Genomic DNA, 121543 nt, shown 5'->3' on the forward strand with positions numbered 1-121543 from the left:
CAAAGATAAATGAAATCACCCGAGTGGGGCGTGGAACAACTCCAAATGTACCTACCGGTGTACTCGACCTCATAGAAAATTGAGTTAAAAAGCAATTTTGCAACCCCTTGCAAGTATTAGGTTTGATTCACTTAGTTCAAATGAGTTGCTGTTACTACATCAGCAATTAAATATTATCTTTTCTAACTCCCTTGTAAAAAGGCATAAACCTGCCAAGTAACAATGTTCTGTGAAACAAAATAAAGCCCATGCAAAATACAGAAACATCTTGAAAATGATTCATTATTCCCATCTATTCAGACAGCCTTTTACTAAACTGCCTCCTTCTTCACCACCTGCCACTGCCTTCCAACCCCCAAAGCTCCTTGTGAAATCAGAAGTGACTGAACAAAATATCAGATCCTATATTTTTCATCATTATGGAAGGCACTCATACGCTTTGAAGGCAATTAAAAAAAATTTTTTTTAAATTTGGAATTTGGCCTGTGAAAATAGAAATGAAATGGGAACAAAGGCCTGGCTCTCCAGTTGTCCCATTTGCAGACTACAAAGTTTAATGCTGTCTTTAAATTAAATGTAGTGTTTTAAAAAGGTTTAAAATAAATACTGCGAAGTTTGTCTTGTCTTTGGTGTTTGTGTTACTTGCAATGGTCAACCTTCTGACCATTGTAACAAAGAGCTTTGCTTTACTCAAGAGTTCTCTTCTTGAGTCTGGGAAATGTTGTTTGTTGCTGGAGTTTAGCTGTACAAACCACAATAGCCCTTCACTTCACTCACCTGATTAAGGAGCTACGCTCCGAAAGCTTGTGATTCCAAATAAACCTTTTGGACTTTAACTTGGAGTTGTAAGACTTCTTACTGTGCCCACCCCAGAATGGTCTTTTTGCCTCCCAAATGGGATGGTAATGTAGCAGTAATCTCCAGATACCTGGACTAATCTTACAAAGATAAATTCAGATTACACTACAACAGTTGGGGAAATTTACATTCAACTATTTAAATAGAGTGCACCAAAGCTATTCTGTCCGACAATAGCTACCCTGATGCACCTATGTCCAGTATGATGCCAGATACATAGGCATATGTCTGAACACTTGGCTGAATCAAACACCAGCGGCGGGATTCTCCATTAGCCGATGCCGAAATCGGAAAATGCGATTTGGCGGAGAATAGCCTCCGATGCCAAAATCGCGGCAGCCACCGATTTGACGCCAAATTGTGATTCTCCATCATCTCAAAAACTGCATCAATGTGTTTCACTCCGCACATACAGTAGACACCATTTGCATACCATTAGCGGGCCTGACCCGGTGCTCTCCAGGGCCTCAGCGATTCTCCTCCTCCAATGGGCCAAGTTCCCGATGGAATAGTTTGCTTGTGCTTTTAAAATTTGTGAAACCAGTGTGGCGACAGTTGAGCGAGAGAGGGGGTATGAAAGATACGTAGAAGATACTATTTCTAATTTCCTTTGTAAGCCATGGATTGGCCCTCTTACCCCCATATTACCTTTGTGCCAGACAGGAATGAACAATTGCTGTAGTTCCCCCATGCGCTTCTTGAATGTTTGCCATTGCCTATCCACTGTTATCCCTTTAAGCAACTCGCCCCAATCTATCAAGGCCAACTCACACCTCATAGCTTCATAATTTCTTTATTAAGATTCAACACCCCAGTCTCCAAATCAACTACTTCACTCTCCATTTTGATAAAAAATTCTATCATGTTATGGTCGTTCATTGGCAATGTGTCTCGCACCGCCAGATTGGCAATGATTCCCTTCTCATTACACAGTACCCAGTCTAAGTGGCCTGCTCTCTAGTTGGTTCCTCCACATATTGGTCAAGAAAACCATCCCGTATACACTCTAGGAACTCCTCCTCTACAACATTGTGGCTAATTTGATTTGTCCAATCTATCTGCAGATTAAAATCACCCATGATCACCGATATTCCCTTTTTAAAAAATATATATATATTTATTAAAGTTTTTTAACACAATTTTTCTCCGATATTCCCTTATTACATGCAACTCTAATTTTGTGTTTAATGCCATTCCCAACATCACCACTGCAGTTTGGCGGTCTATATATGACACCCACTAATTTTTTTTTGCCCCTTGGTATTTCTCAACTCTACCCTACAGACTCCACATTGTCAGAGCTAATATCCTTTGTTAATATTTTGTCAATTTCCTCTTTAACCAGCAGTGCCACGCCACCACCTTTTCTTTTATGCCTGTCCTTAAATACCAAATACCCTGGGACATTCAGTTCCCATCCATGGTCACCCTGCAGCCATATCTCCATAATCCCAATTATATTGTACCCATTTATATCTATTTGCACAATTAGTTCATCCACAGAACATTTGTTTTTTTCACATTGTTTGTCTTGCTCCCAATATTTTTCTCTTTTGCCCTGTTTGAATTTTGCCCTTGGTTTCTTTGCCTATTACTTTTCTTATTCCCTTTTCTACCTTTTGTTTTTGTCCTTGCTCCCTCTTTCTCTGACTCCTTACATAGGTCCACTCCCCCGGCATATTAGTTTAAATCCTCCCCAACAGTGCTAGCAAACAAACCCCGAGGACATTAGTTCCAGTCCTGGCCAGATATAGACTGTCCAATTTGTAATGATCCCACCTCTCCCAGAACCGTTCCAATATCCCAAAAATCTGAATCCCTCCCTCCTACACCATCTCTCAAGCCATGCATTCATCCTGTCTATCCTACTCTGATTAGCGCGTGGCACTGGTAGCAATCCCAAGATTACTACCTTTTGACATCCTACTTTTTAGTTTAGCTCCTAACTCCCTAAATTCAGCATGTAGGACCTCATCCTGATTTTTACCTCTATCATTGGTGCCTATGAAGCCACTCTAAGATATCCAGGACCCTTGCACCCGGGAGGCAACATACCTTCCTGGAGTCTCGTTTGCGTCCACAGGAACGCCTGTCTACTCCCCTTACAATCGAATCCCCTATCCCCCATCTCTCTAGCTCTGCCATTCTTTTTCCTGCCCTGCACAGCTGAGCCAGCCACGGTGCCATGAACCTGGCTACTGCTGCTGTTCCCTGATGAGCCATCTCCCCCAACAGTATACAAAACTGTATACCTGTTTTGGGGGGAGATGACTGCATGGGATCCCCTTCCTACTCTTCCTCTGCCTGTTGGTCACCCATTTCCTATCTCCCTCAGTACTCTTTATCTGCGGTGTGACCAACTCACTAAACATGCTATCCACGACTTCTTCAGCCTCGTGGATGCTCCAAAATGAGTCCATCCGCAGCTCCAGAGCCGTCGGGCGGTCTAACAGGAGCTGCAGTTGGGCACACCTCTTGCACGTGAAGGAGCCAGGGACAGTGGATGTGTCCCTGAACTCCTACATCGCACAAGAGGAGCATGTCATGGGTCTGGGATCTCCTGTTATGTCTTAACCTTAGGTTAACTTATACAACTACAGGGGGTAGCACGGTGGCGCAGTGGGTTAGCCCTGCTGTCTTATGGCGCTGAGGTTTCAGGTTCGATCCCGGCTCTGGGTCACTGTCCGTATGGAGTTTGCACATTCTCCCCGTGTTTGCGTGGGTTTCGCCCCCACAACCCAAAGATGTGCAAGGTAGGTGGATTGAATATGCTAAATTGCCCCTTAATTGGAAATAAAATGAATTGGGTACACTAAATTTAATTTAAAAACTTATACAACTACAATGCCCCCCCCAAAAAACGATAAATGAAAAGAAACTAAAGACTACTTACCGGTCACCACTACATACCGGATAGATTGAAATTTAGCAGGTCTCCGATTCTGTCCCTGGAGACGTAGCAGTCATTTCTTATTTGTAGTCTCAGCTGCCAGTTTTTCCTTCTCCCAGTTCAACCTAACTCCCATTTTTCACCCAACTCCAAGAGCACTTTCACTCAGCAGACAAGGCAGCAATCAGCAGCAGCTCAGAAGGTGTCCAACATCGCCATAGTTTGCTGACAGTTGTGCCGCTGGCTGGGGGACTTCTGCCAGGGCTGGGGGGAGTAGTGCGGGCTGGCCAGGAGGTGGGCTGTGGGATCAGGGTGATCGGACACGTAGCACCATTGCCGCAGCCCGCAAGGCAGCAATACAGTTGTGGACATCGCTAACAGCCCGCTTTAAGCCAGGTACCGCAGGTCATATAGGTGTCCACCTAAGGCACCTCTCTGGGTGCCCTCTGGTCCCAGACGACCCATCCACTGTGTGTGGCACACTCCACAACCAGTGCCATCTTTTTGGCTGGGTTAGATGTGTGTAGGGAGTGTTATGTGTATGTGTGGCTGCAGCTATTCCGCCTCCCGTGTGTCGATCACTGACCAGGTGTATCCCGCACCATTTTTCAGTGGAATTGAGTGTGTACCATGTGGCACCGGTGCTAGCCCCTTAACGGTAGTGGAATTGGTCCAGGTGCAGTGCCTGTTTTTCTGTTGTAAAAGTCCACGGATTCTCTGTTGGCGTCAGCATGTAGTCTCAGAAATTGAGAATCCCACCCCATGTTCTTTTAGTTGTTTATAGCAGGTAGAGTACAAATTGTACTTACCCAGACCGCACTTGATAATAACAATCTTTATTAGTGTCACAAGTAGGCTTATATTAACATTGCAATTAAGTTACTGTGAAAATCCCCTAGTCACCACACTGCTACGCCTGTTTGGGTACATTGAGGGAGAATTCAGAATGCCCAATTCACCTAGCAAGCACGTCTTTTGCGGACTTGTGGGAGGAAACCGGAGCACCTGGAGGAAACCCACGCAGACACAGGGAGAACGTGCAGACTGCGCACAAATAGTGACCCGAACCGGGAATCGAACCTGGGTCCCTGTCACTGTGAAGCAACAGTGCTAACCACTGTGCTACCATCCGCCAATGAAAAAAACAAAACAAAATGTCTGCAGTTGGATGTATTCTGCAATTTGCAGCACTTGCTGATCAATCCTGAGTGCGGTAATAGCTACATTAAAAACCGACTTAAGATGTAATCAGTTGAGCTCACAATGTTCATTTATACTTACTGGAAGCAACATACATTCATACACAGGGATGTGTATGTAGGAATATGTTCAAGCCTTGCACATTTTAAAAATTAACTGGGATCTTGGGGAGCCTATAGTTCACCGTTGCTTTCTCAATGGAAACAAATTGGCCAATCAGAGTCAATTTACCAATCAATCAGCACCCTCTTCTCATAGGATAAATTGGAGCGATTGTTTTAAATTTGGAATTCTTGCATTTGTCCTAATGAGTGCACAATAAAAAACATGTCTCTCTTTTCAGCAATATTCAGGAATCACATTAGTTACCTGTCAGTCATCTGACTCTATTCTTAGGTGGATTGGCCACGCTAAATTGTCCTTCGTGTCCAAAAAGGTTAGGAGGGGTTATTGGGTTACGGGGATAGGGTGGAAGTGAGGGCTTAAGTGGGTCAGTGCAGACTCGATGGGCTGAATGGCATCCTTCTGCACTGTATGTTCTATGTTCTATTCTTTTGTATAATTAACTTTTTAATATATGTATAGAAAATAAAATCATCTGATATCTCTTACCAATTTATTTTAATATGCATAAATGTAATTAATCTCCACCAAGGATTTGATCCTGTCTAAATTTATTTTATCAATTATCTCTCCTGTTTCTAACTTAAATGTCATTAGATGTTTTTTGATCTCTTCAAATGTCACGTCCACCATGCTTCTGTTATAAATGCCGTCATTACCTGTTAGTTTATCGTGTATCCCTGCACAGCAAAGCCCTAAACCTCTTCCTGTTATTTTTAATTCATTGTGATTTTTGTACACACAGAAGACTGTTAATTTTGTGAATCTTGATAATTTAATTTTGTAGTTCCTTTTCCTAATTCGTTTTTTTTAACCTATTCCCTTTCATTATCCTCCTTTGTTCAGTTTCAATTTTTCCCTTATTCTTTATTCATTCCGATTGTGTCATTATGGGCTAGTTTTAGCTCAGTGGCCTAGACAGCTGGATTGTCATGCAGTACAAGACCAGCAGCGTGGTTCAATTGCCGAACCAGCTTACCCGAACAGGCGCCGGAATGTGGCGACGAGGGGCTTTTCACAGTCACTTCATACTTGTGACAATAAAAGATTATATAGTTTGGCTAGCTAATCCTGCTACAGTCGTGAATGGCGGGGGAGAAATAGCAGAAGTTACTCCTATGAGCGTTCCTATACTGACTGCTGCTGGAACCCAGTACATAAATGCATAAGACAAGAGTGAACTGATTCCAAACATCTTTAGCTTAAGTGTCAAATGGATGATCTACCTCCGCTTCATCCTAAGATCCCCACCATCACAGATGCCAATCTTCAGCCAATTCGATTCCACGAGACAGCAAGAAACAGCTGAGTGCAAAAGAGACAACAAATCCCGGCTGCAATGCAATCAACTTTCCGAGCAAGCCCATATCCCGTGAATGAATACGAGAGATAAATTACGTGACTTTGTGGTTCCTTATTTATATCACAGCCAATACTTAATTCTGCTCTTCCTCCCAATACACTCTGCAATAAGACAGCCTATTTTAGACCAATCCATGTGGCACGAAATTGCGGCTGCTGCAGTGTGCGACCCGGGGTGGGGTGCTTTAATGAGACTCCACCCCACCCCCACCCACACGCTCCAGTCGGGTGACCGCCAGGCCCGCCTCCCATTGATTGTGCTGTGACGTGTCAATCATGACGCGACAGCTTCCAGGGTTGCCAGGTGAGGGCAGCGCGTGCTCTGGGTGGCACCGCGCCGCCAGCTGCAGGCAGTCTCTTTGAAGGGTACCACTGTACTTCAGTACCCTCCTGCCCCTCGGGAGAGTGACCACCACTGACCCATGGTAGAACACTGCCGCTGTCTTCAGTTTGTCAGAAGACCAATGGGCTTTATCCGCACAGGTGACTTTACACTGCGCCTCCGCATTTGCAATCCGTCTTTTTCATTCATTTGCAACAATAAATAAGAGAGCTTGTGTACATAATGATGAGAGGACAAGAATCACAATTTTTTTTTTGGTAAAGGTAAAGTTACCATAGTCCCAGATGACCATAAACTGCTTTACCCTTTGAGGGGGGAAGAGATGACTGGTGGTGATTTAATCTCAGGGTCACCACACCTCAAGTGAGGGCAAGGTTGAGAAGAATTAATAATCTCAGCCAATACTGGAATTGAACCCACACTGCAAGCCTTTTTTAATATAAATTTAGAGCACCCATTATTTTTTCCTAATTAAGGGGCAATTTAGCATAACCAATCCACCTACCGCACACATCTTTTGTGTTGGGGTGAGACCCACACAGACACGGGGAGAATGTGCAAACTCCACATGGGCAATGACCCAGGGCCGTAGGCAGCAGTGCAAACCTCTGCGCCACCGTGCCGCCCAACTGCTGGACTTTTTATAGTATATGTGAAAGAATAACAGACTAAGTTGGAACCTGGCTGCAGTAAATAACTTGAGTGGTGTGAATCACTATCAGGTGTATTACAGAAGTGAACCATTAGCTATGGTTTATTTAAATATAATTACCGTTTATCCCGGAGATTTATTCTGTTTGGTCCCTCGTGATCATAAGAGTCAGGCAAGTTTGGAGGTGCAATTTCTTTTTTTAAAAATATATTTTATTCAAATCTTTCGGCCAAACAAAACAGTACAAAGGTTTTTCCCTTTTTACAACAATAAAACAATATAAATAACAGTGACCGTTTTTAACAAATAAATAAATAATATATAAACTAAATGGCAACTGCCATAACAAAAATAATAGCTCTCCCAAATAATAAAATCAAGCAATCCAATATACATAACCAAGTACAAATATCGATACAAAAACACCCCTGAGGACCCACCCGAGGCCTCCCCCCCCCCCCCCCCCCCCCTCCCCCCTGGGTTGCTGCTGTTACCTTCCCATTTCCTTTATCGTTCTGCGAGGTAGTTAATGAACGGTCGCCACCGCCTGGTGAACCCTTGAGCCGAACCCCTTAGTGCAAACTTTATCCGTTCTAGTTTTATAAACCCTGCCATGTCGTTTATCCAGGTCTCCATGCCTGGGGGTTTGGCTTCCTTCCACATAAGCAATATCCTTCGCCGGGCTACTAGAGACGCAAAGGCCAAAACATCAGCCTCTCTCACCTCCTGCACTCCTGGCTCTTCTGCAATCCCAAATATAGCCAACCCCCAGCTTGGCTCGACCCGGACCCCCACCACCTTCGAAAGCACATTCACCACCCCCACCCAGAACCCCTGCAATGCCGGGCATGACCAAAACATGTGGGTGTGGTTTGCTGGGCTCCTCGAGCATCTCCCACACCTATCCTCTACCCCGAAAAATTTACTGAGCCTTGCTCCAGTCATATGCGCCCTGTGCAAAACCTTGAATTGTATCAGGCTAAGCCTGGTGCACGAGGACGAAGAGTTTACCCTACGTAGGGCATCTGCCCACAGCCCCTCTTCAATCTCTTCCCCCAGCTCTTCTTCCCATTTTCCCTTCAGCTCATCCACCATGATCTCCCCCTCGTCTCTCATTTCCCTGTATATATCCGACACCCTACCATCCCCCACCCATGTCCCTGAGATCACTCTATCCTGAATCTCCAGCGTCGGGAGCTGCAGGAATTCCCTCCCCTGTTGCCTCGCAAAAGCCCTCAGTTGCATGTACCGAAATGCATTCCCTTGGGGCAACCCATATTTTTCCGTCAGCGCTCCCAGACTCGCAAACGTCCTGTCTAAGAACAGATCCCTCAGTTGCACAATCCCAGCTCTCTGCCATGCTCTAGATCCCCCATCTATTCTCCCTGGGACAAACCTATGATTATTTCTTATCGGGGACCGCACCGAGGCTCCCGTCATTCCCCTATGCCGTCTCCACTGCCCCCAAATTTTTAGTGTTGCCACCACCACTGGACTTGTGGTGTATTTCTTCGGTGAGAACGGCAACGGCGACGTCGCCAGTGCTTGTAGGCTGGTTCCTTTACAAGACGCCATCTCCAATCTCTTCCACGCCGCTCCCTCCCCTTCTCCCATCCACTTACACACCATTGAGATATTGGCGGCCCAATAGTACTCACAAGCTCGGTAATGCCAGTCCCCCCCTATCCCTGCTACGCTGCAAAAAAACCCTCCTCACTCTCGGGGTCTTCCCAGCCCACACAAAACTCATGACACTTTTCTCGATTTTCTTGAAAAAAGCCTTCGTGACCATCACCGGGAGGCACTGAAACACAAAAAGGAATCTCGGGAGGACTACCATTTTGACCGCCTGCACCCTACCCACCAGTGACAGGGGCACCATGTCCCATCTCTTAAAATCCTCCTCCATCTGTTCCACCAATCGTGTTAGATTTAGCCTATGTAAGGTTCCCCAACTCCTGGCTATCTGAATCCCTAAGTACCGGAAATCTCTTGTTACCTTCCTCAGCGGTAAATCATCTATTCCCCTACTCTGCTCCCCCGGGTGCAGCACAAACAACTCACTCTTCCCCATATTCAATTTGTACCCCGAGAATTCCCCAAACTCCCTGAGTGTCTGCATTATTTCAGGCATCCCCTCCACTGGGTCCGCAACATACAGCAATAAATCATCTGCATACAATGATACCCGGTGTTCTTCTCCTCCCCCGAGCACTCCCCTCCACTTCCTGGACCCCCTCAATGCTATGGCCAGGGGCTCAATTGCCAATGCAAACAGTAACGGAGACAGGGGGCACCCCTGCCTCGTCCCTCTATAAAGACGGAAGTAGTCAGACCTCTGCCTGTTCGTGATCACACTTGCCACCGGGACCCTATATAGCAGCTGTACCCATCCAATAAACCCTTCTCCAAAACCAAATCTCCTCAACACTTCCCACAGGTAGTCCCACTCCACTCTGTTGAATGCTTTCTCGGCGTCCATCGCCACCACTATCTCCGCCTCCCCCTCTGGTGGGGGCATCATCATCACCCCTAGCAGCCTCCGTATGTTCGTGTTCAGCTGTCTCCCCTTAACGAACCCAGTTTGATCCTCGTGGACCACCCCCGGGACACAATCCTCTATCCTCGTCGCCATCATCTTGGCCAGGAGCTTAGCATCTACGTTCAAAAGGGAAATGGGCCTGTAGGACCCACACTGCAGCGGGTCTTTTTCCTTCTTCAAAAGTAACGATATCGTCGCCTCCGACATAGTTGGGGGCAGCTTCCCCCTTTCCCTGGCCTCATTAAAGGTTCTCGTCAAAAGCGGGGCCAGTAGGTCCATATATTTCCTATAAAATTCCACCGGGAACCCATCCGGTCCCGGGGCCTTCCCCGCCTGCATGCTCCCAATCCCCTTTATCACCTCCTCCACCTCAATCTGTGCTCCCAGTCCTGCCCTTTCCTGCTCCTCCACCTTCGGGAATTCCAGCTGATCCAGGAAATGCATCATTCCCTCCTTCCCTTCCGGGGGCTGAACCTTATACAACCTCTCATAGAATGCCTTGAACACCCCGTTCACTCTCTCCACTCCCCGTTGCATCTCTCCCTCCTCATCTCTCACGCCACCTATCTCCCTCGCCGCTCCCCTCTTCCTCAATTGTTGGGCCAGTAGCCGGCTCGCCTTCTCTCCATACTCATACTGTACACCCTGTGCCCTCCTCCACTGTGCCTCTGCCTTACCCGTGGTCAGCAGGTCAAATTCCACATGTAACCTTTGTCTTTCCCTGTACAGTCCCTCCTCCGGTGCCTCTGCATATCGCCTGTCCACCCTCAGAAGTTCTCTCAACAATCGCTCCCTTTCTTTACTCTCTTGCATCCCTTTATGTGCCCTTATGGATATCAGTTCCCCTCTGACCACCGCCTTCAACGCCTCCCAGACCACTCCCACCTGAACCTCTCCATTGTCATTAAGCTCCAAGTACCTTTCGATACACCCCCTCACCCTTAGACATACCCCCTCATCCGCCAATAAGCCCATATCCATTCTCCAGAGTGGGTGCTGTTCTTTTTCCTCTCCTTCCTCCAGATCTACCCAATGTGGAGCGTGGTCCGAGATAGCTATGGCCGTATACTCCGTCCCTGTCACCTTCGGGATCAGTGCCCTTCCCAGGACAAAAAAGTCTATCCGTGAATATACCTTGTGAACTGGGAGAAAAATGAGAACTCCTTACTCCTAGGCCTAATAAATCTCCAGGGGTCTACTCCTCCCATCTGCTCCATGAAGTCCTTAAGCACCTTGGCCGCTGCCGGCCTCCTCCCGGTCCTGGACCTCGACCGGTCCAGCCCTGGATCAAGCACCGTATTGAAGTCTCCCCCCATTACCAACTTTCCCGCCTCCAGGTCCGGGATACGCCCCAACATACGCCACATGAAGTTTGCATAATCCCAGTTCGGGGTGTATACGTTCACCAGAACCACCGCCTCCCCTTGCAATCTGCCACTCACCATCACGTATCTACCCCCACTGTCCGCCGCTCTGGTCTTTGCCTCAAACAGTACCCGTTTCCCCACTAAAATAGCCACCCCCCCAATGCTTCGCATCTAAACCTGAATGAAACACCTGTCCCACCCATCCTTTATGTAGTCTAACCTGGTCTGTCCGTTTCAGGTGCGTCTCCTGCAACATAACCACATCTGCCTTTAATTTCTTTAGGTGTGCGAGTACCCGTGTCCTTTTAATCGGCCCATTCAGCCCTCTCACGTTCCATGTGATCAGCCGGGTTGGGGGGCTCTTTACCCCCCCCCCCCCTTGTCGACTAGCCATCCCCTTTTTTAACCTAGCTCCTTACCCGGTTCCCACGTACCCGTATATCCCACCGACGGTGCCCTCCCGTCTCGACCACCCCGCCCCATAACAGCTCCCCCTTCCCCTTAGCAGCAGCAACCCAGTTAACTCCCCCCCCCCCCCCCCCGCTAGATCCCCCTCTAGCGTAATTACAACCCCCATGTTGCTCCCAGAAGTCAGCGAACTCTGGCTGACCTCGGCTTCCCCGTTTGCCCTCGGCCCCTCACTATGCGAGGCCGCCTCCTTCCTGCGTCCCTGTTCCCGCCATAATTACCATAGCGCGGGAGCAACTCCCGCGTTTCCCACTCGGCCCCGCCCCTAATGGCGCAGTTCCCTTCTCCTTCCCCTTTCCATCCCACCGGCGCCCACAGTTCCTCACACTCCCCCCCCCCCCCCCCAATGAGGGGAAGAGAGAAAAGTTAGAGGATTGAAAAATTAACAAATTGAAAAATCATCCCCCCCTTCTCTTCCCCTTCCTCGCCCCACATAATCACCCCACCACTTTATCCCAAAAGCTCTTTCTCTCGCCAGACTATTCCTGCTTCTCGTCCACAATGAATGTCCACGCCTCTTCTGCCGTCTCAAAGTAGTGCTGCTTCCCTTGGTGTATGACCCACAATCTCGCCGGTTGCAACATTCCAAATTTAACCTTTTTGTGAAGCACCGCCTTAGCCTGATTGAAACTTGCCCTCCTTCTCGCCACCTCCGCACTCCAATCCTGGTATACGCGGATCACCGCGTTCTCCCACCTGCAGCTCCGAATTTTCTTCGCCCATCTTAGGACCATCTCTCTGTCGTTGTAGCGGTGGATCCTCACCACTATGGCTCGAGGTATTTCTCCAGCCTTTGGTCTTCGCCCCAGAACTCGATAAGCTCCCTCCACCTCCAAAGGACCCGTCGGGGCCTCCGATCCCATTAGCGAGTGAAGCATCGTGCTCACATATGCCCCGAGGGAGGGCTTTCAACCTCTCCACACACCTTTTGTGCTGTGCCTCGTGCATCTCTGCCTTCACCACCAGGCCCTGTATTTCATTTTCATTTTCAGCAGCCTTTGCCTTCACGACCCGAAGCTCCAGCTCCTGGGTCCTCGGCGCCTCCTTTAGCCCTTCAATCGCCTGTAATATCGGGGCCAACAGCTCCTTCTTCAGCTCTTCCACACAGCGCCGCAGGAACTCTTGTTGCTCCGGGCCCCACACCAAACGGCCACCTTCCAACGCCATCTTGCTTCGAGCTTCCCTTCCTTGCCGCTGCTCCAAAGGATCCACTGCAATCCGGCCGCTATCCTCTCCTTTTTCCATATATATCCGGGGGGGATTCCCTTCTATTTCACCGCACAGTGATTTTGGCCGTTAAAAATTGCCGTTGGGGCTCCTAATAAGAGCCCAAAAGTCCGTTCCAACGGGAGGTGCCGAAACGTGCGACTCAGCTGGTCATCGCCGCACCCGGAAGTCCGGAGGTGCAATTTCTGATGACGAAGCACTGTTTCAATCTGTGTCTTATTGTCAAGGAGACCAGTAAGGTTGGTCAGTTATTCGGGTTTATTATTGAATCATTGTGAGTGAGGATGTTATGGGGGGAGTTGGCGACAAATTGATTTGCTTGGCTGTATTTCTGCAATGTATCCGGATTTTAACCAGAGAAGAATAGCAACCTTAAGACTTTGGTATGATTTCCCCACTCACTTTTTAGGTTTTACGAGTTAACTGGGCGGGGGCGAAGGGCGAAGGTGGGGGTGCTTTTTCTTACAAGTTTCGCCTTGCCTGTTATATTTTATACATGTGAGGAAGTGTCAGTCACCCCCTAACTGGTCCGTATGTCTTCCATTTAGGTGTTCCTTAGCTACCTAATCTGTAACTCTACAACAGCACAATGCAAGGGTGTAACAAAAGTATTCTCCGTCAATCTGAACTGAATATTCATGTTTTTCACAGTGTATTTCTTTAATTTATGCAAGAGGGTTGAGTAGCATGTTGTAAAACAAGTGAATTGTTTTACTTCCACAGCACGTGAACTAGTAACTAACAAAATTTGAGCTATGTAATTCAGTTGGTATAACTTATTGTTGAGTAATAATAGAAAACAAGGTCGGGGAGGGCAAGGTGTCGGAAATACACCAGGAGTTGAAAGAAGAGGGAGACGCGCTGGTAGAAGAGTTGAAGGGTAAATGGGAGGAGGAACTGGGGGAAGAAATCGAGGAAGGTCTGTGGGCTGATGCCCTAGGTAGGGTTAATTCCTCCTCCTCGTGTGCCAGGCTCAGCCTGATACAATTTAAGGTGGTCCACAGAGCGCACTTGACGGGGGCGAGGTTGAGTAGGTTCTTTGGGGTAGAGACAGGTGTGGAAGGTGCTCAGGGAGCCCGGCGAACCATGTCCATATGTTTTGGTCATGCCCGGCACTGGAGGGGTTCTGGAGAGGAGTGGCGTGAGCAATATCTCAGGTAGTGAAAGTCCGGGTCAAGCCAAGCTGGGGGCTAGCAGTATCTGGAGTAGTGGACGAGCCGGGAGTGCAGGAGGCAAAAGAGGCCGGCATTCTGGCCTTTGCGTCCCTAGTAGCCCGGCGAGGGATCTTGCTAATGTGGAAGGAGGCGAAGCCCCCCAGTCGGGAGGCCTGGATAAATGATATGGCTGGGTTCATAAAGTTGGAGAGGATTAAGTTCGCCTTGAGAGGGTCTGCGCAGGGGTTCTACAGGCAGTGGCAACCGTTCCTAGACTGTCTCACGGAGCGTTAGAGGAAGGTCGGACAGCAGCAGCAGCAACCTTGGGGGGGGAGGGGGGGGGGACGTCCTGGGAGGGGGGGTGGGGTGGGGGGGGACTGCCTGGGAGGGTGGATGAGCAAGAGATAACATGAAGGGTTGGGGAAACTGGCACGTACGGGTGAGGGCCAGTGTACAAAGCTGTGTAAATATATCATTTTGCCATGTATATATCTTGCTCTGCGCGATTTCTCATTTTTTGTTGTTGTTACGAGCGGGGGGGGTTATTGTTTGTAAGGGAGAAAAATTGTGTTAGAAAACTGTAATAAATATATATTTCTTAAAAAAAAATACAAAACAAAGGAATGCTACCCTTCCCTACATAAGGGTGTCCTCTGTCTTGATTTAAGTAAACTGACAACTGTCTTCCAACAGTCCAAAGATGTGGAGGTTAGGTGGATTGGCCATGATTAATTGTCCCGTAGTGTCCAAAGATGTCCAGGTTAGGTGGGATTACGGGGCTAGGGTAGGGGAGTGGGCCTAGTTAGAGTGCTTTTTCAGAGTTTTTGCAGACCTAATGGGCTGAATGGCCTCCTTCTAGGGTTCCTCCTGAGGCCTAGACAACTTGTGCAGGACTGCACCGTCTCATTCTAAACCTGGGAACCGGTGCACAAAGGAGGGGGCGAGGGCAGCACAGCATAGGAGAGGATGAGGAGGCGACACAGGGGAAATCAAAACAGTGGGTGTAAGAAGGGGTCCAGCGCCCCCAGGAGGGGAGCCACCATACTAACGGGAAAGCTAGTGCCAGGAGATAAGAGGGAGAGGCTGCAGCGCATCTCCCACCGGGGAGAGAGCACCTCACAATGGGGGGGAGGGGGGGGGGGGGGGGATTTCCTTAACCAAGGTGGTGGTGGACAGGGGAGGGGAGGGGAACAGTGGGAAGGGGGTGTAGCAGATGGGGAGAGAAGCAGAACCATAGGGGTTCGGGGGGGGGGGGGGGAAAAGCTCTAGGCTGATTTCCCCTGTGTCGCCTCCTCATCCTCTCCTGTGCTGCCCTCGCCCCCTCCTTTGTGCACTGGCTCTAGGCTGGTTACAACAGGCCACATGAGGTAACAAGGAACAAAATGGCACCGCAAGCAGTCATTTTGTAGGGTCCCCAAACAAAAGGAACCCTGGAGTGCAGGGGCGAACCCACATGGCATACACATAGTTGGTGGCCATGTTAGGTGGACTCTGCTCAAAGAGAAACCCCAGAGCGCAGGGACCCGGCTTCAAAGTGACCGTTGCCATCTTGGATGGTCCCCTGACAAAGGGAAACCCCGGAGTGCAGGGGTGCATCTACAAGGTAAGTATGGTTGATCCTGCAGGAGGAGCAGAAAAAAAACCCTTCAGGATAGTCACCTGGAATGTCAGGGGACTTAACAGCCCAGTGAAAAGATCCAGAGTCTTTGCCCACCTGAAAAGTATGAAAGCTGACATAGACTTCCTTCAAGAGACACACCTGAGGGAGAAGGACTGACTGCGGGTAAGAAAGGGCTGGATGGGACATATGTACCATTTAAGCTATGGGGTGGGGGTGGGGGGGTATACTGCTAGTAAGAGGACGACATTCATCGCGACGTAGACGGTTACGGACCCAGGGGAACGGTACATCATGGTCAGCCGTGTCCTGGATGGGGCACCAGTTGTTCTGGTGAACGTGTAAACACCCATCTGAGATGACATGGGAATTTATAAGGAAGGTCATGGCGGAAATCCCTGACATAGGCATACACAGACTAATCATGTGGGGCGGGGTGGGTACTTTTCACTGTGTACAGGACCCACTGACGGACAGGTCAAACCCCCAAATGTAGCAAGAACACTAGGTGCATTTATAGAGTAGATAGAGGCGGTGGATCCGTGGAGGTTCACACATCCAGGAAAGCAGTTCTCATTCTTCTCACAGGTACACAGGGTCTACACCCGTATTGACGACTTTGTAGTGGAAAATCGGTGCTTCCAGCGATAGTAAGAGTGGAATATTCCACGATCAGAGGTGTACAGTCCCCGGCAGAAGGCCTCAAATACTTCTTTGACCTTTTTCGGCTCGGCTACTAGTCTGCTGTTGTTGTCCTTAACCTGCGCTATTTCCCTCGTGGCTGCCGGCTTTCCCAGCTGGTGAGCCAGCAGGCAGCTGGCTTTTTCTTCATGTTCATAGAAGGTCCCCCGTGTCTGGCAGAACCCCCCAATGGGGACTCGGGGATGAAACAGTTCCTCGATGGACTGGACATACCAGTCGTGGGGGAAGAGAGGAAGAGGGGGCAAAGATCCTAGTCAGGTGACTGGAGAACTGCATACCAGAGGTGGTCGCAGAAGACCAGACGGGCTTTGTCAAAGGTGGACAGCTAATCGCGAACATCAGGCACCTGCTGAACATGATAATGACCACATCCGGGGAGAGAATACCAGAGGTGATCATCTCCCTGAATGCAGAAAAGGCCTTCGACAGAGTCGAGTGGAAATACCTCATTGAGGTATTAGAGTGGTTTGGTCTGGGAACAGGGTTCACCTCCTGGGTGAGACTCCTGTACAACGCTCCCATGCCAAGCGTACAGACCAAAATCATCAGCTCTAAATACTTTCAGCTGCACAAGGGCAGAAGGCAGGGATGCCCCCACTGTCCCCGCTTCTATTCGCCCTGGCAATTGAACCGCTGGCGAATGCCATCAGAACGGCGAGAAATTGGAAGGGGATCCAGAGAGGGGACAAAGCATAGAGTTTCACTCTATGCAATGACCTGTTCCTCTACATCTTGGACCCTCAAGCAGCATGGAAGGGACCATGAAGCTGAGAGTTTGGAAGTTTGGAGCCTTCTCGGGCTACAAACCCAACCTGAGCAAGCGTGAAACCTCCCCAGTGAAACCGAAAGGCAGAGCTGAAGGGAATGACGTTCAAGCAAGCCCAAAGCAAATTCTGCCACCTGGGGATCCAGATTGCCCACAATTGGACATGGATCCACAAATGGAACCTGACCAGTCTGGTGGAGAAAGTAAAAAAGGACCTGCAGAGGTGGGACACACTCCCACTCTCCCTAGCGGGGAGGGACATTGTAACATTCATGAGGAGATTGTTGGCCCCAATTCCAGACTTGGACATACATTAGCTGACCTTGGGTCTTGAATCCAAAATTGGACTGGGCTAAGCCAAAGTCATAGCAAAGGTGCTGGAAATGAAAATGAAATGAAAATCGCTTATTGTCACAAGTAGGCTTCAAATGAAGTTACTGTGAAAAGCCCCTAGTCGCCACATTCCAGCACCTGTTCGGGGAGGCTGGTACGGGAATTGAACCGTGCTGCTGGCCAGCTTTGGTCTGCTTTAAAAGCCAGCTACTTAGCCCTGTGCTAAACCAGCCCCTGGAGGAGATGGGGGGAGGGGGGTGGGTGGGGGGGGGGGGGTGCAGTTCCGTGGCGCTTTATGCACCCTAGGTGTAAGGAATTCTCTTTTTTTTTCCTGCCCAGTGCATAAAGTATATGCAAGGATAGATTTGTTTTATGATGGGAAAATCACTTCTGCCTGGGGTGAGGAAAGCTGAATACTCCGTGATAGTCATCTCAGACCATGGTCCACATTTGGTATTAGAAATAGGTCCATTTCAGCGTCCGGCATGATGGCTGGATGTGGGGTTATTAGTGGATTTGGGATTTTCCGGACTGATATAGAGGGAGCTAGACGGGCATGTGGGGTTTAATGGGAATGGGTTGATCTTGCCCTCAGTTCTGTGGGAAGCCCTAAAAGCAGTGATTAGATGGGAGATAATTTTGCACAAAGCGCATATGGATAGCGAGGCAAGTTAAGAATGCCAACAATTGGTTGATAATATCTTGGACGAAGACTGCAGGTACTCGAATGCCACAACTCCAGAGCTCCTGCCTAGCAGGAAGAAGCTTAAGATGCAGTTCAACCTGTTATCCACAGATAAGGCAATGTGCCAGTTGCAGTGCTCGAAGTGAGGTTATGTATGAGTATGGGAAGAAGGCCAGTCATATCTTGGCTCAGCATTTGAGGTAACAGGTGGCCTCTCGAGAGATTATTCAGATCAGAGACTCGGGTGGCAGGCTGGTGTCCGCACCAGACAAACTTAATGGAGCTTTTGAACTTTTTTCTAGGAACCTTTATAGGTCGCTGCCACCAAGGGCCAGGGGGTGGGAGGTGGGTTCGGGTGGAGGGGCGGGGGGGGGGGGGCGGGGGGGGGGGGAGTCAGGTTTGTTGGAGTTCCTGGAGGACTTAAAGTTTCCTGAGGTGGAGGAGGAAGAGCATGAAAGGTTGATAGGGGCCGTTGGGCGTAGAGGGGGTCTTGACAGCAATAGGGCAATTACAGACAGGTAAGGCCCGGAGCCGGACGGGTTCCTGGTGGAATTTTACAAGGCGTTTGCAGGACATCTGGTGTCATTATTAGTGGGGAGGTTCAAGGAGTTGGTAACACGGGGTTCCCTGCCTGAGACACTGATGCAAGCATCAATTTCACTTCTTTTAAAAAAGGATAAGAACCCCGTTGGAATGTGGGTCGTACTGCCCTATTTCTTTACTTAATTTAAATGCCAAGATATTGGGCAAGTGTTAGAATTGAGACTGGAACTGTCTTTCTCAGGTTATTGGGGAAGATCAGACCGGTTTTGTTAAAGGCCAGCAGTTGTTGCCTAACATGCGGTGATTGCTAAATGTGGTGCTTTCCCCGTCTGAGGAGCCCATTCCAGAGGTACTTTTTGCATTAGATGCCGAGCAGGCATCCTATAGGGTGAAATGGGGGTAATGTTTGCGGTCTTGGAGAAGTTTAGGTTGGGGCCCAAGTTTGTGTCTTGGATACAACTGTTATACAAGGCCCCAACAGCTAATGTCCGCACCAATAACATGAACTCGGCATACTTCCAATTAAATAGGAGAACAAGGCAGGGGTGCCCTATGGCCCCCTCTTAGAACATAGAACTGTACAGCACAGTACAGGCCCTTCGGCCCACGATGTTGTGCCGAACTAGTCTGAAACTAAGATCAAATCAACCTACTCCCAATCATTCTAGTGCACTCCATATGCCTATTCAATAACCGCTTGAAAGTTCCTAATGTGTCTGACTCCACTACCATAGCTGGGAGTGCGTTCCACGTCCCAACCACTCTCTGAGTAAAGAACCTACCTCTGACATCCCTCCTACATTTTCCACCATGAACCTTATAGTTATGCCCCCTTGTAACAGCTACATCCACTCGAGGAAAAAGTCGCTGAACGTCCACTCTATCTATCCCTCTCATCATCTTATACACCTCAATTAAGTCACCTCTCATCCTCCTTCCTCCAATGAGAAAAGTCCTAGCTCCCTCAACCTTTCCTCATAAGACCTACCCTCCAATCCAGGCAGCATCCTGGTAAATCTCCTTTGCACCCTTTCCAATGCTTCCACACCCTTCCTATAATGAGGTGACCAGAACTGCACACAATACTCCAAATGTGGTCTAACCAAGGTCTTGTACAGTTGCAGCATAACCTCACGGCTCTTAAACTCAATCCCCCTGTTAATAAATGCTAACACACTATAGGCTTTCTTCACGGCTCTATCCACTTGGGTGACAACTTTCAGAGATCTATGGACATGAACTCCGAGATCGCCCTGCTCCTCCACATTCTTCAGAACCCTGCCGTTAACCCTGTAATCTGTATTCAAATTTGTCCTACCAAAATGAATCACCTCACACTTATCAGGGTTGAACTCCATCTGCCACTTTTCAGCCCAGCTCTGCATCCTATCAATGTCTCCTTGCAGCCTACAACAGCCCTCCACATTATCCACTACTCCACCAATCTTGGTGTCATCAGCAAATTTACTAACCCAACCTTCAACTCCATCATCCAAGTCATTGATAAAAATCACAAATAGCAGAGGACCCAGCACTGATCCTTGTGGTACACCGCTGGTGACTGGTCTCCAGGATGAAAATTTACCATCTACCACCACCCTCTGTCTTCTATGTGATAGCCAGTTAATGATCCAATCGGCCACATTTCGCTCTATGCCATGCCTCCCTACTTTCTGCATGAGCCGACCATGGGGCACCTTATCAAACGCCTTACTAAAATCCATGTATATGACATCAACTGCTCGACCTTCATCTATGTACTTAGTTACCTCCTCAAAGAATACAATCAAACTTGTGAGGCAAGACTTACCCCTCACAAATCCGTGCTGACTATCCTGGATTAAGCTGTGTCTTTCCAAATGATCATAAATCCTATCCCTCAGGACCCTTTCCAATAATTTACCTATGACCGAAGTGAGACTAACCGGCCTATAATTCCCAGGATTGTACCTATTCCCTTTCTTGAACAAGGGGTCAACATTCGCCTCTCTTCAGTCTTCTAGTGCTATTCCTGTAGACAGTGAGGACATAAAGATCAAAGCCAAAGGCTCTGCAATCTCATCCCTCGCCTCCCAAAGAATCCTAGGATATATCCCATCAGGCCCAGGGGACTTATCTATCCTCAGGCTTCTCAAAATTTCTAACACATCTTCCTTCCGAATATCTACCTCCTCCAGCCTACCAGCCTGTATCGCACTATCCTCCTCAACAACATGGCCCCTCTCCTTTGTGAACACTGAAGAAAAGTATTCATTTAGGGCCTCTCCTATATCTTCAGACTCCATGCACACGTTCCCACTACTGTCCTTGACGGGCCCTAACTTCACTTGGTCATTCTTTTATTCCTCACATAAGTGTAAAAAGCCTTGGGGTTTTCCTTGATCCTACCCGCCAAGGACTTCTCATGCCCCCTCCTAGCTCTCCTAAGCCCTTTCTTGAGCTCCTTCTTAGCTATCTTGTATCCCTCTAGTGCCCTAACTGAACCTTGTTTTCTCATCCTTACATAAGCCCCCTTCTTCCTCTTGACAAGACATTCAACCTCTTTTGTAAACCATGGTTCCCTCACTCGACCATTTCCTCCCTGCCTGACAGGGACATACATATCAAGGACACGCAGTATTTGCTCCTTGAACAAGCTCCACATCTCAATTGTGCCTATCCCTGACAGTTCCTGTTTCCATCTTATGCTCCCCAATTTTTGCCTAATCGCATCGTAATTACCCTTCCCCCAGTTATAAACCTTGCCCTGCCGTATGTTCCTATCCCTCTCCATTGCTATAGTGAAAGTCACCAAATTGTGGTCACTATCTCCAAAGTGCTCTCCCACAACCAAATCTAACACTTGGCCCGGTTCATTACCCAGTACCAAATCCAATGTGGCCCTGCCTCTTGTCGGTCTATCCACATATTGTGTGAGGAAACCCTCCTGCACACACTGGATAAAAACAGCCCCATCCAAACTATTCGAATTATAGTGGTTCCAATCAATATTTGGAAAGTTAAAGTCACCCATGAGAACTACCCTGTGACTACTGCACCTATCCAAAATCTGCATTGCAATCTTTTCCTCCACATCTCTGTTACTGTTTGGGGGCCTATAGAAAACTCCTAACAAAGTGACCGCTCCTTTCCTATTTCTAACTTCAGCCCACACTACCTCAGTAGACAGATCCTCCTCAAACTGCCTTTCTGCAGCCATTATACTATCCTTGATTAACAATGCTACTCCTCCATCTCTTTTACCACCTTCCCTAATCTTACTGAAACATCTCAAATCCGGAACCTCCAACAACCATTCCTGCCCCTGTTCTATCCACTTCTCCACAATGGCCACAACATCGTAGTCCCAGGTACCAATCCATGCTTCAAGCTCACCAACCTTATTCCTGATGCTCCTCGCATTGAAGTAGACACACTTCAAACCACCTTCATGCCTGCAGGTCCACTCTTGTGATCTTGGTAGCTTCCTTGGTAGCACTACCCTCAACTTCCTGAACTCCAGCAATGCTATCTCCTGGACTACAAATCAGTTTCCCATCCCCCTGTCAAATTAGTTTAAACCGCCCCCCCCCCCCCCCCCCCCCCCCTGAAGAGCTGTAGCAAATTTCCCTCCCAGGATATTGGTGCCCCTCTGGTTCAGGTGTAACCCGTCCTGTTTGTACAGGTCCCACTTTCCCCAGAATGTGCTCCAATTATCCAAGTAACTGAAACCCTCCCTTCCACACCATCACTGCAGTCACTTGATTATCTGCACTCTCTCCCTGTTCCTCACCTCGCTAGCACGTGGCACTGGCAGCAAACCAGAGATGACAAGACGGTCTGTCCTGGCTCTCAGCTTCCACCCTAGCTCCCTGAATTCCTGTTTTACATCCCCGTCCCTTTTCCTACCTATGTCGTTGGTACCGATGTGTACCATGACTTGTGGCTGCTCTCCCTCCCCCTTAAGGATCCTGAAAACACGATTAGAGACGCCACGGACCTTGGCACTCGGGAGGCAACACACCAACCGTGAGCCTCTATCGTTGCCACAGAACCGCCTATTTGTACCTCTAACTATAGAGTCTCCAATAACTAATGCTCTCCTGCTCTCCCCCCTTCCCTTCTGAGCCACAGGGACAGACTCAGTGCCAGAGACCTGGTCACTGTGGCGTACCTCTGGTAGGTACCCCCCCCCCCCCAATTGTATCCAAAACGATATACCTGTTATTGAGGGGAACAACCGCAGGGGATCCCTGCACTGACTGTTTCATCCCTCTCCATTTAAACGTCACCCAGCTACCTTCATTCTTAGGAGTAACAACATCCCTGTAGCTTCTATCTATAACCGACTCTGCCTCCCAAATGATCCTCAGTTCATCCAGCTCCAGCTCCAGTTCCCTAACACAGTCTTTGAGGAGCTGGAGATGGGTGCACTTCCCGCAGGTGAACTCAGCAGGGCCACTGATGGTGTCCCTCACCTCGAACATCCTGCAGGAGGAACATTGCACTGCCCTCTCAGCCATCCCTTCCATTAATCCACTTGACAATTACAGAGAGAGAGAAAAAAAAGCTTACCTGATTTTCACACTCCCCGCAGGTTAGAGGTGGTGGAATGGTGGAGAGAGGAAAAGGAAAGAAAAGCTTACCTCACCATCTCACCACACAGTCTTTTTTTTTGGTTAGAGGAGGAGGATGGGTGGGAGACACTACCTGTGTAGTGTCTCGGGTTTAGCCACTGCCTGAAATATATTAGTTCTAGAAACTCACCCGACAGCAGCTTTCCACAATTCACTCCCCGCAACAGCCAATCAGCATCGCTGCTTTGCCGCCCTCTTGTTTGTATTGGCTATAGAACCTTTGACCATTGCCTTGAGGGTTTCATATAAGTGGAGGGGGGATAACGAGGGGAATGGTGGTTATAGGGTGCCCCTGTACACTGATTTATTTTTCCAATTAAGGGGCAATTTAGCGTGGCCAATCCACCTAAATTGCACATCTTTGGGTTGTGGGGGTGAAACCCACGAAGACATGGGGAGAATGTGAAAACTCCACAGAGACAGTGACCCAGGGCTGCGATTTGATCCCGGCTCCTCAACGCCGCTGTCCCAGTCCTATCCACTGCGCCACATGCCGCCCTCCCCTGTACACTGATGATCTTTTACTTTGTGAAGGACCCGATTCCCACCATGGGCGATATAATGGAGCTGCTGAGGCACTCTGGTTCTTTTTCAGGGTACAAGCTAAACTTGTTAATCCCCGGGGGAGGGGGGGTGTTAATATAGGGGTACTGCCTTTTTGTATGGCTGGTTCCAGCCAAGGGTATCTGGGGGTTCAAGTAGCCTGGGATTGCGTCCATCTCCATAAACTGAACTGTACGAGATTGGTTGGTGGCTCAGGATCGACTCATTCCCTGTCCTTGGCGGGCAGGGTTCAGTCAGTTAAGATGAACATTTTGCCAAGAACTTTGTTTTTGTACTAGTGTTTGCCCGTCATTCTCCCTAAATCCTTTTTTGGGGAGTCAAAAAGTTGATTACGTTCTTTATTATGGGTGGGCAAGACCACGAGGATTCTTAGGACATTCTTTTAAAGGGATAGGCAGTCAGGGGGCTTGGCATTGCCGAACCTGATACTTTATTACTGGGAAGCTAACGAGGAGAAGGTGTTGGTTGGTGTAGCGATCCGGGAACCACGTGAGTGCAGATGGAACCAAAGTCGTGTAGAGGATCTAAACTGAGGGCATTAGCGGCGGCCTCACTCCCATTCTCACTGGTAAAGTATTCGGTAAACCCAGGGGTTGTTTCCACTTTGAAGATATGGAGATAATTTCGACAGCATTTTAAACTGGGGTCAGTATTGAATCAGGCTCTGATTTGTGAGAATCATCTGTTCAAGTCTGCGAGATTGGATACCACTTTCAGGGGGTGGTAGAGGAAGGGGTTGGAGAGAGTGGGTGACCTGTTCCTGGAGGAGTGGATTGCCAGTTTAGAGGAACTGTCGGAAAAGTTTGCACTCTCGCAGCCTGACTTCAGATATTTACAAGTTTTCAACTTTGCGAAACAGATTTTCCCGACATTCCCCATGTTGCCGCCAACCTCTCTAATGGAGAGAGTTATTTTGCTCTCAGGGTCAGAGGAAGGGAGCACTACCAGTATTTATGGACAAATTATGTTGGAGGATTCAGTGTCGGTGGAGGAAATGTCGGTGGAGGGCGCTAAGGCCAGGTGGGAGGTGAAGTTAGGGCCCATTTTAGGTGACAATGTGTGGAGCTAGGCCTTGCGGAGGGTGAACTTCACGTCCTCATATGCAAGGCTTAGTTTAATCCAACTCAAAGTTTATAGGACGCACCTGACTAATTCCAGAATAAGTCACTTCTTTGTAGGGGTCCAGCTAACCATGTGCACATGTTCTGGGTCTCCTTTTTTAGCACCATGTCGGCGATTCTGAAAATTGAGCTGCAGCCCTGACCCTTAGTGGCCATATTTAAGGTGCCGGACTTGGCAGAGTTGCAGATGGGTGCAGGGGTCGATGTCCTGGCCTTCGCTTCACTGATTGCACGTGTTGTGTTATGCTTCTTCCTGTAGCATTAGCTGCTTCCTTGATGTATGCTCTGACAAAGGAAGGTTCAGACTTGGAGATAGGTTTAACACCTTTATTGAACAGTTAACAATTCTCCTACTTGAGTTCGACTCTCCTGCTAATCTTGCTATAATAACTCAGTCTAACTAACCAGTCTGCTCTAAGCCATGCGGTGGGTGTGATGCTTCTGATCTGCCCCTGTCCTTATCTCTGAGTGTCGCCTGTGGAAAGAGAAAGAGCATGTGTGCCCTGTCCTTTTATATGGGTTGCCCCCTTGTGGTAATGTCACTTCTGGGTGTCTTGACTGCCCATTGGCAGTGTCCTATTCTATGTGTTCATTAGCTGTATGTCTGCATGTCATGATGTCTCTGGTGCGCCCTCTAGTGTTTACTTAGTCTTAGTGTATTTACATGAACCCCTTATGTATTTACAGTGATGCATATCACCACAGCACGGAGGCTGTTGGGATGGAGGTCTGCTTCTCTACCCAGTGTCTCAGTGTGACAGGGAGATCTGATTGAATAGTTATGCCTTGAGAAAGTCGAATACACTGAGGGGAACAATTGAGGGGTTTTACCGGAGATGGCAGCCGTTCATTGTGTATTTCAAGGAGCTGATCACCATTAGTTGCTAAGGGGGGAGAGGTTAAGTTTTGTGAGGGGTAGGCTAAGTTTTGGGGGTTGTATGTGTGAACTGGTGTCTTATTCTGTTTAGTTATTTTGTATTATGTATAAAATGGAAAAAGTTTCATTAAAATATTTTTTAAAATTTGACATTAGGAAAATCCAGATACTCTACATCTACTGCATTATTATACTGTCTACTCCTTCTGTTGTCTCCTCAAAAAATTCAACATAGTTGGTCAAGCAAGACTTTCTCTTTTGAAATGCGTGCTGACTATTCCATGATTATATTCTTCATTTCTAGATCTTCTTTTATTCTGTCCTTTAGTAAGGATTCTATTATTTTTACTGTCACTGATGATAAGCTGACAGGTCCATAACTCTATAATTCTTTGCGCTATCACCCTGGTCCTACGCTCATCCCTGGAGCATCTCAACAGTAAGGGCTCCTGCAGCAGACGCCTATTCATTGATTACAGCTCTGCCTTCAACACCATAATCCCAGCCAAGCTTATATCAAAAGTTCCAAAACCTAGGACTTGGCTCCTCACTCTGCAACTGGATCCTCAACTTCCTTTTAAAAAAAATTTAGAGTACCCAATTATATTTTTCCAATTAAGGGGCAATTTAGTGTGGCCAATCCACCTACCCTGCACATCTTCGGGTTGTGGGGGTGAGACCCACGCAGACATGGGGAGAATGTGCAAACTCCACACAGACAGTGAACCGGTGCCAGGATCGAACCCGGGTCCTTGGCACCATGGGGCAGCAGTGCTAACCACTGCACCACCCGGATCCTCGGCTTCCTGATCCATGGAGCACAATCAGTAAGGATCAACAACGACACCACCTCCACGATAATCCTCAATACCAGTGCCCCACAAGACTGCTTACTTAGCCCCCTACTATACTCCTTATAAACACACGACTGTGTGGCAAAATTCAGCTCCAACTCCATCTACAAGTTTGTTGATGACACGATCATAGTGGGTCGGATCTCAAACATTAAAGAGTCAGAGTACAGGAGAGGGATAGAGAACCTAGTGACATGGTTCAATGACAACAATCTCTCCCACAATGTCAGCAAAATTAAGGAGCTGGGCATTGACTTCAGAAGCAAAGTGTCATACACACACACCCCTGTCTGCATCAATAGTGCCGAGGTGGAGATGGTTGATAGCTTCAAATTCCTAGGTATACACATCACCAACAATCTACCCAGGTCCACCCACGTCGACGCTACGAATAATAAAGCACAAGTGTCTATACTTCCTCAGGAAACTAAGGAAATTAGTCATGTCCACGTTGACTCTTACCACTTTTTACAGCTGCACCATAGAAAGCATCCTATCTGGCTGCATCACAGCTTGGTATGGCAACTGTTCGGCCCAAGACCATAAGAAACTACAGAGAGTTGTGAACACAGCCCAGTCCATCGCGCGAATCTGCCTCCTATCCATTGACTCTGTCTGCACCTCCCACTGCCTTGGGAAAGTGGGCAGCATAATCAAAGACCCCTCCCACCCGGGTTATTCTCCCTTCCAACTTCTTCCATCGGGCAGAAGATACAAAAGTCTGAGAACACGCATTAACAGGTTCAAAAACAGCTTCTTCCCCACTGTTACCAGACTCCTGAATGACCCTCTTACGGACTGAATTGATCTTTCTGTGCATCTTCTCTACTGTTGTAGCACTATACTCTGTATTCTTCATCTGCTGCCTATGTACTTACATTGTGTATTTATTCTATGTCCGATGATTTTCATGGTTTAGCTGGCTAGGGCTGATTTAGCTCAGTGGGCTAGACAGCTGGTTTGTGATGCAGAACAAGGTCAGCAGTGCTGGTTCAATTCCTGTACCAGATTACCCGACCAGGTACCGGAATGTGGCGACGAGGGGCTTTTCACAGTAACTTGTGACAATAAAAGATTCTTATTATTATCTGCCTGGAGTGCAGAACAATACTTTTCACTGTACCTTGGTATACGTGACAGTAAATCTAAATCTTTGGAAATGTTCTGTTTCCTCCTTAAACATAGGAATTATGTTATCTAACTGCCAATCCACTGGCACTACACCATTTTTTAAACAAATCATTAGTTCTGAGTAGTAATGTGTCTCTGCTGTTTCTTGTCCAGATTCTTTTGAAATATGTGGGTACAATCAATCTGGACAGGATTTTTTGAATGTCTTTGAGTTTTAGTTTTTAATACACCCTTTTTAAATTTTAAATGCATTATCTCATTGCTCATCTCATCATTTAGTGTCATGTCTGTCAGTTCCATCTGCCTGATAAATACAAAAGAAAAATAATTACTTAATTCTATCATATCTCTGTCGTTACCTGTCTATTCCTTAATGGTCCTATTCCCATTCCAGACTCCTTATGTTTTAATGATGTGCCTGTTGGATATGTTATTGTTTTGTTTTCTGTTCCTTGATAGTTTAATTTCATAGTTCCTCTTTGCCTTCTTAATTATCAATTGTATTCTCTCTTGGGCAGCACGGTGGTGCAGTGGTTAGCACTGCTTTCTCACGGCATTGAGGTCCCAGGTTTGATCCCGGCTCTGGGTCACTGTCCATGTGGAGTTTGTACATTCTCCCCGTGTTTGCGTGGGTTTCAGCCCCACAACCCAAAGATGTGCAGGCTAGGTGGATTGGCCAAGCTAAATTGCCCCTTAATTGGAAAAATGAATTGGGCACTCTAAATTTAAAAAAAAAATTGTATTCTCTCTTATCATACATTCCTTTGTTGTCTCTGTACTTATTGTATGCCTTTCCCCTTACCCTCAATTTTTCTCTCATGTCTTTATTCATTCATAGAGCCTCACTAGTGTTTAGTTTGTTCTTTTGTTTTAGCGGAATACATTTTTCTTGCACTGTCAGTGGAGTTTAAATCCCCCACGATTGTTATTCTATATTTTTTAACACAGTTCCCTAATTTATCTGCATATTTTTTCCTCGACCTCCCCATCACTATATTATTGGTCTGATTAATCCTCTATATCATTTATCTCTCTCTGTAGGAATTGTGTTTATGTCTAGCTGATAGCTACCTTTTTTCTACTGCCATTAGGGGCAGCATGGTAGCGTTGTGGATAGCACAATCGCTTCACAGCTCCAGGGTCCTAGGTTCGATTCCGGCTTGGGTCACTGTCTGTGTGGAGTCTGCACATCCTCCCCGTGTGTGCGTGGGTTTCCTCCGGGTGCTCCGGTTTCCTCCCACAGTCCAAAGATGTGCAGGTTAGGTGGATTGGCCATGATCAATTGCCCTTAGTGTCCAAAATTGCCCTTGGTGTTGGGTTGGGTTATGGGGATAGGGTGGAGGTGTTGACCTTGAGTGTGGTGCGCTTTCCAAGAGCCGGTGCAGACTCGATGGACCGAATGGCCTCCCTCTGCACTGTAAATTCTATGATAATTATATAATTCCTAATAAACACAGCTACTCTGCCTTCCAGTCCTGATCTGTGTCTGATCGCTCCCAACATACGATTGCCTCCAGCTCCCCTGTTTTATTATGGGCATTGTGCACATTGCTGTAAAGTTGCCATTGTCCCAGATGACAGTAGGCTATTTTTTGGGGGAGCTGACTGTTGCTGATTTAACCTAAGGATGACCACACCTCAGGCAAGGGGCAACGAGAGGCAAGGTTGGGAAGGCAGGGCCTTCATGAATAACCTCAGCCATTATGGAAATTAAACCCGCGCTGTTGGCCTCACTCTGCATCACAAGCCAGTCAACTGAGCTAAACCGGCCCCTGCACTGTTGTACGGACAAGTTAGCTTATTTTAAGATGATTTCCTCTCACTTTATGTTTGACCACTTGATTAGAGAGAACTAAGAGTTGCACAACAGGTCAAGAGTTGGAAGGATGTGGGCTGTAAGAGGTTGAAAAGATCGATTGTGGTGAGACAAATGATGGAATCTGAAGTTGGAGATTTTAGTTTAAAATATTGAGAGACTGGGAGCCACTGACTTCGATGAGGATAGGTAGGAGGACAAAGTGCAGGTTGGTGTATAGGCAGCTGAGTTATAGAGAATTGGAGTTTATGATTAGGGTGGTCATGAAGGATATTGAAATAAAAATCTGGAGGCATTGAGCAGTGTTTTCAACATCACTCCCTGGTGCAGTAAGCTTCTAACTGATTTTCCTTCCATTGATACCCTCGCGTTGCAAGGTAATAATTTTACTTGGCATCCTTGTACTCATCCATTCTGGGATGGATTTAAACCTTTGTTCTCTAAAAGACAAATGTCCTAGAACTTTGCACCATCCATCATAGAAAGTTGTGACTAGTCAGTAGTCAAATATGGTGAGATGAATAGATTTTTAAAAATTATCTTTTTTAGTAATCACATTATCACCTTTGTTTCAGAAGGAAGAACAAAATTATAAGCTAAGTATGTCGAAAATTCACCCCTGGACGTTTATCCCCATTGTAGTCGGTCTTCTTACAGCAATTGGACTCTGGGTTGTGTAAGTTCACTGCTCTGAGTTTTTAACATTTTTATTATATAAGCAGCATATTTTTGAAAAAATAGGTAATGATTATAGTTGAAGTGAATTTTGACTTTTCTGAAATTTCACTTTCTTTGGGGTGGGGTGGTAGAAGATGCTATTGGCTCCCTTCATTTTGTCTCTATATTTGACCTTATAACTGTCACTTTCAGTCACTTTTCAGGCACTGGACAGCCACTTAAACCTTCAACATAGCAATCAGGGAACACACATTCAATCGAGGACACAAGCATTCAAGAAGCAGTTAGATATAGCACTTGGGTCGAAGGGGATCAAAGGATATGAGGGGAAGATAGGATCAGGCTATTGATTTGGATGATCAGCCAAGGTAATGAATGGCGGAGCAGGCTCGAAGATCTGAATGGCAGCCTCCTGCTCCTATGTTCTATATTTCTATGTTACTCTGGTGTAGGGGACAAAATTGACATCGAAGGCTCACCTCAACCCCCGTTCATCCTTTCAAGTACAGGTTCTAACAAGTGTTTGAGGTCACCTGTGAGATTGACTTACCCTAAGGCAGTTAACATTGACACTAGCTGCATTCAGGGCAAACAAATCTGGATGAGATTGAATTGAAATTTTATAAAAGAGTTTTCATTGATAACAAACATACAAAATACACAATAACAAGGTGGGAAAAACGGACATTACAGAAAGTACAATATTATATCAGAAAAAAACGAACAACTAACCCAACCACCCCAAATCCTAACAAGTAACGGTGATTAATTCTTTAAAGTAGGAAACAAATGGCCACCAACTCAGGTAGAATTCTTGGCCTGAACCCTGACAGTGTACTTGATCTTCTCTAGTTGTAAAAATTCCATAAGGTCACCTAACCAGACCAAGGCATTGGGCGGAGCAGCCAATCTCCATCCCAGCAGAACCCCCCTATGGGTCATCAATGAGAACATCCATCTTCACCCCTTTCCACAACCCCGGCAAGTCTGATATCCTGAAAATGGCCACCAAAAGGCAAGGCACCAGATCAATGTTAAGAATCGCTGACATGGTGCTAAAGAAGGATACCAAAGAATTACCACCTTGGAACATGACCAAAACACATGGGTGTGGTTAGCAGGTTCCAAAGAACACTGCTATCTTCCACCCCTGCAAAGTGATGTACCGTCAATTACCACAAGACGAGAATGGTGAAACAATCGAGGCTTTATTGCACAAGATGTTGTGCCTCCTGCACCTGGAACCAGAATGGGAGCAGAGCAGGAGAGCATACACTTTTATACGTCGCCTGCTGGGAGGAGCCAGCAGGCTGAGATTTACTGTGGTACCTGTAATACAGGGGCAGTACCGTAATACATGCAATGTGTTACCAGTGGTGTTTACCACATTCATCCCCTGTTTAAAAAATGTCCGGCGGGGGTGAAGAAAACATTACAGATTGAGTCTGTCGGGTGCTCTGACCCTCCGCTGCGATCGCCTCAGTCCTGATGGTGGTGTGGGTGCCGATGTGGTCATGTGCATCAATGTAAATGCATGTAGGCTAGCTAGACACTGGAGGGAGCACCAGAAACATCACACACTCACACTCAGCCAATAGGTCAGTTAGATAGGAGACGACCAATGGACATTCACGATACACACGGAGGTGACACGACCACAAGGGGGCATTACACCAACCCATATATAAAGGACACCACACACATGATCTGCCCCTTTCCAGTGGAGACAGTCAGTGAATAGAGACACAGGGTTGATTCAATATTACACCCACCATCTGGATTGCAGCAACTGGTTAGTTAGTCTAGGTAGCTATGGTAGGATTAGCAGTAATGTCGAACCCAAGTAATAGAAGTGTAAATAGTTTAATAAACGTGTTGAAGTTATCTCCACATCTGAACCTTCCTTTGTCAAGTGCACCACAAGGAAGACGCTTATGTTACACCTACAACATAACAAATCAGTCACCTGCGACTCCGGGAGCGTGTTGTCCTCTCCTTCGTCACCCCTTAGTGGGTCCAGTGGGGGGACGGACCTACTGGGGTGGGGCTGCGGTGAGGTACGCTGGTGGGAGAGTGAGTGGCGCAGGGGTGAACGAGGCAACCGGCGGGGGGGAGCGGTATCAGGTCGGGGGTTGTGGGTGGGGACCCAGTGGGTGCCAGGTCCCAGAGGGAGACTGTGTCCTTTCACCCGTCGGGTTGTGCCACATAGGCATACTGCGGGTTTGCATGGAGGAGGTGGACTTTCTTAACAAAGGGATCTGATTTATGGCTCCGCACATGCTTCCGGAGGAGGACGGGCCCAGAAACTGTCAGCCATGTTGGGAGCGAGACCCCGGAAGTAGACTTCCTAGGGAAGGCAAACACACATTCGTGAGGGATCTCATTAGTAGCGGTGCACAGGAGCGACCGGATGGAGTGGAGCACGACCGGGAGATTTCTAGACCGAAGGGCCAGCAGAACGGCCTTCCAGATCGTCCTATTCTCCCTCTCCACCTGCCCCGTTTCCCCGGGGTTTGTAGCTGGTCGCCTGCTCGAGGCGATGCCCTTGCTGTGCAGGGACTGACACAGCTCATCACTCATAAATGAGGATCCCCGATCGCTGTGGATTTAGGTGGGGAAACCGAACAGGGTGAAGATGCTGTGTAGGGCCTTGATGACCGTGGCAGAAATCATGTTGGGGCATGGGATGGCGAAAGGGAACCCGGGAGTACTCATCAATTATGTTGAGGAAGTACACGTTGCGGTCAGTGGAGGGGAGGGGCCCTTTGAAGTCCATGCTGAGGCGCTCAAAGGGGCGGGAGGCCTTCACCAGGTGCGCTCTATCTGGCCGGTAGAAGTGCGGCTTGCACGCTGCACAGACTTGGCAGTCTCTGGTTACGGTCCTGACCTCCTCAATGGAGTAGGGCAGATTGCGGGCCTTGACAAAATGGAAGAACCGGGTGACCCCCGGGTGGCAGAGGTCATTGTGGCGAGCCCAGAGTCAGTCCACTTGTGCGCTGGCACATGTACCGCGGGACAGGGCATGTGGGGGCTCATTGAGCTTCCCCGGGTGATATAAGATCTCATTGTTATAGGTGGAGAGCTTGATCCTTCCCCTCAAGCTCTTATCATTTTTGATCTTGCCCCGCTGCGTATTGTTAAACATGAAGGCAACCGACCGTTGGTCAGTGAGGAGAGCGAATTTCCTGCCGGCCAGGTAATGTCTCCTTTTCAACAGAGGAGTGCCGAATTTCGGAGGCATGGAGGGTGCGGGAAAAGAAAGCCACGGGTCTGCCTGCCTGTTTGAGGGTGGCGTCCAGAGCTACGTCTGATGCATCGCTCTCCACCTGAAAGGGGAGGGTCTCGTCGACTGCGTGCATCGTGGCCTTGGCGATGTCCGCCTTGATGTGGTTGAAGGCCTGGCGGGCCTCAGCCATCAGGGGAAAAACTGTGGACTTGATGAGTGTGTGGGCCTTGTCTGCATAATTAGGGACCCACTGGACGTAATATGAGAAAAACCCCAGGCATCGTTTCAGGGCTTTGGGGCAGTGGGGAGAGGGAGTTCCAGCAGGGGGCGCATGCGGTCGGGGTCGAGCCCTCTGACTCCATTTTCCACTACGTAGCCAAGGATGGCTAAGCGGTTGGTGCGGAACGCGCATTTCTCCTTATTGTAGGTGAGGTTAAGGAGTTTGGCAGTATGGAGGAATTTTTGGAGGTTTGCGTCGTGGTCCTGCTGATCGTGGCCGCAGATGGTGACGTTATCTAGGTACGGGAAGGTGGCCCGCAGCCCGTACTGGTCAACCATTCAGTCCATCTCTCGCTGGAAGACCGAGACCCCATTGGTGACGCCGAAGGGAACTCTAAGGAAATGATAGAGGCAGCCATCTGCTTTGAACGCAGTGTATTGGTGGTCCTCTTGGCGGATGGGGAGCTGGTGGTAGGCGGACTTCAAATCTACTGTGGAGAAAACTCGATACTGCGCAATCTGATTGACCATGTCAGATATGCGTGGGAGCGGGTACGTGTCGAGCTGCGTGTACCGGTTGATGGTCTGACTGTAATCAATGACCATCCTGTGCTTCTCCCCAGTCTTCACTACCACCACTTGAGCTCTCCAGGGACTGTTGCTGGCCTCAATGATCCCCTCCCGCAGAAGCCGTTGGACCTCCGACCTGATGGAGGTCCTGTCCTGGGCACTGTACCATCTGCTCCTAGTGGCGACGGGCTTGCAGTCCGGGATGAGGTTTGCAAAAAGTGAAGGTGGCTCGACCTTAAGGGTCTTGAGGCCGCAGACGGTGAGAGGGAGCAGGGGTCCGCCAAATTTCAAAGTAAGGCTTTGGAGGTGGCATTGAAAATCAAGGCCTAGTAACAAGGCAGCGCAGAGATGCGGGAGGACGGAGAGCCTGAAGTTGCTGAACTCTACGCCCTGAACGGTGAGGGTCGCGACACAGTACCCCCGGATTTGCACGGAATGGGATCCGGAGGCCAGGGAGATTTTCTGGGTGACGGGGAGTACCGGGAGGGAGCAGCGCCTTACCGTAGCAAGGTGGATGAAACTCTCTGTGCTCCCTGAGTCAAAGAGGCAGGTCGTCTCGTGCCCATTGATCTTTACCGTCGTCGTAGTGGTTGCGAGGTTGCGGGGCCGAGACTGATCAAGGGTGATGGAGACGAGCTGCGGAAGATGTTGGGAGGTCCCGGGTTGATCAGCGGTGGCGGAGGTATCAGCGGGCAGTGAATGGCCAGGCGAGCAGGGGTCCTGAGGCGCGGTCCAAAATGGCGCTGAAGATGGCGGTGCCCACGGGGCGCACATGGCCCGTGGTGGAGAAGATGGCGGTGCCCCTGGATCACATGTGGGGGGTGTAGCAATGCCGAGCCTGGAAACAGCTGCGACCGGCCGCGCCTGGCAAACGGAAACAAAGTGGACCTTCTTCCCGTACCCATTGCAGGTCGGGCTCCGCACCGGGCAGCGCTGCCTGGGATGTTTGCTCTGGCCACAAAAATAACATTTGGACCCTCCGGAGTTGGCTGGCTGCTGCGCGGCGCAGGCTTGCGGTGTACTCGAGTCGGCAGCTGGTGGGGCCCACGAGGCTGCCGCGCGGTCAGAGGTGTAGGCCTCCAGATTACGGGAGGCCACTTCTAGGGAATTAGCAAGCTGCACAGTCTCTGCAAGATCCAGCGTATCCCCTTCCAATAGTCGCTGCCGAACGTACGTAGATTTAATGCCCGTGACATAAGCGTCTCTGATTAATAGTTCGGTGTGTTGGACTGCCGAAACTGCCTGGCAGTCACAGTTCCTACCGAGAATCTGTAGAGCCCGCAAGAAATCATCCAGAGTCTCCCCCGGGAGTTGCCGTCTCGTGGCCAGGGGGTGCCTGGCGTACACTTGATTCACTGACTTAATGTAGTGTCCCTTTAGTAGTGTCATCGCTTCTGCATAGGTGGACGCATCCCGGATGAGGGGAAAAACTTGAGGGCTCACACCTGAGTAGAGGACTTGGAGCTTCTGTGGGTCCGAGAGTTCTTCAGTGGCTGCTCTGAGGTAGCCTTCAAAGCAGGCTAGCCAGTGCTCGAAGGTGGACGTGGAGTTGGCTGCGTGAGGGCTCAACTGTAGGCGATCAGGCTTGATTAAGATGTTCACCTTTTAAAATCTTGTGCAATAAATTGATGTACCGTCAATTACCACGAGATGAGAATGGTGAAACAATCAAGGCTTTATTGCACAAGATGTTGTGCATCCTGCAGCTGGAACCAGAATGGGAGCAGCGCAGGAGAGCATACACTTTTATAAGCCGCCTGCTGGGAGGAGCCAGCAGGCTGGGATTTACCTGTAATACAGGGGCAGTACCGTAATACATGCAATGTGTTACCAATGGTGTTTACCACACAAAGAAACTGCTCAGCCCAGCTTAAGTGAGGTGAGCCTTCTGTATTACCTTGAGCTGGATTAGATTAAGTCGTGCACAGGACAACGTGGAGTTCATCCTACGAAGGGCCTCACACCACACGTCTTTGTCTTTTTCTTTAATTTAGAGTACCTAATTATTATTATTTTTTACAATTAAGGGGCAATTTATCATAGCCAATCCACCTAACCTGCACATCTTTGGGTTGTGGGGGTGAAACCCACGCAGACATGGGGAGAATGTGCAAACTGCACACAGACAGTGACCCAGGGCCGGCATTCAAACCCGGATCCTCAGCAGTCCCAGTGCTAACCACATACCGCTCTTATGTCTTCGTCTATAATTGGTCCCAGTTCTCCCTCCCATTTTACCCATACCTCGTCGAGCAGGGCCACCTCCGTTGCTAGGATTTGCCCATAGATGTTGGAAATGCTCCCCATAGCAGTCCCTGCAAACAACAGGATCCTACTGAACAAGGAGGGTTGTAGAGCCGAGCAGAATGTAGGAAAAGCCTTTCGAACAAAATTACGCACATGGAGGTAACAGGACAAGTTCGTTCCCAGGAGTTGAAACCTTGTCGATAAAACCCCCAAACTAGCAAACTGTCCTTCCACAAAAAGATCCCGAAAAACCCCAAGGCCCTTCCTCTCCCATGACCTAAACGTTGTTGTCTCAGTCCTACAGAGCAAATAGGTAGTTGCCACAGAGAGGGGCCAGCAATGACATGGATCACAATCTGTAATGCTGTCTAAATTGCCGCCTTATATTAAGATTTAGATTTATTGTCATGTGTACCGAGGTACAGTGAAAAGTATCTGCTTGCAGTTCAGGCAGATCCTTCCATACATGAAAAACATAGGATATACGATAAATACATGATGTAAATACATAGGCATGGGGTGAAGCATATGGAATGTAGTGCTACAACTGTAGAGAAAATGTGTACAGAGATTAGTTCAGTCTATAAGAATGGACACCACCGGATTCGAGGAGAACCACATCGGAGAGAAGGGAAGCAGGGTCATTTCCAAAGTTCTTTGATTAGAGCCCCTACAGGAGCTTGCCTCCATCTGTCCCAACATGAGGCCTGGCTCCCCAAACCATCCCAATACCCTCTCGGTGTTGGCTGCCCAATAGTAAACGAGTAAGTTGGGGGAACACCAGACCCCCGACTGCCAGTCCCTCTGATGGAAAGCCCTACGGATTCTTGGGGTCTTACCTGCCCAAATAAAAGAGGCCACAAACTTATTAACCTTAGCAAAAAGGATTTAGGGAGAAAGATCGGGAGGCACTGAAAATGAAATAAAAACCTTGGGGGAATATTTATTTTTATAGTCTGGATCCTGCCTGTCAAGGACAGAGGGAGGCTATTCCACTTTTGCCAGTCGGACCTCGCCCTGCTCACCAGACTAGTGTAGTTCAATTTATGGAGCGATGGCCACTTCACGGGAACCTGGATACCCAGATAACAAAAACTACATGTGAGGGGCCTGAACGGGCCGGTAAAGAGGGCCCGGGTGTTCGCGCGCTTAAAGGGACTGAAGGCAGATGTGGTTATGCTCCAGGAGGCACATCTGAAGGTGGCAGATCAGGTTAGGCTGAGAAAGGGATCGGTAGGGCAGGTCTTTCATTCAGGGCTGGATGCGCAGAACAGAGGGGTTGCAATACTGGTGGGGAAGCGGGTGTCGTTCGAGGTACTGAATATTGTAGTGGATAATGGAGGTCGATAAGTGATGGTGAGTGGTAGGTTGCAGGGGGTGCGGGTGGTACTGGTGAACGTATATGCCCCGAATTGGGATGATGCCGGATTTATGAAACGCATGCTGGGTCGGATTCCAGATCTGGAGGTAGGAAGCTTGATAATGGGGGGGGACTTCAACACGGTGCTGGACCCAGCACTGGACCGTTCTAGGTCCAGGACGGGTAAGAGGCTGGCTGCGGCCAAGGTGCTTAGGGGGTTTATGCACCAGATGGGAGGAGTGGATCCATGGAGGTTTGCCAGGCCGCAGGCCAGGGAATTTTCCTTCTTTTCCCACGTCCCTAGAGCCTACTCCCGGATAGACTTTTTCATTTTGAGTAGGGCGCTAATCCCGAAAGTGGAGGGAATGGAATATTCGGCCATAGCCATCTCGGACCACGCCCCGCATTGGGTGGAGCTGGAGTTGGGGGAGGAGAGGGACCAGCTGTGGCGCCTTGATGTGGGACTGTTGGCGGATGAGGGGGTGTGTGGGCGGGTGTGGGGGTGTATTGAAAGATACTTGGAGGCCAACGACAATGGGGAGGTGCAGGTGGGGGTAGTTTGGGAGGCTTTGAAGGCAGTAATCAGGGGAGAGCTAATCTCCATTAGGGCCCACAGGGAGAATAGAGAGGGGAGGGACAGGGAGAGGTTGGTGGGGGAGATTTTAAGGGTGGGCAGGAGGTATGCAGAGGCCACGGAGGAGGGGCTACTTAGGGAGCAACGGAACCTCCAGACGGAATTCGACCTGTTGACCACAGGGAAAGCAGAGGCACAGTGGAGGAAAGCGCAGGGAGCAGCGTATGAGTATGGGGAGAAGGCGAGTCGGATGCTGGCACATCAGCTTCGTAAGAGGGAGGAGCGAGGGAGATTGATGGAATCAAGGATAGAGGGGGGAGTACAGTGCGGAGTGCGGTGAGAATAAACGAGGTATTTAGGGACTTCTATGGGGATCTGTACAGGTCTGAGCCTCCAGCGGGGGAGGAGGGGATGCGATGATTCCTGGATCAGCTGAGGTTCCCGAGGGTGGAGGAGGAGGTGGTGGCTGGTTTGGGGGCGCCGATTGGGCTGGAGGAGCTGGTTAAAGGATTGGGGAGCATGCAGGCGGGGCAGGCCCCGGGGCCGGATGGGTTCCGGTTGAATTCTACAGGAAATACGTGGACCTGCTGGGCCCGTGGCTAGTGAGGACTTTTAATAAGGCGAGGGATGGGGGGACCTTGCCCCTGACAATGACCAGGGCGCTGATTTCTTTGACCTTGAAGTGGGACAAGGATTCATTGCAATGTGGGTCGTATAGACCGATCTCGCTCCTCAATGTTGACGCTAAGTTGCTGGCGAAGGTGCTGGCTACGAGAATTGAGTACTGTGTCCCGGGGGTGATTCATGAGGACCAGATGGGATTTGTGAAGGGTAGACAGCTAAATACAAATGTGCAGAGGCTCCTCGGTGGAGGGGGAAGCGGAGGTAGTGGCAGCTATGGACGCGGAGAAGGCCTTTGATCGGGTGGAGTGGGAGTATCTTTGGGAAGTGTTGCGGAGATTTGGGTTCGGGGAGGGGTCCATCAGTTGGGTCAGGCTGCTATATAGAGCCCCAGTGGCGAGTGTGGCTACGAACCGGCGGAGGTCGGAGTTCTTTCGGCTGTACCGGGGGACGAGGCAGGGGTGCCCCCTATCCCCCTTGTTGTTTGCACTGTCAATTGAGCCGCTGGCCATGGCACTGAGGGAATCTAGGAAATGGAGGGGATTGGTCCGGGGGGAGAGGAACACCGGGTGTCGTTGTATGCCGATGACCTGTTGTTGTATGTTGCGGATCCAGTGGAGGGGATAGCGGAGGTCATGCGGATCCTTAGGGAGTTTGGGGACTTTTCGGGGTATAAACTCAACGTAGGGAAGAGTGAGCTCTTTGTGGTGCATTCAGGGGACCAAGGAAGGGGGATAGATGAGCTACCGCTGAAGAGGGTGGAAAGGAGCTTTTGGTACCTACGGATCCAAGTAGCTAGGAGCTGGGGGGCCCTGCAGAAGCTCAATTTGATGCGGTTGGTGAAGCAGATCGAGGAGGATTTTAAAAGATGGGATATGCTGCCACTCTCACTAGCGGGTAGGATGCAGTCGGTCAAAATGACGGTCCATAAGACCATAAGACATAGGAGCGGAAGTAAGGCCATTCGGCCCATCGAGTCCACTCCACCATTCAATCATGGCTGATTTCAACTCCATTTACCCGCTCTCTCTCCATAGCCCTTAATTCCTCGAGAAATCAAGAATTTATCAACTTCTGTCTTAAAGACACTCAACGTCCCGGCCTCCACCGCCCTCTGTGGCAATGAATTCCACAGACCCACCACTTTCTGGCTGAAGAAATTTCTCCTCATCTCTGTTCTAAAGTGACTCCCTTTTATTCTAAGGCTGTGCCCCCGGGTCCTAGTCTCCCCTGCTAATGGAAACAACTTCCCTACGTCCACCCTATCTAAGCCATTCATTATCTTGTAAGTTTCTATTAGATCTCCCCTCAACCTCCTAAACTCCAATGAATATAATCCCAGGATCCTCAGACGTTCATCGTATGTTAGGCCTACCATTCCTGGGATCATCCGTGTGAATCTCCGCTGGACCCGCTCCAGTGCCAGTATGTCCTTCCTGAGGTGTGGGGCCCAAAATTGTTCACAGTATTCTAAATGGGGCCTAACTAATGCTTTATAAAGCTTCAGAAGTACATCCCTGCTTTTATATTCCAAGCCTCTTGAGATGAATGACAACATTGCATTTGCTTTCTTAATTACGGACTCAACCTGCAAGTTTACCTTTAGAGAATCCTGGACTAGGACTCCCAAGTCCCTTTGCATTATGAATTTTGTCACCGTTTAGAAAATAGTCCATGCCTCTATTCTTTTTTCCAAAGTGCAAGACCTCGCACTTGCCCACGTTGAAATTCAGCAGCCATTTCTTGGACCACTCTCCTAAACTGTCTAAATCTTTCTGCAGCCTCCCCACCTCCTCCATACTACCTGCCCCTCCACCTATCTTTGTATCATCGGCAAACTTAGCCAGAATGCCCCCAGTCCCGTCATCTAGATCGTTAATATATAAAGAGAACAGCTGTGACCCCAACACTGAACCCTGCGGGACACCACTCGTCACCGGTTGCCATTCTGAAAAAGAACCTTTTATCCCAACTCTCTGCCTTCTGCCTGACAGCCAATCGTCAATCCATGTTAGTACCTTGCCTCGAATACCATGGGCCCTTATTTTACTCAGCAGTCTCCCATGAGGCACCTTATCAAAGGCCTTTTGGAAGTCAAGATAGATAACATCCATTGGCTCTCCTTGGTTTAACCTATTTGTTATCTCTTCAAAGAACTCTAACAGGTTTGTCAGGCACGACCTTCACTTACTAAATCCATGCTGACTTGTCCTAATCCGACCCTGCACTTCCAAGAACTTAGAAATCTCATCCTTAACAATGGATTCTAGAATCTTGCCAACAACCGAGGTTAGGCTAATTGGCCTATAATTTTCCATCTTTTTCCTTGTTCTCTTCTTGAACAGGGGGGTTACAACAGCGATTTTCCAATCCTCTGGGACTTTCCCTGACTCCAGTGACTTTTGAAAGATCATAACTAACGCCTCCACTATTTCTTCAGCTATCTCCTTTAGAACTCTAGGATGTAGCCCATCTGGGCCTGGAGATTTATCAATTTTTAGACCTCTTAGTTTCTCTAGCACTTTCTCCTTTGTGATGGCTACCATATTCAACTCTGCCCCCTGACTCTCCTAAATTGTTGGGATATTACTCATGTCTTCTACTGTGAAGACTGACGCAAAGTACTTATTTAGTTCCTCAGCTATTTCCTTGTCTCCCATCACTAGATTACCAGAGGCCCAATGTCTACTTTTGCCTCCCGTTTGTTTTTAATGTATTTAAAGAAACTTTTACTATCATTCCTTTTTTTTTAAAAATATGTTTTATTGAAATTTTTTCGAACAAAATTTTTTTCCCCTTACAGAACAAATATAACAGTAAAGAAAGTTTAACAATAAACAAATAGCTAATCAACATAGTAATCTAATCATTTAACATAAACTTCCAACCCCCCCCCCTCCCCCCTGGGTTGCTGCTGCTGGTCATCTATCTTCCCTCTAACATTCCTCTAGGTAGTCGAGGAATGGCTGCCACCGCCTGGTGAACCCTTGAGCCGATCCTCTCAGGGCAAACTTTATCCGCTCCAGTTTTATGAACCCCGCCATATCGTTTACCCAGGCCTCCAGTCCGGGGGGTTTCGCCTCCTTCCACATGAGTAGAATCCTACGCCGGGCTACTAGGGATGCAAAGGCCACAACGTCGCCCTCTTTCGCCTCCTGCACTCCCGGCTCATCCGCAACTCCAAATAGAGCTAGCCCCCAGCCTGGTTTGACCCGGGCCTTCACCACTTTAGAAATCACTCCCGTCACTCCCTTCCATTACCCCTCCAGTGCCGGGCACGACCAAAACATATGTGCGTGGTTTGCCGGGCTTCCGCTGCACCTCCCACACTTGTCCTCCACTCCAAAGAATCTGCTCAGTCTTGCTCCCGTTATGTGTGCTCTATGAAGCACCTTGAATTGAATCAGGCTAAGCCTGGCGCATGAGGAAGAGGAGTTTACCCTGCTTAGGGCATCAGCCCACATACCCTCCTCTATCTCCTCCCCTAGCTCTTCTTCCCACTTTCCTTTCAGTTCGCCCACCAACTCCTCCCCCTCTTCCCTCATCTCTCGGTATATCTCTGACACCTTGCCCTCTCCGACCCACACCCCCGAAAGCACTCTGTCCTGAATCCCCTGTACCGGGAGCAGCGGAAATTCCCTCACCTGTTGTCTAGTGAACGCCCTCACCTGCATATATCTAAGGAAGTTTCCCCGGGGCAACTTATACTTTTCCTCCAATGCTCCCAAGCTCGCAAACGTCCCATCTATAAATAAATCTCCCACCCTCCTAATTCCCAACTGGTGCCAGCTCTGAAATCCTCCATCCATTCTTCCTGGGGCAAACCTATGGTTGTTCCTGATTGGGGACCCCACCAGGGCTCCCCGCACACCTCTCTGTCGCCTCCATTGTCCCCAGATAGTCAATGTTACCGCCACCACCGGGTTCGTGGTAAACCTTTTTGGTGAGAACGGTAGCGGCGCCATCACCAGCGCCTCTAAGCTCGTCCCTTTACAGGACTTTCTCTCCAGTCTTTTCCACGCCGCTCCCTCTCCCTCCATCATCCATTTACGAATCATCGCCACATTGGCGGCCCAATAGTAGTCGCCCAAATTCGGTAGCGCCAATCCTCCTCTGTCCCTGCTACGTTGTAGGAACCCCCTCCTTACCCTCGGGACTTTCCCTGCCCACACGAAGCTCGTGATGCTCCTGTCTATTTTTTTGAAAAAGGTCTTAGTGATTAGTATAGGGAGACATTGAAATACAAATAAGAACCTCGGGAGGACCATCATCTTAATTGCCTGCACTCTGCCCGCCAACGACAGAGGCTGCATGTCCCACCTCTTGAAGTCCTCCTCCATTTGTTCTACCAATCGTGTCAGATTAAGTCTGTGCAAGGTTCCCCAGCTCCTAGCGATCTGAATCCCCAGGTATCGGAGGTTTCTTTCCACTTTCCTTAGAGGCAGGCCTTCTATCTCTCTACTCTGGTCCCCTGGGTGTATCACAAATAGTTCACTCTTCCCCATGTTAAGCCTATATCCCGAGAAATCTCCGAACTCCCTCAACATCCGCATAACCTCTATCATCCCCCCCGCTGGGTCCGACACATACAACAGTAGGTCATCCGCATATAGCGAGACTCGGTGTTCTTCTCCCCCTCTAATCACCCCTCTCCATTTCCTGGTGTCTCTCAACGCCATGGCCAAAGGTTCAATTGCCAACGCGAACAACAGTGGAGACAGCGGGCATCCCTGTCTTGTTCCCCTATATAATCGGAAATACTCCGATCTTTGCCGACCCATGACTACACTTGCCGTTGGGGCCCCATAAAGAAGTTTGACCCAGCTAATAAACCCGTTCCCGAACCCAAACCTCCTTAACACCTCCCATAAATACTCCCACTCCATCCTATCAAATGCCTTCTCTGCATCCATTGCCGCCACTATCTCTGCCTCCCCCTCCACTGGGGGCATCATTATCACCCCTAATAGTCGTCGCACGTTAACATTCAGTTGTCTCCCTTTTACGAACCCTGTCTGGTCTTCGTGCACCACCCCCGGGACACAGTCCTCTATCCTCGATGCCAGTACTTTTGCCAGCAATTTGGCGTCCACATTCAATAATGAAATAGGTCTATAGGACCCGCACTCAAACGGATCTTTATCCCTCTTCAAAATTAGCGATATCGTCGCCTCCGACATTGTCGGGGGTAAAGTCCCTCCTTCCCTGGCCTCATTGAACGTCCTCACCAACAACGGGGCCAACAAGTCCACATATTTTCTATAAAATTCCACCGGGAACCCGTCTGGTCCCGGAGCCTTCCCTGCTTGCATGTTCCCCAGCCCCTTAATAACCTCGTCCACCCCAATCGGTGCCCCACATGCCTTCCACCTCCTGCTCCTCCACCCTCGGGAACCTCAATTGGTCCAGGAACTGCCGCATCCCCTCCTCTCCCTCCGGGGGTTGGGACCTATACAGTCCCTCATAAAAGGTCTTGAACACCTCATTTATCTTCCCTGCTCTTTTCCCTGCAGGAGCCCTGCACCGTGGCTCCCTTTTCGTCTCTAATTCCCCCTATCTCCCTCGCCGCTGTCCTCTTTCGCAACTGATGAGCCAGCAGGCGACTAGCCTTTTCCCCATATTCATACCTCCTCCCCTGTGCCTTCCTCCACAGCACCTCCGCCTTTCTGGTGGTCAGGAGGTCAAACTCCGTCTGGAGTCGTCTCCTCTCCCTGTACAGTCCCTCCTCCGGAGTCTCTGCAAATTCCCTATCCACCCTTAGAATCTCCCCCAGTAATCTTTCCCTTTCCTTGGCCTCTGTTTTCCCTTTGTGGGCCCCAATGGAGATCAGCTCTCCTCTGACCACCGCTTTTAGTGCTTCCCATACCACTCCCACACGGACCTCCCCGTCGTCATTGACCTCCAGGTATCTCTCAATACACCCCCGCACTCTTCCACACACTCCCTCGTCCGCCATCAATCCCACATCTAATCGCCAGAGTGCTCTCTGCTCCCTTTCCTCTCCTAGTTCCAGGTCCACCCAGTGTGGGGCATGGTCCGAAACCGCTATGGCTGAATACTCAGCTTCTTCCACCCTTGAGATCAACGACCTTCCCAAAACAAAAAAATCTATCCGGGAGTACACTTTATGGACATGGGAGAAGAAGGAGAACTCCCTGGCCCTCGGTCTAAGAAATCGCCATGGATCCACTCCCCCCATTTGGTCCATAAACCCCTTGAGCACCTTGGCCGCTGCCGGCCTTCTTCCGGTCTTTGAGCTGGATCTATCTAGCCCTGGATCCAGCACGGTATTGAAGTCCCCTCCCAATATCAAGTTTCCTACCTCCAGGTCCGGTATACGACCCAGCATCTGTCTCATAAATCCCGCATCGTCCCAATTCGGGGCATATACATTAACCAACACGACCTCCATTCCCTCCAGCCTGCCACTCACCATTACATATCTACCTCCGCTATCTGCTACGATGTTCTTTGCTTCAAATGCTACCCGTTTCCCCACCAATATGGCCACCCCTCTATTCTTCGCATCTAGTCCTGAGTGGAACACCTGTCCCACCCATCCTTTCATTAACCTAACTTGGTCCGCCACCTTCAGGTGCGTCTCTTGGAGCATAGCCACGTGTGCCCTTAGTCCTTTCAAATGCGCGAGCACTCGGGCCCTTTTAATCGGTCCGTTCAGGCCTCTCACGTTCCACGTGATCAGCCTCACTAGGGGGCTACCTGCCCCCCTCCCGTGTCGACTAGCCATCATCTTCTCTAGGCCAGTCCCATATCCCGCCTCCGCGCTCCCACTCGCTCCCCAGGCGTCGCATTCCATCCCCGTCCACCCACTCTTTAGCCATTTCCTTTTTGATTTCTGCAGCAGCAACCCAGTTGTCCCCCCCCCCCCCCCCCGCCCGCTAGATCCCTTTCTAGCATGATTGCTCCCCCCATATTACTTCCGTAAGTCAGCTGACTCCAACTGACCCCGGCTACTCCTGCTCACTCCTTGACCCCCCCCGTGTGGGGAACTCCCATCCGCCTTGCGCCTGTCTTCCCGCCATAATCTTTCTGGCGCGGGAACATCCCTTTATCTGACTTTACTATCATTCCTAATGTTACTGGCTAGCCTACCTTCATAATTGATCCTCTCGTTCCTTATTTCTCTCTTTGTTATCCTCTGTTTGTTTTTGTAGCCTTCCCAATCTTCTGACTTCCCACTACTCTTTGCCACATTATAGGCTTTCTCTTTTGCTTTGATGCATTCCCTAACTTCCTTTGTCAGCCATGGCTGCCTAATCCCCCCTCTGATAACCTTTCTTTTCTTTGGGATGAACCTCTGTACTGTGTCCTCAATTACTCCCAGAAACTCCTGCCATTGCTGTTCTACTGTTTTTCCCACTAGGCTCTGCTCCCAGTCGATTTTCGTCAGTTCCTCCCTCATGCCCCTGTAGTTACCTTTATTTAACTGTAACACCTTTACATCTGATTCTACCTTCTTTCTTTCAAATTGGAGATTGAATTCTACCATATTATGATCACTGCCTCCTAAGTGTTCCCTTACTTTAAGATCTTTAATCAAGTCTGGCTCATTACCTAACACTAAGTCCAGAATGCCCTGTTCTCTCGTGGGCTCCATCACAAGCTGTTCCAAAAAGCCCTCCTGTAAACATTCAATTAATTCCCTTTCCTTGGGTCCACTGGCAGCATTATTTACCCAGTCCACCTGCATATTGAAGTCCCCCATGATCACTGTGACCTTGCCTTTCTGACATGCGCTTTCTATTTCGTGGTGCATTTTGTGCCCCTGGTCCTGACCACGGTTAGGAGGCCTGTACATAACTCCCATTATGGTTTTTTTGCCTTTGTGGTTCCTCAACTCTACCCACACAGACTCCACATCATCTGACCCTATGTCGTTTAGTGCTATTGATTTAATTTCATTCCTAATTAACAAGGCAACCCCGCCCCCTCTGCCCACCTCTCTGTCTTTTCGATAGGTTGTGAATCCCTGGATGTTTAAATGCCAGTCCTGAACCCCCTGCAACCACGTCTCTGTGATGCCTACCACATCATACCTGCCAGTCACAATCTGGGCCACAAGCTCATCTACCTTGTTCCGTACACTGCGCGCATTTAAATATAGCACCTTTAATTCTCTATTGACCGTCCCTTTTTGTTTTCTTAGTGTGGTGGACCTTGGTTTACTGAGCCTTTCCATACACTGTGTCATATTTTGTGGGATGGGGACTATCGTAACCTCTCCTGAGTTCTGTCTTTTCGTGCTTTTTTGTATTCCTAAGCAGCTACGCTTCCCACTGATTACTTCACCTCTTGGTTCCCTGACTTTCCCTTCCCCCCCCAATCTCTAGTTTAAAGTCCTATTGACCACCCTATTTACTCTTTTCGCCAGAATACTCGTCCCAGCTCGGTTCAGGTGGAGACCATCCCAACGATATAGGTCCCCCCTGTCCCAAAACTGATGCCAGTGTCCCATGAAAAGGAACCCCTCTTTCCCACACCACTCTTTCAGCCACGTGTTAACTTCCCTTATTCTTGCCTCCCTATGCCAATTTGCACGTGGCTCGGGCAGTAATCCGGACATTATGACCCTTGAGGACCTGTTTTTTAATTTGAATCCTAGCTCTTTATAATCTCTAAACAGGTCCTCTTTTCTAGACTTGCCTATGTTGTTGGTACCGACATGGACCACAACAACTGGATCCACCCCCTCCCTCTCCAGTATCCTTTCAAGCCGGTCAGAGATGTCCCGCACCCTAGCACCGGGCAGGCAACATACCATGCGGGACTCTTTATCCTGCTCACAAAGGATACTATCTATCCCCCTGATAATAGAATCCCCTACAACTACAACTTGCCTATTTACTCCCTCCCCTTGAATGGCCTGCTGAACCATGGTGCCTTGGTCAGCTGACTCATCCTTCCTGCAGCTCTGTTCGCCATCCACACAGGAAGCAAGTGCCTCATACTTGTTGGACAGGGTCAAGGGCTGAGGCTCCTGAGTTCCTGACTGCTGGTTCCCTTTACCTGCCTGACTTGCAGCCACACCCTGCTGTCCCTGGCCACTGGCAGGATTTAAACTACTTACTCTGACAGGTGTGATTGCCTCCTGAGCTTTCTCTTTGTGTTCCAGTGCCTTCCCATTTTGATCCCCAAGGCCTTTTTCAAACGGGTAAACAGGAGCATCATGGGATTTCACCCGAGGGTGAAGAGAGTGTTTCTGGAACGTAGCAGGGACAGGGCGGGGGGCTGGCTCTGCAGAATTTGTGTGGCTATTATTGGGCTGCCAATGTGGAGATGATCCGTAAGTGGGTAATGGAGGGAGCGGGGGTGGCGTGGAAGAGGCTAGAGATGGCGTCCTGTGTGGGCACGAGCCTGGGGGCGCTGGTGACGGCACCGCTGCCGCTCTCGCCAACAAGGTACACCACGAGTCCGGTGGTGGCGGCGATGCTGAAAATCTGGGGGCAGTGGAGGCAACACAGGGGTGCGGTGGGAGCCTCGGTTTGGTCACCGATTCGGGAGAATCATCGATTCGGCCCGGGAAGGATGGGTGGTGGGTTTCAGAGCTGGCATCGGGCAGGGATTAGAAGAATGGGGGACCTGTTCATCGATGGGATGTTTGCGAGCCTAGGGGCGCTGGAGGAGAAGTTTGGGCTACCCCCGGGAAACGCTTTCAGGTACATGCAAGTGAGGGCGTTTGTGAGGCGGCAGGTGAGGGAATTCCCGCTGCTTCCGGCACGTGGGATTCAGGACAGGGTGATTTCGGGGGTATGGGTTGGAGAAGGCAAGGTTTCGGCGATTTACCAGGAGCTGAAGGAAGAGGAGGAGGCTGCAGTGGAGGAGTTAAAGGGCAAGTGGGAGGAGGAGCTTGGGGAGGAGATAGATGAGGGTCTGTGGGCTGATTCCCTGAGTAGGGTTAATTCTTCCTCCTCTTGCGCCAGGCTCAGCCTAATACAGTTTAAAGTTACTCACTGAGTGCATATGACAGGGGCGAAGTTGAGTAGGTTCTTTGGCGTGGAGGACAGATGTGGGAGGAGCTCGGGGAGCCCGGCAAATCACGTCCATATGTTCTGGTCGTGCCTGGTGCTGGATGGGTTTTGGAGGGATGTTGCGAGGATTATGTCCAAGGTGGTGAACGCCCGGGTCAAGCCGAGCTGGGGATTGGCATTATATGGGGTATCGGACGAGCCGGGGGAGCAGGAGGCGAAAGAGGCCGGTATTCTGGCCTTTGCGTCCTGGTAGCCCGGCGGAGGATTTTGCTACTATGGAAAGATGTGAAGCCCCCTAGTGTGGAAGCTTGGATCAATGACATGGCAGGGTTCATTAAGCTGGAGAGGATAAAGTTTGCCTTGCGAGGGTCTGTGCAAGGGTTCTCCAGGCGGTGGCAACCGTTCCTAGACTATCTCGCGGAGCGTTAGGAGGAGGTCAGCAGCAGCAGCAGCCCAGGGGTGGCGGGGGGGGAGGGGGGAGGGGGAGGGGGAGGGGGGGGTTCTTTTGGGGTGGCGTTTGGGTGAAGGTGTTTTTCCCCCCCTATTTTGTGTTTTTAAATGTTATATGGGGGGTTATTGTATGTGGGGGAAATCCAATGTATAATTTCTGATTGTTGTGTTTTTGCTTCTTTTTTCTTGTTGGAGGGGGGTTGTTGAAAATTTGTTGGAAAATTTGAATAAATATATATTTTTTAAAAAGATAACAAAAACTACCTCTGACTAGACAAAAAGGTAATATCCCCAGATCAGTTCCCCTCCCTGGAGGGTTAACCGGAAAACATCCACTCTTTTCTCCAGGTTCAGTTTGTATCCCAAAAAGGAGCCAAAGCTCCTGAGTAGCTTCATTATTTCATCCATAGAGAAGACTGGGTCCGTAATATATAGAAGCAGGCCATTGGCATATAGGGACACCCTATGCTCCCTCCCCCTCTATTTACCCGAGGATCTCAGTGCTCGGCTTACGTTTAATCGCTGGGGCAAGCCAGAGTGGTGACAGGGCAACCTTGCCTAGTTCCCCCACTTAATGAGAAATATCCCGAGCTCAAAGCATTAGTACGTATACTGGTCATAGGGGGACTATATAGCAGCTGAATCCATGAATTGAACTTTTCTCCAAGACTAAACCTCTCCAAGACCTCAAACCTGTCAAACACATTTTCCATGTCCAGAGACACAATCACTTCTGGTTCGGAAGTTGGAGAGGAGGAAGACAACATTCAATAGTCACTGCAACCATTAGCCGATAACTGCCGGCCTTTAATGAAACCTGTCTGGCTATCTGCTGCCACCTCCGGGACGCATGGTTCCAAGCGCAGCGCTGACGCCTTAGCTATCAATTTGACGTCAACATTCAGGAAAGAAATGGGTCTATAAGAATCACACTCACTGGAATTTTTGTCATTTTTCAAAAAGAAGGGACAGGCAAGCCTTGGGGAGCATGGGTGACAAGGACCCTCGTGACAAGGAATCATTAGTCATGTCCATATCAATGGCGTTAACCTATTGTAAAATTCAATGGGAAACCCATCATATTGAGGGGCCTTACCTGACTGCATCGATCCAATGCCCTTCAGAACTTCCTCTGGACTTAACAGGGTCCCCCGCCCCTTTCTCTCCACCGTCGGAAAGGACAACCCATCCAAAAACGCCGATATGAGCAAATTATCCTCCAGGGGCTCTGATTTATAGAGGTGTTTGTAAAAGGACTTAAAAACCCCATTGATTTCATTTGGGGTGGAAAGCAGACTGCTGTCCAGGCTTTTGATTTGTATAATCTCTCGGCAAGCCTTAACTGGTGAGCTAGAAGGCGGCTGGCCTTTTCCCCATCCTCATTTGAAAAAAACCTCTTGTGCGCCTTGAGTTGGTTCACCACCTTCCCATTGGACAGCAAATCAAACTGGGTATGGAGCTGCTTCCAGGGGCTGGTTTAGCACACTGGGCTAAATAGCTGGGTTGTAATGCAGAACAAGGCAGCAGCGCGGGTTCAGTTTCCCTCCCAGCCTCCCCGAACAGGCGCTGGAATGTGGAGACTAGGGGCTTTTCACAGTAACTTCACTGAAGCCTACTTGTGACAATAAGCAATTATTATTATTATATTATTATTATCCCTATTTGCAAGTAACTCCAGGGTGGGGGTCAGACGAATATTGACAATCCATCTCGAGGAGCGCGTCTACCCTCAACGTCCTTTTTAAATTAGCTTTAATGAAGATTACCTCTTCCCCCCCCCCCCCGCCCTCCCTTACAACCGGTTTAAGGGCTTCCCACAATGTGAAGGAAGAGACAGAGTCATTCCTATTAAATCTGATGTACTCCTCAATGGTCTTGGTCATGAGCTCACACTTCATCCAAGTTTGGTGCGTAAATATTTGGAAGAACCACCAACGTGTCCTCTAGAGATCCACTGACCATTGCGAACCTGCGATTGGGATCCGCTATGGTGTCAGTGGCTGAGGTAAGGGTTAGTCTACTGACTAACATCACCGTATCTCGGGCCCGTCCATCAAAGCCTGAATGAAACACTTGCTCACCCACCCCTTTCACAATTTAGTCTGATCCTTTACCTGCAGATGGGTCTCCTGCAAAAACACCACATCCCCACTTCTTTAGGTTAGCAAAATTGCTTGTCCTTTTTACTGGACCACCCAACCCCCTTACGTTCCAGGTAAGCAACTGAATTGGGGGCCTACCACCCACTCCCTCATCTCTGAGATATTCATTTCCTTCTCAAGAAAAACGGCCTACCCGAAATGGCCTCCAAATCCACCCACAAAGTAAGACAAAGTGAATCTCATAATCACCATCAGCAAATTAGCACTTCCTGCCACCCCCCATTTAACACTTGTCTCACAAATTCATATTTATACCCAATAAAAGACCAAGAACCCCCTCCAACCCCTAACTATTTACAGATACTAAGCGCGTTGAACTGCAAGAGACTGGCTCGACAGCTGTAGCTCTTTTTCACCACCCCCCATCTCGCTCCCATTAATCAGTAGAATTTTAATACTAGTCATGCAGTCCCCCTCCAGGATAGAGAAGAAAAAACAAAATGTTATCGCCAGCTCTTACAATAAGATAGGTCTCTCAATACCAATACCCCCACAAGAGTAACACCAACTACATTACAAAAGACAAGCAAGAACAACCCTTTTCATAGGAGTCAACACCTCCACCCCCCAGTAATTAAGCAAAAATCCCGCAAGAGAGGAATAAAAAGAATTTCATCCTCAAATAACGGCAATTGTATATATAGGATACCTAAATATTCCTCCCAACTCAGTGGGTAAAGGCCAAACAAAACAGCATCAATTTGAACTGAGTCCAAGCTTCTAGATGAAGGCACCTGCCTCCTCTGGTGTGTGGAAGCAGAAGTCCCTTGACTCGTACGTGACCTGCAACCTCGCCAGGTACACTCCCTCGAAACAAATTCCTTTCCTGTACAAGGCGGCCTTAATCTTGTTGAAGGCCGCCCACTCCCTCACCAGCTCAACTCCCATGTCCTGATATATTTGCACGGAATTGCCTTCCCACCTCCAATCCTGATGATCCTTGGCCCATTTCAGGACCCACTCTTTCTCCTGAAAACTGTGTGTGTGTGTACTATTATCCCACGTGGCAGCTCATTCAGTCGGGGTTTTTGCCGAAGGGTCCGGTGGGCTCTATCCAATTCCGGAGAGGCCATGGATTCACCCTCCTCCATCATTTTCCTGAACATTCGAGCAAGGTATGCAGTTGGGTTCAAACCTTCAACTCCCTCTGGCAACCCCACGACTCTAAGCTCCTGCCTTCTAGCTCGGTTTTTGAGACCGTCGGTTTTGCAACTGTCCCAGGTTTGATTCCCGGCTTGGGTCACTGTCTGTGCAGAGTCTGCACATTCTCCCTGTGCCTGCGTGGGTTTCCTCCGGGTGCTCCAGTTTCCTCCCACAAGTCCCGAAAGATGTACTTGTTAGGTGAATTGGACATTCTGAATTCTCCCTCAGTGTACACGTAGTGTGGCGACTGGGGTATTTTTACAGTAACTTCACTGCAGTGTTAATGTAAGCCTACTTGTGACAATAATAAAGATTATTATTATTATTTGGCCTTCAGCCTCCTGTTTTCAGCCAACACTGATATTTCAGCTTCTAGTGAGGCAAGCTGTCCCTCATGGTTTGTCAGTGTCTTTTCCATACTCTCAATCACTTTACCAAATTTTTTAACTGACTCCGCAGTTTTTTCAAGTTTCTCCTGGACAGGGCCCAGGCATTCCTTAAAAGACTTGCATCATTTTTTGCATATCCGCATTCACTGCTTCTCAAAGTGGGCATCAAATTCTTTATTTAGCATGATGGTCAGCATGCCTGCAGTAATTGTGGAGGACACCATCACCGACGCAGCCTTCGCCATTTTGTCCATGAGGGAGCTGGTCAATACCTATGAATCCGTTGAAGAATGTCATTCATTGGATTGCTTGTTTTCATTTTTCTTCATTGTGATGGATTAGGGATCCTTTGCAATCAGTAAGAAGCGCTTTGGTGAGAGAATATACCTCTCAAAAATGGGTGAAAAGGCTCCAAAAAACAGGTCCTCAAGGGAGCTGCTATGTGCACACGGCATGTGATGTCACAGGAAGCCCAAGATTTAATTGATACTTGAGGGGACTGCTGCATGCTCAATAATGTGGAGTCGAGAGTGCTTCTGACCCCACCTAAAAACACATGTGTTGCTGCTGGCCTCAGCTTCCCCATCTTGCTGCAAGTACCTTTCCCACCCACCTTCCTCATTGCCACCTCTACTCTGTTCTCCATCTCCCCCCAATTGCAACCTCACCCCATCCCTAAACAGATTGTCTTAGTGCCTCTTTCTAAGGTACTGGATTTTTAGCACATATTTATAGTACTTCCTACTTTTCATTATGATGTTTCCCATTAATTTCTTATCAGACTAATCTATCAGCAGACGTTCCCATTATCTCATCACTCAGCCTTGGGTATGGTCTTCAGTTTCCCCTTATCACCTTCTTGACCTGTTCAGCAATTAATGTAGGGAAGCCCAGGAGCTATCTTGGCCAAGGATCTCATCATGCCAATCGTGTATTATTCCTTGTGTCTGAATAAAGATCGTAGTCTTACAGTTGAAGTAGATGCTTTATTTGTATGAGTTTGTTCTCTCTCCAGCGCTTATACTATGTTGCACCTGAGCTGTCTGTCTGTGTCCTGCTCACCAGCTGCCGTTCCTGTGCAGAGTGACCTGACTTCCTGTTTGTCTATATATTGTTATGGGCCAGGGTTTAGAGAACCCCAAAGTGTATCATGGAGTTCACCTGACCCACAACTTTTAATAGTTTGTGGTATGGGGAGCACACGGCCCACTCTACAGGCGTGGTACAGCAGAAATGAACATCTTAGCATCCATTAATTCAAATACAACCCCCAAAGACTACAACACTTAAGTAAACCTTTAAGCTTTCCTTTTTAACATCCATACAACTTAAAAACAAAACCTTTATCAGAAGCACATCAGGTTAAAGTCACGACTGAAAACATTTATAATTCTGAATTCACCAAATGATCAAGAGATAGTCTTTTTATGGCCGAGAGAACAGCAGTACACCTGCTTGGTCTGGCTTCAGCTACAAAACTGAAAACGAAACTAAAACACACCCTGCAGCCTGCTCAAAAACGAAAGTAAAAAGCTGACAGACAGCCCAGCTCCACCCACTCTCTGACATCACTGCAGTAGTAAACACCCATTTTTTAAAGGTACTCTCACTACAGATATTTATAGACACACCCATTTATAAACACCCATTTCTTGAAGGTACTCTCACATGACAATATATATACATCTCTGGTGCTCCCTGTTGTGGTTACTTAGTTGTAGTGTATTTACATTAAACCCTTGTGTATATACAGTGATGCATATCACTACATCCCCCCCTTTTTTCTGTACTTTGTTAAAGAAAATTGTACAAAACAGGTAGATAAATGATGATATGTATAAGTTGTGATGATATTGATGATTATACAATGCCAATTAATATTTATGAGCCCAATCTTAATAAAAATAATTTATGAGTCCGAACGTTGTGAATTTGTTCAGTTGAGTTTTTCTTTTCTGTTGTTGACGTGGTGATATTGATATTGTAATTTCTTTGTGAATGTCGTCAGTGTTCTTGTTTTTAAGTTAGCAACAAATTATCACAAGGTGTTCGAATGGTCAAACCACTGATGTTGACTGACGTGGACTTTTTTCTGTGCTTGTGGTATTGATTTAGTGTGTCATCTGCCTTGAAAGCTGGTGTGCTTGTTTGTTCTGGAGTTAGGGCAGCACGGTAGCATTGTGGATAGCACAATTGCTTCACAGCTCCAGGGTCCCAGGTTCGATTCTGGCTTGGGTCACTGTCTGTGCGGAGTCTGCACATCCTCCCCGTGTGTGCGTGGGTTTCCTCCGGGTGCTCCGGTTTCCTCCCACAGTCCAAAGATGTGCAGGTTAGGTGGATTGGCCATGATAAAAATTGCCCTTCGTGTCCAAAAAAATTGCCCTTAGTGTTGGGTGGAGTTACTGGGTTATGGGGATAGGGTGGAGGTGTTGACCTTGGGTAGGGTGCTCTTTCCAAGAGCCGGTGCAGACTCGATGGGCCGAATGGCCTCCTTCTGCACCGGAAATTCTATGATTCTATGAAATGTGAATTAATGAGATTTGTTGTCATGCCATGGTATGTTTGTACTCTTGTCATTGTTTTGGAGTGTGCTGTTGCATTGTCCTTCATGTGCAGAGTTGTACCATGTTGTACAGGTCGTTGTTTCATTGTTGTTGTTTCTATCATTTCTATCGTTTCTGTCTTTGTTGTTTTTGTCGTGCTTGTTGTTTCTGTTTTTGTTGTTCTTGTTGTTTTTGTCATGCTTGTTGTTGCCGTTGTTGTCTTTATTATGCTTCTTGTTGTTGTTTTTGTTGTTCTTGTAGTTTTTGTTGTACTTGTAGTTTTTGTTGTTGTGCTTCTTGTTGTTTTTGTTGTTGCTGTTGTTGTTCTTGTTTCTGTTGTGCTTCTTATGCTTTTTGTTGTTCTTGCTGCGCTCAATGACTGTTCCGTGTGTATAATTTAAGTCATTCTCAAATTTATTGGTGTCAGTGTCCTTTGAGCGTTTCTTCTTGAGGACTGTGAGAATGATCTGATGTTGCATTGATCTTGCTGACATCAGTCATTTGTGGTGGATTTGAGTCCTCTTCTTTGCTTCCTTGGTGCTCCTCTTCTGGAGTTATTTTTGGTTCATTTGAATCATCTTTGGTTTCTTGGTGCTCCTCTTCTGGAATCAAAATCTTCAAGATTTCATTTTCTTGTGGGTAGTGTAGAGTAGATGAGGTTTCAATTGATGCGGTCTCACTAGACTCATGAGTGGTTGTGCTTTGATTGTCAAGTTATTTTGTACAGACGAGCTGAGATCTGTCAGTCTCGCTGTGATCTTGCACACCTTGTATGAGAATTGTGATTTCTTCACCACTTGTCTCACATACAGTGGGTAGATTTACATTGTCTTCTTGTTGATTATGTGAGCTTGGTAGACTTTCATAGTCTGCTTCTGGTTGCTCAGATAAGGTTGATAGACCTTCATGGTCTTGTTCATTATGGATTTCGCTCTGGAGTCTTTAGTTGCTTCCATTTTGGAGTCTATCAACGAGGTCTCTGGAGGCTTGCGTCGCTCTCTGTGTGGAATATTTCATCGCTCTCTGTGTGAAGTTGTGCAGTGTTTTCTCTGTGGAGTCGATCTGTGCTCTCTCAACGGAGTCATTCAGTACTCGCAGTGTGGCATCGTTTTCTTTTTTGGTATGTGACAGGTTGCTGTCATCCAATGTATCGATGATCTGCCATTGCATCATGGTATTGGATTCATCTACCATGAGTTGAGTCGTGTTGAACTTTTCAACCGTGGCGCTGATGCTTTTATGATCATCATATCCGAATAACTCAGCCATGTCTGAGTAGTATTTTACGATAAACAAATCATCTTTTTTTGTTTTGGATGTGTTATTGTGCTCTTCATGTTCAATGAACAAATCATCTTCTTTGGTTTCAGATTTGTCATTATGCTCTTCATGTTCAATGTTCAATGAACAAATCATCTTCTTTTGTTTCGGATTTGTCATTGTGCTCTTCCCTTTGGGTGGTGCAAATTGCATTTTCCAGGATGCTGCAAAAGTTATTTTCAACTGCTGGTAGAAGTTCAGGCAATGCTGTACCTTTTGAGGTTGAATTATTTTGGTTTTGTAGGTTTAAAACTCTTATTTTTAATTTTTGAGCAGTGTTGCTTTAAGTGGGCATGGTCTGAGTCATCTGACATCATGACGCTCGTGATGTAAAGCGTAGGAATCGATTGCGCATGCGTAAATTGATTTTTTTTTTTTACTGTGCGCTTTTTTGTGTACTGCGCATGCGTGGCTTGCGCATGCACAGATCCCTCTTCGAACTGTGCGCTCTTTTTGTTCAACTGCGCAGCTTGCGCATGCACAGACCGATCTGAATCAACATCTTTTTTCAATTGCGCTTCGCGGCTGCGGTTTCCTGCGCATGCGCAGACCCAGATTTGAGTCTTTTGTTCCCCGGGCAGTTTAAAATATGCTCAGACGCCATTTTAACTTCTTCAGACCCGTGGAAAATAACTTATTTTTTCTTGTTAAAAACTTAAGGTTATTTGTTTCTTGTGATCTGCACTTGTCAATCGCAATTTCCAACGTTAAACCTTTCTGTTCTGATAATGATTGTTTGAGTTTCGCATCATTCATTCCCTGTGCAACTTTGTCTCCAAGCATTGAATGTCTTAAAGCAGCATTGTTACTGGTGTTGCAGTGATGGTCAAATTTTTGAAGTATTACTTCTAATTTGGTGTTGTCTTCACCTTTCAAGTAATTAAAGCAGTTATAGATTTCTCCAGCTTCATGTCCTGCAAGTAGCAGTGCTATTTTCATTTCTTCTGAAGCCATGCTCAACTCATTAGCTACGATATATAGTTCGAACGTTTGTTTACAAATTTTCCATCTATGACTTAAATTATCGGTTTTTTCAGCTGCGGTGCAGTTCCAATGAGTTTCATCAACTTAGCGAAGTATCCCCATGTTCTTCTGTTTCAGATCTTGCTTTGTCTGCATCTTGTGTAACCTTCTAGTAAGCATTCTGAAGTCTCCTGGTACCATGTATTATTCCTTGTGTCTGAATAAAGCTTGTAGTCTTACAGTTGAAGTAGATGCTTTATTTGTATGAGTTCATTCTCTCTCCAGCGCTTATACTATGTTACATCTGAGCTGCCTGTCTGTGGCTGCTGACCAGCTGCCGTTCCTGTGAAGAGTGTTCTGACTTCCTGGGTGAGATTCTGCGACCCCCCGCCAGGTTGGAGAATCGCCGGGGGCTGGCGTGAATCCCGCCCCCGCCGGTTGCCGAATTCTCCACCACCAGATATTCGACGGGGGCGGGAATCGCGCCGCGCCGGTTGGCGGGCCCCCACCCACGATTCTCCGGCCCGGATGGGCCGAAGTCCCGCCGCTAAAATGCCTGTCCCGCCGGCGTAGATTAAACCACCTACCTTACCGGCGGGACAAGGCAGCGCAGGCGGGCTCCGGGGTCCTGGGGGGGGGCGTTGGGCGATCTGACCCCGGGGGGGTGCCCCCACGGTGGCCTGGCCCGCGATCGGGGCCCACCGATCCGCGGCCGGGCCTGTGCCGTGGGGGCACTCTTTCCCTTCCACCTTCGCCACGGTCTCCACCATGGTGGAGGCGAAGAGACTCCCTCCACTGTGCATGCGCGGGAATGCCGTCAGCGGCCGCTGACGCTCCCGCGCATGCGCCGCCCAGAGATGTCATTTCCGCGCCAGCTGGCGGGGCACCAAAGGCCTTTTCCGCCAGCTGGCGGGGCGGAAATTCGTCCGGCGCCGGCATAGCCCCTTAAGGTTGGGGCTCGGCCCCCAAAGATGCGGAGCATTCCGCACCTTTGGGGCGGCGCGATGCCCGACTGATTTGCGCCGTTTTGGGCGCCAGTCGGCGGACATCGCGCCGTTTTCAGAGAATTTCGCATCCTGTTTGTCTATATATATTTATATACATCTCTGGTGCTCCCTCTAGAGGCTACTTAGTTGTAGTGTATCTATATTAACCCCTTGTCTATATACAGTGATGCATATCACTACATATAGTATTGGTTAAAATTCCCATCATGCTGAGAAAGGTCTCTCATAACGACTCTTGTCTACTTTTAACTACATTTGTCCACTTCAAAGCTGTTAATGTTTATCTTAATATCAAATTTTTATTTCAATTACTCCACTTTGACGTGAAACCTGACATGAGACAGTAGCTCTCCAGCTTGCAACCAGACATCACCTCAATGGTGCCCCATCAAAAGCTGCACAATTTTCCCTATTAATTCTGATTCTTTTTTTTGGAATGGCAAACTAAAATGGGTGGGCTAGGAAAGGTAGGTGGTCTTTTGCCCCTTAAGTTGTCTGGAGATGAAAGGTTTAAGAACGACTGCTTTACTGGAGTAAAATGTCCCAAGGCACTTCTCAGGAGCTTTATAAAACAAAATGTGACAGAGAAACAAAAGAGAATATTTGGACAGCGGGTCAAAAATATAAGATTTAAGGAGTGTCTTAAAGGACGAAAAAGAGAGGGGAGAGGTTTAGCAAGGGAAGTTCAGAACTTAGGGTTTTGACAGATGAAGGCATGGCTACTAATCTTGGACCTGTTAAAATTGGGGATTGTGAAAAGGCCAGAATTAGATAAACATAGGAATTGTGAGGCTGATAGGGAAACTGGACTAGCCATATAAATACTGTGACAACAAGATCACCTCCTGATCCCCAAAACATGTCCATGTTTTAACTGAGGAGTGCGATGGAATTGTCTGGATAAGTGCAGGTCTGACACTCAAAACGTTTGACTGACTTCTGGTGGAGACATGTAAAAGGGAGGTTGCTCTTTTGGTAGCTTCGGCTGGGATCCACATTTTTTAGCCATTTTAGCCCGTTTAATCGGGTGATTTTCGTGAGAAAATTTCCCCCATGCCTAATTTATGCCCGAAAGTAAGGGGAAAGAAACCAGAAAACCTTAAGTAGATATTCCTTCGACGAAGTCAGGAGCCTCCTGGAACTCCTCGATACCAAAGATGGCGACGGCAGCCATTGGCAGTCTCGATTACAACGGACATGCTCTCGGACGTGCTGGCTAAGGAATTTACTATTCACCTTGAGAAGCAGTAGAAGTTGTTCTCGGAGAGTTTACACAAGTCACTTGATGGTGGCATGGTAGCACAATGGTTAGCACTGTTAGCAGCATCAGGGACTCGGGTTTGATTCCTGGTTTGGGTCGCTGTCTGTGTGGAGTCTGCACGTTCTCCCCGTGTCTGCGTGGGTTTCCTCCGGGTGCTCCGGTGTCCTCCCACAAGTCCTGAAAGACAGGCTTGTTAGGTGAATTGGACATTCTGAATTCTCCCTCTGTGTACCCAAACATGCACTGTAGTGTGGCGACTGGGAGATTTTCACAGTAACTTCATTGCAGTGTTAATGTAAACCTACTTGTGACACTAATAAAGATTATTATTATCATTATTAGGAAGCATTGGGCCCGGTCCGGGTGGAGCTTGATAAAGCTGTCGGGATGATGAAAAACATGGTGAGATTCTGGAAGGTGCTGAGAAGGTACTCACAAGACATGATAAGCAGTTTGTGTAATTAGAGGCCGAGATAGCAGTGGTGGCCGAAGAAAATAGACAGTTGAAGGTGAAAGTCGACGACCAGGAAAATCGGTCAAGGAGGCAGAACCTCCGAGTTGTGGGGTTGCTGGAGGGTCTGAATTACACCAAATATATAGCACGGATGCTTTGGAAGATGGCGGGCGATAGTGGCTTTGGGAGAACCCTTGACTAAATTAGCTGCCTCATGTGATGATCATTAGGTTCCATGTTTTGGGGAGATGGAGGAGGTCCTGCAGTGGGCAAGGAGCACCGTGATATGGAATGGGAAGGAAGTCTGATAAGCATCCTCCAAACTTGTGACCTCCACACCCTGGAGAGACAAAGGCAACAAATGCATGGAAACACCAACACCTGCCAGTTCCTCTCCAAGTCACACACTACTGATTTTAAACTAAGTCGCCGTTTCTTCATTGTTATTGGGTCAGGATTTTGGAACTCCCTTCCCAACAGCACTGGGATATACCTACACCTCATGGACTGCAGTGATTCAAGAAGGCGGCTTGCCACTACCTTCTCTAGGGCAATTAGAGATGGGCAGTAATTGCTAGCTTAGCGAGCAACGCCCACATCCGTGAAAGAATAGAAAATAATTAGGCATATAGCCACTTTCTAACAGCTGACTATTTTTATCTTATCAACAGAATATGAATGCATAGAATAACAGCTGTAATGTATGGCTATCATAGAATCCCTACAATGCGGAAGGAGGCCAGCTGGCCCATCAATAATAATAATAATAATAATAATCACTTATTGTCACAAGTGGACTTCAATAAATTTACTGTGAAAAGCCCCTAGTCGCCACATTCCGGGGCCTGTTCGGGGAGGCCGGTACGGGAATTGAACCAGCGCTGCTGGCATGGTTCTGCATTACAAGCAGCTGTTTAGCCCACTGCGCTAAACCAGCCCCGTAAATCTGCACTGACTCTCCGAAAGAGCACCCCATCCAGGCCAGGCCCATTCCTGCTCCTTCTCCATAATCCCACCTAATCTTTGGACACTAAGGGACAATTTAGCATGGCCAATCCACCTAATCTCCCTCGGTGTACCCTAACAGGTACCGGAGTGTGGCGACTAGGGAATTTTCACAGTAACTTTATTGCAGTGTTAATGTAAGCCTACTTGTGACACTAATAAAGATTATTATTATTAATCTGAACACCTTTGGACTGTTGGAGGAAATCTGAAACCACGCAGACACTGGGAGAATGTGCAAACTCCACACAGTCACCCAAAGTTGGAATCAAACCCAAGTCCCTGGCACTGTGAGGCAGCCGTGCTAACAACTGTGCTGCCCGGGATAAAAATTGGCTTACCCTGATTTTTCAGCGCAGTAGGGATCATGATTTGTGATCTACCCAGGTTGGTTCCATTGGATTGGATTGGATTGTTTATTGTCACGTGTACCGAGGTACAGTGAAAAGTATTTTTCTGCGAGCAGCTCAAACAGATCATTTAGTAAATGGGAGGAAAAGGGAATAAAAGAAAATACATAATAGGGCAACACAAGGTACACAATGTAAATACATAGACACCGACATCAGGTGAAGCATACAGGAGTGTAGTATTAACCGTGTCAGTCCATAACAGGGTCGTTTAGGAATCTGGTAACAGCAGGTAAGAAGCTGTTTTTGAATCTGTTTGTGCATGTTCTCAGACTTTTGTATCTCCTGCCCGATGGAAGAAGTTGGAAGAGTGACTAAGCCGGGTGGAAGGGGTCTTTGATTATGCTGCCCGCTTTCCCCAGGCAGCTGGAGGTGTAGATGGAATCAATGGATGGGAGGCAGGTGTGTGTGATGGACTGGGCTGTGTTCATGACTCTCTGAAGTTATTTGCGGTCTTGGGCCGAGCAATTGCCATACCAGGCTATGATGCAGCCAGATAGGATGCTTTCTATGGTGCACCGGTAGAAGTTGGTAAGAATCAATGTGGACATGCCGAATTTCCTTAGTTTCCTGAGGAAGTATAGGTGCTGTTGTGCTTTCTTGGTGGTAGCGTCGAGGTGGGTGGACCAGGACAGATGTTTGGAGATGTGCACCCCTAGGAATTTGAAGCTGTCAACCATCTCCACCTCGGCCCCATTGATGCAGTCAGGGGTGTGTACAGTACTTTGCTTCCTGAAGTCAATGACCAGCTCCTTAGGTTTGCTGGCATTGAGGGATAGATTGTTGTTGTTACACCACTCCTCTAGGTTCTCTATCTCCCTCCTGTATTCCGACTCGTCATTATTCGAGATCCGATCCATTATGGTTGTGTCGTCAGCAAACGTGTAGATGGAGTTGGAACATAGTTTTGCCACACAGTCATGTGTGTATAGAGAGTATAGTAGGGAGCTAAGTACGCAGCCTTGCAGAGCCCCGGTATTGAGGACTATTGTGGTGGGCAGCAAATAAATATGGTGCCACTACTTTTCATTATCATGATTGTGGCGTAGGGGCCGAGAGTCTGTTCCTCTGCTGGCTGCCATTGTATTCCACAGGGACCGTGCAGCATTGTGCTTACTAGTGCATGGTGCAGCCATCCTGTCCCTTTGAAAGGGAAGCAATAATGCATAATATTTTTGCAATGTAACACATGGAAAATTGAACACCAGGGCACAGGGAGGGTTTCATGCTGACAGATGCAGCACTGGAGGTATTACTGGTGGAGGCAGGCAGAAGGAGCACGCATCTTCAGATGGCATTTCCTATCCACCACATCAGCAACCTCTGTCATTGCTCAATACACCATACCTGCATCAGTCACCTCGCAGCACTAAATGGCATTCTAGACTCGTATCTAACATTCAGATACACCACCTTTCGCACACCTACTGATGCTCTCAGCCTCTCACCCACCTGTCACTGCCTCCACATTCCTCCAGCTATGCAGTCACAACATGCAACACAATCAGTCGCATTTTGTCCTCTTCCAGAACAAAGTGACACACAATAGACTGGAATCGGATCAGAAACAGTGGAGCAATATGGCTCCTTATTCTCTGGGAGTTGGCTCTCCTGCATCATTCGACTGGCTGCGATAGAGCTTCTATCATCCAGCATCACTGAGAACATTGAGGATGAAAGACTGTAGGTTCCTATCTTGTGCTCCACCTCATGGTCTGACCATGAAACTCTCGTCCCCCACCTTGTCCCTGTTTCCCTCACACCAACCTGCTTCTGATTTTTCTGCTTTCAGGCACCCAAGAACTGCGCCTACATTGTCACGGCAGCCCATGGGCAGAGAGAGAAAACAACAGCACAGCACCGATGAAGACACCCTGTCACTTGAACTGGCACTTGCAGCCACCAGCTCAGATACTGACCCTGCACATACCTTAGAGGCTTCTCTGGGGATGGAATCAACAAATGGTGAATCCCCTGGGCATGAATAGGCTGCAGCCAGGCCAGGAATTAAGATGAGGTCATTTGTCACCTCTAAGGATTACAAAATTTCAGACAAGCTTTACTGCAGAAAACTCAAATGAGGACCTTGATGGGCTGGCATACAGATGAATGCTGATGGGCCTGCACACTGAGATTCTGGGCATACTGGCTGGCTTGCCAGACAGCCTCCGGTCCCTGTCAAGGTGGATTTGAATATCTTTGCAACGAATGGAAGTAATCGCATAATAAGATTTCACATTTTAAGACTTTTACTGTAACAAACAAAGGTCAATATTGATTAAACGTTAGGCTCCTAATGCACTAAATATAGAAAAGGTACTTCCCCCATTAACTATTAACACAACTAAAACCCTAAGCCGCATTTGTACTTTTGTCGCACTCTCAGTAGATATGTATTTTTGTAGATAAAGTCAGAAACTCTTCCTTACTTTCGATGCAGACGACACAAAGGTTGGTGGAATTGCGGATAGCGATGAGGACTGTCGGAGGATACAGCAGGATTTAGATTGTTTGGAGACTTGGGCGGAGAGATGGCAGATGGAGTTTAACCTGGACAAATGTGAGGTAATGCATTTTGGAAGGGCTAATGCAGGTAGGGAATATACAGTGAATGGTAGAACCCTCAAGAGTATTGAAAGTCAAAGAGATCTAGGAGTACAGGTCCACAGATCACTGAAAGGGGCTACACAGGTGGAGAAGGTAGTCAAGAAGGCATACGGCATGCTTGCCTTCATTGGCCGGGGCATTGAGTATAAGAATTGGCAAGTCATGTTGCAGCTGTATAGAACCTTAGTTAGGCCACACTTGGAGTATAGTGTTCAATTCTGGTCGCCACACTACCAGAAGGATGTGGAGGCTTTAGAGAGGGTGCAGAAGAGATTTACCAGAATGTTGCCTGGTATGGAGGGCATAAGCTATGAGGAGCGATTGAATAAACTCGGTTTGTTCTCACTGGAACGAAGGAGGTTGAGGGGCGACCTGATAGAGGTATACAAAATTATGAGGGGCATAGACAGAGTGGATAGTCAGAGGCTTTTCCCCAGGGTAGAGGGGTCAATTACTAGGGGGCATAGGTTTAAGGTGAGAGGGGCAAAGTTTAGAGTAGATGTACGAGGCAAGTTTTTTACGCAGAGGGTAGTGGGTGCCTGGAACTCACTACCGGAGGAGGTAGTGGAGGCAGGGACGATAGGGACATTTAAGGGGCATCTTGACAAATATATGAATAGGATGGGAATAGAAGGATACGGACCCAGGAAGTGTAGAAGATTGTAGCTTAGTCGGGCAGTATGGTCGGCACGGGCTTGGAGGGCCGAAGGGCCTGTTCCTGTGCTGTACATTTCTTTGTTCTTTGTTCTTTGTTCCAACAGAATCCTTTCTCCATGTCACACCAGGGCAAATTTTCCAGTGCCCATTTAAAAGTCCCTTCACTCAATCTCCTGAGTACCATCAAATAGACTTCCCAGTGGCGAGGCATCTTCTGCAACTCTTTGGGCTTTAAATCTCTACGGGTCCCATATATTCAAACAGGGAATCTGTTCTTTTTTTAAAGTTTCAAATATTTTAAGAAAACTCAACATTCAACATTAACTGTTTTACCCTCTACACAAACTAAATACATTCCCATGTAGTAAGGAAACGATGTATGACTGCAGTCAAATTATGCACAAGCAAAGGGAAAGAGCATTCCCTACATGACTAACGAATACTTATATACAAATAAATTCATAAAAGACTAGATTCCCCTTGAAACATAGCACATGGCAGTTGACACTGGAGCAGATACTACTGACTGTAGTTACAAGCCATGAACTGATCTAGAGGAAGAGAGAGTAGTTAGTGGAGTTCTTTTTCAGCATTTACCAGTTGACACTGGAGCAGATACTACTGACTGTAGTTACAAGCCATGCACTGATCCAGAGGAAGAGAGAGTAGTTAGTGGAGTTCTTTTTCAGCATTTACCAGTTGACACTGGAGCAGATACTACTGACTGTAGTTACAAGCCATGCACTGATCCAGAGGAAGAAAGAGTAGTTAGTGGAGTTCTTTTTCAGCGTTTACCAACATTTGGCAATTTTTATGTGAACATTGCAATTTATGTAAACAAGAGGAACATTTCAATCTACATGTAAAACGTTTATCATGCAAGGACACAAATCCCACCAGTGTGCAGCACTTCGCTGAAGGAACAGCAGTGGGAGAGAGGTGCTTGAACAATTTGATCTTAGCACATAAAGCAGCCGAGCCTACCCCCTTTCCCATCTTATTAAATGAAGAGACTGGATTAATTATAGAAACAATTCTTGGAGTAAATTTTGTTTACATCCTTTATAACCTACCCTACCTCCATGGGAAAGCAAATGGATCGCAGATTTTTTAATGCAACTTACTAATTTGCATTGCACATGCACAAAACTGCACTGGATGAGGAAGAATAATTTCAAACTTTAACAGGGAATATTTTCTCATCAGCATTCTGTTTGGGGTTAACACAAAAACATCTTTCCCTCTGTAGGAGGTAGGACAGAGAAAGGAGTGACTGCAGGCTGCTGGGCCGGACACTGGCCTGGCTGGTTTGGGTGGTTGGGGTGGCGGGGGGCCCTGCCAGGGCCAGGGAGGAGGGGGGTGATGGGGGGAACAGGCCGAGTGGCCAGGTGACCCCCCCCCCCACGGGACTGGGGTGGTGCCCAGACATGGACCGCCATTACTGTATCCTGCAAGGCAGTCACCTTGGCTGCACACTCCACTGACCACCCACCTTGGCCACTGGTCTGCAGAGTGATACTACGGTGTGGGTGCCCCCATCCCGTACCCCACTTTTGTGAGGGCCACGAAGAATCCAGCACGAGTTTTAAGGATACAAAGTAATAACATTTATTTACAATAACATATATATTATAACAGCAGCAGCATCTTCCCTTGCTGCACACTCTTTCCTGATGGTTCCAAACTGGCCAGCTTTATTTATACATGGAGTTTACTAATGGTTTCTCCGCCCCCCTCATTGGGGAAGCTCATACTCCCACAGGATTATAGGATTGTCATTAGTCCCCAGCCAATGGTAAGCAGGCAGGTTATAACATCCCTCCCCTCAAAGTCCAAGGAATCCACCGAAGACCCTGGCGAAGGAGGGCGTCGGACTCGTTTTGCCACAGGCCGGACACCATTTGCACGCGGCGCTGGATCAGACGGCGTGCAACGGGACGGAGACCGGCGCTTCCGTGATGAACGGCATAACGGTTGTACATCCACGGCCCGTGGGCCCGAGGATTCCCCCTCTGATGCATCCTGTGTCTCCATCTCGGAGTCAGAGTCTGCTGCCTCTGTCATCGCGAGATTGACTCCCTGCTGAAGGACAGATCTGAGGCGTTCAAGGCAGACGACCATGACCTATACAAGAAATCCAGGTACGACCTCCGCAAAGCCATCCGGAATGCCAAGAGAGAATATCAAACCAAGCTAAAGTCACAGACAGACTCTCGGCGGTTGTGGCAAGGACTAAACAACATAACGGGCTACAAAGCGAAGCCGAACAGTATCTCATAGAACTCAATGCATTCTATGCTCGGTTCGAGCAGGTAACCAACAATCCGCTGGCGAGTGCCCAGCAGCCCATAATTCACCCATACCCACCATCACAGCTTCCGAAGTCAGATTGGCCTTCCTGAAAGTGAACCCTCGGAAGGTGACGGGCCCAGATAGGGATCCCTTGTCGTGCACTCAGAGCCTGCGCGGACCAGCTGGCAGAGGTATTCACGGACATTTTTAACCTGTCCCTACTCCACTCCAAGGTCCCCACCTGCTTCAAGAAGACCACCATCATACCGGTACCAAAGAAAAACCAGGCAACGTGCCTCAATGACTACCGACCAGTGGCCCTGACTTCAGTCGTAATGAAGTGCTTCGAGAGGTTGATCATGAGGCGCATCACCTCCATACTCCCAGAACGCCTTGATCCACTGCAATACACTGCCGTGGGCAGCACGGTAGCATGGTGGTTAGCACAATTGCTTCACAGCTCCAGGGTCCCAGGTTCGATTCCCGGCTTGGGTCACTGTCTGTGCGGAGTCTGCACGTTCTCCCCGTGTGTGCGTGGGTTTCCTCCGGGTGCTCCGGTTTCCTCCCACAGTCCAAAGATGTGCAGGTTAGGTGGATTGGCCATGTTAAAATTGCCCTTAATGTCTAAAATTGCCCTTAGTGTTGGATGGGGTTACAGGGTTATGGGGATAGGGTGGAGGTATGGGCTTGGGTAGGGTGCTCTTTCAAAGAGCCGGTGCAGACTCGATGGGCCGAATGGCCTCCTTCTGCACTGTAAATTCTATGATGATGAATTCATATACGCTGCAACCGGTCCACATCAGACACCATTTCCCTGGCCCTACACTCATCCCTAGAGCATCTCGAAAACAAGGACTCCTACATTAGACTCCTATTTATTGACTACAGCTCTGCCTTAAACACCATAATCCCAGCCAAGCTCATATCAAAGCTCCAAAACCTAGGACTTGGCTCCCCACTCTGCAACTGGATCCTCGATTTTCTGACCAACAGACCACGATCAGTAAGAATGAACAACAACACCTCCTCCACAATAGTCCTCAACACCGGCGCCCCGCAAGGCTGCGTACTTAGCCCCCTACTCTACTCCCTGTACACACACGACTGCGTGGCAAAACTTGGTTCCAACTCCATCTACAAGTTTGCTGACGATACGACCATAGTGGGCCGGATCTCGAATAATGATGAGTCCGAATACAGGAGGGAGATGGAGAACCTAGTGGAGTGGTGTAGCGCCAACGATCTCTCCCTCAATGGCAGCAAAACTAAAGAGCTGGTAATTGACTTCAGGAAGCAAAGTACTGTACACACCCCTGTCAGCATCAACGGGGCCGAGGTGGAGATGGTTAGCAGTTTCAAATTCCTAGGGGTGCACATCTCCAAAAATCTGTCCTGGTCCACCCACGTCGACGCTACCACCAAGAAAGCACAACAGCGCCTATACTTCCTCAGGAAACTGAGGAAATTCGGCATGTCCACATTAGACTCTTACCAACTTTTACAGATGCACCATAGAAAGCATTCGATCAGGCTGCATCACAGCCTGGTATGGCAACTGCTCGGCCCAGGACCGCAAGAAACTTTAGAGAGTCGTGAATACCGCCCAGTCCATCACACGAACCTGCCTCCCATCCATTGACTCCCTCTACACCTCCCGCTGCCTGGGGAAAGCGGGCAGCATAATCAAAGATCCCTCCCACCCGGCTTACTCACTCTTCCAACTTCTTCCATCAGGCAGGAGATACAGAAGTCTGAGAACACGCATGAACAGACTCAAAAACAGTTTCTTCCCCACTGTCACCAGACTCCTAAATGACCCTCTTATGGACTGATTTCATTAACACTACACCCTGTATGCTTCATCCGATGCCAGTGCTTATGTAGTTACATTGTATATGTTGTGTTGCCCTATTATGTATTTTCTTTTATTCCCTTTTCTTCTCATGTACTTAATGATCTGTTGAGCTGCTCGCAGAAAAATACTTTTCACTGTACCTCGGTACATGTGACAATAAACAAATCCAATCCAATCTCGGTGTCTCTATCTCCGCGTGGTTCTGTAATGATCTGCGCAGGCTTTGAGTGAGGCACCAGAGGAAGATTGTGAGGACTACCTTCCATTGTCTCTGGTCTCTGTGGCTGTAGCAATGAGCTCCGGGGTCGGGGAATCTTTGAAAGGGATAGTCTTCTGGACCGAATGTGGTCTACATGTTTGCGCTGGAGACGACCCTGGGCTTGCACCTGGTAAGATATAGGGCCCATTTGGCGAAAGATTACGCCAGGAACCCACTGGGCACCACCAGCCAAATTCCGAACGAACACTGGGTCACCGGGCACAAACTGCCGAATCGGCCGATGCCGAGAAAAACCCTGTCCCTGCCGTTCTTGTGTGCGGCGTACTTTTGCGCCAATGTCCGGGAAAACCATACTAAGGCGGGTGCGAAGTCTCCGGCCCATTAGGAGTTCTGCGGGAGCTACCCCAGTCACCGCATGGGGGGTGGTCCTATACGAAAACAAAAAGCGAGCCAGTCTCATGTCCATTGATCCGGAAGACTGCTTCTTTAGGCCTCGTTTGAATGTCTGCACTGCACGCTCTGCCAACCCATTTGAAGCCGGGTGGTAAGGGGCAGTGCGGATATGGCATATGCCGTTCATCTTCATGAACCTCGCAAACTCCTCACTCTTGAATGGAGTGCCGTTATCCGTGCCCAGCACCTCGGGGAGGCCATGCGTACTAAAAGACAAACGCATCTTCTCAATTGTTGCGCAGGACGTTGTGCCCAGCATTTTATGCACCTCTACCCATTTAGACTGGACGTTGGTTAATGGAAGGAACATGGATCCTTGAAACGGGCCTGCGAAATCCGCATGCAAGCGCGCCCAAGGCCGCCCTGGCCACTCCCAGTGTTATAGGGGCGCGGCCGGCGAAAGCTTCTGATGCTCCTGGCAAATGGAGCAGTTTTGGGCCACCTTGTCAATGTCGGTGTCGAGGCCTGGCCACCAGACATAACTCCGGGCCAACATTTTCATTTTGGTCACACCTGGATGCTCATTGTGCAGGTCTCTTAGTATCAGCTCCTGTCCATTTTCCCGGACAATCACACGCGTCCCCCACAAGAGGATGCCGTCTTCCACGCTGAATTCTGAAAGCTTGGAGGAAAATGCCCGCAACTCGCCTGGGAGCTGTCTATGCTGCCCACCATGCAGGACTATGTGCCGAACCTTTGACAGGACTGGCTTCGTCTGGGTCCACTCACGCATCTGTGATGCCGTGACAGGCAAGGTGTCCATAAAATTTAGGGTTGCGACCACCTCACCGGTCGTGGGGGTCGACATGGGGCCGGTCGATAAAGGCAATCGGCTGAGTGCGTCGGCATTCGCTATCTGCGTTCCTGGTTTGTGCTCCAGAGAATACTCATATGCAGCAAGCAACAAAGCCCAGCGCTGGATCCGTGCGGAAGCAATGGGCGGTATTGGCTTATCCTCTCTGAAAAGTCCCAGCAGAGGCTTATGATCAGTCACGATAGTGAAATGGCGGCCGTACACGTACTGGTGGAAGTGTTTCACCGCAAATACCACTGCCAGGCCCTCCTTCTCGATCTGCGCGTACTTTTTGTCCGCTGCAGTCAATGTGCGGGAGGTGAAAGCTATCGGCCGCTTGGCCCCGATCTCCTTCTTGTGGGACAGGACGGCCCCAATACCATACGGGGATGCATCACATGTGACGAGCAAAGGCTTGTTGAATTGCGCGCACCTTCTCTGCGATGGGGTGCAAACCTTCGCAGTCCACCCGATAACCTAGGTAGACTACTTCCTTTGCCTGAAATACGCACTTTGTGCGACATAAACGGACTCCAGCCTCCGAAAAGCGTCTAAGGACAGCCTCCAGATTTTCCAAATGTTCCTGCTCCGACGTCCCTGTAATCAAAACATCATCTAAGTAGACAGCGACACGCAGTAAACCTCTCAAAATGCCCTCCATAACACATTGCAAAATAGCGCAGGCAGAGGATACTCCAAAGGGCAACCGTGTATATTCATACAGGCCCCGGTGTGTATTAACCGTTACATATGGTCGGGAGGCAGGGTCCAGCTCCAACTGTAGGTAGGCGTGACTCATATCTAATTTTGTGAACGAGAGTCCGCCTACAAGCTTCGCGTAGAGATCCTCTATGCGAGGCATTGGATATCGGTCGAGTCGGCAAGCCATATTCACTGTAAGTTTATAGTCGCCACACAAGCGAACTGTGGCATCTGGCTTCATTACACGTACAATTGGTGCTGCCCAGTCAGCGAAACGGATGGGCCTGATAATACCCAAACTCTCCAAATGAGTGAGCTGCCCTTCTACCTTCTCGAGCAAGGCGTAAGGCACCGGACACACCCGGAAATAGCGCGGCGTGGCTCCTGGTTCGACTTGGGTACGGGCTAGGGCCCCTTTTATTTTCCCCAAACCGGGCTGGAATACATCTGGGTATCGTCCTAGCACCTCAGTCAACCCTCCAGAAACTGTTTGGAGGATGTGCTGCCATTGCAACCGCAAATGGCGCGACCAGTCCCGACCCGACATGCTGGGCCCATGGCCGCGCACCACGATAAGTGGGAAACGCCCCTCCTGGCGTCCATAAACAACAAGGGTCATTGTAGTTCCTGCAATGTCCAGTGGTTCCCCCTTGTAGGTGGCCAACCTGGCCTGTGAGTCGGTTAATGTAAGGGTCTGTATACCCTGCTTGATGGGGTCGAATGTCCTCTGGGCGATCACGGAGACCGCTGCTCAGTGTTCAACTCCATCTCAAGCGGGTGGCCATTGACCCGTACTGTCACCTTAATGGGGGCCACACGGGGAGCTGCCACACAATGCAGCTGCAGGCAGTCGTCCTCTGTCTCCACGCCCTCAGGAGTAGTTGCCGCAGGTTCATCCACATGGAAGGTACGGCCTCTGGGCTGGTCCCAGTTACGGCCCCTGGGCTGGTCCCAGTTTTGGTCGGAACGATGGCGCCTCTGGCGCCCCCAGGACCGCCGTCCACGACGGGGTCGGCGCCTACAAGTCTGACACGGACATGGCTCCTCATCCATTGGTTCTGGAGAAGGCTCCCTTCGGGGAGGAATGTCCGACGGCCACTGGCGTCGATCCGGATGTCGCCTCACCCAATGTACCGAAGAAGTGCGGGGGGACGTTTTCGGAGGGAAGGGGTTGCGCCCCAAGGCATGCACCTTCATTCCCTGTAGCTCCTGCACTCCTCGTTCTGCGCTCTCTCGGGACAATACTATTTGAATGGCCCGTTGAAAGTCAATGTTGGCTCAGCTAACAACCTTCTCTGGGTAGCCGCATTGTTAATACCGCAAACCAAACGGTCGCGTAACATTTCTGACAAGGTCTCACCATGGTCACAGTACTCCGCAATCCTGCGTAGCCTGGATCGAAAGTCGGCAAGGGATTCTCCTGTTGTCCTCTCAGCAGTATTAAACCAGTAACGCTGGACTCTCGTTGACGGGGTTGGGTTAAAATGTTGCCCCACTAAATTCACAAGTTCATCAAACGTTTTGGTGTCCAGCGCAGCTGGGTACGTAAGGCTCCTAATCATCCCAAACGTATGCGGGCCACAGGCGGTGAGCAATATGACCACCTGCCGCTCATTTTCGGTGGTATTGTTTGCCCGGAAATAGTAATGCATCCATTGTGTGTACTGGTTCCAGATTTCCAGCGCAGCATCAAAAACATCCAAACGTCCGTACATGGGCATGGTATAATAGAAAACAACTTCCAACCTGTATCCAACAAAAATCCAGGGAGGTGGCTTCAGCAGTGTAGACAGCTATTCACTTTAACCCTCGTCGCCAGTTTTGTGAGGGCCACGAACAATCCAGCACGAGTTTTAAGGATACAAAGTAATAACATTTATTTACAATAACATATATATAACAGCAGCAGCAACTTCCCTTGCTGCACACTCCTTCCTGCTGGTTCCAAACTGGCCAGCTTTATTTATACATGGAGTTTACTAATGGTTTCTCCGCCCCCCTCATTGGGGAAGCTCATACTCCCACAGGATTGTGGGATTGTCATTAGTCCCCAGCTAATGGTAAGCAGGCAGGTTATAACACCCACCCTCTGCCCCCCCCCCCCCACCCGACTGCCACCCGCCAGCAGCTCACCCAGGGCAAAGCACACAGCAGCCCCGTTGGGAGCTATGGTGCATACCCCTGGTGAGGGCAGTGCCAGCCAACAGTACTCCTGGTATCAGGGACAGGCACCAGGGCTAGTGGCCCCTGCCCCGCAGTACCGGCAACCAACAGGGCCAGGGGATGGGGGGTACACGCAGGCAAGGACACCGCATCCCAACCCCACATCCCCTCTCCCCGGCCAGCCCACACCTGCAACTCTCCGTGATACATACTTGGCGCACTGTGGGTTGAGGGCCCAGGGTTGACAGCAACACCGGGTCTGGTCCAAGGGATGGAGGATGCAGGAGTCGGCTCTGCGATGAACTCTGGTGCTTCACATCGTCTGAAAATTTCTTACTCCTCCTGCCCACGGTAGCACATTCCACCGTCCACTTGGGTGATCCCTGCATGCGAGCTGTCCATTCCATCACATGGTCCCATCGAATCCCTAGGGTGACGGTGGTGGGGACGGTCATTGGGGGTGGGGGGGGGGGGGGGGGGGTCAATGGGGGGGGTGATGCCTAAAACTAAACTTTGCCCTACACCGGTGTCTATTTAACTGGTAACTGATTTCTAACTTTCTGGCCTTATGAACCCTAATGCTAGGTCTAGGCGGTTCCCCAGGGGGTACAGCAGGAGTGGAGGCAACCTGCTGTGATTCCTGCCTTGCAACCTGGGTCCCCGATAGCAGGCATCTTCTGGGACAACCGGGCTGGATGAGCTCGGCTGCTGCTCGGGTGTCCAGGTGGCATGGTGCCGCTCTGTTCTGCCCGCTGTCCACCAGAGGACAGGTGGGAGGAGTCTGGGATGCTGTGGTGTTCCAGCACTTTCCCTGCAGGAGTAACCGGGTGGGGCCTATCACCTCTTCCTCCCCCAGAGTGCCCGATGGTCCCCGGGCTACTTCATGGGATGGGGGTGCGAGCGGAGCAATTCCCTGAGACTCCCCCAACACCTGGCGCTGCCAGTCCTGGAGGCCAGCTGCCGTTCGACCAGGGTCCGCACGCTCATGGTCATGGAGCACAGGGAGTGGACCATCTCTGTCTTGGACTGCGCCACATCACCCATTGACTGTGCCACCACCTTCTGGGTTTGTGTCACATCAGCCAGTGACTGTGCCATCTTCCTCTAGGTCTGGGTCACCTCCCTCTGTGTCTGCGACACAATGCCTGGGCAATGCCGCCAACATTCCCAGCCATAGCCTGCTGTGTCTGGGTCACGCTCCGGAGCGCAGGTTTCACCCCCACAACCCAAAGATGTGCATGGTAAGTGGATTGGCCACGCTAAATTGTTCTTAATTGGAAAAAAATTGGGGGCGGGATTCTCCCATCCCGCAGCAGAGAGTCCACGCCGTTGTAAACGCCGTTGCGTTTTACGACGGTGTGAACGGTTTGCGCCACTCCAGCTGCAGATCCCAGTGCGAACTGTGTGCCGCGGGATCTGCGCATGCGCAGTTGCGCCCGCGCCAACGAGGACATGCACAGTGGCACGGGCGCCAATGCGCGCATGCGCAGTGGCCTCCTTCAATGCGCCGGCCCCGACAAAACAAGGCGCAGGACTACAGGGGCCGGCGCGTAGGAAAGGAGGCCCACAGAGGCCGGCCTGCCAATCGGTAGACCCCGATCGCAGGCCAGGCCACATCGGAGGCCCCCCCCCCCACCGAGGTCGGATCCCCCCTTCCCCCCCCAAAGGCCGCCACCCAAACCTTACACGCCGAGGTCCCACCGGCCCAGTGCCGGTTAGAACAGCGCCGGCGGGACTCGGCTCTTTTCTTACGGCCAGGCCGGAGAATCGGCGGGCCGGCCGCGTAGAGCGGCCTGCGACCGGCGCCGCGCCAACTACGCCGGCACCAATGGCGCCGATTCTCAGCTCTGTGGAGAATCGCGTGCCGGCGTTGGGGCGGCGAGGCGCGATTCGCACGGCCCGCCAGCGATTCTCCGACCCGGCGCAGGTTCGGAGAATCCTCTAAATTTATATTTTTTTTAAATTATGTTGGCTCTGATGTAATTGTTACAGTAAAAGTGAAATCCTGACCATCAATCTCCTCTTTTTGGAGTCGATTTGGAAATTTGGTTTTTTCACATGTTATTTTCTCCATGGGGATTGCAATGGCATTTAGTTAGGGGAATGTTTGTGTTTTTGGCCTCAGTGAGTTAAACTGAGACTACACAAACGTAGTTCATAAAGACCTCTTGTACTGGTCAGGGAGGAGACCTCCATCCCATCAATCTGAGCTGACTTCAAGCCTGCATCCCAAATACGAAGACTAATCTTTAACGTGTTGCACAACCCAGTTCCTAAAACAGTAAGTTATTTCTTGGGTAGCTATTATCTTTGTGTTTTGAAATGTTATTTTGGATTTTTTTTCCAGATGCCTGCTAAATAATTGTTTTATTTTACACAGGTACATAATTGCAGTTGAGGACAAAGTAATCTGTAGGCTTGTTTTCCCAAAAGGGTGAGAAACTTTTTATTTTCATTTCATGAAAGTTTAAAATTTATGCCTAAGCATAGACTTGAAATGGTATTTGTACCTCAAGTAAGGCAAGTTGCACAATTGGTGAACAAGCATAGAACCGGTAAGAACATCTGAGAGGGCTGCCTGTATTCTCATAGTTTATTCTGAAGTCATGGTCCCCTGTTTATTTATTGTATTCTGACCTGACTTTTATTCATAATTTTGAAACAATTGATGGTGAATCCTAGCTTTGTGTCATCTTATTGTAGAGAATTCATTTAAAAGAGATGAACGTTTGAACTGTGTAGGTAACAGAAGTATATCAAGTTAGCTCCACTCCCAGCATGTACCTATCCCATTAGCGATTTGCAGCCACTGATGAAATATGCAGTTATTTTTAAAATAATTAGCCTTTGTTTAACATTGCCTCACTTTTAAAAAAAAATCTTTTTTATTGGCATCTTCAAAATTATATGCATTGCCGTTCGTTTTCATTAATTGTACAGTCACAAAGGTTCCTTCTTAGGTTTCTCTATTGACACTCTGTCGCCATCTGGCTCAGCATACAATCCTCCCTATCTCTCCCCCCCCACCTCCAGCTCCTCTCTCCTTGACCCGCCCATCCCTTCCCCTCTTTTTCACTGCTGCTCTCCATTTTTTCCACGGGGTTTTGCTACCTCACCTTGCTCCCCACTCACCTTGCTCCCCCCCCCCCCCCCCCCCCTTCCCCCACCACCACTACTCCCCGGTCCTCTCTCACTTTCCTCTTTCTATCTTGCCCTGGTTATTTCTCCCTGGCTATTGGCTCTTTATTGATTTATGTGTTGGCCACAAACAGGTCTCGGAACAATCGGATGAATGGCTCCCATGTTTTGTGGAAGCCCTCTTCCGACTCACGGATGGTGAATTTGATTTTCTCTATTTGGAGAAATTCTGATAGGTCGGACAGCCAGTCTGCAACTTCAGATGGTGCTGCTGATCGCCAATCAAGCAGGATTCTATGGCAGGCGATCAGAGAGGCAAGGGCAAGGGCGTTCGCCCTCCTCCCCATGAAGAGATCTGGCTGGTCTGATACCCCGAAGACCACCACTTTCGGGCATGGCTCCACCCTCATCCCCACCACTTTGGACATTGCCTCGAAGAAGGCTGTCCAGTCCCCAGCAAGTCTGGGGCAAGACCAGAACATGTGAGCGTGGTTGGCCGGGCCTCCTTGGCACCATTCACATCTATCCTCCAACTCTGGGAAGAACCTGCAGCACGATAGCATTGTGGATAGCACAATTGCTTCACAGCTCCAGGGTCCCAGGTTAGATTCCGGCTTGGGTCACTGTCTGTGTGGAGTCTGCACATCCTCCCCGTGTGTGCGTGGGTTTCCTCCGGGTGCTCCGGTTTCCTCCCACAGTCCAAAGATGTGCAGGTTAGGTGGATTGGCCATGATAAATTGCCCTTAGTGTCCAAAATTGCCCTTAGTGTTGGGTGGGGTTACTGGGTTATGGGGATAGGGTGGAGGTGTTGACCTTGGGTAGGGTGCTCTTTCCAAGAGCCGGTGCAGACTCGATGGGCCGAATGGCCTCCTTCTGCACTGTAAATTCTATGATAATCTATGATTTGGGTTTTGGTCAAGTGGGCTCTATGTGCCACTTTTAGTTGCGTTAGATTGAGCCTCGCACATGTGGAGGTAGAGTTGACCCTGTGCAGTGCTTCACTCCAGAGTCCCCACCCTATTTTGAACCCCAAGTCTTCCTCCCATTTCCTCCTTGTTGTGTCCAGTTCGGTGTCGGCCCTCTCTAGCAGTCGTTCGTACATGTCACTACAGTTCCCTCTGCCTAGGATGTCTGCATCCAGTAGCTCTTCTAATAGTGTCTGTCGTGGTGGTCGGTATGTCCCTTTCTCCTTCTGTAGGAAGTTTTAAAGCTGCAGGTATCTGAGTTTGTTGCCTTTAGCTAGTTGGAATCTCTGCATCAGTTCTTCCAGTGTTGTGATCCTGCCAGTGTCTCCCCGTCCTGTCTCCAACTTTTGAAGGTGGTGTCAGTGAGTGCTGGTGTGAATCTGTGGTTATTGCAGATGGGGACTTTGTCGGACATTTTGGTCAGTCCGAATTGCTGCTGTAGTTGGTTCCATGTCTGGAGGGTGGCTATCACCACTGGGCTGCTGGAGTGTTTCTTGGGCAAATATGGGAGTGCCGCCATGATGAGGGCCTGAAGAGAGGTCCCCTTGCAGGAGGCCTCCTCCGCACGCACCCACTCGGCCTCTGTGACTCCTTTATCCATCCCATCACTCTCTCTGCCGTTGCTGCCCAGTGGTACAATTGTAGGTTTGGGAGGGCGAGCCCTTCCCTGGATTTTGTTTTCTGTAGGACCTTTTTTGTGATCCTAGCATTCTTTCCCCCATACAAACAATATGAATAATTTGTCCAGTGCATTGAAAAAGGCCTTGGGGATATAGATCGGGATGGATCTTAGTAGGAAGAGGTACCTGGGCAGTACGTTCATTTTGATCGTCTGTACTCTGCCTGCCAGGGACAGTGGGAGTTTGTTCCACCTCTGCAGGTCCTTTTTGACTTCCTCTGTCAGGCTGGTCAGGCTCCATTTGTGGATCCCCGTCCAGTCATGTGCAATTTGGACCCCCAGGTAGCGGAATTTGTGCTGGGCTTGTTTAAACGGCAGTCCCACCAGTGCTGCCCCTCCCCCTTGCAGGTTCACCGGGAAGATCTCACTTTTACTCATGTTGAGTTTGTAGCCCGAGAAGGCACCAAACTCTATCAGGAGCGTGATGATTCCTTCCATGCTGCTTTGTGGGTCCGAGATGTAGAGGAGCAGGTCATCCGTGTAGAGTGAGACTCTATGCTCTCTGCCTCCTCTTTGGATCCCCCTCCAGTTCTTTGCTGTTCTGAGAGCGATCGCTATTGGTTCGATCGCTAGGGCGAACAGCAGCAGTGACAGCGGGCATCCCTGTCTGGTGCCCCTGTGCAGCTGTAAGTACTGGGAGCTGGCGTTGTTTGTCCGTATGCTTTCCATGGGAGCATTGTACAGGAGTTTCACTCATGAGGTGAATCCTTTTCTGAGCCCGAACCGTTCCAGAACCTCTATAAGGTACTTCCACTCGACTCTGTGAAAGGCCTATTCTGCGTCCAGGGAGACGATCAGATAAGGTGCTCTGTCCCCAGATGGGGTCATGATCAGTAGGGGACTGATGTTCGATGTTAGCTGTCTACTTTTGACAAAGCCCGTTTGATCCTCTGCGACCACTCTGGTACACAGTCTTCTAGCCTTTTGGCTAGGATCTTGGCCAATATTTTGGCGTCTACGTTCAGTAGAGAGATGGATCTGTATGAACCACATTCAGTCGGGACTTTGTCTTTCTTAGGTATTAGCGAGATTGAGGTGTGTCCCTCGCCAGCGAGTCTGTGAACATCTCCCGCAGGTGTGGGGCCAGTGCTGTCGCGAATGATTTGTAGAAGTCCACCGGGAACCCGTCTGGTCCCGGCACCTTCCCCGCCTGCATGGAGCTAATACTCTCCATGATCTCTCCCAGTTCTAGCGGTGCTCCCAGACCCCGTTTTCTGTCCTTCCCCCACGACTGGCATGTCCAGTCCATCGAGGAACCATTTCATCCCCGAGTCCCCTGGTGGGGGCTCTGAGGTGTACAGTCCCTGATAAAAGTCCTCAAAGGTCTTGTTAACCTTGTCTGGGCCCGTTTCTAGCGGGCCTCTGTTGTCCCTAATTTGCGCACTCTCTCTGGTGGCTGTCTGCTTTCTCAGCTGGTGCACCAACAGGCTCCTGGCTTTGTCCCCATGTTCCTATAGGGTCCCCGTGGCTGGCGGAGTTGGTGCACTGCTTGCCTCGTGGAGAGCAGGTTAAAGTTCATTTGTAGCTTTTTCCTCTCTGCCAAGAGCTCTACAGTCAGGGCCTCGGAGTATTTACGGTCTACTTCCAGTATGGAGTAGACCAACTGCTGCCTAGTCGCTCTGTCCTCTCTATCCCTTTTCACTTTAAAGGCGATAATTTCCCCTCTAATCAAGGCCTTTAGCGCTTCCCAGAACGTGGCGGGTGAGACCTCCCCGTTTTGGTTGTTTGTCGTGTACTCCGCTGTGGCCTGTGATACCCTCTCGCTGAAGGCCTTGTCGGGCTGTGGGGCGGTGTCCAATCTCCATGTGGGATGTTGGGTATTGCCTGTCTCCAACCTCACATCTATATAATGTGGAAGTAACTATGTAAATATGCAAAATTTGATTTTGTCCGTGATGACAGCATTACGTACCATAAAAATGAAAATCAATAGAAACATGTTTTTAAAAAGGGAAAATCATCTTCATGTATTGGGTGTCTGGAATTGGCTGCCTGGTTTGGTGGTGGAGGCAGAAACCTTCCACTCATTTAAAAGGTACCTGGATCTGCACCTGAAGTACAGTAACCTGCAAGACAACGGGTCGGGTGCTGGAAGGTGGGATTAGAATAGGCAGCTAGTCTTTTGATTTTATCTTTTTTGGCTGGCTGGTGCAGACACAATGGGCTGAATGGTCTCTTTCTGTCCTGTAACATTTCTAAGGTTCTATACTTCTTTGGGTAAGGAAGTTCCTTCTGCGTTCCCTATTTGATTTCTTGCTGACTATCCTATATTGATGACCTTTAATTATGCTATTGTGACACCAACAGTGTGAAATGTAAATTTTTAATGAAAAAAAACAACAAAATGTGCATAATTATTTTAAAATCTTTTTTCTGACTTGTTTTGTGCTGAATCTAGGAAACCAACCTGTAAGCTCCTCCCTCCTTTTATAAGGTACAGTAAATCTTCCTCTATCCCATGCACCCCTGCTTCGTTTATATATACCATTAGCTGCTGGGATGAAAATTAAGTAACATTTTTCTTTTGAAGTATTGCAGCTGACAAGCCACCAGCAAGCTGTGTTTTCGGCCAAGTTGTGAATTTAGCAGCGTCTCTAGGTAGGAAGGAATCCATATGAGATGTTTCACTTGTAAATGGGTGCGCGCATCTATCAGTTTCCTTACCATTTTTCTTTAGAAGGAAAGAAGAGTGACAGAAAGCTGGCTTTGGTTAAATGTATTGTAAAGTGTTCTAACGGTGTCTAAAGTTTATTCTGTGCTAACTATTTCACTCATTTCCAAAGCTGTATTTATAAATGGGCAGCACCATAACCTTTTAAGTAATTTTAGAGGCAACAGTTAGTAAATAGACTGAAGCTTCTTATGTGTCGGCAGTGAGTTATTTAGTGCATTTCCTGTGCTTAATGTGCCATAACTTCCTCGGAGTGGGGTATTGCCATTCTGTACTGACTTAACTGCGCTATAATTCTTAAGCGCCTGGCTCCAGCGTTGAAGTTTAAAAGAAGCGGAGCAAAAGAGGACATGCCTCCTTTTTTACAGCACCAGCTGCCATAAAAATGGTAAGTTTAGAGTCAGAGGGCAGCACGGTGGCGCAGTAGTTAGCACTGCTGCCTATGGCACTGAGGATCTGGGTTCGATCCCGGCCCTGGGTCACTGTCCATGTGGAGTTTGCACATTCTCCCTGTGTCTGCGTGGGTCTCACCCCCACAACCCAAAGATGTGCAGGGTAGGTGGATTGGCCACAATAAATTGTGCGTTAATTGGAAAAAAATGATTGGGTACTCTAAATTTATTTTTAAAAATGTTTAGTCAGAGTGATAGAGGTATAAAGCACAGAAAAAACCTTTCGGCCCATCGTCCCTGCAGCGGTGAAAAATAAAACCACCTAACTATTCTAATCCCATTTTCCAGCATTTCGTCCAAAGCATTGTATGCCTTGACATCGCAAGTGCACATCTAAATATGAGAGTCTCTGCCTCCACCACCCTTTCAGGCAGTGAGTTCCACCACCCTCTGGGTGAAAAGGTTTTTCCTCACATCCCCTCTAAATCTCCTGCCCCTTGCCTTAAATCTACTCCCATTGGTCATTGATTCCTCCATCAAGAGGAAAGTTTTCTTCCTATCTACTCTATTTCTGCCCCTATTTATACATCTCAGTCTCCTCTTCTTCAAGGAAAACTTGAAAACTGTCCAAACTCTTTTCATAGCTAAAATTCTACCCACTAGGCAGCATCCTGGTAAATCTCCTCTGTACCCTTTCCACTGATACCACATCCCTCCTATAATGTGGTTTCCAGAGCTGCAGACAATACTCTAGATGTGGCCTAACCAACATTTTATACAGTTTAAAGGTCCCATTGAAAATAACAGGTCAAGGAAAGAAAGTAAGTGTTGAAGGGAAGTGAATGGGATGTGGGGGTTCGGGTATGAGATGGGAGACGGTGTCAGATATCGGGGTTGGACATCGGGAGAGTGGGGGGGGGTTGGGCATTGGAGGTGAGGGTGGGTTGGGATGGGGATTCGGGACAGGTTGGGGGGTAGGGATCAGGAGGGGCGTCGGGTCAGGTCGTGGGAGGTTTGGTTCATTAGGGGTCAGGTCGTGGCGATCAGGTTGGGTTGATGGAGGAGTGGGTGTTGTGTCAGTGAGGTTGGGGGTAGGATTCAGTTCCAGTTGGTTCATGGGGGTGGTGGTGTTCTGGTTGAGGGGGGTGGGGTATACCATAGGGATGGGGTGCTTATTTGTCAGGGGATGTCCCATGCAGGGCTAGGTCTGGGTATTTAAAATAGTTACGCAGAAATTAGAAGTGGTTTTATTTCTTCCAACTCTTTCAAAGTAACTATTGGGGTAGCAGTGGCAGAACCATCCGAAGGTAACCATTTAAATCGCTGTGTTGTATGGTTCCGAGCCTAGTGTAATTATCCAGGGGAAGTTAGCCCTTTTGGACAATTGCTGGGTAATCCCGTATGTGGAAACATCCAAGAGGGATTTCCCCAGTGCATCTTTGGGATAGCCCCCAAATCCGACACTGGGAAGCCATAGGTTACGGGCCTATGTCTACATAAAGGTATAGACGTAGTGGTTTTGCTAGACTCCATTGGCTTTTCTAACCAATATTGGCAAAAACAAGCACAAAATTATGTCTGGTGCAAATTGGATTTCCGTAAATTGGGCAACACGGTAGCACGATGGTTAGCACAGTTGCTTCACAGCTCCAGGGTCCTATGTTCGATTCCCAGCTTGGGTAACTGTGTGGCGGCTGCACGTTCTCCCTATGTCTGCGTGGATTTCCTTCGGGTGCTCCGGTTTCCTCCCACAGTCCAAAGATGTGCAGGTTAGGTGGATTGGCCACGCTAAATTGCCCCTTAATGTCCAAAGAAGATTAGGTGGGATTATGGGGATAGGGTGGAGGTGTGGGGATTGGGTGTGTCGTGTTGGGTGTTCCGATACACAAACGAACTAACACGGTTGTAGATGGTACAACTCTGTTTTATTATTCTGTACAATAATAACTGTTAACTTCTGGCTGTGGTTCATACTTTACCAGCTAACCTGTGGACCCAGCCCTTGCACTATCTTAGTGAGGCACTCAGCACATGGTGTATGTCTCAGTGGCACGCTGTGAGCTCTGTGCTCTGAGCTATCTCCTGGTAGAATGAGCGGGAACTGTGGTGTTCCCTGTTTTATAGTGCGTGTGCTCTCACTGGTGATTGGCTGTGATGTTGTGTATGTATTGGTTGGTCCATCTACCTGTTCATCAGTGTGTGTGTGATTGCACCATGATATGTTAATGTGGATATCATGACATTCCCCCCTTTTCACAAAGATATGTGCCTACATGGTAATAAATATTGGTGTGTACTGAATGCAGCTGAGTATGTGTGTGTAATACTTACAACATGCACATGAGGCTAAACTATATACATAGGAAGGTGTCAGGTGCAACAGAGCAACGAGAGTGTACCACAAACAAAACAAATGCAATCATCAAAAATCGAAAGAGAACTCCTGGAACGACAAGAAAGAAACACGTTAACAGTATTGCACAATAATGCAGTCCAATGTGCAAATAGGCTCATAAGTCTAGTCTATTAGGTGGGCGACGAATTCGGGTTGACCGCCTCAAGGGTGGGTCAGGATCCACCGGCTGAGGAATGGGCCTGGCCACGGGCGAGAGAGGAATAGGCAGTGAAGTGGGAAATGGTTCAGAAGGGCACTTGGCACAGAAGATGGCTGCCTGACACACAAGATGGAGACACAGAGAATAAAGCAGACATAACTGATGCCTGGAGTCCAGCAGGGTGCCAGTAGGACAGATAGAAACAGATCCAGGACAAAGGGAGCCAGGCAGGAAGATTAAGAAATACATAAATGCGGGACACCACTTGAATAAAGCTGACTTCAGCCAAGGTGTACACAATGATATGCTAATACAAATGTCTTGGGCCATTTCCTAAAACAAAGGGACAATCGATACTGCTTTCCTGCTGCTACCTGTAACCTGTAAAACCTCTTTGACTGTGGCCATGTGTAAATGGCAAAACACTTACAAATAGCGATGTACAGTCTATAAAATGTTTAAAGATAACAAGGTGATAATTGTTTTGTATCTGGGCTCATTGTGAACCCAAAGTATAAAATGAATGATTGCCATTCAAACTGGGAGAAAGGCTGGCTACCGTACCGCGGGGTACGTACGCTTTCTCCCGAAGCTTCATGTAACAATAAAACTGCACTTATTTGAACACAGCAAGTCTGACTCTTGAAGTGGTTGATTTTTCCCACAATATATTGGCGTAGTCCGGCAGGGTCTTACTTCTGGTGAGTTCCAATCGAAGGCCTCGATCGGAAAGACGGGGTAAAGATCGTTTTGAATCTGCAGGAGTCAGACAGGTCAAAAGGTGCAGTTTAAAATAACGTACCTATAGTGATAAGCATAGTGATATAAGTCTTGACTGTATAGTGACATGATAATAGATCAGGTTTGGTACTAACTGCTGATAGTATTAAGGATTTGTGGCTTGTGCTGATCAACAAACGGACAAGGTAGTGCTGCCCCAAACGCCCAGCCTTAGACTGGCTGTCAAGAGGAGGAATCTCCCACACGAAGGTCAGGATTTGAAGTGGGTATTGAGGCACCAAAGGCACTAAGGATTGTGAAGCACAAGTGGCAGAAATCGGCTAACCCCGAACTCTGTAGTGGCGAACAAACGCAGAGTTCTTGTATGAAAGTAGAGCATAAGTTGGGTACTGGGCTGTCCAATGTCTTATTAGCGGTGCGGAAAAGGAGCTGATCAACTCTGACCTAGAGCCGAACTCCGGTGGAGAAGCACGTTGCCGATGTGGTAATAGTGGACACCGTGAGTATAAGTCAAACCCTGAGAGACGGTAGCGATAGCGCGGCGCTGGAATAGTAATAGTGGCTGGAGGGGTAGTGAAGTCCCTCCAGTAGAGAGCACACTTTGCTAGGAGGCAGCTGTGGCCGTACAGACGGTGCTCGGGAAGTAATAGTGGCTGGGGGGGTAGTGAAGTCCCTCCAGTAGAGAGCACACTTTACTCATAGTAACCGAGGGTATTGAAGTCTGCGAGATGGCAGACAATGATATAAAAAGGGGATCTGCAGGTTCTCTTATCGAGACATATATGACAGACAGACAAGTTTGATAAAAAAGATGAAGAAGGACGGCTGGGACACTTCCCAGACGTTAGAACAACAGAGGGGTTGGATAGACAAAGAGAAGAGAAACAAGACTAAAAAGATAGGGATAATGTTAGTACATCAGTTAGCAGGACTAATTGAACCAGTAGCCACCTCTACTGAAAAGTGGAAGGAAGACAAAGAGAAGATCAGGGAATTAGAATCTAGAGTAAGGGAACTGGAGAAACACAACCACGTGTTGAGAGAACAACAAGGGAGGGGGGAAACTGATCCCCTACCCCCTTACGAGCCCACACAGCAGGGGCCAACCGCCCCTCCGGCAGGGTGGGGTGCATTAGAATACAATTTAGCGCCAGTAACCCGAGGGGAACAGATGCGCAGCCAAAAGCAAATTATAAACCCTTTACCCCAGGTGAGAGACAGCAGATAATGGCTTCCCTGGGCAAATTATAACCTAGAAGCGCAAACACCAAATTCTGGGAAGAATTAGACACAATCTGGGTAGGACACCAGTTACACCTAAGAGACGTACACCAGCTGGTCAGGGCAGCCTGTCCAGCAGATAAGTGGAGGCAGGTAGCTGGCGGACCCGCCACTCCTGCAGCCCAGGATTATAACGGGAGACGGTGGACACATACCGTCGCTTTAACAGCAGAGATAGATGCACAGCAGGTCCCCTTCGCCCAATTTAAAACGGAAATCCAGAGTGTGTTACGGAACGCTCCCACTAACTGGAGCAAGACCACTACCACAAGACAGCAGAAAGGGGAAGGAGCTTCTGAATACGGGGAATGATTGTTCCACGTGTACCAAGAGTGCTCAGGGCAAGGGAACCCATGCCGTGGGGATCGGGCGTTCATACAAGCTTTTAAAGATGGACTCTCTAGTGCCCACCAGGCTATCCTAAAAATGGGAGTGATTATGTCCCAGGATTACGACGAGTTGGTAGAGTGGGCTAGCGGTATACAGGTAGAGGAGACATCCCAGGTCAGAGCAAGGCCAGAAAGAGTAGCAACCCCCAGTAACGGGAACTGGGCCAAGCCGAAACTGACCTGCCACAATTGTGGCCAGCAAGGGCACTATGCGAGGGATTGCGGGGCACCACAGAAAGGAGACAGACCAGGAGGCAGTGGGAAGCATTGCAGCCACTGTAATAAGTATGGACACTCAGAGGCAGTGTGTTGGGAGAAGCATGGGAGACCCCCGACCCGATCCAGGACCACCACAGAACCGGAGGGATCACGGAACCTCCGAGGTCAGCAGGGCTGACTGTCTGCAGCCCTCACAAGGGTAAAAAGGAGGGAAGAATTTATGTGTCTGCACTAGTAGGGGGCAGACAATGTGAGATGCTAGTGGACACAGGAGCGTCCATGTCTGTTACCAACCTACCCTTACCCCATACAAACAAAATGATTCACCTAACCGGGATAGGAGGGAACAAAACACCCGCCTACCTGAGCGAAACCACGTTAGTAGAAATAAATAATTTGTATATACCGATGTATGCCAAAATAACGAGGGTACAATAATGGGAAATGATTTAATGAAGGAATATAAAGTTTTAATAGATTGTGGAAAGGGAGAATTGATTTGGCCAAGACAGGACGGTCGGAAAACTAAAATAGGGAAACTTACAAATCACTTGGCAACCATTAAGGTGGCCACAGTCACTGCCAGAAATTGGGAATTAAGACAGGGGGGTTCGGAGCCATCTGTGCTTCCATCCCCAGAGTGTGGGCAGAGACAAAATTAGATACTGGACTGACTAAAACGGACCCGATAAAGGTACCAGGACCAGAGCATAAGCCCCACCGACAGTATCCAATTAAGCCAGAGGCAGAAAAGGCCGTAGTAGAAATAGTCAAAGGGTTAGTGTAGAGGGGAATTCTAAGGGAGACCACAAGCACCACTAACTCCCCAACCTGGCCAGTAATCAAGCCTGATGGGAGCTATAGACTCACGATAGACTATACCGGACTTAATAAAGTCACGCCCAAATTGCACCCCATTGTAGCAAACCCCTCGACAATCCTGAACGGACTGTCGCAGGAACATAAAATATTCACAGTATTGGACATAGCCAGTGGATTCTAGTCCCTACCATTAGATCCAGAATCCCAGGACAAATTTGCCTTTACAGTAGGGGACAGACAATTCATGTGGACTCGCCTACCACAGGGATTCCACAACAGCCCCGCTATCTTCCATCGGGTAATGAGTGACATCCTGAGTAGGGTAGAACTACCAGAGGGCAGCACGGCCCTACAATATGTAGACGATATCCTAATAGCTTCAGGGTCCAAGTCGGGACACCAGGAAGCACTGTACCTAATCCTACACGAGTTAGAAACTGCAGGGTTAAAGGTAAGCCCCAAGAAGGCACAAATCGGGAAGGCACAGGTCCTATATCTAGGACACCTTATATCCCAAGGACTTAAAGAAATACCAGCAGATCGGAAGCAGGCAATTCAACAACTGCCACGACCCGTCACCATAAGAGGGGTCAGGAAGGTGTTAGGGTTATTCAACTATAGCCAAAGTTTTATCCCGGGGTTCGCAAAATTGGCCGAACCAATACAGGGACTAGTCAAAGGGGGAAAACCAGCGTTAGAGCCCGTAAAATGGGGACCGGAGCAGGAAGAGGCTTACAGTAAACTAAAAACAGAACTAATATCAGCCCCTGGACTAGGGTTACCAGATTCGAATAAAGACTTTCATATCCATTGTCGCAATGAGGGAGGATTCTATTCCGCAGTAGTGACACAGGACCATGGTGACAAGAGGAGACCCATAGGGTACTATTCGACTGCAGAGGGACCGACAATCACCGGGTTGCCAAGATGCATAGCTGCTTTAGATTGTGCCACCTGGGCCGTAAGAATTAGCGAACCAGTAGTGATGGCAGGGAACATAATCCTCCACACCAAGCACACCTTAGTGGAAATGTTAAATACGGGGAAATTGAGGTCAGTCTCGAACATAAGGAGGGCCAAGTGGGAAGCTGTCCTCCTACCCCCAAGCAAGTCCGTAGTAATAGTAAGAGATATAGGGGAGAATCCAGCAGAAGGGATTTTAGATACAGGAGAGCCACACACCTGTGGAGATGTAGACAGAGATGAAGGAGAAGGTAGAATAAAAGACACACTATTAACAACAGCTGAGGAGACCCTCTTTGTAGATGGGTCACGAAAATATGTGGAAGGATCACCCCGGACAGGGTGGGCAGTAGTGGATGATAAGTTAGAAAGCATAAGGTCAGGAAGGATTGACGGAGGTCAATCCGCTCAAGTAGCTGAACTAGTGGCGCTCACACAGGCACTAGAGTTATCTGAGGGAAAAACCGTGAACATATACACGGATAGCCGATATGCATTTGGAATTATACATGATTACATGACAACATGGGGAAGGAGAGGGGTCATAACCACTGGCGGAACCCCTATCAAACATCAGCAAAGAATTAAGGCGCTATTAAAAGCCAGTGAGAACCCCCGAGAAGCCGCAGTAACCAAAATTAAACCGCACCAGAAGGAGCCAGGAAGGGCAACCTGGATTGGTTGAATTTCAAAGGAAACCAAGCAGCTGATGCAGCAGCACAACTGGCTCTAGAACAAAAAACGATTAGCGAGCGACCAATAGCAGCTACAGAACCAGTAGAAGAAGATATAGATATTAGGGAATTACAGGAGAACACTCCAAGTGAGGAGAGAGAGAGATGGGAAGCGCAGGGTGCAGCCAAAGGGGCTGATAATGTTTGGAGACGAGAGGATAAGGTGATAGCACCGGAATGCATACAGAACACCCTATTGGAATTACACCATGGGCTCTCACATGTGGGTAGAGAGGCCATGATAACCAGCTCAGGAAGAGAATGGTGGTGGAAAGGGATGGGAAGAGACGTAGCCCGACACTGCCACCGATGCGTGATATGTGCACAACACAACCCTGGTAAACCCGTAAAAATTAAAATGGGACACCAACCCAGACCCAAGGGACCCTGAGAACACCTGCAAATGGATTTCACAGGGCCACTACCACAATCCCATGGAAAAACTTATTGTCTGGTCATCATAGACCAATTCACCCGGTGGGTAGAAGCATTCCCTACCAGAAATTGTACTGCTACCATGGTAGCCAGAATATTGGCAGAGAAAGTAATCCCTAGATGGGGAGTGCCCCTACAAATTGATTCGGACCAGGGGACACACTTCACTAGGAAGGTGATGAAAACAGTATGTAAGCTGATGGGGATAAAACAAAAATTCCATATCCCCTATCATCCACAGAGTTCCGGGATGGTAGAACGTATGAATAGAACACTTAAGAATAAAGCCATGCAAACATCGGGAAAAATATGGACAGAGGTGTTGCCCACTATACTAATGAGGCTAAGAGCTACCACAAACCGGACAACCGGATTAACCCCTTATGAGATAATGACAGGATGGGCAATGCAATTACTAGAAAGCATCATAACAGGTGGGACCGATGTAGGTCCGCTAAAAGACAGAATCAGGAGATATGTTTCGGAACAGAGCACCCAGCTAAAAGGGATGCGCAAATTCGTAAAAGACAATCAGGAACAAAAAGACACACAAAGGGAGCTTGAAATATTCCCTGATGTCCCAGCAGCGGGCAGTCACGTCCTAATAAAAACACTACCTGTTAAGCCAGGATTTGCCCCAAAATGGAATGGGCCATATGAAGTCATAATTAGTGGAGACACCTGTGCCTGTATTGACATAAGAGGGAACGGAACCTGGAAACACTGGACCCAGCTAGAATTGTATAAACCTGAACATGAATGAACTAATCCGATTGCTTTCCCCCAAACACAGGAGGAGACCCCGAGCGAACGACCAGTGTACACGGAAAGTGTAGAACAGTTCTGCTACCAAGCATACAGACAGATTATAAACTATAGTGTTAGAATTGATACTTGCTCGTTGTAAAAATGTGTGTAACCATGGGTGTGATTATGATACTTTGCGTTGTCGCGACTGTAAATTTGACTGGGCTAGAGATAATCTATTTTACAAAGCCCACATAAACGTACATGGGAATCGAACTGTATGCTACCCATTAGCACAGTTGGTAGAAGCCCTATTTGTAGCCACCCCTGGGTGGATCCCGAGCAATTTATATATAGTTGATACATCAGGTGCACCCTGTAAGGGCGAAATCGGAAAGTATAAAAAGGGGATACAGGGGAGATGTGTGAAACTTGTAAATCCCACCGACTCTGGGGGCGGGGAGCTCCAAAAGGAGGGAGGGAAAGCTGGTCAAGACACAGCAAGCTATCTGCTTTGTTTCACAGGGCAGGGATGGGGATGTGCCTATGCCCTGGTCCCCACAAATAATTTCTACATACAGACGCAGTGCATCCGCCAGCATTGTCGGGTTAATAAAGGACAGTTTATTTGCGCCTGCAATGAACTAAAATGCCTGAACATAACCGCAGGATACAGCTCATGTGTGGGCAGTGCAATGGGACTCACATAAGCTCAGCCACATAGACTTACCCGTTTGATACTTACCAGGTGGTGGAATCCAACGGGGTGTCAGGATAACCGAAAAATTGGGAATACAGGCAGATACATAATCAGGACACTACATGCTACCGGCAAAGGAGGGATACGTCTTCCTCTTCAATGGAACGTACGCGACAGAAACACTACATCTCCTAGGCCTTTTTGCAGTGGGAACCATAGGACCACTCACCGTACCATGCCCTCAGAAGGGACATATTCGGAGAAGAATAGTGACCCGGGCTATCAGCAAGGAATTCTGCGCTGATTGGGGAACCCCGGGCACATTAGGATCATCCCTGGGGTACGGATTCCTTGCGACTCTATCTCTGGGGGGAGCAGCAGGAGTGATTAGTGCTAAGAACAGAAATGTAATTGTTTGTGGATTAACAATCTTGGGAAACAGTACCTCAAAAGCGCTAGAGGCTGTCAACCAAGAAATAGCTGATCTCAGATTATATGCACAACAGACACGGTCTGCAGTAGACTACCAGTTAGCCCAACAAGGGGGAGTGTGTACAATCGTGGGAGATAAATGTATAACCCATGTCATAAACAAATCCTATAATATTACAGAGGCAATTCACAGTATCAGGGAACAACTGGATAACTTCAGACAGGGACCCACAAAAGGAAGTAGCTGGCTAGAGTGGCTGGTGGGAAATACCTGAGGACCCGATTTAATACATGGACTGGCCATGTTCATATTGGTCACACTGGTGTGCTGCCTTAGCTTTGGGTGTCTAAAAATCTGCTGTAGTACCGTAACAAAGATTGTGTCAGGAGCCAGTGTCACCCTTAACGAAACCACGATATTCCCCGAAGACTCCAGGAGATGCGGAGAAAGACGGGAAGTTGCGGACGTGTACCTATGAGAGGTACCGTTGTGTTGGTCTACGGGGCTGTTGGGGTGACAACAGCCCGGACCAAAAGGAGGGGTTGAAGTGGGAAATGGTTCAGAAGGGCACTTGGCACAGAGGATGGCTGCCTGACGCACAAGATGGAATCACAGAGAATAAAGCAGATATAACTGATGCCTGGAGTCCAGCGGGGTGCCAGTAGGACAGATAGGAACAGATCCAGGACAAAGGGAGCCAGACAGGAAGATTAAGAAATACATAAATGCGGGACACCACTTGAATAAAGCTGACTTCAGCCAAGGTGTACACAATGTTATGCTAATACGAATGTCTTGGGCCATTTCCTAAAACAAAGGGACAATCGATACTGCTTTCCTGCTGCTACCTGTAACCTGTAAAACCTCTTTGACTGTGGCCATGTGTAAATGGCAAAACGCTTACAAATAGCGATGTACAATCTATAAAATGTTTAAAGATAACAAGGTGATAATTGTTTTGTATCTGGGCTCATTGTGAACCCAAAGTATAAAATGAATGACTGCCATTCAAACCGGGAGAAAGGCTGGCTACCGTACCACGGGGTACATACGCTTTCTCCCGAAGCTTCGTGTAACAATAAAATTGCACTTATTTGAACACAGCAAGTCTGATTCTTGACGTGGTTGATTTTTCCCACAACAGGCTGAGTGGCAGGAAGCTCCATGAAGTCGACATCAGGGACAACAGGAGGGCGTGGCACTGGTGCATGATCACGTAGCGAGCGCGGAAGCAGCCGAAGGGCCCGCCAATTACGCCGGCGAATGGAGCCATCAGGCATGCGAACCAGGAACGAACGGGGAGCCACGTGGCGGAGAACCTCAACGGTTGCCGCCCAGCCACCCTCCGGAAGGTGTATGCGGACGTCGTCGCTGATGCCCGGCCAGTACACAGTTTCTCAGGCCCTCCGCCTGCACTTTTCAACCCCGAGATTGCCTTTGTGCAATTGTTCGTTGACAAGCCGGTGCATGCTGTGTGGGATCACAATCCGGTCCAACTTTAGGAGGACACCATCAATAACGGCCAAGTCGTCCTGGACATTGTAGAATTGTGGGCACTGCCCCTTGAGCCACCCTTCCGTCATGTGACGCATCACACGCTGTAGAATGGGGTCAGCCGCAGTCTCACGGTGAATGTGGGCCAGACGTGCATCAGTAGCCGGCAGATTGGCCGATGTGAAGGCTACTTGTGCGTCGACCTGACAAACGAACCCCTCCGATTCGGGCGGTGTGCTCACTGCTCTGGACAGGGCATCCGCGATGATGAGGTCCTTTCCCGGGGTGTAGACAAGTTGGAAGTCATACCTCCGGAGCTTGAGCAGAATGCGCTGGAGGCGATGGGTCATCTCGTTAAGGTCCTTCTGGATGATGCCAACCAGGGGGTGATGGTCGGTCTCCACAGTAAACTGCGGAAGACCACACACATAGTCGTGGAATTTGTCGATGCCAGTCAACAAACCCAGGCACTCCTTTTCAATCTGCGCATAGCGCTGTTCTGTGGGGGTCATGGCCCGCGAGGCATAGGCGACCTGGGCCCATGATGCAGTGTCGTCCCGTTGCAGGAGTACCGCCCCAATGCCGGACTGGCTGGCATCAGTCGAGATCTTTGTGTCCCGAGTAGTGTCGAAGAACGCCAATACCGGGGCGGTGGTGAGCTTGATCTTATGCTCTTCCCATTCCTTCTGGTGTGCGGGCAGCCACTGGAATTCCGTTGTATTCTTAACCACGTGGCGAAGAGCCATTGTGTGCGAGGCAAGGTTGGGAATAAACTTCCCAGGAAGTTGACCATCCGAGAAAGCGTAGCACTGCCTTCTTGTCTGCCGGCTGCGGCATGGCTGCGATAGCTGCCACTTTGTCGGCATCCGGACGCACCCCTGACCCCTGACGTGGTCCCCCAGAAACTTTAACTCAGTTTGGCCAAAAGAGCACTTGGCTCGGTTGAGGCGCAGGCCGTGACCTCGTATCCGTGCAAAGACGCGCTGGAGACGACTGATGTGCGCCTGTGGTGTGGTGGACCAGATGATGACGTCATCAACATATACTCATACACCTTCGATGCCCTCCATCATCTGTTCCATGATGCGATGAAACACCTCGGATGCCGAAATGATACCAAACGGCATCCTATTGTAACAGTACCTGCCAAAGGGAGTGTTGAAAGTGCACAGCTTCCTGCTGGACTGATCCAGTTGAATCTGCCAAAAGCCCTTTGAGGCATCAAGCTTGGTGAAAATTTTAGCTCGGGCCATTTCGCTCGTGATCTCTTCCCGTTTGAGTATGGGGTAGTGTTCCCTCATGATGTTATTGTTCAGGTCTTTCGGGTCGATGCAGATCCGGAGCTCGCCGGAGGGCTTTTTTACGCGCACCATGGAGCTGACCCACGGCGTTGGCTCCGTGACCTGGGAAAGCACTCCTTGGTCCTGCAGGTCCTGCAGCTGCTGCTTGAGGCGGTCCTTGAGTGGTGCTGGGACTCTACGAGGTGCGTGAATGACCGGGTGGCGTCCGGTTTGAGCCGTATTCTGTAAGTGTAGGGCAGTGTGCCCATGCCCTCGAAAACCTCCTGGTTGTGGGCGAGGAGCGAGTTGAGCTGCGCCCTAAAGTCCGCATCCGGGAAATCGGACGTGCCTTCTGGATACAGAGTGTGTACCCGCTTAACGAGGTGGAGGAACTTGCACGCCTGTGCGCCTAACAGAGAGTCCTTCGAGGATCCAACTATCTCAAAGGACAGTGTGGCTGTGTATGAATTGTGTGCAACCTCGAGCTGGCAGGACCCCATGGCCGGGATAATGTTCCCGTTGTAATCAACCAGCTGACAGTGGGATGGCCGGATCGGTGGTTTAACCTTCAAGGTGTGGAAGGCTGACCATGCAATGAGATTGGCGGAGGCACCAGTGTCTAAGCGGAATGTGATTGGTGATTGGTTGACCGTTAGGGTGGCACACCATTCATCGCCCGGATTAATGCTGTGCACTGGCATCGGCTGGTGGGTCCTACTTGGGGACATCCGGTTCCTGTCTATTACCGCAACGTGGCAAGGTTCCCGGTCGTCGGTATCACCGGTCTGCACGTCGTCAGGGTATGACTCGGTGTATGGGGGCTGGATGGCCCGCATGTCCCTGCGAGGCTGGCAGAATTGCGGAGAGTTGGCAGGTTGAACTGCTCGACGGCAGGCAGCGTAGTGGCCCATCCTGCCACAGCGGAAGCATTGTCCCGTTTTGGCTGGACATTGCCGCTTTAAGTGTGCAGATCCACAGTTGCCGCATGTCGTGACGTCATGGCGTTCGTTGTGCCACCGCGCATGCGCGGTGCGGTCCTGCGTAGAGTGCGCCTGCGCATCACGTCCCTCTGCATCGACGTCCCCTCTTCTGGCCCGTACAAGCGCGGGAAGCCTCGGAAAGCGCGCAAAATGGCCGCCCTCGTCCGGGCCGTGGGCCGGGAGGGACCCGATCGACTGGTCCCGCTTGGGCTCGTAGGACCCCTGCCGTGCCGATTCAGCTGCCTGGAATTGGGAGTACCGGCTGGTCACGTTTTCGTGGAGGACACAGGTTTCGATGGCGGTGGCTAGGGTGAGGCGCTTTATTTTGAGGAGCTGCTGGCGTAGGGTGTCCGAGGTGACCCCAAAAACTATCTGATCCCGAATCATTGAGTCGGAGGTGGCCTCATAGCCGCAAGACTGCGCGAGGATACGGAGGTGTGTTAGATAAGATTGAAAAGGCTCTTCCTTATCCTGCAGGCGCTGCTGGAAGAGGTACCTCTCGAAGCTCTCATTAACTTCCACGCTGAAGTGCTCCTCAAATTTTAGAAGGACCGTCTTGTACTTCGTCTTGTCCTCGCCTTCCGCGAATGCCAGGGAGTTGTAGATGTGGATGGCGTGTTGCTCCGCCATAGAGAGGAGGAGGGCGATCTTCCTGGTGTCCGATGCATTCTCCCTGTCTGTGGCTTCTAGGAAGAGCTGGAAGCGCTGTTTAAACAGCTTCCAGTTGACACCGAGATTTCCAGCAATTTGGAGCGTCTGCGGCGGGCTGATGGTGTCCATGGCACAGGATGGTGGATCTCTGAACAGGTGCAGGTAGGTCTCACAGTCGCTGGCGAGTTTCCAGTCCTGGTATCATGTCGTGTTGGGTGTTCCGATACACAAACGAAGCAACACGGTTGTAGATGGCACAAATCTGTTTTATTATTCTGTACAATAATAACTATTAACTTCTGGCTGTGGTTCGTACTTTACCAGCTAACCTGTGGACCCAGCCCTAGCACTATCTTAGAGAGATATTCAGCACATGGTGTATGTCTGAGTGGCACGCTGTGAGCTCTGTGCTCTGAGCTATCTCCTGGTAGAATGAGCGAGAACTGTGGTGTTCCCTGTTTTATAGTGCGTGTGCTCTCACTGGTGATTGGCTGCGATGTTGTGTGTGTTGGTTGGTCCATCTACCTGTCCATCAGTGTGTGTGTGATTGCACCATGATATGTTAATGTGGATATCATGACAGGGTGGAGGTGTGGGGATAGGGTGGAGGTGTGGGCTTAGGTAGGGTGCTCATTCCAAGGGCCGGTGCAGACTTAATGGGCTGAATGGCCTCTTTCTGCACTGCAAATTCTAACATTCTATTAAACCTGCTGCACTGGTTTAAAAAAACTAACCTGCTGAAAACTGGTCATGACCCCAGATCAAATTAATCACTGAGGCTAGCTTCTGGAAATTGTTTCTGTTTGCAGGCTTTCAAGGATGGTCTTAAGATTATTTTTTGCACATTGACGGGTGCTTTTTGAAAGCTTTTAAATCTTAAAATATTTTAACACAACATTGACCACTCTATTCCAATAATCTAGTAAATAGTTCTATACAATTTTTTTTTAGAAAGTCATTTTCAATTATCTAAACCCAAGAAAAAATGCTGGAAAATCTCAGCAGGTCTGGCAGCATCTGTAGGGAGAGAATTCTAAGGGCTAACGTTTCGAGTCCAGATGACCCTTTGTCAAAGCTAAAAGACAGAGAAAGTGTGAAATATTTCCGCAGTAATTTGCAGTATTTCCGCAGTAATTTGTTTTTATTCAGTTATCTAAAGTCAAGCTACTCACTAGAGTTGGACTCCACACTGATTAAAAATGGTTATTTTTGTGATAAACCTATTTTGAGCTTCATAATAATACTGCACAAGATTATCACCCTTGCCATGCTCAGTTTGGTTTCGCCAGGGTCACTCAGCTCCTGACCTCATTACAGCCTTGGTTCAAACATGGACAAAAGAATTGAAAGCCAAAGGTGAGAGTATCTGCCATTGACGTCAAGGCAGCTCTTGACCAAGCATAGCATCAAGGAGTCCAAGCAAAACTGGTGGTCGACGGGAATCGGGGTGAAAACTGTCAGTCATATCTGGTTTAAAGGAAGATAACTGTGGTGGTTGGAGGTCAATCATCTTCGTTCCAGGACATCTCTGCCGGAGTTCCTCAGAGTAGAGTCCTAGGCCCTGTCATGTTATGTACTCTGGGATAACACAGGCTGCAAATATTCCAGACCTTGAAGTTAGTTCAATCTGATTTATTGAACCAGTAGCACAGTTAACACAGTTCTCTATGAGTTTGACTCTCTGCTAACCTAAGTGTAGTTACTCTGTCTGACTGAACCAGACTAGCTCTTCACCACGTGCTGGAGGTGTGATACTGTACATACACCCTGACTCACTCTGTAGATGTTCATCAGTGGAAAGAGGTGGAGTGTGAGTGCCTCGTGCCTTTTATAGTGAGATACCACTCCTGAGTGTCCTGCCTGCTCATTGGTCATGTCCTGTTCTCTGTTTTCATTAGCTGCCTGGCTGTATATCATGATCTGCATGCCTGCATATCATGACAGGCCCAACCATCTTCAGCTGCTACATCAATGACGTTCCACCATAAGGTCGGAAGTTTGCTTATGACTGCATAATGTTCAGCACCATTAGCAACATCTCACATAATGAAGCAGTTCATGTCCAAATGCAGCAAGACCTGGACAATAGCCAGGCTTGGGCTGCCAAATAACATTCTTGCCACACAAGTGCCCCACAATAACCATCTCCCAGAGTTTTTGTAACTGGAAGATTCTGCAGGGCTCAGTATATGGTCCCTTGCTGTTTATATCAATGATTTAAACTTAAATGTTAGGGATAATTACTAAATCTAAAGATGTTGCTAAGAGTGATTGCATGGTGGGCAGCATGGTGGCCCAGTGGTTAGCACTGCTGCCTCATGGCACCGAGGTCCCAGGTTCGATCCCAGCTCTGGGTCACTGTTCGTGTGGAGTTTGCACATTCTCCCCGTATTTGCGTGGTGTTACGGGCCAGGGTTTAGAGAACACCAAAGTATATCATGGAGTTCACCTGACCCACAACTTTTAATAGATTTTGGTTATGGAGAGCACAAGGGCTCACTTTACAGGTGTTATACAACAGAGACCTTAAGTATTTTTTAACAAAACAATGTTTATTCTATGAATACAGTTAACATTTTATAAACACACAGTAAACAGTTTATCAACTACCAACATAAATAATCCCCACAGATACAATACTCTATCGGTAACCCTTGATAACTTTCCTAATAACATCCATAAGTCAAATATTATTTTTAACAAAGACAGCAGGTTTGAATTCTCCACAGAAAGCAGTTATCACTTTTAAATTATCAAGTGATCTGAAGACATTCTTTAGCATGCAGAGAGAGAGATCAAAATACACCTTCTTGTTTGAATGCAGCTGCCAACTGAAAACGAAAGCAAAAACTCAGCTACAAAACAGCTTCCAGCTCAAAATGCAAGTAAAAGCCAGAAACACAGCTCAGCTCCACCCACACAATGACATCACTGCAGCTATTTGATAAACACACTTTTCTTAAAGGTACACTCACATGACACCACCCCCCAAGAAAAAAAGATAAACCATCAACTTCAAGATGGTTTCATTTTTCACCTTTTCACGTTCCTTTAAGAAATATTGACTGTAAATATACTTTTTTGTTCAACAAAACAAAACACGCAAACATTTATAATAACATGGTCCATTTTAGTTCTTCTTCCTCCACTGCACCTGCTTCTCTTCAGATGTTCATGACAAAGCATCGGCTATCACGTTTTCTCATCCTGCCACATGTATGATTTTTAAATGAAATGGCTGTAACAATACACTCCATCGAAACAGTCTGGGATTGTTATTCTGGAATCGCTCCAAAAAAGTAAATGGATTATGATCAGTATATATAATTGTTTCAGACGAATTGCTGGTAATATTGATTTGAAAATGTTGCAAAACCAGCACAAAGCTCAAAGCCCCCATCTCAATCATTGAATACTTCTTCTGGTGCTTATTTAATTTCTTTGAAAAATAACAATTGGCCGCTCTAGTCCTTTGTTGTCTTCTTGTAAAGGCATCGCACCTACGCCCACATCACTCGCATCAACAGCCATTTTGAATGATTTTGTGTAATTTGTGATGGCCAAGACAGGAGCAGTGGTTAACACAGTCTTCAGGCTGTCAAATGTCTGTTAACACTCCGCTGTCCACTGAAATTTGCTATGCTTCTTTTGCAAGTCCGTCAGTGGAGCGACCATACTGCTAATATCCGGCACAAATTTCTGGTAAAATCCACTCATGCCAGGAAATCGCATTATTTCCCTTCGTGTCGAGGGCATTGGAAACTCCCCAATAACTTTTGTTTTCACATCCCATGGGACCATTCGACCCTGTCCAATTGTATGGCCAAGGAAAGTGACTTGGGCTTTTCCAAATTCACTTTTGGCTAGGTTTATCACCAAATCCGCCTCCTGATGTCGATCAAATAACTCCATGATATGCTTCAAGTGTTCTTTCCATGTCTGACTAAAAATGACCAGATCTTCGATGTATACTGCACAATTGGGTAATCCTGAAACAACTTTGTTAGTTAACCGTTGAAATGTGGCTGGGGCTTTTTTCATGCCAAATAGCAGAACTTTGAATTGGTATATACCATCTGGGGACACAAAAGCTGAAATTTCCTTCGCTCTTTCAGATAAAGGTACCTGCCAGTAACCTTTAAATAAATCTAGTTTGGATAATCCTCCAAGCGTGGGATAGGATAAGAGTCCGTTCTTGTAACTGCATTAACCTTTCTATAGTCCACACGCAACCGTTGGGTACCGTCCGGTTTCGGTACCATCACTATGGGTGAGCTCCATTGGCTGCAACCCACTTCAATTATGCTATTTTTAATCATACTTTCAATTTCTTTGTTAACCTGTGACAATTTTAAAGGGTTAAGTCTGTATGGATGTTGTTTAATTGGAACAGCATTTCCCACATCTACATCATGTATAGCCATTTTAGTACTTCCCAACTTATCTCCACAAACATGCCCATGTGATATCAATAACTCTTTCAGGTCAGTTTGTTTTTCCTCTGCAAGGTAACTCAACAATTTATCCCAATTTTTAAGAACATCCTCGTTTTCCAATTTAATTTGCGGAATGTCAAATTCAGAGTCATCTGGATTTGGTTCTTCACTTTGAGCTAGAATCATTAAAACCTCCTCCTTTTGCTTTCTTTCCCTTTCAAAGTACCTTTGAAGCATATTCACAAGACACACTCGGTGAGTTTTCCTTCTATCCAGCGTTCTTACCACATAATTCACTTCATTTAATTTCCTTTCAATCTGATAAAGTCCACAAAACCTTGCTTTTAGAGGCTCACTTACCACTGGTAACAATACTAAAACTTTATCTCCACTGGCAAAACTACGAATTTATGCTTTCTTGTCCGCTACCCATTTCATCACATGTTGTGCAACTTTTAAATGTTGTCCAGCCAATTCCCCTGCTCTATTCAATCGTTCCCCAAAGTTTGACATGTAATCCAATAATGTAAGTTCCGATTGCTCTCTCACTAATTTTTCCTTAATCAATTTAAGTGGTCCTCTTACCTCATGACCAAAAATTAGTTCAAAAGGACTAAATTTGGTTGACTCATTAGGTGCATCCCTGATTGCAAACAGTACGAATGGAATTCCTTTATCCCAATCCTCTGGATAATCGTGACAATAAGCCCTCAACATTGTCTTTAATGTCTGATGCCACCTTTCTAACACTCCCTGCGATTCTGGATAGTATGCAGTTGATTTAAATTGTTTTATTCCTAAGCTATCCATAACTTCTTTGAATAACCTTGAGGTAAAATTTGATCCTTGATCCGATTGTATTTCTGTGGGTAGTCCATATCTAGTAAAGAATTTAAGTAACTCCTCCACAATCTTTTTAGCTGTAATATTATGTACTAGAATGGCCTCTGGAAACCTAGTAGACACATCCATTATAGGAAAAAGATATTGATTCCCACTTTTTGTTTTAGGAAGCGGTCCTACACAATCAATTAGGACCCTTGTAAAAGGTTCCTCAAATGCTGGAATGGGTATTAAGGGTGCTGTGTTTTATCACTGCTTGAGGTTTTCCCATCACTTGACATGTGTGACATGACTGACAAAATTTAACTACATCTTTATGTAGTCCAGGCCAATAAAAATGTTTCTGGATTTTACCTTGAGTTTTCCTTATTCCCAAATGACCTCCCATTGGTACCTCATGTGCAACTCGCAACACCTCCTTTCTAGACCCTACTGGCAATACTACTTGATGAACTTTTGCCCACTTTTCATCCGCCTGCATATGTAAAGGTTTCCATTTTCTCATCAAGACATTACTTTTACGATAATAACACTGGTATACACTCAGATTCCTCTTCCGTGTATGCTTTCTACTACATCTGTTTTATTTCTATATCTTTCTGTTGTAACTCTGCCAATTTTCCTGAACTAAAACTATCCCCTCATCCTCCATCTGGTCTTGTTCTTTTCCAACCATCTGATCAAAAATTGTTTCTGATAATTGAACTTCAACTTTATCTTCATTCTTTGATTTCTCCTCTTGTCTTAATCTGTGACTTTGCGATCTTGTTACTACACAATCTGGAAAAGTCCCAGGATATTCGTCCTTCAACACTTCAGATTTTCCACTGGCTTATCAACCATAGTAGGCATCACTCCCACCTGCGATCCAGCTATATCATTACCCAAGATAAACTGTAATGCTGGACAAGATAGTTTCTCGATTACTCCTACTACCACTTCACCACTCTTCACTGGACTTTCCAACCTTACCTTATATAATGGAACACTACTCTTCTCACCCTGAATTCCACATATTACCACCTTTTCTGGCAATATTCCTCCCAAACTATATAACTACTTATCTCTTATCATCAAAGATTGACTAGCTCCCGTATCTCTTAAAATTGTGACTTCTTTACCTACTCCTCCTGGTACACATGAGTAAACTTTACCTACACAAGTAAATTGTTTAAAAAGATCCATCACCTTCTTATCAATCACCTCTTGATTAAGCTTCACAGTCTTCTGCACCTCCTTCGCTTCACTTGGGCTTTCCTTTACCACTTTAACAAACCCCACTGGTTTATCCTGTTTTACCATATCAGCCTTCCCAGTGCTTTTCTTCAACCACCAACACTGTGACTTTACATGACCTAGTTTATCACAGTGAAAACACTTGAAACTTTTCATTTCTCTTCCACCCTCCTGGATTTTTTTTTTTAATCTGAGGTACACTCTCCATATTATCTCCCATTAGATCCCCTTTACCTTTACCACTTGAGTATTTCTCCTTTCCCCAGTTTCTATCCCTCACAGGCTGAAACTAATGTTGGAAACCAAACTTTGATTTATTAACTAATTCATAATCATCTGCCATTTCTGCTGCTAACCTCGCAGTTTTAACCTTCTGCTGTTCCACATGAGTTCTCACTGCACCAGGAATTGAATTTTTAAACTTCTCCACAAGTATAATTTCTCTGAGAGCTTGGTACGTTTGGTCTATTTTCAAAGCCCTTATCCACCTATCAAAATTATTCTGTTTGATCCTTTCAAACTCCGTGTATGTTTGACCAGGTTGTTTCCTTAAATTTCTAAACCTTTGTCTGTAGGCTTCAGGCACTAGTTCATATGCACCTAAGATGGATTTTTGGCACCTCCTCATACGTCCATACCTCCTCCAGTAGTGATGCAAACACTTCACTAGCTCTACCTACCAACTTTGTTTGAATCAGTAATACCCACGTGTCCTGTGGCCATTTCATTTGTTTAGCCACCTTCTCAAATGAAATGAAAAAGGCTTCTACCTCCTTCTCATCAAACCTTGGCAATGCGTAGACATATTTAAATAGATCCCCACCAAGCCTTCGACTATGACGCTCTTTCTCACTATCCTCATCACTATCCAAGAACTGTACATTTCTCTTTACATCTGCCAATTTTAACTGACTGTCATGTTTCATGGCCATTTTCTGAAGTTCAAACTCTCTTTTTCTTTTTCCCTGACCTGTATCTCCCTTTCTCTTTCTTGATGTTCTGCTAGGGCTATTCTTTCTTTGTCCCTTTTTTCTCTCTCATTTTCTCTTTCTTTTTCCCTCATTTCGTATTCAAGCTGCTTTAATTCTCTTTCATATTAAAGTTGCTTAATCTGTAACTGAATTTTTGCCATTTCTAATGAGTTTGATTGTATGTCAGGCAATTTTAAATGCCCAGACACCGCCATAAGTATTTCTTCTTTTCGTATGCCATCAGGTAATGTTAACTGCAATGTTTTTGCCAAATCTAAAAGCCTTTTTTTAGTCTCTGTTCATAAGGTTCTGCGTGTGACCTTCTCCACCTCCAAAAAGGTCTACGCCTCTGAAAAAGCCATTCCCCACAACACACTCCCTAATTAAAATGGAATACCACACCTGAAAAGCAAACACAATGCTCACTGCTCACTGTCTTTAAGTTCACTAATCCAACCAAACCACGAAAGATAGACTTTTACCCTACAAGCTCCCAATTTATTATGGGCCAGGGTTTAGAGAACACCAAAGTATATCATAGAGTTCATCTGGCCCACAACTTTTAATAGATTTTGGTTATGGAGAGCACAAGGGCCCGTTTCCAGGTGTTATGCAACAGAGACCATGGGCGAGATTCTCCACTCCCGCGCCGATTGGGAGAATCGCCTCGGCTGCCAAAATTTCCCGGGACGCCGGTCCGACGCCCTCCCGCCATTCTCCCAAGCGGCGGGAACGGCCCCGTCGAGTTCCGCGGGCCGCAGGCCGGAGAATCGCTGGAGACACTCAAAATGGCGATTCTCCGGCACCCCCGCTATTCTCAGGCCCGGATGGGCCGAGCAGCCAGGCCAAAACGGCGGGTTCCCCCCGGCGCCGTCCACACCTGGTCGCTGCCGTCGTGAATGGTGCATGAACGCTGGGGGGGGCGGCCTGCGGTGAGGGGAGGGGGGGAATCCTGCACCAGGGGGTACCTTAAATGTGGCATGGCCCGCGATCGGTGCCCACCGATCGTTGGGCCGTCCTCTCTGAAGGAGGACCTCCTTTCTTCCACGGCCCCGCAAGATCCGTCTGCCATCTTCTTGCGGGGCGGACTTAGAGAGGACGGCAACCCGCGCATGCGCGGATGACGCCAGTTATGTGGCGCCGGCTGCATCATCTATGCGGCGCCGCCTTTACGCGGGCGACAAGGCCTGGCGCATGTGGATGGCGCGGCCCTGATCCTAGCCCATTGTCAGGGCCTGAATCGGTCGGGATCGGGGCCCTTTCGCGCCGTCGTGAACCTCGACGGCATTCACGACAGCGCGGCCACTTCAGCGCGGGAGTGGAGAATCCCGCCCCATATGTATTTTTAAACAGATCAATGTTTATTCTATGAATCCAGTTAACATTTTATAAACATACAGTAGACAGTTTATCAACTACCAACACAAATAATCCCCACAGATACAATAGGTAACCCTTAATAACTTTCCTAACAGCACCCATAAGTCAAATACCCTTTTTAACAAAGACAGCCGGTCTAAATTCTCTACAGAAAGCAGTTATCACTTTTAAATGATCAAGTGATCTGAAGACGTTCTTTAGCATGCAGAGAGAGAGATCAAAATACACCTTCTTGTTTGAATGCAGCTCCCAACTGAAAACGAAACCAAAAATTCATTTACAAAATAGCTTCCAGCTCAAAACGAAAGTAAAAGCCAGAAACACAGCTCAGCTCCACCCACACAATTACATCACCGCAGCTATTTGATAAACTCACTTTTCCTAAAGGTACACTCACATGACAGTGGGGTTCGCCCCCACAATCCAAAGACGTGCAGGGTAGGTAGATTGGCCACGCTAAATTGCCCCTTAATTGGGAAAAATGAATTGGATACTCTAAATTTATTTATTTTTTAAATGATTGTGTGGTTGATATTGAGAAAGGAAGCTGTTGAAGGCAGGACAATATAATTAGATGGTCAGGTAGGTGAAACAATGGCAATGGCATTTAATCTCGAGAAGTATGAGACAATTGATCTGGGGAGGGCAAACCAGACAAGGGAATAAAAATAAATGATAGGATTCAGAGAGCTGTAGACTGGGAAAGTAGGGCCTTGGATTGCATGTCCATAGCACCCTGAAGGTTGCAAGGTACGTGGTTATGTGTGCACAGGAGATACTTTCACTTACTAGCCAAAGCCAAAGCATTTAACATAGAAGAACAAGGAAGTTGTGACAAAATTGTATAAAACACAATAGGTTGTTTTCTTTACAACCTATGATGAGGCTAAGGGGAGGTTTAATTGACGTGTATCAAGTTATGAGGGACCAAGATAGTGTGGATAGGAAGGAGCTCTTTCCCTTAGCTGTGGGATCATTAAGCAAGTGCATAAATTTAAAGAAATTATGAGAAGGATTCGAGAGGCGTTTGCAGAATGGTTACAGCACAGAAGGAGACTATTCAGCCCATTATTTATACTTGCTCACCGAAGGAGCAATTCACATGGTGTCACACCTCTGCCTTCTCTCTGCAGCCCTGCACATTCTTCCTTTTCAGATAATAATCCAGTTCTCTTTAAAATATCTCAATTAATCCTGTCTGCAGCACATTCTCAGTCAACGAATTGCAGATCTTGATCACTCACTGCATGAAAAGATGTCTCCTATTGCCACTGCTTCTTTAGCCAGTTATCTTAAATCCTTTCTCTCTTTGTTCTTGATCCTTCCACCAATGGAAAGTTTTCCCTCTCTATTCTGTCCAGATCCTTCATGATTTTGAATACTTTTCTCAAGTCTCCTTTCAGCCTTCTCTTCTCCAAAGAAAATAGTCCCAATTCCTCCAATCTGTCTACGTAAATGCAGTCCCTCATGCCTGGAACCATTCTTGTGAATCTTTTCTGCACTCTCTCTGATGCCTTCACATCTAAAGTGTGGCACCTAGAATTGGACACATTATTCCAGTTGAGGCCAATAAGTGTTCTGTATAAGTTTAACACAGGTACCTTGCTCTTGCACTCCATGCCACTAGTAACAAACCCTAGGATGCCTTATGCTTTATTAACCACTCTCTCAACCTTATTTGCCACCTTCAATGATTTATGCACATATACACCCAGATCCCTCTGCTCCTGCACCCCTTTTATCTTATATTGTGTCTCTGCGTTCTTCCTGCCAAAATGAATCACTTCACCCTTCTCTGCATTAAATTTCATTTGCCACTTGTTCACCCATTCCATCAACCTGTTTGTGTCCTTTTGAAGTTCTAAGCTACACTTTTCACAGCTCACTTATTTACTAGTTTTGTATAATCTACAATTTTTAAAATTGAGCCTTGTACATCAAGGTATAGATCATTAATATGTCTCAGGAAGAGCAAAGGGTCCTAACACTGATCCCCAGAGAACTGAGCTTGGACAAAGGGTCATCTGGACTCAAAACATTAGCTCTTTTCTCTCCCTAAAGATGCTGCCAGACCTGCTGAGGTTTTCCAGCATTTTCTCTTTTGGTCCCAGAGAACTGAACTATACACCTTTCTCCAGTCTAAAAGAAAACATCCATTAACTACACCTACACCTGTCTACACCTCCCTCTGCCTTGGGAAAGCGGGCAGCATAATTAAAGACCCCTCCCACCCGGTTTATTCTATCTTCCTGTGTTATGAATTTTCTATATTTTTAAAATCTGGAATCCTATGGATGTAAAGCATTGGATATACATGTGACCATTCAGCTGATGCAAAGGAAAAACTTTGAGCAAGAGCGTTCTGTACCTGTGGTAGGCAACTTGTGGTTTCCTGAGAATTAAAGTGAATGGGGCTAAGATTTTGGCTGGAAGGTGCACAATTGGAAGAAACAGAAAATGTTGGAAGCATTGAGTGAGCTTGGCAGCTTTTGTAGAAGGAAGAGAGTAAAATTGAGATGTGTACCCAATCTCAAACCAAAATATTGCCCTCTGATGCATTCTGGCCTTTGCGTCCCTAGTAGCCCGGCGAAAGATCTTACTAATGTGGAAGGAGGCGAAGCCCCCCAGCCTGGAGGCCTGGATAAATTATATGGCTGGGTTCATAAAGTTGGAGAGGATTAAGTTCGCCTTGAGAGGGTCTGCGCAGGGGTTCTACAGGCGGTGGCAACCGTTCCTAGACTATCTCGCGGAGCGTTAAAGGAAGGTCGGTCAGCAGCAGCAGCAACCTTGGGGGGACGGGGGTGGGGGGGACTGCCTGGGAGGGTGGAGGAGCAAGAGATAACATTTTGCCATGTATATATCTTGCAGCTCTGTATAAAAATGTATACAAAATTAATTAGTGGACTGGTCTATCACATTGTATATATTAATGAACAGTTTCCTCATTTTTATACATAATTCTTCAATGACGTTTTATCAAAAAGTTTAATGAGTTCAGGATACCTTACTGGGAGCAATTTAACAGAAATGATAGAGTCCCGTGTCGGACATGTTTAGCCGAGGGTTTCCCAGCACTGGCAGCGTCGAGAACGACCTCGCTTTTAAATGGGACTCTGCTCCCTTTCTGGGCCTCAGCGAGGAACACCCCACTAAAGCTGCACTTCATCCCATTTCCAGCACTAATGAGCTCCTCTTTCTAGTGCAGGAAGAGATTGAGGCGCTATTTCACCCTGATCCCTGAACTCCCCACCATGGCCCATGGACCCCCTCTCCAGTGCCCCAACTTACCAATGAAGGGGTCGTTGAGCCCACCCTCCCCTGCACCCCACATAAGAGCGGGCACCCCGGATCAGCTCTTCGGTGTGGGCAAGATGTGCCTGGCAGTGCCCCTAACAGTACCACCTGGGAATCCTGGCAGTGCCAGGGTGGCACTGCCAGGGTGCCAGGCTGGCAGTGCCACAGTGTCTGAGTGACATTAGCAGTGCCAGGGTACCACCCTGCCCAAAGTCCAACCGCCCAGGGAGACCCCTAGGTGCTGGTACACCTCGTCCACGTTGGTGGCGACCAGTGCTAAACGGCACTCCCTCGGGGTCTCAGAGGCGCAGACATTAGATCCCGCGCTTTGGATAACTCCATTGTGGGTGGGATCCAGATCGTGACGTCTCGCGGGATCTCATTAGATCTCAAGAGGCATAATGAGTTTGTTATGTCTCGCGAAATCTAATGCCTCATCGTATCCCGAGTCAGGCGCGATGAGGCCGGTAGATTGCGGCCACTGTCTCTTTGCTAACAGGTGACACGAAATGAGTAGATGTTCGTTATTGTCACTTTATCACACTTCTGTTTGTTTCCTCCCACCAACAGTGCTTTGCATTGCTGTACTCCGTTATTCGCAGCTTAAGTCGAAAGTGAGTAAACCATGGCTGAATATTCTGGGGCTGCTAGCACAAAGCGCAACATCTATTGGAATGACTCTAGTGGCCAATTTTCAGGTATTATGTCAAATTTTATGATCATTAATACACTGTCTTTCACTGAATACCACTTCCTGCTGCAGTAAATACATACTACTACATGTACATACCAGCTTTTGATACCATCATCTTGTGTGTGTATGTGCGTGTGTAAGGCACATCTTGTTCTTGATGATTAACCCACGTAGTCGATAAGTTCTAGAAATTTACAAGGAAATGTCATGTGATTATGCCCTGCAACTGAGGTAGACTATGTGAGACTATGCTTTTATGTCATCTAGTGGGCAGATGCAAGTGTTGCCCATATTGTGGTCCTCGACATGTTGAGCGAAGGGAGTGATTAAAATCAAAAAAGGAGGAAAAATACATTTCAAAAGGCAAAGTGTCATGCTTGAAATTTCACTCCTTAAGTGTTCTGTTGTACCTTTGGTGGCAGATTGGTAGAAACCCTGGAGCAGTAGTGGGAAAGCTATTCCTCTGGGATTTCTGCTGCCGTTCCTCCAACATTACTTCGACTGATCAGAGGAGGCCCAATAGAAATTCCATCCTGCTGTCTTTAGATTATCAAACTAATCAGTAAAAAACAGCAATTTTCAGTAGTCCCATGAAATCCAAGTTCTTTTTCTCAGCACTTCAAAAAGACAGTGTTTTTTTCACTTCTATTTCTTTGACTCACATATGAGATGAAGTCAACCATTCCTCCCATTATAGCTACTCTATCTAAAAATAAGCAAACCCCAAATGAGTCTCTTCAAAGGAATCTTAAATGATTCCTTGGGTTTTTTTTTGCTTCGTCTCCCTAATTTGGACATCTATTGGTCGGACTCCCATACGAGAATCTCAACAATTTGCAATTTGTAAGACTGAGGGGACACTACTAAATCACAGGAGTGATAACACTGACCAATAGGTATCTTTTATGGTAAAACAATAAATTAAACACAGAATTGACCATAAGAACAGTAAATAAATAGCTTTACAATTAACAGTTCAAATAGTTCTTAAATAAAAGGGGGAAAAAAACCTTCAGCACCCTATCTACAGCTGCCACTATATATTCCAATTAAACAACCCAATACAGTTAAGTACAACTTATAATAAAGTTATCAATCACGGTGACTTGTATCTCTGTGCAGATCTTTGTGGAGACCCTTTCAGGAAAAATTGAAAATCCTTCTGTATTGTCAGACTAAAATCCTGTAGCAAACTGCAAAACTACAGACAGACCTGGCTTCTCCCATTAATTATATCATCTGTACCCAAGCAGAAGGCATTCTCCAGTCTCCTCCCACTAAGATGTCCCATTACCTGCTTAGCTAGGACTAAACACAATCCCTCGTAAATTATTTACCCCACAGGGATCTTCCAAAATCAAAACAATATTTCATTAGCATTCTTTCTGTAAACAAGGAAATGGTTAAAATCAATGATTACTTATTTTTATGACCCCTTAATCATAGCTTTAGCAGACATATTCATTGAATGTGTTTGAACCCAGGGTTTTTAATAACATTACTACAACAATATGTAACCATTTCCTACATTCATCACACTAATTAAATATTGACTTCATCCTGACTACAAATGTTTTGAAGATTTAAGAAGATTCTACCATTAAGAACAGTGTAAACTCTGACTGATGTTGATCAGGAAACACTATTTTCAGGAACAGTTCTGCAGAGGAAGAAATGAAATGAAAAATTAAATGAAAATGGCTTATTGTCACAAGTAGGCTTCAAATGAAGTTACTGTGAAAAGCCCCTAGTCGCCACATTCCGGCGCCTGTTTGGGGAGGCTGTTACGGGAAAGCTGTGGGCTTAGAGCTTTTAAGTTTAAACTTCTGCAATAATTGTGCATTTTGAATGGAGAAAAAAATCTGAATGCTTTTCACTCACAAGTGGGGAGGTTTGCATGACCATTTTCATTAAACAATATCTTTAATCTTACCACAGACATTATGAGTCTCTGAACTGATGACACTGTACTTGCAGCAATTTAAACGTGTTTTGTACCTGATAATAACCTGATTTTTGATGTTCCCAGCTGTCTAATGATCTACGTGTGCATAATACTGGCTCAGTTTTATTCTTTGGTTTTGGAACTCTGGTCTGCTGGATCCAGGTTGTTCTGACTTTCCAGACAAATATAAACCATGAAGGACTTAAAGTTGGAATATTCCGTTGTTTGCTTGCAGCAGCAATCTCTATAACCATCATCTTGTGTATCTTTTGACCCGTGTGAATATTGAGTAAACATTGGAATATTTAATCAGAACAATCAAACTGTCTATTGTTGGAGGTCCCCTGGCAGCCTGTTACTCTGAATCTTTTTCTGAGTGAGTTTGATTAGATGCCAGAGATATCACTCAATAGGTAAATGCTCTGCATGTTGTGGCCATCTATAATCATACAGAGCAGGGAGATCCAAGTTTTGGTCCTGCGTCAGTCAGCGATGCCCAAGAGAGGAATAGGAGTGTCACAGCTGGCTTCAGTATTTTTGCACATGCTGACTGATCAGCATTTGTTTTAAATGTAAAGATCTTTCAATTTTTCTTTCACACTCTTTCAAATTCAGGTGTAATTTGTACTTCTATAAAAGACATTGCCAACCTTACCTGTATGCAATTTGTAAATTAATGCACATTTTAAAAATTGTATGTGGTTAGATTTGAACTTGATTACTAGGGATGATAGTCCACCATTTTAGAAATTCAGTCCCTCAAGCATGCTGCACCATTCGATATTATCATGGCTGATCCTCTATCTCAACGCCATGCTTCTGCACTCTCCCCATATTCCTTGACGTCTTTACTGTCTAGAAATCTATTTCTATTTCATTCTTAAATATGTTCAGTGACTTTGCCTCCAGCCTTCTGTGGTAAAGAATTCCACATGTTCACCGAGTAAAGACATTTCTTCTCCTCAGTCTGAAATGGCCTACCACATGTCCTGAGACAGTGACCCATTGTTCTAGACTTTCTAGCCAAAGGAAACAACATCTTTGCATCCAGTCTGTCCAGCCTGTCAGAATTTTATAGGTTGCAATGAGATCACCTCTCATTCTACTAAATTCCATTGAATACAGGCCCAGTCGACCCAATCTCCCCTCCTACGGCAATCCTGTCACCCCCGGAATCAGTCTGGTGAACCTTCATTGCACTCCTTCTTGTAGTGATCTCTGTATATGTAAATACATGAAGGGTTAATGTGTAGTTAGTACAGTCAGATGATCACGTGAGGGCAACACTAACAGGGAGTATAAAAACAAGCTCAATCTGTCTTCCCGCTCTCTTTAGGTGTGTTGTGGCTAGAGAACAGAAGTACAATAAGCTCAGAGTGTAAAGATTTCTATTCATAGTTAATCTAATTCTATCTTGTTTAATTTGACTACCAACAAAAGTAATGAAGAATCAAACTCACAAGTAAATTGATTAGTTACTCAATAAATTATTGTTATCACTGGACGACTTAGAGTATTCATCATCATCAAAGTTAAGTTCAATTCGGCATAAACAAATGAGTGACATATATTACTCAAAGTAATATAACACTTCTATGGCAAATATATCCTTACTTAGGTATGGAGATCAAAACTGCTTCAGGTGTGCTTCACAATGGTTCAGGTGTGCTCTCACCAAGACTCTGTGCAGCTGCAGTAAGACATCCTTGCTCCTGTACTCAAATCCTCTTATATTTTGTGATGTTACACGTTCACAAATTAACACTATTGGTGTGTCAGTTTTTAATTTAAATTTACGCCAAAGGTAATGCTTGTAAATTACTTGTTGAATTCCTTAACTAAATTGTAAATAGATATTTTTCTGGCTGCTCATAATAACCTTTTACATGGAGCAAGAACCCAATGGGCGTTGATCATGATTTTCCTATTCTTCATAGGGACATTTGCCATTGAATTTCGACATTCTGAATTTACGATCCATTGTGGTGATGACCAAAATCGAAGTACCACCACCGCCATTGCTGAATACCAATCTGATCACATGTAATGAAATGTAATAATGACATTGTCATTCCAACAGTCCTGAATATTAATGGATATATTCCTAACTTTTACTTTGAACATTAAATTTAATGTTTTAAATCTTCTCTTGTGCAATGTTTTATTACTGATAATCTTTCCCAGCACATAGATGAAGGTGACTTGCTGCCACCTTCTCAAAAATAATTGGAGATGGCCAACAAATGCTGGCCTAGCCATGGTGCCAACATACTGTGAAAGAATGAAAAAAGCATTTTCAGCTGGTGGAGAGGGGAAGGTAGTGCATGAACTGAGTGGTAGTGCGGAGCAGAGACTGGAGACCAGTAACCTGGGCCAGAGGCATGTTGTGGGCTGTGGGGAACTAGACTTGGCTCAAACATGCACAAAAGAGCTGAACAGAGGTGAAAGTGACTGCCCTTGACATCAAGGCAGCTTTTGACCCCGTATGACATCAAGGAGCAATAGGAAAACTGGAATCGGGGAAACCCCTCTGCTGGTTGGAGTCATACCTGGCACAAATGGTGGTTGGAGGCCAATCATCTAATCTCCAGGACATCACTGCAGGTGTTCCTCAGGGTCCTGTCCAAGGCCCAACCATCTTCAGCTGCTTCATCAATTATCCTTCTTCCATCATAAGGTCAGAAGTGGGGATGTTCGTTGATGATTGCAGTGTTCAGTATCATTCACTAGTACTCAAGTAAGAAGCAGTCCATGTCCTAATGCAGCAAGACATGGACAATATTGCAGGCACCTTGGCATTGCCACCCTGAGTAAGAGACAATATGCAAGACAAGATCAACTGAAGCAGCAAGGTGGTGGGTACACCTTTCTCCGGAAGAGTCTTTTTAGAAGACGAATGACACCTCATGGGGTGGTGGGCTTTGCCATCTGGCACCTCAGTTGACTCTCTGTGTGGGATAAACAAATGCTCCGTGACTACCAGCTCACTTTCATGAAGAATCAGCACAGCACAGTTATCAGTACATATGCTTCTCTATCTGAGGTAACAGATGAGACCAAGGAGGGGTTCTATCCCAATCTTGAGCAATCTCTATCTTTAGTCCCAGCAGGCAACAAACTGATCATCTTTGTAGATTTCAATGTCAGAGTCAGGAAGGACAAGAATCTCTGGAAGAGTATGATTGGCAGGGGGAGTAGAGAAAGCAAATTCCAAAGGTGTCCTCCCCTTGATGAAATATCTAGCGCAAAACCAACACCCTGTTCTGTCAGATAGACAAGCACCAGACCTCATGACAACACCCATTGTCCAAACACTTAACACTTGCGTAACGAATCATTGTTTGAGTACGGCATTGCAGAAATGGCCACATCACATCTCCTGTGCCATGGCAGGTATTGATGACTGGTGGATGGAGTATTGCCTTATCCCATCTACCATCTCCATCAGCCAGGACCTCAAATAACAGAGGCAACAGAAGCAATGCCACAAGAAAATTAACTTCAAAGGCCTCAAAGATCATACCAGCGTAGCCATATCAATCAGCATCTCACTAAACCTTGCAACTTCCAGCCACTAGGAGCTGTGGAATGCCTATTGTGGCAGAGCAACCCCAAAGTCCACCATACCAAACAGCTGTGCCGATCTCCTTGGTCTTTCTACCAGGAAACATAGTGACTGGCTTGATGAAAATGATCAAGAGACACAGGACCTAATCAAGTGCAAACAGAAAGCTTTCAGACTGGAAGCTTCAGCACACTTCAAGAAAAAAGTAGCAGTCATACAGGCATCTGAAGGCAATGTTACAACATATAATCTGTGATATAAAGAACAAATGGTATGTAGAAAGAGTGTGCAAGATCTAGAAACTCATCCACACAAATAACATGCACGGTTTCTTCAGCACGATCTGGACAATCTTTCGCCCAAGCACTCGAGGGCTGATCCCGCTCAGAACCAAGCACGGAGGGGAGTTCATTAGGGACCGGGAAGCAGTCAGTACTCACTGAAGAACTTCTCATTCTAGATGTTTTTTTTTCCAATTTAAGCATCGACTCTATTCCTCAATATTTCATTGAGTTCAGTCACGGCGGCACCCTGGAGTAAAGTTGGGAAAGCCATTCAACAGCTCAAAAACAACAAAGCCTCTGGAGCAGATGGAATCCCAACGATATTCAGCAGCACAGCAGAGATATGCTGCTGGCTTGGCTGCACAAGCTCAAATCTCTCATCTGGTGAGAAGATGTGGCATAAAATGTCACTGGGCCAGGCAGATGACATGCTGTACTTGGGAAGGCAGCAAGCTGCGTATCTATCAGGATCTAGGTGCACAGCTGGCCAAAAGGAGGGCAAGCTTCAACAAGGTGAAGACGGCCCTCTTTAAGAAGGAGGTGAAGGTCAGCATGTTATACCCAGCCTGTTTGTGCGTAACGCAGAAGGCCGGAATCTCGACTTTGGGTCGTCAGAGGATGCGATGGAATTTGATGTTGAAGGGTGACATGGTGAGGGTCGATGACGGTGGGCGCCCGGGGTGGGCCTGAGGAGTTGCGGGACGCAGGCTGGAGGCTGGCCCAGGAAGGGCTATGGTTGATCAGCAGGGGGGGGCGGGGTCCCCCCGGACCAGGCTGATCACATGGTATGTGAGAGGGCTGAATGGACCAGTCAAGCGGGCCCGTGTGTTCGCACATCTAAAAAGGTTAAAGGCGGACATGGCAATAATACAGGAGACACACCTGAGGGTGGTGGATCAGACTAGGCTGAGGAAGGGTTGGATAGGGCAGGTATTCCATTTGGGGCTCGATTCCAAAACAAGGGGAGTGGCAATTCTGATTAATAAGCGGGTGACGTTCAAAGTGGGAAGTATATCTGGACTCGGCTGATTATGGGGGTGGGGGGACTTTAATACGGTTATGGATCCAAGGCTGGATCAGTCGGGTTCGAGGACAGGGAGGGTGTCGCGGCTGCTAAGGAACTAAAGGAGTTTATGGAACAGATTGGGGGTGGGGGGGGGGGGGGGGGGGTTTGATCGGTGGAGGTTTGGGCAGCCGAGAGCGAAAGAGTATTCATTCTTTTCCTATGTACACAAAGTGTACTCCCAAAGTGACTTTTTTGTTATGGATAGATCATTGTTGGCAGGGGTGGTGAATGTTAAGTACTCGCTGACAGTAGTGTTGGATCATGCCCCGCAGTGGGTGGACTTACGGGTGAGTAAGGAAGGAGGCCAATGCCCGCACTGGAGGTTAGATGTAGGGCTATTAGCGGAGGAGGAGGTGTGTGTGATGCACGATCAATAACTCCAGAAGCAAAGTTGGAGACAATTGAAGGCTTGAATACGCTAGATGTTTCCCCCAGCAGCCCAGGTACAGAAGAAAGCTGCTCTTATACCCCGCCTTGCAGGGCGGAGCCAACAGACTGGCTTAGCCAATGGGAACAAGTACATTCTCCACCAATGGTATTCCGGCATTACCAGGTACCGTAATCCTTCTAACACAGACTACCACATTCACCCCCTGTTAAAAAAGAGTCCGGCAGGAGTGGTGGCTTCATATTACAACGTGGTAAAGTGGTAGAAGTTACAGTTATGAAGGTACCGTAATACCTCCGTACAGCGTTTTGCCTTATTACATCTTTACAACTATTTACTATCTAACTATTTACAACAGTAATGGACATTTCAAAATGAAGCAATGAGTCGATCGGGAGCCTGGTCGTCCTCTGCGATCGTCGTAGCTTTGGTGGTGATGCCAGTGGAGGTTCGGGCGTCTGTGACTCCGGGAACGTGGTTTCGGCTTCTGTGGCTGCTTCATCACCCCTAGACGGGGCCGGTGGAAGGATAGACTGACCTGGGAAGGGGGCGGCTGTGGGGTGCGCCGGTGGGCGGGAGGGCCTAGACAGGGCCGGTGGAAGAACCGATCCACATGAGAAGGGGGCGGTTGTGGGGTGCGCCGTTGGGAGGGAGGGTGGGACTGGTGGCGGGGGGGGGTGTGGGGATCCTGCGGGCGCCAGGTCCTGTAGGGAGACCGTATCCTGTCGGCCGTCGGGGTACGCCACGTAGGCGTACTTTGGGTTAGCATGGAGGAGATGGACCCTCTCGAGTAATGGGTCCAATTTGTGCGCCCACACGTGTTTTTGGAGCAGGATGGGTCCGGGAGCTGCCAGCCAGGTCGGGAGCGAGGTCCCAGAGGAGGACTTCCTGGGGAAGACGAGATGTTCGTGAGGTGTTTTGTTGGTCGTGGTACAGAGCAGTGACTGGATGGAGTGGAGGGCATCCGGGAGGACTTCCTGCCAGCGGGAGACTGGGAGATTCATGGAACGCAGAGGCAGTAGGACGGTCTTCCAGACCGTTCCGTTCTCCCTCTCTACCTGTCCGTTTCCCCGGGGGTTGTAACTGGTCGTCCTGCTCGAGGTAATACCCTTGCTGAGCAGGAATTGATGCAGTTCTTCGCTCATAAAGGAGGACCCCCTATCACTGTGTATGTAGGCAGGGAGACCGAACAGCGTAAAGATACTATGGAGGGCTTTTATGACGGTGGTTGCGGTCATGTCGGGGCAGGGGATTGCGAATGGGAACCGGGAGTATTCGTCAATCACATTCAGGAAGTACGTGTTGCAGTCGGTGGAGAGGAGGGGGCCTTTGAAATCCATACTGAGGCGTTCAAAGGGACCGGAAGCCTTTATCAGGTGCGCTTTCACTGGCTTGTAGAAGTGCGGCTTGCATTCTGCGCAGATTTGACAATTCCTGGTGGCTGTCCTGACCTCCTCGATGGAGTAGGGCAGGTTGCTGGTCTTGATGAAATGGAAAAATTGAGTGACCCCCGGGTGGCAGAGGTCCTCGTGGAGGGTTCGGAGGCGGTCCACTTGTGCGTTGACACATGCGCCGCGGGATAGGGCATCAGGAGGCTCGTTTAGCTTCCCGGGACGATACAAGATCTCATAGTTGTCGGTGGAGAGGTCGATCCTCCACCTTAAGATCTTGTCGTTTTTTATCTTGCCCCGTTGGTCAGTGAGGAGAGTGAATCTCCTGCCGGCCAGGTAATGCCTCCAATGTCGTACAGCTTCTACTATGGCCTGGGCCTCCTTTTCAACTGAGGAATGGCGGATTTCTGAAGCATGGAGGCTACGTGAGAAGAAGGCCACGGGTCTGCCTGCTTGGTTGAGGGTGGCCGCCAGAGCTACGGCGGACGCGTCGCTCTCGACTTGGAAGGGGAGGGACTCGTCGATGGCGTGCATCGTGGCCTTTGCGATATCCGCTTTGATGTGGCTGAAGGCCTGGCGAGCCTCTATCGACAGGTGATAAACTGTGGATTGGATCAGTGGGCGGGCGGACCTTGTCCGCATAGTTGGGGACCCACTGGGCATAGTAGGAAAAAAAACTTAGGCAGCACTTCAGGGCCTTGGAACAGTGCGGGAGGGGGATCTCCATATGGGGTGCATGCGTTCAGGGTTGGGGCCTATAACTCCATTACGCACTACGTAGCCGAGGATGGCTAGGCAGTCGGTGCTGAACACGCATTTATCCTTGTTATACGTGAGGTTAAGGATTTTTGCGGTCTGGAGGAATTTTCGGAGGTTGGTGTCGTGGTCCTGCTGGTCGTAGCCGCAGATGGTGACATTATCGAGGTACGGGAATGTGGCCCGTAAACCGTACCAGTCAACCATTCGGTCCATCTCTCATTGGAAGACCGAGACCCCATTAGTGACACCGAAGGGAACCCTTAAGAAGTGGTAGAGCCGGGCAGCACTAGCATTGCTGCCTACAGTGCTGAAAACCCGGGTTCGGATCCCGGCCCTAGGTCACTATCCGTGTGGAGTTTGTACATTCTCCCCTTGTCTGCGTGGGTTTCACCCCCACAACCCAAAGATGTGCAGGCTAGGTGGATTGGCCACGCTAAAACGTCCCTTAATTGGAAAAAATAATTGGATACTCCAAATTTATATTTTAAAAAATTTATTTTTTAAAATAAAATTTTTTTAAATTGGTAGAGCCGCCCATCTGTTTCGAAAGAAGTGTATTTGCGGTCACTAGTGCGGATGGGGAGCTGGTGGTAGGCGGACTTAAGATCCACCGTGGAAAAGACCTTGTATTGCGCGATCCTGTTGACCAGGTCGGATATGCGGGGGAGAGGGTACGCGTCAAGCTGCGTAAACCTGTTGATGGTCTGACTGTAGTCGATGACCATCCTATGCTTCCCCCGGTCATTACAACCACTACTTCAGCTCTCCAGGGGCTGTTGCTAGCCTCAATGACACCTTCCCTCAGTAACCGTTGGACCTCTGACCTAATAAAGATCCGGTCCTGGGCACTGTACCGTCTGCTCCTGGTGGCGACTGGCTTGCAATCCGGGGTGAGGTTCGCAAACAGGGAAGGCAGATCGACTTTGAGGGTCGCTAGACTGCAGACAGTGAGGGGGGGGGGGGGGGGGGGGGGGGGTGGGTATAGGGCCGCCGAATTTGAAAGTTAGACTTTGGAGGTTGCACTGAAAATCCAACCCTAGGAGTGTGGCTGCGCAAAGGGGGGGGGAAGGACGTAGAGTCGGTAGTTTTTGAACTCCTTCCCTGGACCATGAGGTTAGCAACACAAAACCCCTTGATCTCTACTGAGTGAGATTCGGAGGCCAGGGAGATTTTTTGATTAACGGGGTGACGGGGAGAGAACAGCACCTTACCGTGTCGGGGTGTATGAAGTTCTCCGTGCTCCCAGAGTCGATTAGGCAGGACGTTTCATGCCCATTGATAAGCACCGTCATCGTAGCAGTCGAGAGTGTTCAGGGCCGAGACTGGTCCAGGATCACGGAGGCTAATCGTGGCAGCAGTTGGGTTGTTCTCTTCGGGCGGCGAGTGGTCATCCGAACTGGGGTCTTGAGAGTCCATCCAAGATGGCACATGGCTGGGGGTGCACAAAATGGCGGCGCCCATCTATCGCACGTAGCGACCGCGGGACAATATGGAGGAAGATGGCAGCGCCCGCTGGACGAACGTGGTCCGTGGAGAGGGTTGTGGTGGCGGTCCGTATTCGCCTCCAGAGACCGCAGCAACTGCCCAGGCCTGGCATACCGCCATGAAGTGGCCCTTTCTGCCGCATCCCTTGCAGATGGATGAACGGGCCGGACAGCGCTGTCAGGGGTGCTTGGCTTGCCCGTCAAAATAGCAGCGGGGCCCCCCGGGGTTGCCAGGCCGTCTCGTAGCACAAGCTTGTGGGGGGTTGGGAGATGCCTCGGGGTCGGCCGCGGGGGGGGTTCCACGCTGCCCAGGGGGCTGCTGCACGGTCGGGGACATAAGTACCGGCGTTTCGGGAGGCCACATCCAGGGAGCCGGCAAGGGCCCGTGCCTCCTTGAGGCCTACTGTCTCTTTCTCCAGCAATCGCTGGCGGATTTGGGAGGACAGCATACCTGCAGCGAAAGCGTCCCGAATCAAAAGTTGTGTGGTCATTTGCTGAAACTTGCGGGCAGCTGCAGTTTCTCCCCAACACCAGGAACACATGGTAGAATTTTTCCAGTGATTCCCCAGGGATTTGTCGCCTCGTTGCTAGTAGATGTCGGGTGTAGACCTGGTTTACAGGGCGAATATAATGTCCTTTCAGCAGTTCCATTGTGGCATCAAAATTGTCCGTGTCCTCGATGAGGGTGTAGATTTCTGGGCTCACCCTCGAGTGCAGAATTTGTAGTTTCTGTTCTCCCATGGGTGTGTTTTCGGCCATCCCGAGATATCCGTTGAAGCACGCCAGCCAGTGCTTGAAGGTTGCCGTTGAGTTTGCCGCGTGGGGGCTGAGTTGCAGACACTCTGGCATGATTCGGAGCTCCATTCTTTAAAAACTAGTGCATTAAATTGATGCACGATCAATAACTCCAGAAGCGAGGTTGGAGACAATTGAAGGCTTTAATACGCTAGATGTTTCCCCCTGCAGCGCAGGTACAGAAGAAAGCTGCTGGGGCGGCACGGGCTCTTATACCCCGCCTTGCAGGGCGGAGCTAACATACAGGCTTAACCAATGGGAACAAGTACATTCTCCACCAATGGTATTCCGGCATTATCAGGTACCGTAATCCTTCTAACACAGACTACCACAGCGTGCACGGGTGAGAGAGGCCATTCGGAGGTATGTGGAGATAAACAATACGGGGAAGGTCTCGGCAGCTACGGTATGGGAGGCACAGAAGGCAGTGGTGAGAAGGGAGTTTATCTCGATACGGGCACACAGGGAGAAGGCAGAGTGGGCGGAGATGGATAGATTAGTGAGGAAGATTCTCCAGGTTGCAGGAGGTATTCGGAGGTCCCGGAGGCGGGGTTGTTCATGGATCGGCAGAAGCTGCAGATGGAGTTTGGGTTTCTAT

At 48.1% G+C, this 121543-nt stretch overlaps 1 protein-coding gene across 3 annotated transcripts; it reads left to right on the top strand.

Annotated features, from left to right (window-relative positions):
* The first annotated feature begins 6800 nt into the window (after window positions 1-6800).
* On the top strand, window positions 6801-113482 carry tmem150c (transmembrane protein 150C). 3 transcript variants are annotated; one of them, XM_072497926.1, is made up of 8 exons: window positions 6801-6916; window positions 30388-30488; window positions 76526-76579; window positions 81326-81361; window positions 81458-81525; window positions 109145-109272; window positions 111298-111475; window positions 113067-113482. In XM_072497926.1, exons 2-8 carry the CDS (start codon window positions 30415-30417, stop codon window positions 113258-113260), a joined length of 732 nt encoding a protein of 243 aa, XP_072354027.1. In that variant the 5' UTR covers window positions 6801-6916; window positions 30388-30414; the 3' UTR covers window positions 113261-113482. The 3 variants fall into 3 exon arrangements, with proteins under 3 accessions (XP_072354027.1, XP_072354028.1, XP_072354029.1); XM_072497927.1 differs by having other exon boundaries at window positions 30391-30488; XM_072497928.1 differs by lacking the exons at window positions 6801-6916; window positions 30388-30488 and adding an exon at window positions 60903-60962.
* The last annotated feature ends 8061 nt before the right edge of the window (window positions 113483-121543 follow it).

Source organism: Scyliorhinus torazame, chromosome 3 (genome assembly GCF_047496885.1).
Source record: "Scyliorhinus torazame isolate Kashiwa2021f chromosome 3, sScyTor2.1, whole genome shotgun sequence".
Taxonomy (NCBI): Eukaryota; Metazoa; Chordata; class Chondrichthyes; order Carcharhiniformes; family Scyliorhinidae; genus Scyliorhinus; species Scyliorhinus torazame.

What these genes read in the sequence shown, in the direction of transcription:
- tmem150c (XM_072497926.1), top strand. Translation starts at nt 30,415, where the DNA reads ATGTCGAAAATTCACCCCTGGACGTTTATCCCCATTGTAGTCGGTCTT. An exon ending in GAATTTAGCAGCGTCTCTAG is followed by an intron (nt 81,526 to 109,144) that starts GTAGGAAGGAAT and finishes TCCCACCAACAG; the next exon opens with TGCTTTGCATTGCTGTACTC. An exon ending in CTCTATAACCATCATCTTGT is followed by an intron (nt 111,476 to 113,066) that starts GTATCTTTTGAC and finishes AATTGTAAATAG; the next exon opens with ATATTTTTCTGGCTGCTCAT.